Source organism: Scomber japonicus, chromosome 12, assembly GCF_027409825.1.
Source record: "Scomber japonicus isolate fScoJap1 chromosome 12, fScoJap1.pri, whole genome shotgun sequence".
Taxonomy (NCBI): Eukaryota; Metazoa; Chordata; class Actinopteri; order Scombriformes; family Scombridae; genus Scomber; species Scomber japonicus.
The window spans coordinates 17,135,869-17,242,453 of NC_070589.1; the positions used below are offsets into that span (position 1 = coordinate 17,135,869).

At 40.3% G+C, this 106,585-nt stretch overlaps 6 protein-coding genes across 9 annotated transcripts in view; 1 reads left to right on the forward strand and 5 right to left on the reverse strand.

Annotated features, from left to right (window-relative positions):
- The window catches only part of LOC128369044 (schwannomin-interacting protein 1-like), a 9,637-nt gene extending 1,178 nt beyond the window's left edge, over positions 1-8,459 (reverse strand). Inside the window, exons 1-4 of one of the 3 annotated variants that reach the window (XM_053329997.1) lie at positions 8,430-8,459; positions 6,136-6,245; positions 668-785; positions 1-137 (exon numbers count right to left, since the gene is read on the reverse strand). The exon at positions 1-137 is cut by the window's left edge and continues 70 nt beyond it. In XM_053329997.1, the coding sequence (XP_053185972.1) occupies positions 1-137; positions 668-785; positions 6,136-6,245; positions 8,430-8,459 (395 nt within the window). Of the gene's footprint in view, positions 138-667; positions 786-6,120; positions 6,246-8,429 lie in introns of all 3 variants that reach the window. The other 2 variants (XM_053329996.1, XM_053329998.1) reach the window with 2 other exon arrangements.
- An 11,996-nt stretch (positions 8,460-20,455) lies between these two features.
- Positions 20,456-25,056, forward strand: LOC128369639 (glutamate-rich protein 6). Its single transcript, XM_053330717.1, has 8 exons — positions 20,456-20,519; positions 21,524-21,579; positions 22,139-22,344; positions 22,683-22,749; positions 23,727-23,809; positions 23,966-24,121; positions 24,402-24,627; positions 24,790-25,056. Exons 1-8 carry the CDS (start codon positions 20,456-20,458, stop codon positions 25,054-25,056), a joined length of 1,125 nt encoding a protein of 374 aa, XP_053186692.1.
- Positions 25,057-25,859: 803 nt separating this feature from the next.
- On the reverse strand, positions 25,860-32,184 carry selenot1a (selenoprotein T, 1a). Its single transcript, XM_053330171.1, has 6 exons — positions 32,004-32,184; positions 30,878-30,988; positions 28,782-28,908; positions 26,898-26,985; positions 26,525-26,691; positions 25,860-26,396 (listed from the first exon to the last, which is right to left on the reverse strand). Exons 1-5 carry the CDS (start codon positions 32,141-32,143, stop codon positions 26,567-26,569), a joined length of 591 nt encoding a protein of 196 aa, XP_053186146.1. The 5' UTR covers positions 32,144-32,184; the 3' UTR covers positions 25,860-26,396; positions 26,525-26,566.
- Positions 32,185-36,543: 4,359 nt separating this feature from the next.
- Positions 36,544-45,171, reverse strand: LOC128368867 (kinesin-like protein KIF2C). Its single transcript, XM_053329759.1, has 18 exons — positions 45,142-45,171; positions 43,965-44,108; positions 43,721-43,834; positions 43,286-43,383; positions 43,073-43,168; positions 42,923-42,977; positions 42,621-42,783; positions 42,258-42,348; positions 42,111-42,174; positions 41,432-41,523; positions 41,175-41,317; positions 38,582-38,786; positions 37,939-38,049; positions 37,598-37,665; positions 37,402-37,480; positions 37,236-37,313; positions 37,044-37,137; positions 36,544-36,729 (listed from the first exon to the last, which is right to left on the reverse strand). Exons 2-18 carry the CDS (start codon positions 44,077-44,079, stop codon positions 36,668-36,670), a joined length of 1,728 nt encoding a protein of 575 aa, XP_053185734.1. The 5' UTR covers positions 44,080-44,108; positions 45,142-45,171; the 3' UTR covers positions 36,544-36,667.
- On the reverse strand, positions 45,113-46,518 carry LOC128369640 (kinesin-like protein KIF2A). The gene is made up of 5 exons (XM_053330718.1): positions 46,458-46,518; positions 46,271-46,365; positions 45,987-46,088; positions 45,264-45,312; positions 45,113-45,177 (listed from the first exon to the last, which is right to left on the reverse strand). The coding sequence occupies exons 1-5, from the start codon at positions 46,516-46,518 to the stop codon at positions 45,113-45,115; spliced, it is 372 nt and encodes a 123-aa protein (XP_053186693.1).
- A 21,880-nt stretch (positions 46,519-68,398) lies between these two features.
- Positions 68,399-96,598, reverse strand: ptch2 (patched 2). 2 transcript variants are annotated; one of them, XM_053329571.1, is made up of 23 exons: positions 96,437-96,598; positions 94,653-94,845; positions 84,987-85,176; positions 84,814-84,883; positions 84,604-84,695; positions 82,008-82,116; positions 81,817-81,903; positions 81,572-81,693; positions 80,422-80,569; positions 79,347-79,478; positions 79,094-79,249; positions 78,862-78,954; positions 78,650-78,775; positions 77,454-77,820; positions 76,789-77,313; positions 76,103-76,245; positions 75,800-75,980; positions 75,398-75,678; positions 73,655-73,792; positions 73,025-73,167; positions 69,396-69,801; positions 68,746-69,292; positions 68,399-68,555 (listed from the first exon to the last, which is right to left on the reverse strand). In XM_053329571.1, exons 1-23 carry the CDS (start codon positions 96,581-96,583, stop codon positions 68,521-68,523), a joined length of 4,431 nt encoding a protein of 1,476 aa, XP_053185546.1. In that variant the 5' UTR covers positions 96,584-96,598; the 3' UTR covers positions 68,399-68,520. The 2 variants fall into 2 exon arrangements, with proteins under 2 accessions (XP_053185546.1, XP_053185547.1); XM_053329572.1 differs by having other exon boundaries at positions 68,761-69,292; positions 77,433-77,820; positions 96,437-96,583.
- Positions 96,599-106,585: the final 9,987 nt, after the last annotated feature.

The following is a 106,585-nucleotide window of genomic DNA, read 5'->3' on the forward strand; positions in this document are numbered from 1 at the left end:
GGTCTTGCCAGAGCCAGCGCCACCCGGGCCTCCTCCTGGAGTCTCCGTTGTACCCGCCAGAACCCACCGCAGTCATCTAACGCATCTGAGTCCTCCTCTGCTGTGTCTCGATCTGATAACGATGAGCTCTGCTTGCTCTGAAGAGGAAGTGGTACAATAGTTATTTCATGATGTAACAGCTAATGTGGTTCTCACATCTGGTCATTACAAAGTGTGATGATTCCACCCCCATGAATAACCTACAGGTTTATGATATGGGTGTATCTGACCACAAGGTGCTCTCAATGAATTTGACATTCACAAAAAATAAACCCATATAACCCATAAACCCAAACTTGAAATGCTTTTTTGGATCTGGGAAAGCACCCAGCCATCATAACTATGGACTTTCAGCACATCACCTGGCCAGCTTCTGCATCAGTGGATGAACTAGTGGCACTCTAAAACCTTTTCTTTATTTCTATTCATGTAATCTAAGCTCTTATTACTATTTACTTTATGTTGTGTGGTCTATGTAATTAATACTGTACCACTTTGAGTTTCACTGTCAATTGAAAGTGCAATACAAATTAAATGTATTATTATTGTTATCATTGGTGGGACCACACAGATACACATGTTAAACACATACATAACAATGCATAGTAACTTTTTAAGCCATACATACCACTGGTGACAGCGGTGTGTCCAGACTGGTCTCTGTCCTACTGTCCTCAGCATCGCTGTCTTTGTCACTGCTGCTGTCATTAACAAAACACACCTGCAGGTTCACTCCACTTTGCAGCCTGAGAGGAAAAACATAAAGAGTGAACCTAAGAGAGGAAATTTCAATCTTCAGTTACAGACACTTAATCAGTCATGAAGTCAAAATGAACCTAATGGGTGAAAATGGAACATACTGATTGTTGTTTCAGTTTGTTTACACACACACACACACACTCACACACAAACTCACACACACACACAAATAAATCACAGCATGTAGGATGTTGAAACTTGATAAGGATTTAGGATTATTGACAACAAGGAGATCCTAAAATAAATTTTAAACAATCACTAATATGACTAATTTACAATTACGAAGCCTCAAATAGAAACAAAAAGTAAATCCTTAAAGCTACAGTTTGTTTGTGACGTTGATGTAATTTCCACTAAAAAATACGTTTTGTGGTCATGTGGTACATTGTGTGTTAGATTCCATGGGGAATTAGCTGGATAGTTTTATATGACTCCAATTTTGAATTGATTGAATTGAGTGCTTGTTTTTGTATTTATAATTTTAAAATAAGTAAATAATAATAATAATAATAATAATAGGTGAGATTTATATAGCGCCTTTCACAAACCCAAGGACGCTTTACAAAAGATAAAACAAACAAAACAAAAGCGAAAAAAAAAGTCAAGACTGAGCAGAAGAAGAGGAAGAGAAGTGTTCATTGAAGAGAAAGGTTTTTAACTGGGACTTGAAAATGGAGACGGAGGGGCAAACACAGAGGGATTGTGGGAGAGAGTTCCAGAGCTTGGGGGCCGTGGCGCTGAAGGACCGGCCTCCCAAGGTGGATAGTTTGGTGCGTGGGACTGTGAGGAGGTTGGAGGTGGAGGATCTGAGGGACCGAGGGGGAGAGTAGGGTGACAGGAGTTCGCAGAGATATGTTGGAGCCAGGTTATGGAGGGCTTTGAAGGTGAGAAGTAGGATTTTGTATTTTATATATGACGGTACCGGTAGCCAGTGCAGTTGGGAGAGGATGGGGGTGATATGGGCCGTGCGTGAGGTATGAGTGAGGATTCTGGCTGCTGAGTTCTGAATGTATTGTAGTTTTTGGGTCGATTTTGCCAGGAGTCCAGTAAAAAGGGAGTTGCAGTAATCAATGTGTGACATGATGAATGAATGAACCAGGGTCTGAGCATCTGAGTTTGAGATGAATGGGCGGAGGCGTGCAATGTTGAGGAGGTGGAAGAAGGATGTCTTTGTGATGGATTTAATATGATGATCAAAGGACAGAGTGGAGTCAAACAGGATGCCAAGATTTCTGACTGCTGATGCGGGGGTGAGGGATTGGTTGCTGATGTGCAGAGTGGATGTTTTAGGAAGGGAGGATTTGGAACCAATGACCAGTACTTCAGTTTTGGAGGAGTTAAGTTTGAGAAAGTTATTGTGCATCCAAGTTTGTAGATCTGACAGACAGTTAGCTAAGCTTTTAGAGGGGGAATCTATGGGTTAGCTAAGCTTTTAGAGGGGGAATCTATGGGGGAATAGGAGTGTACATAGAGCTGTATGTCATCTGCATAACAATGGAAACTGAGATGCAAAACTCAATGAAGACATTGAGTTTTGCATCTGGAGCAGGTAGATGAGAGACTGAGAAGTAGAAGAGAACGAGTGGTAGATTTGGTTGATTTTAGAGTCAAAATAGAGCAGGAAAGCCTGGAACTGCTCAGCTGTAGAGGGGTGGGCTTGCACAGGAGGTTTGATAAGGTGGTTGACAGTCCTGAACCGTGATTTTGGCCTAGATTTGGAGTTATTTATTATGGATGAGTAATAGCTGGAGCAGGCAGTGTTTAGATCAACCCTGTATTTTTGGACATGCTCAGTGTAAGAAGTGAGTGGACATTAAGGCTGGTTTTTCTTATATAGGCGCTCAAGACGCCTGAGCTCAGGGGTGTACCAGGGACAGGAGCAAGAGGCTGGGACAGTCCTACGCTTTAGAGGAGCAACATCATTGAATAGACCAGAGATGGTGTCATTGTAAAGGGAAATCATACTGTCTGGGGAGGAGAGATTATGGAGCTCAGACAGGGATGAGGACTGGAGAGAAGCAGCAAAAAGGTTGTGATCAATGGACCTGACATCACAATAGGTGACAGGGATTTTCTCAGAGGGAGGAGGAGGAGTTAAATGAAAACTACATTCAATGAGCTTATGAACAGAGATACCAGACACTGAACCAGAAACTATGTCATTCAAACCAGTAGAGCAGATCAAATCCAGAGTATGACCATGAGTGTGAGTAGAAAAATGAACATGTTGAATCAAGTTAAAACAGTCAAGTACTGAGATGAATTCAGATGTTAGAGAGCATTTCTTGTAAACATGTATGTTAAAATCACCAGGTACAATGACATTAGTACACAGGGATGAGATGATTGTGAGAAGTTCGTTAAGTTCAGACAAAAAAGTAGGAGCAGCTCTGGGAGGGCGGTAGACTAGTAACAACAGCAGAGGAGAGGAACAACAGAGGAGACTAGAGGAGACTAGCTCAAAACCCAGTTTTTGGCTAGACTGTATATGAAATGTCTGAAGATATCTGCTAAGATTTGTTTGTTTAAAGGTAATATAAGATGTTAACTGCTTCGGTAATAGAATTATATGAATGCATTGTTCATTACTGGAGAAATTATGATTGCTGAATATTAATAACAAGTCATGCTCTTTTAGTAAAATGTCCTAACAAAAATATATTTTTAGATCCAACTGAAAATCAGCCCAAGACATTGTCACATGTATACACTGAATAAACATGTTTTAGGATTTCCACCATATAATTACAAAAAGATTGTATTTTATTGGCATAAAATGACTGCTTTTAAGTGATATTGTGCACTATAAAAGCTTGTGGACACCCTTGTTCACCTTTTACTTTTGTGTTGTTTTGGTTTGGGGCCTCCTTTCATGGTTTGGGCTATAGGCTCCTTTGGGGGAAACCCTTTCCTGTTGTAGCATAAATGAGGTCCATAAAGAAACTGTGTTCCGAGTTTGGTATGGAGGAATTTGAATGGCCCACACAGAGCAAAAACCTCAACCCATCCAAAACCTTAAGAATGAATTGAAATATCCACAGCAATCTGGAGCCTTAACACCATACAATAGTGCACAACCCCAGTTTACTAATGGTCTTGTGAAGAGGCACAATGATTAATTGGCCGATTGATTACTTGATTAGCAGAAAACTAATTAGCAACTATTTAAGTAATTTTTTTTGTATTTTTTTAGGCAAACAAGACAAAATCTTATTGTTCTAACTTCTAAAATGTGATTTGATGCTTTTCTTTGTCCTACATGTTAGTAAACTAAGTATCTTTGGGTTTCAGATGTCACCTTGAGCTGTATTTAAACAAAACAGGATTGTCACTATTCATTGCCCTTTTTAAAGTCAAATAAGTCATCAAAAACGATACAATATCTTGTGGACAGCCCCCCTAGCAGAGTGGAGGCTGTCATATCAACACGTTACGAGACATGGTTTTAGAATGAAATGTTAAACAAATATATGTGGGTGTAATATCCAGGTGTCCATATGCTTTTGGCCACACTGTTTCTCAACTTCAGTAACGTCACAAGCTGTGACCTATCAAGTGGTGTATGAACAATCGAAATAGAAATCTTCAATGAAACAACTAATACCACAAACATGCATATGGCTCTCTACAGTAGTTACACAGAAGCCATTGAAAACTCAACCTCAGCATTTACAAGTGCTCGAAACACCATTCACTCAATTCCAGATCATGACACACTCACTTAAAAGAACCTAACAACCCAAAGTTACCTAGAGAACAATCACGTATCCATAATCTCACAAACTGGACAAGGTGGTGGTGGAATTTCCACCCCAAAACTAATCCCCAATTCCCACCTTTGCCTCCAGGTCACATGACTCTAAATTCCTCCAGTCACTGCTGCAGACTTATATTGCGTATCACTTCTTCTTTCAACTGCACTTCCTCAAATTGTAAGCAAGAAGCATTGTTTGACGCCCACTGCAGTTCCCAAGCTCTTATGAGCAGAGTTTTAGGTGTTGTGGCTTTGGCTTAACCATATTGTCTGATGTAATGCAAGTTTTTTTTCTCACTGTGTGTGTGTATGTGTGTGTGTGTGTGTGTGTGTGTGTGTGTGTGTGTGTGTGTGTGTGTGTGTGTGTGTGTGTGTGTGTGTGTGTGTGTGTGTGTGTGTTTTAGATTCTGTCTTTATTAGGTTATTGTATCATTTTTGGATTGAAGATTTAAGATACAAACTGTTATTATAAAACATTTTATTTATTAAACTTCTTTTGCATTCATCTTTTGTATAGGTTTATGGAAATAGTGCAGTAAAAATATAAGACTAATGCACACAACTTTTAACATTTAATAAAAGTAATACAAATATTCAGAGATATGAAATAATCTATTAGTAGTAGTAGTTACTTTTTTTTCAATGCTTGAGTAGCAGATGGTGATATTTAATTGTGAAGTTAAACCCTTAAAATATTAATAATAACCCAGCGTGAGAATTTTTTTTCAAACTCAACTAACACACCAAGCGGTGGCATCTCTAAGTTTCTATAAAAGCAACTTGTCATGCAACAGAGGTTAACCACTGTGACACATAGTGTCTGTGTAGACTCTTTCCATATTCATACTTCTTTTTTCTGCTTCTGGTTGTATGTTACGTATTGTTTAGATTGACTGTAAACACAACTGTGACTTATTGGGAAAGCGTTCACTTTCCTTTTGCCAGTCTGTTGGTTTAGTGACTCACTCACTCTCTTCCTCAGTATGTTATCTAACAAACACATGATATTGTGACTTATTAATCCGGCCCTTTTGTTGCACTATGTTGCACTTTCAAATATGTGACTTAATAGACTTCCAGAAAGTACCCACTGTCATTTACTGTCAATCGTGCTTGATGCCCACAAGTCAACAAGCCAAGCTAATCAGTTCTATCTTTCTGGTTTGTGGTCGTGATTGTACAATTAGTTCATGAAGTGAGCTGCTGAATAGCTCCCTCTCCTGGCTATAACATAATAAACTACTAGTCCTTCTAATAATGACTTGCATTTGCCATGTAGAACTCAAGCTATTAAATACATGTATTGATAAGTGTGTTAGACTGTTCAATATGGTCAGCAATATTAGAGGGAACTTTCTTTGCAGTTATACCTACAATGATGTTTTTCTGTCAATCAGTGTTAATGTTATCTAGGGCGTATCTCACTGTTACCCAACCATCTATCTAAAAATAACATCTGAAAAAAAAGGATCTAAAGCTGTCAGCTGTCAGGAGCTAAAATATAAAAATATTGCATGCATTCTTCAAAGGATGGCATTGATCAAAACCTAACACATCCATACACACACTCGATTGAAACCCACCGGGAGGCTGGACCGTTCTTGCTGCAGCTGGTGTAGATGACTGGCTCGTCGTCATAGAAACTGCCAAGGGCAAGTTTCTGCCTGATGGACTCTCTCTCATTCCTCTGGGCCTGCCAGAAACCAAGAAAAATGCATGAATATAAAGAAAAATGATAAAAGTGCTGCTGCTATATAGTGCCACCTTTGCTTGATTGACCAAGTGGGTCATGGTTGCAGGAGGAAATATTAAGTGGGTAGATTGCTGTTTAAATTGAAGCTATATATAGTCGTATGGTACCAAAATGAGAAATCCTTTCCTGGTTAAAAAAAAGAGAATGAAAGGAGGAGGGCCAATATGGATTATGTAGGTATAAGTAGATGAATAAGAATGAAGCATGTAATCCAATTTCCTGCTATTCATCCATTAGGATAAGCTAGTTGGGGGTTCACAGATGACACTATATCATTTGAACTTAACTTCAATGTCAGAGCTAATTATTAATAAAAATCACCATGCTCTTCATCTTGACCAAAAGTTTCAATAACAGGAACAGGCATCACAGGTTCTGTAATTCTCCCAATCTGTCTACAAATAATCAGTTACCCCAAAAACATCATTTTTCAATAATCAATTTAAAATGATTCAATGGTTAAAATAGAATATCTACCCACTATTACAAGGGTATAACAATAAATGAAAAAGCTCATCTGGCAGATTAAGTTACTCCAAAGTAGATTGACATAGGTCAGGTGAAGCAATATATGGGTCAGGTGAACTCAGAGTTTCTATAGTGGGCATTAATTCAGCCTGGTGGTGGACTGGTTGGCCTGTCAAGGATGTACATTGCCTTTTACCCGGTGTATCCTTGGATAGACAATCTCCTATAGGAAAAGGCTGGCAAAGGAAATTAATTGGCAAATGATCTAACACTTTATGTCCTCAACATTGCCCTGTTAGCACCCTATTTCAACAAATACAGCACAGTTTTTACTCTGGTCCCACATATAATCGTATTGTTGTGTAATATATATTAATTATTGTTTTAATGCACTGAGGTATTTTTGCTAACAGGACTTTAAATGCTGTAACTCAACAATAACAGTCTTTGCTTACTTGTCCACTAACAGTCCATCATCAAGCCAGCAGCTAATATCTAAAATGGTTAAAATGCAATGTCATTCTGCTCTGGTGTTTGACAACTTCCTTCCTTCCTCTCCTGGCTTACTTCTTTCTTTATTTTATTTTTTTTTACATTTCCTTCTGTTTATTTTTATTAGAGCAAGCATGTTGTTTCACTTACTTAAATTACTGATTCAAATGTGTCCTATTTCCTTCTTCTCCTCCACATTTACTTAATTTTACCTCCTTTACTCCTTAACCTAGATTATTTATTATGTTCACTTTATATTAGCTTCTACTCTTTAACTGCCCTCATTAATGCCCTTTGACCTGATGGGTTTAGGTCTCTAGGATTTCTATATCAATGCAGAGAACTTCTGAACAAAATGCTTCAGCACAATATGATTCTCTACCCTGGCACCATGGGGAAAGTATTTTCATATAATGGCATTGTGCCCTCATGTCCTAAAGCTGTCTACATACACACTCTCCACTCACGAACAACCATTGAATAACAACTTCAAAATGAATCTCGTTTTTATGTGTCAGCGTTCTCTCTCTAAATACAAATTTAGAACCCACCTGACACACACGCACACACACGCATACACACACACACCCTCTCCTTTTGTGACGCATCATTAGATGAAGCTGTGATGTAAGAGCATAAATCACAGTTCATTTCCTTCACTCTCCCAACCAACACACAGCCTACTGCAAGCTCATCCACTTCAGACAGCTGGATGTACTCATAGCAGACTCTGTACATACACACACACACACACACACACACACACACACACTCACTCACATACAAACTATTTACTCATTTTATAATAAGTATATATTGTAGCAAAAGCATATTGTGGCCTCAACAAATGATAATTACTTCATTTGTATCTATAAGAAACCCAAGATAACACACTCTATTATCATCATCAATTTAGACATGGAATTACTTACTTACTGCTAAATTTTACTACAGATATGTTTAAAGACAGAGATAAACAGGTGAAGACCATATATGAACACACCCACAACCCCCTACAATCACATATCCACTCGTCCAGTATGGCTGATTCATCCACAGCAACACACCCATGATGGATACCTATCATGTACACCTGAAAATATTCTCCGACATGCTACACCTCACAATTACACATACAACACATACAAACACGGATCCACACACCTGGTAAACGCGTTTTTCCTGATGCACCATCCTTCAGCGCATCGTACTGAACAGCCGCCCTGCCCTTCTCTACACTGCAGTGAAGCTAGACCCAGGAGACCCTTTCATATACTGCAGCTCCGTGCAGGAGAGTGAGGGTGGGAGGGATGGAGGGAGGGAAGAGAGAGCAGTGAGGGGAGGGAGGGAGAAAGGCAACAGAGAGAGGAGGGGGAATGTAGGAGCAGGAGAGATAAGAGTGGGAAGAGACGGAAGTGGAGGAGGAGGAGAGAGAAACACAGGAGGGAGGGGAGGGACAGATATAGTGTGGAGCAGAGCTGCTCAGAGCTGCCACTGCTCTCCAGATCTGTTATCTTTTCTTCCTCAAACGCTTTCTCTTTCCTGGCTTGTCCCCTACATCTTTCTTTTAATGAAAGGAAAGTAACAAATGGTGACTGCTAGAAAGCTGTGTCCTGATACGAATAGACAGACCATACAGATATACAAGAAATAAGGGCAGATTAATGGCTGCACAGCAAGGGTGAACCACATGGCAGACTAAAAGGCTGAGCTAAACATAGTCTGATAAATAAGACACTGGAAAACAAAACCATTAAGGAGGCTGCAGCTGATCAATAACAGCTCCTCTAATAAATGTCAGCACTTTTGAGTAACACTGACATGGCGTCTGCATCTGCTCATTGGCCCAAAGCGGAGCACAGAATTTTTAATCGCACATTATCTGTTTGTGTTGTCTCCTAGAAGAATCTATCCACTGCTCCACAGATTCAAGTGTGATGAGCCGTTAAGAGAGACAAGAAAGAGCAGGATGCACATGCCAACACGTGCATACAGAAACACAACTACATGTACACACATACCTACTTCCCACAGTGCTGTGTCACATTAACATTTTGAGTCATCTTTCATCCTTCATCAGCATCAGTGGCCAAATATCCACAGCTTCTCTGTCCTCAGGCATTTCCTTTATGAGCAATGTCTCCACCATTTTCATCATATACTGTATGGATATACTGTATAAACCAGATAGATTGGGATTATAAATGCTGTTATTTGAATATTGTTATCAGCTTTTGCCAATTTATTTAATTTTTAATCATGATGTTTGACTGGTTTGTGTTTTTCCTATTTATTTTAAAAAGTCTTTTTTTTTAGAAACCTGGACTTGTACTGAATAATTTTTTTTTTGCTCTTCTCCTAGTTTGTTTTCTTAAGCGATGTAGAAGAATTTGTGAGATCAAATTGACTCAGAAGGAGTTGTTCAGTGCTTGTAATGCTCAGACAGACAGAGAGATAAAGACAATCACTCACAGAAATGCTGGACAGTCCTGTTCGCCCTCCATTATAACAGTCTTCTGTCTGTGGTGCAAAGATGTCCTGGAGCTCCTCAGCCCAACTTCGGCTGTTTACCATTCGCCCCTTTCCACATCTCTGATGCTGTATATCATCACCATTGTCATCATTTCCACAGTGCATCCACCAATGGTCTGCTGTGGCCTCTCTCATGAATACTTCACCTTCCTCTTCCTCATCTATGTGCACATTGTAGTCCTCCTCCATAGACACAAACAGTTTGGAGTGGGTGGAACAAATGTCAGGGTTAGAGGAGGGACTATAGCTGGGAATATGGCTAGAAATGGACAGAAGATAATCAGCAGTAGGACACAGATCTCTGACCAAAATCAACCTCTTGTATGCTGGAAGTATCCGTCTTTTGATTTACATGGACTCTTTATCTTCCCTGTGATCATACAGATAAGATAAATCAGGTCTTAAACATAGAATTCTATCAATATTTTAAACATTTATCCCATATTTTTATTCTGTGATTGTTCAGTCTTATTTTATTCATTTATGCTATATGAACAGAAGTTAAACGAAAAAAAAACATTCTGCCAAACATCAACTGGAAAGATGGCAAAGTATAACATCCTAAATTCTAATCACCTGTTAAATATATAGGTAAAGTCATACTGTACATAGCACCCACCTTCATTGTAGACATGCAACTACTCCTTCAGATACAAAAATGCAGAAGTTGCAATTAAATAGGACATCTCCTTCTCCCATGCTGGATACAATAAGATTATCACAAGAATGGATTTTAGGATTTCTTTCTCTTTAGAATAGTTCTTGGAGCGAAATGCCTGGCAACATCCAAACGGTTGACATACAAGAACAGTAATACATGAAAAGGAGAAAACACAAACGCACATCCCTGCTTTCAGACGGCAGTATTACACGTCTGTCACGTGTGGCTTAGTTTCAGTGATGTGTGTAGATCTGTGTGTTTGTGTGTAACGTCACAGCAATGCCCAGAGGAAAGAGCACCATGTGGAAATATATAGGAACAGACAGAATGGGGTGGGTATGTGCACACCATAAGAGATGTAAGAGGGAAGAGGTTTCATAGAAAATAATTAGAAGTAAAATTAAAGTAAAAGGGAAACACATTTATATACCCCCCCTCACCCAAAAATGGTTTCCCCCCTGTAACATCCCATCTCCAAGCTGTCAGCTAGAACTAGTCTTCCTCTGGCTGGTTCAGCAAGCAGTAAGAACTTAGTCTATTATCCAACCTGGGTCAAGATGAATTCATGTAGAGTAAAATTGAGCACAGGATGAGGCCACAAGCTGAATCAGTCCTGTGTGATACTCCAGATGTTCTGTACTACCTTTCATTAGAGCTTCAAAACATGTACATTTATGATCAGAAGAGCAACTGAAAGCTGGCAGCATTTACTTGGGCATCATGTCAGGACAATTTTCAGGCAACAGCCTGTTTGGCAGGCAGCAAATCATGTTTGAGACCTGTGAGATTATTGCCATTTGTAGCAAAACTTTGTGTCCTAGGCACACTTTGGGTTTAATATTGCCTGGATTATAAATATTTTAACACAGCCATGTCATGAACAGTAGTTTTGTGAAGCTTTTAGTGTACAGTTTGATGTGTCAGTTCTTGGTGAACTCAGTTTCCCCAAGGCAAGCTTGGTCTCCAACTTGCTAGTTAAAAGTTTCCTGCAACTAAAATGTATACTGGACATTAATCACTTTTAAGTGATTCTTAGAGAAAGAAATTAGCCATTTGACCATCAACTTTTGTCATCTGTGATCTCTTAAGGTCTAAGTTGTAAAATGCCTACCATTAAGTGGATCTACATGGGACATAGGCAAATACAGCATTTGCATTAAGAACGAAGCTCAAATGAGACCATGTTCAAATTAAAACCTTTATTGAACACTCAGCTACACCAATCCCTGAAAGGCAAAGACAGTTATAATTGAGCAACTTTAAACTCAAAGAGCCATCAATGCAACACATTTACAAGTGGTCCTTACCATTTGATTCATTTTTTAGGTTGTAGGTTTTACCAGTCAAATTGAGGATAGTCTTCACCTGTTGAGTGCAGAAACCTGGGCAAAGGTTGCCAGTAGTCCATGCCCACATCTGGGTGTGCTTGAGCCTGGAGTCCAGATTTGTAGCCAGTTTCAGGCATGTACTGGCCAGGGATTTTTCTAGCCCTGACTGAAGCGTATGCAGCAAAGGGGAGGTCACTGTAAGGAATATATGAATTCATTGGGCCTGTAAAGCTGCTGCCAGGTTTTGTCGTAGTGGAGCATGCTTTAGTTGTTGACAGGGTAGTAGGAGGAGTGGTTGAGGTTGTAGTAGGAGAAGTGGTTGAGGTTGTAGGCACAGTTGTTGGTTTTGTTGTAGGACTTGTGGTTGGTTCTGGAATCTGAGTACTTTGCACTACTTTTTGTGGCTCTTGGGGTTGTGAGGGCTTTCCATATAAATCCTGGATAACTTGGTTGTATGGGTATCCTGGAAATGGTTGTCCTACATTGAAGGGATAATACAATGTGTAATGGGGCTTTTGTGGTTCTTGAGGAATCTTTGCGCCAGTAGTGGGTTTGGGTGTTGTAGTGGGTTTGGGTGTTGTAGTGGGTTTGGGTGTTGTAGTGGTCATTACTGGGAGATTTAGAAGAGGGTAGTACAAGTTTTGTGGGTAATGGTGATGATAAGGATAGTGATAAGGATAGTGATAATGTGCAGGCAGCTTCATTGGAGGGAGTTTCTCTGCATTTTTGGTAGTTGTGGTTACATCAGGCTTGGCAGTAGTAGTTGTTGGTGAAGCAGTGTCTGTGGTTGGTGCCGGTGTCATCACATACATGTTATAGAGGTAATGCCAAGGAGGAGGGTACAGACTGCTAGGATCATAGATGTAAGAAGGCTGCTTAGCAGTGTTAGCAGTAGTTGTAGGCATAGTCGTAGTTGTAGTAGATGTAGTTGTAGTAGGTGTTTCAGGAGTTGGTGACATGGGGCAGGTAAATGTAACTGGAGTCTCCTGCCAACTCACTGGCAACACATAGTTTCCATTCTGAAATAAGATTAAACACAAGGCACAGCACAAGCACCACATGTTAGCTTTTTTGGAAGTTAAGTTTAACTTGATTTGCTATCATCAAAATATAATAATCAAAAATCTTAATGAAAAAATCTTGAAGTAGCAATAAACTGGTGACAGGGAATCAGGGTTTGATTCTGTGCATCCAACACTCATTTTTGGGACACCAATGCTTTAAAAGTTTCTTCATCATTATGTTTGGAATAAATGAAAGATACTGGTTAAAGTTCAAAGCAATTATATACCTCTTGTATCACATAGCAGCCATCATAGGGAACAACTAATGCAAGTCCCAGTGCATTCTGCCGTATTGAGTAGCCACAGGGTTCAGGCACCTGGATCAGAGGCAAGGGACGTGCATTGCCTGAGGGAGAGAAGACAGTTATTCTACAACAACCTGTTCTGTGCTTATAGTTTATGCTATGTAGACTTGTATTTTTTTAATTAATATTCTACCCATGTCCAGCTGTAAGGCAGCAGCTCCAGGTCCCATGGCTTTAAATTTCATCTGGCTTTGTCCACAGTGCAGTGAAGGGTTCAGGTGCTTCCATGCCGTTTCATGTGCCATGTCACTCAGTACCGGTGATACCTGCTCAGACGGTCCTTAAAGAGATGTTCAGATACAGTGTTAGTAATGGAGAATCATGCTGCAATATTATTAGGAGTAGTATGCTGTGCTAGCATGGAGTATGTCAGTAGCAGAGCATTAATAGCTAAATCTTACCTGTGCCATCTGACTGAGCCAAATCAACATGCAACACTTCTTCATTTTCTGTAGCAGCAGCAAAGGGGGATCCTGGCTGGGAGTTAAGCTCTTTCCCATTAAAGAGAATGCTTCCTGTCCTTTCATCCATTACCATGGCCTCACCAACCACCCTGTTCTGTCTAGCTTTTTTGACTAGTCCTTGCCAGCGAAAGCAATGTAAACTAGGAAAAAGAGAGCACAAGAGCAATAAGACTGCCACAGTTTGAGGTGATCTGCATCTCCTTCCATCTTCACCTGCCATACTGCCACAACACACCCAGAGCAGGTGGATAGCACACTATTGTGAAGCAAGCCAACCAAATCACTGCTTTTAATACTGGGCAAATCTTGGCACCAGGTAATCAATCAATTACATGCATTTTGCTGGCACCTGTGTTAATTAGGCTCACACAGGTGGGCCTTTGATGTCTGATTCCTCTGTTGTCCTCAGGTCCATGAAGTTAGCTCTGAACATTTATATGGTGTGAAATAGGACACATACTGTATCTGTTAGGTTATTTTTGCTGTCAGGTTATATAAAAAAAGAACAACCTATGAATCAAAATGAATATGTATTTATAGTAACATTATACAAAAGTCACCACAAAAGATTCAGCAATAGTATTTTTCTGACTTTTCTGATTGTTTCAGCCAACAAATATAGCCTTCCATCAACAGTGATTCATGTTCTTTTTTCTGACTAAATGAAAATAAAGATGTGCAAATTTGCCCATATACTCCACACTGCAGTGACATTTGTATGGCATGTGATGGTACTTTGATGGTGCTTTACTTGTATCTTTTCACTATAATTTTAAGTTGTATTTTGTGAGGATGAATATTCCTGTAGGCATCCTCCGAGTATTATTACTCCGTTACATTTTGATTCACATTTTTTGATATTTGGAAGCCATTTCCAGCCAGTGCCGTATCCCAACCAGAATATCTATTAAATCCTTTTGATTCTCTGCGAAAAAAATAGGTTTTAAAAAAATCAGCTAAATAAGATTTTAGAAATACTTATATCGAGTTTTTTTTTATTCTGTGACTGACAACACATCTTTGGGCGTTATGCACTAAAGTATATTCTGCCTACTGGGCCTATATTTAGATTCTGTTTATTTTGTATGTTTTTTTTATTTCAAAAAAAAGTTTTATTAAGCTATGAACATGTATTCAGAGCAAATAGTATGACTACACATTAAATAATAGAAAGGATGTTTGAATTTTTTTAAATTCTGTCTCAAAACTCATTTTATTCATGTAACAATGGCGAAGACACAAAAGTGGATAACTTTCGCAAAGACAAACAGTTACAACAAGGTTCATACGTCATACTCTCTGTTCTCTGATTAAATACAATGATAGTAGGCTGTCAGTGTTGGTGGAGGAAAGTATTATCCTTGTTTTAAGTGTTTTTTGGCTTGCTACACTAAAAATAGCAGGTTGGATTAATTCTAAAAATCCTATTTAGACTCACTTTTTATCTTAAAACAAATCTGCAAGTCATTCCTTACGTCAATATTTATTGACTTTCCTTTTGAACATTTCATGCTTTACTACTGATGTAATCTTTTCTTTATTCAGGATGCAAGTTTAGGTTTGATTCCCAGTAGTTTCAAGAATGGTTTCTGGTATCAAACCATACCTCATCTAGTAAATCCAGTTTGAACAGTACTAGTCAAAAGTTTGGACCCATCATCCCTCTATATGAACCATTATGCAGTCAGTAATATTTGGTCATGCTGACTACTTCAAGATCCTGAGACACAAAACAAGAGTGAATGAAAATATACAGTAAATAGTAGGGGTATGCATCTCTCCAATACAAGATGATCTGTTACATATCTAGATACTTGGGGTACAATCCGATTCAGGAACAATACATTTTAAAATGGAACGATTCGTTTCGATAGGATTGGGTGGGATATGAAACAATCGGATCGTTCTTTTTTTAAAGTAGACATTCATTTTACATTATAAATTAACATAAGTCAATCCTATAAATGTGGCATTCCTTACCTTCATATAGATATATTTTATAAAAGACCAGGGAACAATTATGTTTTATTTTTGTTATTTTTGACATGTATGAGTTAAGAACCATTTCATTGTGTTTATTACTGTAACACATTGAGTACTCTGCAAAGCCCCTCTGACAATGGAAACAAACATAATATTCAATCTTCATTATTGGCCCAAATTAGAGCCAAAGAAACTAGTAAAGGAGGAGAAAGAAATAAAACATTTAGAGAGTTCTGTGTAGGCTGAGATCACAGAAAGAACTGCTGAGGTAGAAAATAACAATTTAAGAAGACATCGCTTGTCTCATTTTGTAATGTCTAGTGCTGAGCCAACACAAGAGACTTAAGGCAAAATCTGTATCCACATTTCAAGTCAAACTTCAAAACCTGCAAATATTTACATTTTTGAAACAGATGACTATTTTAATGCAGCTTTACTCCTCTCTCACCATGGACTGACATGCTGTGAGTTGGGGCAGGATGACACCCAGAGGTGTTTTCTATAGATAGGTTTGTCTTCCTGTATTATACAAAGATGCTGGAAAACAGATCGTTCAGGCTTCAGATCTGTTCTCATACTGCCACAGCAGTGCACTTTTAAATGCTGTGCTTCAACACCAGTTTGGTCTGGTCCTAACCCCTAGTAAATAGTGTATGAATAGAAAAATATCCTTTGTCATTGTACAACAGGTGTCATGAAATTGTTTGGGATTCTCTTCCCTTGGTGCAATAAGAAGTCAAATATGACAAAAATAATACTTTAAGAGCTATTTACACAGTCTATTGCACATATTACATGAGGTATAGATGGATACTGTTAGATTCATTGGTTGTGCAAGGTGCACTGCTACCAGTCAGTTGTTGGCTTTTCTACTTGGCACAGTTTAAAAATGACAGATTACACCTAAATGTTAATTCAGTTTTCACAAATCACTCAATTTACTTTTGACAGAAAGTAAAGTCCTTTCTGCCAAGCTTTTGCACACAAGGACTGCATCATAATCATTGTGCCTGCTTTCAAATTTTAGATTCAACCATTGTCATTTTACTCCAGTTTAATTTTGGATATCCAAAATGTCAGTGTGAAATGTCCATTTCACCACAATTTTTGTCCAGTGTTACCTTCCAATATTAAACTTTTTTGCACCTGAATAGCCTTCAAGTTTTAAGACTGTTCAGTATTGACTATCAACCTCATCTACATACCTAAGAGCACCAGCGTTTCCTCGCCAACATCCAATGAATTCCAGCAAGTAATCAATGATTGGACACCGCCACATGAGTTATTCAAACCATTTATTATTACAACTGTTCAGCATTGCATTAGGCTAAACTGAATGACTTTGATACAAAAAGTATGGATATTGATGGGGATCGTATGATTGTTTCTGTTGAGGGTCAGTTTTCTGAGTTGTTGTGGTTGTAGTTGGTGTCGTGTCTTTCGGAAAGGAGACCGGGGGCCAGTTAAAGGGAGAAAATGGAAAAACGTAAGGCATTTTTGGTGGAAACTGTGGTAACTGTGGTAACTGTGGATTAGCTTCAGTCACTTCAGTAGTGGGTTTGGTGGTACTCGCTAGTGTGGTGGTACTTGCTGGTGTAGCGTCTTTTGGAAAGGAGACAGGGGGCCAGGCAAAGGGAGAAAATGGAAAAACGTAAGGCATTTTTGGTGGAAACTGTGGTAACTGTGGAATAGCTTCAGTCACTTCAGTAGTGGGTTTGGTGGTACTCGCTGGTGTGGTACTTGCTGGTGTGGTACTTGCTGGTGTGGTACTTGCTGGTGTGGCGTCTTTTGGAAAGGAGACAGGGGGCCAGGCAAAGGGAGAAAATGGAAAAACGTAAGGCATTTTTGGTGGAAACTGTGGTAACTGTGGAATAGCTTCAGTCACTTCAGTAGTGGGTTTGGTGGTACTCGCTGGTGTGGTACTTGCTGGTGTGGTACTTGCTGGTGTGGTACTTGCTGGTGTGGCGTCTTTTGGAAAGGAGACTGGGGGCCAGTTAAAGGGAGAAAATGGAAAAACGTAAGGCATTTTTGGTGGAAACTGTGGTAACTGTGGATTAGCTTCAGTCACTTCAGTAGTGGGTTTGGTGGTACTCGCTGGTGTGGTGGTACTCGCTGGTGTGGTGGTCATTGGCAGATGCCTTTGAGGAGGCCAGTGATATGGATTGAAGATAACTGGGTGGTAGAGAGAGTAAGGCTTGATATGGGCAGGAACTGTGGCTGCTGGCTCTGCAGCAGGACTTGATTTAGTGGTAGTGGTAGTTGGTGCCGGTGTCATGACAGGAGGTTTGACGTGGTAAGGATGAAAATGGAAGAAATTGGGAGGGTGTGGAAATTTGGACATTTCAGGTTTCTTGGTAGTAGTAGTAGTAGTAGTAGTAGTAGTAGTTGTAGCCGTTGTAGATTCTACCACTGATTGGTACTGATAAGGTTGTAAGAAAAAGGGTGGGAGAATTTCGGGATTTGCGCCATATGGGTTCATGCCGATGTAAGACACCTGAGGGTTTGATGGTGGATTCCCAGATGTCTTGGGGGCTGGGCTTTGTGTGGCAGCAGTTGTGGTAGCAGTTGTGGTAGCAGCAGCAGGTTTGGGGCACCAAAGTGAGACTGGAATTCCCTGCCAACGCATTGGTAGCACATAATATCCAGCCTTTGGAGAAAGACCACAGAAAGTGTCAAACCAGTTAAAAGGTTACTATTGAATGCATGAGTGACATTGTGATGTAGCAATTTCTTGCATATTTGCTCTCAGGAAATAAGGATATATCTATATACCTACCTCTTGGACCATATTGCAGCCATCATATGGAACTAACATTACAAGTGCAAGGGAGTTCCTCTGCATACTGTAGCCACAGGTTGAAGGGACCTGGGACAGAGCCATTGAAGTTGCATTTCCTGTGGAAAAAATTACGCGTGTCATTATACAGATAACATGTCTTACTTGATTATTTTATCATTAGAAATGCACAAGTACAATTAATGAGTGAATGCCATTTAGCCACTGCAGTTTCCCAGTAGGCCTATTGTGAATATTGGCTCACTATCATAGCTTACTGTAACAGTTAACAGAGATGGAGCAATCCTTTAGTAACACTTGTAGCCAATTTTTCTTAAAATGAAGACTCAAACTGTAGAAAAGGCCACTAGCTTAGACTTATAGACTGTTACTTGAACCTTGCTCGACTGCCAACCGTGACGCTCGTGGTCCAACAGCTCTGAACTTCATCTGTTCCGCACCACACTGCAAAGAAGGTGCCATGCGCTTCCATGATGCTTCTCTGTTACTGGCATCTTGTGTTTGGCCTTTAAACCAGCCTGATGAGCAAAAACAAAGTTAGAGAGGGTAACAACCAGTACTAGACACAAGTATGCATCTGCATGGCAACTGAGGAGTTATGGCAATGTAGTTTTGAAATTTAACGGACTACACATGCAACTCAAGATCAAGATCAGGCAAACTCAAAAAAGGACAACAGCAACAAAAAACAGTTTATGCAGTCAAACTGTTCAGTTTCCTACCTGTAAAGTCCGCTTGATAAGCAGTGCCATCCTCCACAGGAACGTTTGATGATTTGTTCTCGTCAATGACTTGAGACTCGAGGCTGAATCCTTTCTCAAATACTTTCCCGAACACTATTTTCCCCTCTTGGACACCTATCATTTTGGCCGCATCCGCGTCTTTTCGCCTGTCTGTTTTCCTCAGTCGGTAACAGTCTATCATCTGCGCCAAATAACATGTTAGACTAACAGCTACGGCCAAGTAAACCGTGACGTTTTTCCTTTTTCGCATCATTCTGTTCTGGCTGTGACTCCTGGAAATGTTACGAGCTGAGAGTCGCTGCTTTGGCACAGCTATTTTAGTTACAGCAGGTGCTGAATCAACCAATCACAAGCTGAGATAAGTAGGTTAATTGATTTTCCTCTAATCATTATGCATTGGTTCCACCTTTGTAGCCTACAATATCAAGGTTTCCACAAGGTCATGAGACAGAAAAGGAGGAAAAGCAAGCTTATGGACTCCAAATATTGATAGACTGAAGGCTGCAGATTTCACTGTCCATAATATATATTTAAAACTTATCTAAATGGTACAGAAAAAGTTTTTAAAAAGTAGTTAGCCCCTTTTCCTTAAAACCTGCTCTATTCAGGTTCTTTCAACAGCACAAAACGTTGATATAGGCTTGATACTTTCATAACTTTGATAATTGCAGAAAACCTGATTTTGAACCAATGACTTATTTAAGACTGCTGCAGAAAATTTTTACTGCTAGGAGTTATAAAACATGGTTAAATACATTGGATGCCCATCTGCTCTATATGTTTCTGTCTGTCTGTACATTTTTAGTAACCCCCCATAAAAGATTGAAAAATTGGAAAAGTTTTGTTAAACCTGTTTTTGTTTTTTTTTACATAAATAGGAGTGGAGTTTGCTTGACCCCCAGACGAAGTAAAGCCAATCTACACAAAACATTGAACAAACATATATCACAGCAACTGAACTCAAATTCAAATAACTTTCTTGAAAACAAATATCTGTAAATGACAAAAAGCTAAACACAACCATGCAACCTCTCTGCCACCTTTTGGAGAAATAGTGTTAGCCTAAACATGTTTTCTCTGAGCTGAAATTTGTAAAAGTAAGCACAGTGCTTTAAAAAAGAACCCTAAAAAAAATCAATTTCCTGGTTGAACTCCAGAGTTCATTCTTGACTTGATGATGATAATGCAATATGAATTAAGGGCTCAAGAAAAGCTACTAAATGTACCATGAGCTGAGGTTGTTTTGTCAACTGCTTAATTTGAAGCTCAACAAGTGCTGAGATGTAAATGGAAATTTGAACACTTACATTTCCATGACAACTGGACAAACCCCATCTGCTGATGACACTCCAGAACAGCGACTAAATGGACTTTTAGGTGAGATTGTTTTGTCTATTTCTTGGTTTTATAAACTGTCTTTCTATAAACTGGATTTTCTATAAACTGGATTTCTCCAAATCCACCTTAAAATATTCCTGATTTTTGGCATCCTGGTTTTCAAACATTCATACTTAAAGAAATGATACTGAATAGCCAAGTTCACATACTGAGAGAATCTACTTTGGAGATATTAAAGAAATACATTTAGATTAAATCCAACTAAATCTGATTTGTTTGTTTGTTTGTTTCAGGATCTCCCTTTCTGCAGACCAGGTTAAGGGAGTGTACAGTCAGCACTGTATCCATAATTGCGTGTACAATGGGTTTTTTAAATTTTATTTTTATTATTATTATAACCAGTCAGCCAGCAGCTGGCAGTAGGTAGCCTTGCTACACCTACACATTCCTGAAGACAATTATTTCATCTCCAAGGTTACTGACAACAAGCCTTGACAAATATTTGACTAGCACTGAGGTGAGTGTATATACAACCTGGCTTCGACTGATTCTTTTGCTACTTTTTATGTGCTGTTTTACTGTATATTTAAAACTGGAAGCTTAGCAGGGGACAAGCAGTATTGCATCATCTTATTTTAAATAAAGCATTACTTTTGCATTTTATTGTCAAATTGGCCTTTCTATGTCTCATTTTCTATCTCATAATTGTATATTTTAGAGAGATGTGTGGTTGAGAGGCTGATAGAGAGACTGGCTTTAAAGTCTTTAATATGTTTTTGTCTCTTTTTCATTGAATTATTTAACAGCGGATAAACTTTGTGCAAGAAGTGAATGCTGTTATTCTGTCCTGGAAGGCAACTTCACACCTGTAGTTAGCAGGATAGAGAAAAAGATGAGCTTTCCATGTGAGTCTGCTGCATGCATAAAGAAAAAGAAATCATTAGGGGGAAAGCAGAATATTTAAGGGACTGTCTTATTCTGGCTTACTTCTTTTAGTGGGACTTAATTTAAGGATACTACAGTCATTTTTGTTTTACCATTAGGTGCCTCTGCTACTTCATTAGATCTCAGTGAGCCGCTTTGTGTCCTGGATGACCATGTAAGACAGATCAAGTATTAGAAATTAATCAATTTTCCTTCTCACTCCCCATGTTTTAATCAAGAATCATTGAGTTTATTAATGAATTATCTTCTTTATTTGATTTGTGTTTTAATCTGAGACTGGTAAGAGGATACATGAGGGCTGTCCACTGTCTGTCGGTGATCCACCCACCCATTGTATCAGAGCAGCAGGAGTCCTGAGGTACAATCGTGAGTCTGACAACCACAGGCTAAACTTAGCAACCATTCCTCCAGTGGTACGGAGATTGAATTTCTACTTATTGTTATCTACAGAAATATTGATTTTCAGCATTTTGCTAATTAGCTGGCTTTAAAACTGTCGTTCCCAGTCCCAGCCTCCATCAAAGTATTCAGTAAAATGCGAGTATTGCGGGGGAAATGCCAGACCTTCACTGGATCTAACATGGACAGAGGGGATTCAGGTGGGACATATGTTGAATGTAAAGAAACTCACCCAGTGTAGCTCATGTGGTGCTGCACTCTTTGTATTTTTTGCATTTTTTTTTTCTCTGTGTGTGTCCTTTTCGCCAACTCAGGCACTCCCACTCTTCTGCTGTGCCTGGCGTGAGCAGCTGTATAAAATGCTGGTGAAGCAGAGATGTTTGGTTGAGGGGAGAAGTGACCTGGGGACTAGCAGTAGGAGAACAGGGGAAGAAAAGTCAAACACAGAGTTAGAGGAGCTGCAAGGCAGGGAGATGGAGGATCACAACACATTTATTGTGGACTTACCAAGTGGACTTGGGTACAAATGAGTATATTTAAAAAGTTTTCACCTTCTATAAAATACATAGAAAAACAAAGACTGTAAAATAGTTATTTTAACATAACTTCATAGCACTGATGCCAAGAGCAATGTGACCTATATCTTTCCTCAGAGAACAATCCGAACTGGGGATTGAGGAAGATTATTCAGTTCCTACAGCAGACACCTGTGAGTAACTACTGAGTGAGGAACATACGCATACACACAATTTTAAATCTGTTCATCCGATAAATAACAGAAATTCATTTTGAAACAAAGAAAGTGGACCTTAAATAGCTTTGTGAGACTGATACAGTTATCTTTGTGCTATTGTTTAGTTGCCCTGACGTCAAAGGTCCTCAGCTTTCGGCTCTCTTGTGCTACAGGAGACAGATGCTTGACAGTGTATCCTGAAAACACGACTGAAAACACTTTGAAAATAAAAGAGGAAGAGGAGCAGGTGTTGGACCATTTTTGTGACCACAAGGCATTTCAATTTGGCTTATGTCATCATCAGGTATCCATGACACCAAACTGTTTGTCTAATTACAGTCAACACCAACACTGACATAATTATTCAACACTGACACCTTTCAATAGAAGCCATAATCTGTAATATACAACAGGGGTCAACAATTAATTTCAACCAAGGATTTTCAAGGATTTTTCATTGGAGGACTATAAAGTGGTGCAGTTGAAAGACTGTATTTGTAGAGTATTTTTTCTTCTTCTTATGGTTGTATCTACAAGCAGTTGTCATTTTCCTATTCATAAATGATGGGACAACATTTCAGCTTATTTTAATAGTCATTTAATTTGATTTGTATGTTCTGTACTGCATTTTGAGACTAGAGACATACTCCGTTATGCACACAAAGTGGCCTGCTTCATTCACTGTTGACTGAATGTACCATTGTTATCCTTGTTGTTGCCTTAGGATAAAATAGTGTCAACACACCATTTCTGTTCAACTGCCACCTATTTATGTGTGAAAAAATACATCTGTCATGGCCAAATAACTACTAAAGTTATGGAATATGCAACCAAGGTATTAATGCCTCTCCTCTGGTGGGTAAACAATACAAGTAACATAATGATTTGGATTTACACAAGCCTTGTAAATATTTTGTTACCTGCAGTAGATTTCAGATGAATTATGTGGAGGTTCTGATGCAAATTATTAGAGTCAAAATTCCAGCTTTTGTCAGGAGGCACTATTTGCCTACAACTGATATACAATCTTAATATCGCCCCCATGTGGCCAAACTGTGTCTGATCAATTCACAAAGCATATAATGTAGATGTTTTAAGTATTATTTCTGATATTTATGAGCATTGCATGCAACATGACATATAAATATGTATTTTATATATGTTCACAGGATGATGGAGGATTCCTACAGAAGTATTATTCCAATGGCATGAAATTTCTCACCCTGTTCCCTGACAGTTCTGCTCAGGTCTTGTATCCACTCAGATTAAATATAATAATGTTTTATATTTTTATCATAGATTTTTTTTTTAAGTTTTGGCATGAAGATCAAACGCCTATACAGAATTGTGCCATGCAATTTGTAGTCTTTAGTGGGTGGTGTTCCCATCCTTATCGTCATGGCAACAGTTATCCCTCAGGCCTCTTGGCTCTTGTTATCGTGGTCACCAAAGAGAGTGGAAAGGTCTGCATCGTGTATGACTGCCATGCCCCCAACCAACCAATCAGAGCCGTGTTCCAGTCTGATGGCAGGGCGACATGTTACTACAGCAATGGAAACATATGGTACAGAGCAACGTATATGATCATTTCAATATTTGATATGTATGATTATTATATTGGCGATAAATATAGTAATACAGTAGCATAATTCATTTATTCAATTATTTCATCTTTAGGGGAATATAAATTGGGCTATTTAATACTCAAAGTTGTATTTCATGACTAAAGTGACTGAGTAGTAAGTAAATGTCATAATAGCCATTGCCATCCATGTGCTGACAGACAATGACAATGACCTATAGTGTGTGTTATGCATATGTGTTTGTGTGTGTTAATGTTGCAGGCTGACCTTAGACAGATCAGGCGGTCAGTGTTTGGATGAGACAGGTGGAAGAGTACGTCGGTGGAGCTGGAGCAATCTGAACCTTTCTCCCACTCCTCTGCTTCCTGTCTTCCTGTCCCTCAATAAAACTGTTGGGGTCCGAGTCCTGGGCAAGGAACAAGTATTTGTCTCGTTCCTGGCTGGAGGTCAGCAGGCAAGATTCAGTGTGGGCGCCTGCTGTTCTCAGGTAATGATCATTTATTTCTATTTTACACTAATTTCTGCACACCTACACAGTCTATATAAATTATTATTATTATTTTATAGCAGAAACTGTGCCTCTGGGTTTAATACATGCTACTCATTACAATGTACTTGAATACCTTTTGAAAAGTTAACTTCTTTCCAGTGTAAATGTACAAGTGAAAGGCCTACTGCGGGAAAATCAATATTGAAAGAGGAGGTCTTAGTACTGGCAGCCAGGATTAAAATCCACATGGTCATTCAGCATCTTCACCAGAGCCTGACAGGACACTCCCATTCCCAGCTGCTGAAGACCACACTGGCCCCCAGCCTCCAGGTTTTTGCCCGAAAACTTCTGAAAATCAGTGCTAATGTGATGATGAGTGAGAGTGACAAGGCTTTTATCCATAAATGCCTTCAGGATTATGTCTGATGTATCTGTAATAAAGAATGCTGTGACATATTGACAGCAGCTCTGCAGTCACGATGAGGGCACAGAGGAATAAAGTTATACCACAGTCCAGTTAAAACATCTTTCAATTTTTAGACTTAGGTTTTAGTTCAGTAACTAAAGGCAAATTATATCAGTATATTAGTACTTGTGTGTTAACATTCTTATCTCTTAGCACCCAAAGCAAAACCAAAGTCGCAGCTCCTTCTAAGCAACTTAATAGCTGTTCATGTGATTTTAGGAGGTACAATAAACTTAACTCATGCTGTTCTTCACCTATGGATGGTGCTGTATTTGAGATCATGTCCTGTGGCTTCAATGAAAATACAAAACCTCTCCATTACATGCAAAGATGGAAAATCTGAAGTGTTTATTCTTGTCAGCAAAATAAACCAATTGGATGTAGCCCTAATTTTACTGTCTTGCATTGTACTCATGTCTAATCTGTTTCAGATCTGTAATGAGATCAGCATAGGGCCTCAGCTCTTCCTAATTATATTAAGTTGAGCAGATGGCTTTAAAATGACACTAACAGCACTCAAGGCTTAACTAGAATCAAGCAGGTTATCTGCTTAAAGAAAAACCAACAGCAGGATCTTTAAGCTATTCAGCAGATTTTCTTTAACTGAACTATCTCAAATCATAAGGGGACAACCGGTGAGAGTTGTCATATTATCCACTTCAGCGTACTGTCCCTTTGAAGACTAAACATGTGTTTATATTTAACTCATTTAGGATTCATTTCCATCATAGTCAAGGATCAGTAAACCTTAACACCACAACAATACTTCAGTTAAATAGTTACAATGTTTTATTAATTGTCTTAGCTTCCTCCAAGTTCTGTAAATATAAAAATTATTCAGAAATCATACCAAGACACAATTCCCCAATGTTATTTTCACAACAGTGATGAACAGATTTTAAGTGTTGCATTTTCTACATGGCTTAGCTACTTTTACAACAAAAAACTTAAAATTCTACGTTTGGCTCAGTGGTACAAATGACAATATTTTTGAATTTTATTCACATAGATCAATAATATGCAACAAGTTAAAGACTATAAGAATTAATGTTAAATCTCTTCTTATGGGACCAACTGATGTCACCTGGATGAAATCTGCAGTAGTATGAATAGTACAAGAAAATGACAGAATGGCTGGCACCGTAGCCATGGATCCCACTCTTGCGTCAGGGGCGGGATGTCTCTAAGGGGCAAGGTGAAGAGTGATGGGGGCATCCAGTTTGTGCTAGCAGTCTTCCTGCCTTCAGCGCAGACCTTCATAAACATCACTTCACAGCCCAGTGAGAAACCCACCTCAAACCTAAACAGGAGAAGAGTGAGGGTAGATTATAAGAAGAGTGTTTCACTGGCAAATACATCTCACTTGTAATAAGAAATATATTAACTCAGAAGAGGACTGCATTGTTTCATGTACACAACGGAACTTACATGGAGGGGCTTTTAGCTCCAGCCGGTAAGTGAAGAGTAGGGTTAGGAATGGTGGTGTGGTCTTGTGTTCATGTGAACGTTCATTTTCATCTCATTGTCCAGGATTTGCACAAGCTGCTGCATGGAGGGCAGATGACCTGACTCCAGTTTTGACCACACTGGCACATCTGTAGAAAGACAACACTCACTTTACACATTGTCCACACAACTTAGTATAATATTACAAAGATGCCTTGAAAATCTTATTAGCTTCAATCTGAGAGGTAATTATATAAAATAGCACTACAGGTTGTAGAAAATGTTTTACGTGTTATCGTTACCATATTTCCTTTATTATAGCTCTGTAAGTCCATATTGGGAATCATAAACTCACCATTTAATGTGATTTCAAAAGCTCCTGTGGACATTAACTGGTTTTCAATCATGTTACTGAGGAAGAACACCATCATGCAGGCATATATCTGCAAGAAGCATGAGAGGAATTGAGTTAGAAGGTTCTGCAAGGTTAGAAGGTTTCAAAACAAACAAACATTTTTCTTCTTTTTTTTTTTTAAACTGGTTTTCTTTGCATCATGCTTGCTCAATGGATCACAAAAAGATAGATACAGATACAGTTTTAGTATTACAACAATAAGGACAAATGTCCACAGACTAAAACTGATGCTCTATTGACACATTAAGTTGAGTTTATTCAATAAAAGTCAAAGTGATGAGCAACAATTCAAAATTACGTGCATTTTAGTTAAAAACACCAATCGGTAGTTGAAAGGTTGCTTATAAAAATGATTTTTTGTCAAGATTAGCCATCACTGCAACAAACACCTTATAATGTCTTAATTTTGACAATTTGATTTTTGAAATTTGTAGGCCACATCTCAGCTAGCACTGTTAACGAGCCCAACTGACACATCAGCAGACAAATACTGCCACAATGATTTGTTTTTACAATTTTATTTTGTCTCAATACAGATATCAATTAAAAACAACACCTATCATTTGTGCTTTACTTTTTAAATGGACAATGTCAATCGTTTTTCACCACGCAGATTAGACATTAGGTTAGTGAGCCCGGTTTGGATTTTGATCAGTGTGTGTAAAAAGTAACCTATAAAAACAGGTTTTCTGGTACATTTGTTTTGTTTCCTCTACAGCAACACTTGCTTTCTCACTGCAGTTTGAATTTCAGTCAGAAATGGACTCATCGTGTGTGACGTATACACACTGTCTCACACAGAGCAGTGCTTATTAGTTGATGAGATTAGGGAACAGTGAGATTATGATGTGGCAAACTATAGGGCCTGGGAGTCGGTGAGACCGCATTTGTTTTCTCAAGGCCTTTGATCGCTGTTGGAATGTGAGGAGAATTCCACCAAATATTATCAAAACTAATTCTGTAAATATACTTAAGCCTGCTTTAAATGTACACACAAACCAGGAGACCCTCACAGTAGCTCTGTTATCAACCAGGTTGGGGCTTAGATACAACAAAGCTGATTTATTAGCAAATCAAGTCCAAGCCAAATGCTTTCTAAGCCTTTAGCTATTCTGTATGCAAATGCAGCATTTTATGTCATTTATCAATTTGGCGACCATACCACAATACCCTTTATCAGCCTGAGCTTTCTGTTAAAAAACAGGTATCTTCATCTGCAGATAGGCAATGTAAACAATGATTGACCATTCTCCCTCTGAGCCTTTGGCATGTAACCCTAACCCTGGGGATAACTGATCCAAGCCAAACAATACTCAACGTCACAACATGAAGACCTAGAATCAACAGCTAATGAAATCCCATGGGTTCAAGTTTTACTTGGCAGTGTGTATGAAACTGTATTAGAAGCAAAGCCAAACTAAAGCCCATGCTCCTACATTTCTATGTTTAAGCTGTGTTTCTGTGTGATATCAGTAGTGATTACCCACAAAACAAATGTTCAGTGGCATCAACCCTGACTACGCCCTTTCACACAGTTACACATAGACATTACAGTGAAACAGTGAAAGCGCCCTCATCAAGTCAAAGTGTCTTTATTGCAATTTTATTCCGAACAATACAACGAAATTAAAAGTGCTGCTCTGTTAGGTGCCACAAATAGCGGATTCACATCACGCTCAATCACAGATCATATATAAATAAATAAATATAATAAATTCAATCAATCAATAAAAACAAGAATATTGCACGTGGAGAAGAAGAGTCAATTCAGTCAACTCATGGGCTGAGAGCTGTACTCACTCCTATAGGTGCAGGAAACCTTACCTTATTACCCTGGCCCCACTCCCAGATGCCTGGGGCTTGCATACCAAAGAGGGCGAATGGGTCTCTGCCGATAATAATCAGCCCAATCACCAGCAGTTTGAACACAGACAGGAAGGAAGCAACGTGTCTGAGGGAATAAAACATGAAACTGGTTTTAAACATTTTTTTTTTGGACATGGCATCATAAAGTAAACTAGTCAAATTAGTCCAAAGCTCTGCCGATATATCATAAGTATCCCATATATGTGACCCTGTATACAAAATGTCTTGAGGTAGATTGGTAATTGGCATGAAACAGATATGAAATAATGTGTAATAGTCAATGTTTGTATGGAATATAAACAACATACAAGGTTAAAAAAAGAAGGCATGTTAAGCCTTGTCCTGATAAAACTGACACTGTATCACATCTGATAAATCTGCTTGACATCTATGAGAAATTTTACAATAGCTTTTCATCCATGAAATCATTTTACAATATTAAGTGCACCTTGTCAGGAAGGAAAAGAGAAAGGTGTGGCCTCAATTTATACAAATAAAACTTCACTGTGTAAAAAAGGGAATTCAAGCTGTGTCCACTGTGCCAGCATCCTGCCTTACAAATAACTATTATCCATTTCAACAGTGATCATAACTCAGCTGGAAAAATAAATCTCCTGGCTTCCTCCCTCACAACTAGTTATTAAACATTTCTACAGCGGTCATGACTCTGCAGGGAGGGAAAAAGACCTGAAAATAATAAACTAGGATTTGACTCAAACTGTCACACCTTGAGCCTGCATCCTGTTTACTCTGGTTTGATTATCCTTTAAAACTTTAATATGTGTAACTCGTTCAACAACAAACTGTCAGGGGATATTGCCTCACTCTAGTGAGTAAGCCATAGATGCAGAAAAAATTCAGAGAAAACACTGGCCAGAGAACTGGACGCCAAAGCTTCAATTATATCTCAAGTCTTTAATGCAGCAAATCTCTAGAGTGTTTATTAAGAGTGCAACTAATGAGGTCCTGAGGGTCTCGGTGACACCACGCCTTTAACTAAAACACCTGGGTTTACTGCACAGTCTTACATCGAGACTTGGCTTGCACATTTACTATCCAGTGATACCTCACAAACCCATTTACTATGAAAATTAGACAATGATTGTCCGAATTAAATTCTAGTCTATAGATGTAACAGTGCACAAAATAGCTCTCCATGTTTCACATTGGGCGGGGCTGAGCCCTCCGTATGTACTGCACACAGCGTATCATCATATCACACATCCCTGGTGCAGTACATACGGAGGGCTCAGCCCCGCCCAATGTGAAACATGGAAAGCAGAGGAGAGTAGCAACACCTTAAATAAGCAAAATGCAGTAGAGACTGTGTTTATCTATGTTATTTACCTCAATTATGTGCAATTGTTTCATTTTTGTTCAGTGTCAGAGTCTCTACCCTAAATTTACAGCACAAAGTATTTGATTTTTTCATTGTTGAAAATGCATACATGACTTCCCATTATCCAGGAATATACTGGTGGTAGCCCACATGATACATGAATGGATAACATGTGGTGCCTTTGACCCACATTTCATATGTTTTAGGGCCAGTAGTTTCACCTAAGTCCATAAAACTACCAAGGACAAATCCACAGCCAGATAAGCCCAACTGCATGAGAATTCCATTTCCTCAGTCAAACCACAGCTAATCTCGGCGGCTCTCAGGCTGCTTCAGTAAAGCTGGATATAATCCACTTGTAACAAGACAGATACAACAAACCGCCACTTGCACCCTCAGATCTGCCAGCAGCTTGCTCCTCTGGGCTCGCAGCACTAAGCTCCGCACCATGGTGGATCGAGCCTTCTGCTCTGCTGCACCACGCTGGTGAAACAGCCTTCCTAACCGTCTGAGGGCAGCACAGACCCTAGTCTCTTTAAAAGGCCTAAACTATTCAGGAAGGCATTTTCATTTCATTTCAACTCTTACTACTATTTTCTTTATGTTGTATTTTCTATGTTAGTAATACTGCAGCACTTGAAGTTTCACTGTGAATGAAAAGAGTGGTACAGATTAAGTGTGTTATCATTATCTATTTAGATAATATCATGCTTACCGATAGAGGGGAATAGGAAGATAGTTCTCCCCTTCGATGCGGATGTCTGGGTACCGCTGGTACAAGGCCTGCGTGTACTCCTCAAACACCCGCTTGTACCCTCAGGAAATGCTGTGTGAAGACAAGCACACAGTTAGAAAAACAAAGACAAAGTGTACAGTTGAAACAACAAACGGGGACAAAAGGCAGCCACAACCACAGTCGCCTTAGAGCTGCATTGTGAAATTAGCCTTTAGTTGTTGCACATGTGAATTCAAACGTTATCTGTAGACAGATCACTGCAACACGGTTTTCTTCTTAGTGGCAGGTTTGAGTGGTAGTGTGAAATTCCCCATAACAGCATTTTACACATTCCTCTTTTATCTTCCACTGTTAACATACTGTACATGTTCTCATTAGAGACATACTGTGTGTTTATTCTAGTCAACAGCGACTTTGAGTAGTATTTACAATGCAAATATCTTTCACCTATTACCTCCTGTCTCTTTTACTCAGTTACGTTCCTTTTCACATATGCCTGCTGCAATTAATGATTACTTTGTCTATTAGTGTCTCAAAATAATTGGTGACTAATTTAGTAGTTAACTCTTGCACACACTACTTTAACACTAAAGTAGTGTGATTAGCTTCTACCACACAGATGAGTTGATTTCTCAGAGATTCATTTAATATGAAACAATCTTAAATTGGCTCGAATTTAGTGGATACGTTAGCGTGAAGCGGATTACGGACAGACGGAGCAGTTTGCCTGGATTTCACATTATACTAATCCAATTACTAACACTATGCAAAAAAACTCGTTAATCTAATTGTTGGTCTAAAGGTAAGAGACTACTGCTGCATTTAACGCCAACTTTAGCGGAAGCGAGGCCATGTTTTTTGCCAAAACGTTCACATAAACCGGCTACAAATAACTACTTTCCAGCACATTATTACCCCATTGTGTGTTTCTGGAGTTGTTGACTTATTTTCGATCATTAATAACAACCGTAATTTCCTTGAATGTGTTTTACATGAGCTATAACCTCCTTGGACCGCGTCGATCGAGTTTCGGCCTTCGGTGTTGTTAGCTTGCCTTCAGCTAGCTTTGCAATGACTCGCCACATTTTGGCTTGGCTTTGCTCACCAAATTTGAAACTTGAGAAGGGGTCCCGTCGCAAACTGCATCTTCATCTTCTTCACGCCGCTGCTGTCACCAGACGTGGCGCAGCACAACGAGAAAACCCCCAAAGCAAGGAGAGAAAAACGTAACCACTTCATCGCCATCCGTTACCGGGGTTTGTTTCCTCATACAGTCAGATGCAGAGGGAGGTTAATCCATACACTTGGCTGCTGGTTGGTCTTTTTTTCTTCCTCTCGCGTTATCTTGAGTCACATACAACTGACGCCCGTCTCTAGCGCCACCTACTGCTCTGGCTGTTCATATGACTTTACAGTAACGTTAAATACTCGGCAAAACTTTTCTTTGGAGTCTTTTTTTCTGTGGACTGGAAGAGAGTTTGCTTGTTTGCATAAAAATATTGTATCCCCAACAAGTCTATTAAACATTTATTTATAAATTAAATGTATAAATCCTTGCAACTTCCATTTAGCAAAGTGTACTCATGTTGTGTGACTTAAATTATGGTTAATACATTTTAAGTGTAAACATTACACATGTAAATATTACTGCAATTATATGCATTTCCTTGTTTTATACAAAAAAAGGAAAGTAATGTACATGTAAAACAATACAGAACATCTCCTGTAAAATTGTAAAATTTCAGTGTTGTTTCAATCTCTACATACTAACTAAGAGATAAATAGTAGTGATAATAATAATATAGTTGTTACATCAGTAACAATTGTGTTTCCAGGAGTTGAATGAGGACAGAAGAAAATCAGAACAATTCCCTAACTTTTTCCTGCAGTGCCATCATGAAATAGATATTTTTTGTGCAAAATGTTTGGAAAATGTATGATAAAAATATGATTCCATGACTTTTCACCTTGTACATCTGCACATACTGTAAAGCCCTATGGGGCAAATTTATGATTTGTGATTCTAGGCCTATAAAATTGAATTGACTTGACTAAGTCTCTCTAAGTGTCAAGGTTCAAGGTTCATTTTCGTAGTAATTATGCATTGCAGGATTGCATGAAAAACACACAGATAATATATATAACAATATAGTTCAATTACAATATAAAATATATATATATAAATATATACATATAAATAGTATATTTTAAATTACAATATAAAATACATACTAGCCTACATATAAAATATAAATTCTCAATTGCAATATAAAATATATAAAAATAACAAATTAATAAAATACATCAAATTACATTAAAGTAGATCTAAAGAATTAAAGAAGGGAAAACCACATTATTCAGTTACATACAAATATACACACACAGGTTTTTACAATTCATACAAGATAAACAAAGGTCAAGTTACATTGAAAACAATAGTTGATTGGTGCTCAGTTGCACTTCACTTCCCTCACTGTCATGACTGGGGTCCTTTTTTCTTGGACATTGAGCTTGCATCTCTCTATTTTTTGGCAAAGTGCCTCCCCTACTTCAATGGCCTCAAGTTTGTCCTTTTCTGCCTGGGCTCTCAATTCCATCTCTTTTCAAGCATTTGGATGAGCCACAGTATGTCATGGCAGAGGCCTCTCTGCTGCTTTTCATCCAGCCTGGTGGAAAGAGTCTGCTTTCGAGTGGAATGGTCCTCTGAGGCACTTTGCAGCTCCATAAGTTCCTGGCAAAGAGCTTCCAGGGCCTCAAAATCCCTGAGTCTGTCAGCTTCAGTCTGGTCCCTCAGGTCCCTTTGTCTCTGCAGTAGCTCCTCCATTTCCTGTTGGAGAGCATCGCTCTCTTTCCTCTCTGCCATGCTCTTGTTGGCCATATTGTCAACGATCTTCTCCGATGTTTGGAGCTTCTCTAAGGCATTGTCAGAGAAGCTATCTGAGGCTTTAAAAGTACTTTGCATGTCCTCTACTTCTTTGCACGGTGCATCTGTTGTCTTGGCTGCTTCATTTTTGTTAAGCTCTGCCTGAGCCCTCAACTTCTTTTCCTCCTGGAGGATTTGCCTCAAGTCTACAATTTCTTGGTGGAGGACTTCTTTTATTTTGAGCTCATTGAGAACCTGGGTTGGAACTGAGGGCTCATTTGAGAGGTTTTGCAGGTCATCCAGTTTTTGGAAGAGTTCGTCTGCTATCTCAACAGCCTCAGCTGCTTGGCCCTCAGGTCCTTCTCTACCTCAAGCTGCTGGTTGAGCTCCAGGATCTGTTGGGACAGAAACTCCTACTGTTTCTTCTCCATCACAAGCTCATTTACAAGTTCCTAATATTAAGTTGTATATATGCCCTTCAGATTTGGACCAGGGGCTTTCATTTTTGGGGTGGAGTCGTTCTTAACGCTGGTCACTTGACTGCATTCTTGGAGTTCACCCTCTGAAGTTCCCTCTTGAGTTAGTGAATTTCTTCACAAAGGGCTTGTTTCCTCTTTCCTCTGAGCTTGTTTGAGGAATGCAGTCTTGTCTCCGCATTTTCTAGCTCGAGTGCATTGTGTTCTCTGCAAAGGACCCTCAGCTCACTCTCATAAATTCAATGTCTGGCTCCTCAAGTTCTCCATCTTCAGATATCTTCAGTTCTGTCACACTGAAAATTCTTGTCTCTATGAAAAGGCTAACAAGAGATTTGTATTACGCACTGTAATAAATCATCGGCTCTACTGAAAACCTGTGTTCTCTCTTTGTGGAAGAGTTGATACTGACTGACTTCAAAGTACTCTTGTAGGATTAGAGAACATTATATCATGTTACAAGACAATGTCACAAAAGACTGTTTTATTTCCACTTTAGTCCAGGCTCTGCTATGGATGCAGTTCTGATAATAGAGTCTGAAGAAACACAATCAATCATATCAATCTGCAGAAAGGACAATATTAAAATTACCAACTGCAGCTCAAACCCTATGGCATAAAAAGTACTGGGCTCCATTAGAGAGGAAAATGTAGAGCAATATCCTGTCTGGTGATTGCCTCTTAACTTAAGTAATGTACAGTATTGATATGCATCTTTTAAATTATTGTTATGACAACCAGATAAAAAACAAAATAAATCACAGTAGCAAACACGTTTATAGGAAATGTAATGTTGATCACAGTTTTTTTATTAACATAACTAAGGATTGCCAGTGCAGATGTAAGCATTGATGCAGTAATTAAGTTTACTCCAAAGCATATTTAAGAAATCATATTACTAGTATATGAACATATTTTAAAGGAGACTGGGTTCCTGATAGCATAAACTTTTGTTGGTGCAGCTATCTTTCTAGAATATGGCAGATATCCTGCTTTGGTAATATTATAATCCCAACTTTGTATATTTTCCCTGTCTAATTTATTGGATGTTATATGGTATACAACACCTTTGATCCAGCCATAACATTTGGAGCAACACAAGCTAAAATCAAATTGTGTTTCATAAAAGAACCTGACCCAGTATTAGGGAACATGAGTATGGATTAGTTTCACTCTCCCCTTCAGGAATATGATTTTTTTCTTCTTTTTTTCCCCAATTAAATTGGGCAGTATACACCTACAATTTGCAAAACATAGACTGAGGATCTGGAGGCAATTTGACTCAAGGTATATAAATTCGAAATTGGGAAAGAGAGCATCAGTACATATTATTGGCAGATTACTTTGATATTTTGAATTGCTATCAGGAAAAAAAAAAGTTGTATTGTGCATTCTCAGAAATGTCACACTATTCTGTTCAGTTCAGTTCTTTACAGTCCCACAAGGGGAAATCTGTTCTGCAGCAAGGCAAACAGCAGCAGCGTAAAAACACAAAACCACAAGAACATAAAAGAAAACAGGACATGACAATGAAAGACATTAAGGGCCCCATCTTGCAGTTAGTGGGCCTGGCGCAGTGCATAGTCACTGTGCCTGTTACGCACACACGGACGCGCAGCAGCACACAAACATGCAAAACATGACAAATAAAAAGAACCACAATGTGAATTTGTATTATGATGTTAAAAAAAGTCACAATGACGTGCCACTATGTATCAGAATCAGTCAACCGCAGTAATGATCAATGAAACTGTAAATGTAGTCATGTGATCAACCCTGGTAAATCCATCCATCAAACTAACAACCCACCAAGATGACAGTGTGCCTGGATATTTAAGGGAATGGAAGATGACACTGATTGGTTTACCACGTGTTAGGCCCAAAACACGCCTATGATTAATGAGGGGACTTGAGTCCGACCCTTTTAGACCATGCACCTGGCGCAGTGACCATTTTTCCGCCGTTAAAATAGCAAAAGTGGATTTGGACCCACCCCAAAGGCACTTGCGCCATGGGCTTCACGCCATGCGCTATAGATCATTAAAATAGAGCCCAAACTGTGCCAGTGCAACACATGTAATGCAGACAGTAAGAATGTATGTTAAAAGCAAGGAAAACAGTAATAAGAATAACTACCACTTCCACAATTGTGCCAAACTGGTCATGGTTTTATGATCAGTTCAAAACAATCCAATCTGGTATCAGTTATAGTAAGATTTATGAAAATACCCATAGCAAACACAGAAGTGTCGCATCCAACAATATACACCAGTAGTTGCATCTTTTACAGACATAAAATGTTTTATTGGAATTAGTGTTTGAATTAATTTTATTTAAAACACAGTAATTAACAAAATAAGACAAAAGAGAACTGCGTCACAGCAAAGTGTAAAATAAAAAAACTGTTGGTCTGGGCAGGTTGGTGGCTTTGTCTCAGTGGTTGAGCCTCGCCGTTCTCTCCTGATCCACAGCAGTCTGCAAAGCCAGGACTGTGTCTGTTGAGGACAGACAAGACTGTGTCAACACATTTATCCACACAAGTTTTGGTCCTGGGTAATACATATTAGATCAGACGAAGCTATGTTTTTTAAATGAATAGTGATTTGAGAGGCTCTTTAACAGCTATCCAATATTACATAAAGCCATCAAGTGGTCAAATAACAAGGTGATTAGTTGAAGTCATATTCATGTTAACCACAAGCCTGATTCTGGTTTTCTATCAATTTGTGTGTTTTTATATATATGTATTATATTATATATTAAGCTGTGGTTTGTACACACCACACTACTATGAGAAACTAGTACAAACCCAATAACTTCTGGGAATGATCCACCAGGTCGGGAAGTCCTGCCTCAATGTTGTATGAGGTTTGCTCCATTGCCTTGACAAGATCATTTGCCCTCTGAGAGACAAAAGTGATGAAGTGTGAGGGCTGAAAAGGCTGTTTTAGTTACATGAACGAGTGTATTGAAAAGAAGAACGGAATTAAGAAAATCATACCTGAAGCTCCACATAAACCTTCTCCTCCAGGTCTGCCACCTGGGATATGGCATCATACACACTGGTGTCAACAGATTCCTACAACACAAATAAACAATTTATAAACAATTTAAAATCATAAGCATTACAAATTTTGGACTTGTATACTTAAATTGTGCAAGCTGACCTCCTCAGAAGAAGTATCTGCAGGCTCTTGTGACTTCACCACTCCACCAGCTTTGGAGTTGCCATTCAGTTCCTTCACTCTGCCAAAGACGAGAGAAGATTAAGCTTTCTTTCCATACACATTAGTTTTATATTAATAGATTCTGAATACATTTCCATCACTATCAAGACTAAAATACAATAAGCAAAACATTTACCTGTCAGCGTAACGTAGAGTGTTCATGGTATATTCACATGAAGACATGCTTGGAGACACCATTGCAATCTGTTGAACAGAGAGGCAGGAGGGATGTAAAAGGTACATACACACAAACATACATTCAGTTGCCAGTTTATTAGGAATTCCAAGCTTAGCTCAATCACATACACTATATGATTTGATCAACCATCAGGACATTTTCAGATATTGATACTGCAATCACACACCAGAGTTATGCTTGTGTGGTGTACAGCAGTATCATCCACTATTCTGTAATTAGGGCCACACAAAATTGTTTTCTCAAAGTTAAACTAAGCTAACATCTGTGTCCTTACATACCATGCAGGTCTTGGACTTCTCGCCAATAAAGGAATCTCTGAGGACCTTGGTCAGTGTGCTCATCCTAAAAGGGATGTAATCGCTGTTCTTCCCCAGTGAACGAATGCACTCCTGGGGGACACAAGGGCAAACACAAGAGTATGAGGTGTTATGTTATGATTTCCATCTTGTCAGGTGCCATGTATGCATACATAATATTTGGACTGAGTTGTGAGAAGGTCAGTCGAATTCAGCTTTTGGTGCGTTTCATTGTACTTTATAGTAGGGATGCAACGGTACTCTGTAAAATATTGAACCGTTCGGTCTGCTCTGCACGGAACAATACAACCTTATGGACCGCGGGTTTTCGGTTTTGCAATTCATTTTGCATCGATGCTTCACAGGCCACTGTGTGTGTGTGTGTGTGTGTGTGTGTGCGTGTGTGTCCAGGCAGGTGAAAAGCCCTCCCCGCGAGTTAATGTCCAATCACTGTTGTGCCTCCACACACTAACCCCCTCTCACATTGTAACTGGAGCCAGGTTGGGCCCAAACCGTGACCCAAAAACCGAGGCGCGGACCGTAGCATAGGTTACCTGTACCGTTGCATCCCTACTTTATGGTGTCAATTTGAGAGGACCCGACCTACACATCAGCCACACTATACCTTTAAAGCCAAGAGGCTTTGGTTTATCTCAGCAGTCTCCACTAAAGTGCTGCGGTCATTGCTGCTAACGTCTGTGCCACGCTCATTGCCAGCCAAATCAATCAGCGAAAATTTGCCGTGGAGTGCGCCTTTTCGTCTTAGGACAATCTGGAGGATGGCATGAGAGCGGGATGAGTTGGCATTGGCTGAGGTCTGGCCTGATGTTCTAGGAGATAGTAAGGAAAAGAAATGAAAGGGGAGGCAGCCATGTTAATGTGACACTTCATGAGCATAAGGAAGCACTCAAACAAAAATATGTAAATGCCCCCTAAATATTTTACGTATTTATTAGGGCCCGAGCGCTGACCAGCGCGAAGCCCTATTGTATCTGTCAAGATTATTATTATTATTTTTCTTTTTCTTGCACGACGACGGCCTTTTTGCCCCCCTGAACGTGCCCCGAATCTCACCAAAGTTTGCACGCAAGCCAGACCCGGCGAAAATTTCGATATTTTATGGTTTGCACAAATGGGCGTGACAAAATGGCTCTCTAGCGCCCCCTACAAAATCAATAAAAGCGAGCCCCTCGTGACAGATTGACATAGAGAAACGAAACTTGGTACACATGTTCAACATGTCAAGACGCACCAAAAAGTCTCTTGGACACATACCCTAACACCAACAGGAAGTCGGCCATTTTGAATCAAAATATTGATTTTAATGCAAATTGTGGCATCATATTTGAATGCACTACTCCTAGAGTTTTCTTCCCATCCACTTCAAATTCACACAGAGTCATCTTGAGACATTGGAGATGAAAAGTTATCAAAAGGTTTTTCCCCCCGTCATTCCTGGTTGCCGTGGTGATGCGGCGAATTTCGATGCTTCGCCATGAAATTTCAAACCCTCATAACTTGACTCCACATGGTCTGAGCTTTTCCAAATTTCAGATGCCTGTTCAGGGTCCTGCTCTGAACACATGTACAGTCTCATATTTAGTGACAGTCATAGCGCCCCCTACTGGCAACAGGAAGTCACTTGCTTCATTCTTTCACTAATTACTCCCATAATCTTCATCCCATCCACTTCAAATTCACACAGGATCATCTTGAGATATTGGAGATGAAAAGTTATCAAAAGCTTTTTCCCTCGTCATTCCTGGTTGCCGTGGTGACGTGGCGAATTTCGATCCTTCGCCATGAAAATTCAAACCCTCATAACTTGACTCCACATGGTCTGAGCTTTTCCAAATTTAATATGCTTGTACAGTGTCCTCGTCTGAACACATGTACAGTCTCATATTTAGTGACAGTCATAGCGCCCCCTACTGGCAACAGGAAGTCACTTGCTTCATTCTTTCACTAATTACTCCCATAATCTTAAGTATTTACACCTGAAATTGACTCAGCTGAGACATAAGACCTTGGTGATGCTACATTCTGCAACTCGTGACCCATCATCAAATACTGTTGCCATGACAACGCATTCAACGCCATGAAATACGATTACAGTTTTCAGAGGCAAAGGATGCATCCACGGTAACGAAACTCAACACACACATCTGGAGTGGGGTCATTTCACATCCTATATACTTCAATGGGATGGACGTGACTAAATGGCTCAATAGCGCCCCCTTGAATATTTCATAATTGAACCTCAGACTTCCCGATTGACATAGAAGAATGAAATTCGGTAGGTTTATGTATCATCTCCAGACGCACAAAAACGCCATTTGGACCCATACCCTAAGTCCAACAGGAAGTCGGCCATCTTGGGAAAAATGCTCAATTTTGGTGAGTTTTGTGGTCATTTCCAGGCCTCATATTTGAACGCACTAGTCCTAGAGACTTCATCCCATCCACTTCAAATTCACACAGAGTCAGCATGAGACATTGGAGATGACGCCAGTTATCAAAAGCTTTTTTATGACTTCTTCCTGTTGGGCGTGGCTGTGCAAACAATTTCCATGCTTCGCCATGAAGCAGGAAGTCCTTATAACTCCTACAGACATTGTCCCACCTACACCAAATTGCTCACGCATGTAGAGGGTCCCGCCCTGAACACATCTATGCATCAATACTGCTTCATATACACAGCGCCACCTACTGGACACAGGAAGTCAGCCTCATATGACAAACATTATCCGATTTACATGAAATTTACAGGATGTGTTCTCTACATCATACACTGCAACATGACATGTAATTGGTGGGTGATCTCTAGCGCCACCTAGTGGACACATGCAATGTGACTTAGCCCCATCACACAACATTCATTACAAGCCCGGGTGCCAAGACGTCTACGTACCCGCTGTGTCTGCATGTGACTGCAGCACGCACCGGCATGCGCGTACAAGGCGGTGCATGGGGGCGCGAGGGCCCGTTCATCACTGCTTGCAGTTTTAATTGAATGTATTATTGTACCAGAGGATGCATTTGAAATACTAATGTGTTTAGAATTCCATGTTTAAGTTTCTATGTTGCAGTAAAAAATTAAATTTGACATATATATTTAGTGCTTTATATGGGAAGATCAAGGAAACATCAGTCTTAAGTTCAAGTAGAGATGTATGTAACATGATATTTAAACAGAGACCCTCTGGACAGATAGGTACCTGCATGCACTGCCCATCTGTATCATCTTGATGACATCCTCTGCTTTGGTCACATACACCTCCTCCAGGCCAACCACATTCACCTGCTGTCGGTCGTCCTCTAGAACACGGAGCTTTGCCTTCTTGTTCAGTAGGTCATACACCTAAAAATCAACAAGCAAATTTCACTTGAGGGGTAACTTAGCATTAGCTGACTGATCTTCAGTTGGATATTTTTAATAAATGTGTTTCTTGGAAGTGATAGAAGACATTCTTACTTTGCCATTGTAAATCTCAAAGAAGCTGACGAAGGCAGAAAGATCCAGGCTAGCATACCTCCTGTGATTGATATTGGTGAAAACATCCTGGGCTAAAAGCAAAATGAAGCCATTATTCAAACTGAAGTTCTAATGTAAATTTACTGAATGTTTGTGTAGTCTTATGAAAAATGCTATGGATTTTAATTGGGTCTCCTATCCTGAGTTAGTGGGGAACAAATACAAACTAGAAAGCTGCAAGCAGCTGTAATGGGCCATCGCTCCCCTGCCCTGCCCCGCCCCCAAACATTGAAATGTGCTGTACGTGCATGCGTGGTGCAGGCTGCAGTTGCATGGCGGGCACAGCGGGCATGTACATGTGTTGGCACCCAGGCTTTTAATGAACATTGTGTGATGGGTTAACTAACACTGCCTGTGTCCACTAGAGATCATCCACCACTGTAGTGTATGGTGTGGAGAACACACGCGGTAAATTTCATGTGAAGCAAATAATGTTTGTCATACAAGACAGACTTCCTGTGTCCAGTAGGTGATGCTATTGATATGACAGTATTGATGCATAGAATAGTGCCTGTTTTGATTTATTCTTGTTTAATAAACCAAATGAGAAAAGCTAGGATAAACTATTTCCTTATCCTTGAAGTACATAAAGAGTCATTGCAGATGTCTTGGGTCCTACCTGCCAAGGCGTAGATTCCTTTGGCGCTGTTCTGCTGCTTCCCTGTGAAATCACCTCCCATGGTCTAGACAGAAAATGAGTCACAGAGTGAAAAAACAAACGACAACAAAGACAATTCAACACAACAAAGCAAGGAGAGTCACTTACATGAGTCTTTCCACTTCCAGTCTGGCCATAGGCAAAACATGTTGCCATGCTGCCTTCAAAAATGGACTGGACCAAAGGTTTAGCTGTGAACCTGAGGACAATAATAGTGTGAATGAAAAATACACCGTTTGTCTAGTGGTGACCAACATAACTGAACAGATACCAGTGTATAAAATGCTGCTACTCAACACTTTCCTATAAAGTTATTTACAGTTTGTGGGAGAAACAATGTCTAGACTGATGGCAATGTGACAGCCTTTAAAACCCATCCTCAAGGAAGAAATTCTCAGAAAACTGAAGTGAATACTTGCACTCTAACATATTGATGTTGTTGCTTAATATAAGAGTAAATTGGGTCATTACTTGTAGACCTGGTCATTGGTGGCGTTCTCATTAAAGGAGTAGTCAAACTGGAAGATTTGGTTGTCCAAGTATTTGGTGAGGTCCACCTTTTGTTTTGGCTCATGGACCAGCAGAGCACCTTTCCCAGGTACAGAGACCACATCTATCTCCTTTTTTGTAAACTCTAGAATAAACAAGGACACAAAATTTTGCATGACACTTTACAAAAAACTTACACCGGCTGCTACTGTTGGGCAAGAATGCATCTATTACACCTTTCTTTTCAGATAATGTATACAAAATGTTGCATATTATTGTCTTACCTTGCTTGTTAAGGGGTCGTTTACGAACACACACACAAATCCTTTGAGGTTCAATCTGTAAAAACACAAGATATAAGAAAAGAAGAAGCATATACTGCATGCTAGCATATGGCTTTATACATGGTAGATTATTCTTCAGTCTAAACTTACAATGTCAGAAGTTGATATAGGAGTTATTTCCAAGGTCTCTCTGAACTCTTGAATCATATCATAAAACTTCTGGTTTGGTCGTGAAGGTTCTCCATACTGAAAGGAAGGAAATGTAAATAAAATGTGAGATGGAACTTCTTTTATGTCTTGAAGTGCTAACCAAGCCACTATTAAAAAAACCCAGAAAGAGTAGAATGAATAAAAACATCACACCTTTCCCTTCTTGGTCTGCATGTCGGAGGGTTTAACAACACATGACAGCCTCTTGTTGCCTTTATTGAACTCTTGGGGAGCGACAGATTTTCTTCTGCCTGGGGTGTATGGAGAGGATGTACACAGACACATTAATACATGCAGAATACTTCATTCAATCATTTTAAACTAAATTATTATAAAGTTAACACCTCCCAACTTCATTATGCACCCACAGCTCTCATTTCCAACAGAATATGGAATTCATAAGATCAATGTGTGAAAAAATTATTATTATTTGTAGCAGAGAAATAAAGTATTTAATAGGAAAAAGATTACAAAAAAAAAAAGTGACAGGAAATGAGAAAGAAGGTCAGGCTCTAACCAAAAATGTTGAGGTTCATGGTCACCTTACTATGGCTACGTGTCACTGTAAGATCCATTACTGATCTTTACCTGCAAAAGGAGGGATCCTTTCAGGTTCATCATTTTCCTTTATGGCCTCACGGGCAAAGGGCAGTGACGGTGCTGGTTTGGCCGCATTCTTTCTACGCTGCTGATTGGAACTCGCTAGATAAGGCAGGAGAATGCACTTGAGTTTATGATGACACAAATGTGTGGCTTGTATCCGTTTGTCTGTTCCTGTGGAAAATGTACTAGTTTGTGAAAATAATGACTCTTTAAGAAGATCACTACCTACCCGAGCTTGTGAGAACTGATGGAGGTGGGAGATTAGGCTGGATTGTCTCTAGATTTGCCACAGAGGTCTCAGATTTTGTAACTGGTGCTGGAACAGGGGCAGGAGCCTGGAACATACATGTCTGCCTGACCTGAGACCGAGTGATGGCTGAAAGTAACACAAATCAAAGTCAAAGAGCTGCAGTAATAGTGTTTGTGTCTCAACGGAAGTATTAATAAAAAAAAAAAAGGTAAACTATGCAGGATCATCTAAATAAAAACAAAATAAATAATCCCTCTCAATCATCACACTAGAAGTGTATGGTGGTGTATTCATCTGCAGAGACCCTGCCCTCTGCCTCTGTTTTATTATTTTTTTGCTACAGGTTATATCACTGTCTCCAGACCTCTTCTCTGCTCTACCCTTTGTCTCGGTGTCATGGACGTATAAAGGCTGCAGGTCTGTGTGTCTGCTTGTGCTACACACATGCAGAGCAGAGAGGCCACAGTGGACATATTTATGTTTGCTTTAAAAGGTAACAGCCAGGAGACCGTTGTTCTCAACAGCTCTGCTCACTCTCTATCTCACTGCTGCTCTCTCTCTCGCTCGGGGAGGAGGGGCCAACTTTGAAAGCTATTTTTACAAACACCAACTGACAAATCCTGCATAGTATGTTTTAAAGTATTGCTAGTTTTCTTTTCACAAAAGTTTGAAAGTAATCCAAACCCCAGCACAATAAGAAAAAAGACTTCAGACACCCAGAGTGGAAGATAAGTGATTAACACAAATACAGCAAAGTGGAACAGACATAATGCCAGCTGCTAATTCAAGCATATCTTGAAGCAAGCACATCTGCATATTTCTCGCCAGTGTAACTTAAATTCAGTTACATCCAAAAAATAAAAAAGGAGTGTGCCTGACTCCTTTTTCCTTTATCATTGCCAAGTGTATAATTTTACTTCCAAAGCATAATTTCAGTTGATGGACAAAAAAATCATAGTGCTGCATGCCAGAAGTACCCATTACCCAAATGTATTGATTTGCAACCCACTCAGTGCCAGTAAAGCAGAAGATCTCTAGTGAGAGGTTTGACCTCTTCCAAGATTGTGCAATTTTTTCATCTACACCCTTTTCCCATTAAGAAAGAAGTGATTAGAGAATCATTTGCTTTAGAGAGGAACATGACGGCCTTTCCGACCTGACTCTTCAGCCTTGGTGACTGCTGGAGTATACGCTTTTGGAAAGAAACAAGCTATTAAAATCACAAAATACAGAACACAGCAATCTAAAGCTAATAAACAGTAACATTAATTTACATACAGCTGGGGGGTGCAGGAATCCTGGATGAGCGCAGTCGACTGCTGTACTTCTATGGAAAAGAGTTACAGAAAAAGTAGTAGAAGTCGGTCAGTGTTGCCCAAATTTTCAGCTCATTCATGAAGATGCTAGGTCTGGCTGTGTACAATAGATGTTATTACAGCCTCACTATTTCACCTCAGGCTAGAGTTAAACCCAGCAGAACCCCAAAGATAAGCGACGCTGTATTTCATATTTTGATTAACTTGTGGATTATTTTCTCCACTAATCAATTAGTCGTTTGGTCTATAAAACTCATAAAATAGTGAAAAAAGTCAATCACAGTTTCCAAAATCCTAAGGTGCAACCTAAAATGTCCCAACCTACAGTCCTTCAGTTAGTTTATCATCATACAAGACTAATCCAAAAACAAAATTCCCATTCAAGGAGGAACAGGAGTGTTTTACTTATTTTATTCAAAAGTAAACAATTATTTGGTGATTAATTTTCTGTTCAGCTCTAATTGCCCTGTCCACTTCAATACATCCATGGCATGCTGAAATCATAGGAAAACAATATAATAAACTACATTCAACTTTAATTCATAATTCTTTAATTCATAATTTAATGTCATAGCAGATTCAAAACAAGGAAGGACAGGATGTGCAATAGATAGGATATTTGCTTATTGGAAGTAACAAATGTATCAAGTGTACATATCTTTAAACATATCTAGGTGACAGTTACCTTCTCTGGAGCAGGAGTGGGTGCCTCAGCAGCTTCGTTAGCGACAGACTGTATAATGTCCAAAAGCTCTGGATTGAGTGTACACAACTCGCTCACATCAATCTATAGCACAAAAAACATCAACCCAGGAGAAATGAGAAAACTGCTATGTCCAACATTGCTCCGTAAACTTTAAGGATATGATACATTTTGAAATGTTTTCATGGTAAAAGGCTTCAAAGACACCTGGTTCATATTAAGACTAATGTTTCAAAAATATTTTCTGTCTTTATTGACTTACTGACCTCCTTCCCTTGGCACATGGTTCTCTCTTTCCACTCGACCATCACCGTGGACTTGATGGTATCGACAGATTTCACATAAGCCGGATGAACTCGGCCTGGTTTTACAATAAAGACAAACGGATAGTCACACTTTGATAACGTTACATTTGCAGCTTAAACATAGCAAAGAAGGCAAACATCAACTCACCATCACTGCGGCTAATCTGTACAGAGTGTCCAACTAAATATCTGCACAGATCCGACTCCATTTTAGCTTCTTGTTGCTTTTCTGTGACGGAACAAATTAATTTTCAGGTGTCGTTAACAAGCTAACAGTAAAACTAATCAATTCTCGCCGATAACCGATAAATTATGACCGAACCATCATCGTACTTTTCCTTTTTGTTTACCTGTGTATTTTTCTTTACTCTGACAACCGATAAAATCAAACTCACCTAACAAATTCAAAGCAAACGCCGCCCAAGATTTAAATTGTGATTTCCGGGTGTTGAAGAATCTGATTGGTCGTGTCTTCTTCTACGTCTGTTGATCATGTTTATACCGCCACCGAGTGGACGAGTTCAGGAATGACTTCCGTAATGGAAATGAACTGCAAGATGAACAAAAACTGTCTATCTTTTGGTCATTCGATTTTCTTTTTAGGTGCAAATATTGAAAAAAAAGCGAGTGGCGATTTGATTTTGGTTTTAAAATACAAAATATTAAATTGAAATATAAGCTGTTTTTCTTTTTCCTTGTCAAAAAGGGATCAGCAGAACATTTTCTTTTCATAGGCTATTTCTAAATAATAATAAAAAATAAAATCACTGGCAAAAAGAAACAAAAAATTACCCGATTTCTTATATTCTCTGAGACCAGATGTCATCATCAAGACAAGAGCACAATAAAGATCAATAAAAAAACTAAAACAAAACACGTTTCCTAACCCAACAAACCACTGACTCCCTACAGCTAGTGTTATAGTAGGCTACATTTGATGTGAATTCAGCATTACACTTAAATGCACGTCAGCTTAAACTTCAACTCGCTATCAAAAGGTCTGAATGATCTGTAAACATAAAGTCAATATAGAAACAAAAGAGATTGTCACAGTTTATAGTAAATGACAATTTAACATTACTGGACAGAGCTGAAAAGAGGGACAACATATTTAAGACCAGGAGAGGATCTACCTTTTAACAAACTCCAGTGCCCTTGCAGCTTCCTCTTGGCATTGCAAGTTGAACACGTAGCAGGTGATCAAAAGTACAGCAAGCCCTGTGATGAAGCTTGGTTGCCTTAACAGATTACATGACTTTCAATGCTCATCCAACGTCCAGTCGTGACTATGTCAAAAATGAATATGGGTAACAGGGCTCTACAATGTATTTTTACGTTATTATTAAAAGTGGCATCATCAGATGTGAATAAAGCTCTGCGTGTAAATGCCGGAGAGTGCAGGAAGTGTCCAGTGAGTTCATTTCTCAAAGGCATCTTTGTTTACATGTGTATGTGTGAGACAAGACCCCTCGAACAGCAGACAGAGTAAATTACAAATCTTTCAATTTGACTTTTTAATCCATGGAGGTTTTATATTTGTAAAACTTTCCTCGAACCGGGAACAGCAATTTTAATGTCTGTGACGTTATCACAATGTAAAGTCTATGGGCTGAGCGGGAATCCCCCGGGCAGGGCCAGCAGGGGAAACACTACTGAATATTCATGGTGCTTTCCAGTTGTACTTGGAAGTCAGAATTTCCGAATACCCAGGTGGAAATTTCAACTGGAACACCCCCTGAAGTCGGATCTCCAACTCGGACAGTCGCATGTACCTCACTAGCCCCGACCTCAAAATCCAAGATGGTAGCCTCGTGCATCAACAGTGTGAAAGTTGTAGTAACATCCTGTTTATTAGCAGTTTGGTCTTATTTGTGTCTCATTAAATCAATTGCACACACAACACTGTCCAACTTTTATCTGTGGACGGGTTGCTATGCTGCCTGTTTGTATTTGCAAAATACACAGAATGTGTTTTTATCAACTGGTATTGCTATCAGTGGCTAACCTGGGTAGAAGTGCTTTTCTTACTTTTTAACTGGAAGTTACTGGTGTGATTCCCAGCTCCGACTTCCAGCTTCCGAGGTAAATGTAATGCACTGCTGGCGGCTGGAAGTAAACCTGGAAGCTATAAACTGTTTTTGACAACTTATAGGACTGAATGGTACAGTGTCCAGCTCTTATTAGATAGATAGATAGATAGATAGATAGATAGATATACTTTTATTGATCCCAAACTGGGAAATTACAGTGCAGCAGCAGCATTACACACAGTGACGATAACAACATATAGTATTAGAATATAAAGAACAAACTATACATAATAAAATAGCAAAATAGCAATAGCAAATAAAATAAAATAAATAAAATGTAATGTACAAAAGTATATACAACTAATTGACAGTGTTGATTTTAGTGCAATCCATCTAAACATCCATCCATCCATCTAAACAAATAATTTAAATAACTTATATAATATCTGTGACACCCATGGTTTGATTTCATTACATAATCTTTACTGCTTAAATCAAATCAGTAAAGCGCTGGGTAATGTTACTCACCACACTAAACCTGACCCTTCCTCAAGTTTCAGAAAGATTTGACAAACAAACATTTCCTGTTTTTATGTCATCTGGGATGCAATGAGTTTTTATGTATGTGATGTCTTGGCAAGTTGGAAAGGAATATTTAAAATCATGTTTGTACAGATACAGTGTCAACTCATACAAGTAACTTAGTCATTTACTTGTTATATTCCTGAGACATCCCTGAGAGAGATATGGTTCTGACTAAACTGGATGGTTAATTGTTTGTAGGACCTTTATAATGGAGGTGGTGGTGGCTGCCATTTGGGAGAGGTGAGTGAAGTTGGTGCACGTGTTTTCACAGGAGCCTGCTGCAAGTTTATTTTAGTATGAGTGTGCTACTTACCACCTTCCTTAACACATGTGATAAAAGTTACTTAAGTGTTAGTACTGATTATTTTGTTTGGGTTTCTTAACCAGCCAGGACACCCTCTTTCATTCAGAACCAGTGAGTTATACTGAATCCTCCATAATTGAATTTGGTTCTGTATCTTCAGCATCATTTCACTGAGAACCGATAACTTGCATCTGGCCTGCAGCATTGGAAATTATTCTATTTATAAATTTAAACATGTTTGCTGTTATTTGTGGTCTCTTTTTTGTTTTTTCCCCTCTATCCATCTTTTCCTCCTTTGACCCCCCATTGTTCCTTACTGCACTGTTTTATTGCAATGCATTGTGTTTTTTGTGTTCTTTGATAATTAACCCTATCTGATTCTTTCCCTTCTTTAACAGACTCCAATTTAGAGTGGGTTAGGGTTAGGGTTAGGGTTAGGGTGATTTATTCTGTGATTTATTCATCAGATCTCTTTTTTTCTGTGTCTACGCTGTAGAATCATCATGAGGAGCAGCCTGTGTGCAGTCATGTTCACTTGTGCCACATGTGAGTACATAAACATTAACAATTTAACTGTGTGTGTGTGTGTGTGTGTGTGTGTGTGTGTTTGTGTGTGTGTGTATATATATATATATATATTCATTTCTACTCTTCTCTCTCTCTCTTCTCTACTCCTCCCCTTTTTAGAAAAAAGAGGGATAATAGGAGGAGGAGGAGGCAGGGTATACCGCCCAATCGACTCTCCTATGACCAAGCCACCATACCACTGAGACTGGGCCCTGAAGGCCTTATGGTGAGTATAATTCCTGGGCCTGTGTGGTGTATGGGACACAGGATATTACTTTTTTTTTAAATTAAATTGATTTATTTGTTTTTTGCATTTCCTGGGTTCTTGCTTTGTATGGGACACAGGAGAACATTTTAAACAGCCAGATGCCATGGATGTCTTGGGGGACCAGGGAGGCAGTGCTTGATATCACAGCTGGCCCCCGGTCCTTCCTCCCCTTGGGGTAGCTGGGAAGGCACCGCTCTGACATGGCTGGTCCTGGTTATTCCTGAAGTAGACAGCTGGATTTCCCGGGGGACATTGAGGCAGTGTATATCGCAGCTGGACCTCCCAGGTGGGAAGACATTTAAAGAATCATAGGCTGACATAGCATTCCCATCTTTTTTTTTGGCCGCACTTTGCCAGAGACGATGGTGGCTTAGACTAAAAAAAGTTTTGAGAGAAAGTATTTTCTCATACAGCATAAAAAAATATAAATTTGAAATTTTTAAAATTATTTCTGAGATGTGTATCAGTGTGAAAACATTTTGTCTCAAAACGTTTTTCTTCAGTTCGACTCCCAAGGCGATTCTCACCCGACTGGCCAATAGGAACGTGGCCCCGCCCATGACATTATTTTTGCAGCGAGAGCAAAATCTTGACACCAGAGCAAAGAAATTGCATCGAGGGAAAAGACATAGGATTTGAGAGAGAGAAGAAAAATGTTTTGAGAGAAACACATTTTTTTTGAGAGAAAATGTTTTCAGACTGATAGCAAAAATATATTTATTTGAGAGTAAAAAAAAAGTATTTTGAGAGAGATTTTTTTTCTCAGAAATTGCTATCAGTGTGATAAATTTTTCTCTCAAACATTTTTTTTCCTCTCAGATCATTTATTTTCTTGCATGTAATAAAGACACAAAACTAACTCCATAGGCTCTGCCTCTGGTGTTTTGGCTGTTATCACTTTTTAATACTCTTTATTGAATTCACAAGCATTACAAAACGTTGTAGCCACATAACAATTACTGCATTTGTTCATTCATATATACAATCAATTACAAACAATTACCAGACACCCACATCTGAGAAAGGAACAATACCAACAGACTCCAACCGAAGCGAATGCGGCGTTCCAGATAGCCAGATAGCTTGTTGTAAATTACTTGAATAAACAATACAAATACTAACTGCCATAAATTTGTTAGCCAGTAGTTGCCTATAGGCTACATCATGTCCACCTTGTTGTATTGTAGTCTTATACAACAGTCCTGCAGTAAATTCTCACTTCATGAAGATTATAATATTCAGTTTTTGTTGAAACTGTTTTCAGAGAGGCATTATATCTACTTTATGGTCATTTTGGAGGCTGTTTGGAGCTGTTTATGATATTGCTGAACTATAATTCATTGTACCCAACTTTTACCTTAATCATGTAGATCTCTATGTTACAATCATTCACCCATCAATAAAGTCCATCAGAAACAGTGTTTCTGACCTGTTTGATTTCTGATTTTCATTGAGATAATAAAAACTGTATTGAAGATTGCATTATCACTTTGCATATTTAAATGTGAATTGCCAAATGCATTTTCAAATTGCATTACAAAATTGAAGATTGAATTGCCATTTTGTAAAATGCATTGCCATTTGAATAAAGGTGCATATACGCTTCCATAATAAACAGTCTATAAAGTGTTTCCATGTAAATATAGGCTATTTAAATCTGTTTGGTGGAATTTTTTCTAAAAAAGATTTACTGAAATGACACTGTCTTAAATTGTAATCTTACTTTATGAAAGACTCTTAGAAGGTGAGTTTTCAAATCAGGTCCAAACTGCACATTTTTGTGAGCCTGGCTAACACCAGAATCTCATGTGAGATTGAGGTAGGGTCTGGCGAGGAGCCGTTCATTTTCTCGTATTTGAGGCAGGATCAACAAATGTCGATCAAATGCTACTGGACAAACTTACAGCCAATCATATGAATGATACACAATGACGTATTCAGAGCCTGTAGGGAGCAGCGTGAACGCATCCTTTTTATGAAGGAAAAATCATGTAGTTTTTGTTCTATTTTCAAAGTGAACTTGCCTTCCAATTTATTTAGCACACAATCTATTGCTGCTTTGAACGTTTGCTGCACCTCCGTGACCGCCATGTTGGATGTAAACAGAGTCAATCTGTCGGTGTCATCGTTTTGAGCCCGCCTCCCCATTCTGTGATTGGTTCCCTATCTCAGGTGAAAATTCTGTCTAGGAGGCCATGCTAACTTTATGAGTGAAGTAGAATCTTGCTGGAATGAGAGCATGGGTATACCCAGGCCTACATTTTTGTTTCATAACAGGCATTTTCCCAGTACATTTTCTTATGTAATGACACTTTTCATGACGGCATTGGAACCAAACTCCTCCTCATCCCTCCTGTAAAACAGGCCTGAGGTTTGGGTGTTAACACCAGCCAAAGGATGTGTCTGTTGCTATTTCTTAACTCTTTATCTAAGGCGTCGGGTAATCACCTGATGTAATGGTGACCGTCTTCTTGTTCCCAACACCGATACAGATGGGAGATTTGTGGTGCTACCGGTGCTGGTATTGGTGAAATTCAAAGTTCTAATACATTGTTGAGACCAACAGGAAGCAGTAGCAGTCTACATTGTGCAGAGTGGACAACTGAGATAAGTGAAAAGCCCTCAACCTTCACCATGGTGTGTTCTTAGTCACAATGAGAGGGAGCAGTTTCCTGAAACATTGTCAAATTAAATATCTATAGTCTTAAGTCAAGTGATAATAAAGCACATACTTGGTATACAGCCAAAATAATTCAGATTTGTTTTTAATAACACTTAACAGAGCCCCAAAACTCCTTGCTGACAATGACTAATAGGTTGGACAATATTAAAATATTATTATAGATGATAGAAATTTGCCAACTTCATTCATTCCATATCTGTGGCTGAATTAGGTAATTGTGGGCAATGTTACAAATCAGTGAGCAGGACTACTTTAAGGCAATATTACATTCACAAGACTGTTTCATCACTGTACTGACACTGATTTTGCATGTATGTAATTCACTGGATTAATTAAAAGCAGGCATTCCCATTATGTTCTATCTTGTTGTTGAATCTATAAAGATTTTGTCAATTGAATATTCAAGAGATATATAATAACATACTGAAATCTAGATGTGAGATTTCATTTCCAATGGTGAGATTTGATCATTCCATTATACAAACTAATATTCCACATTTAGACATATTTGATTATGGACCTAACACTAATTTCTTAAAATAGAAGGAGTGCGGTTTTCTGATCAATTCACAGTTGTGCCCTATTCTTCTAAATTTGTATCCATTTTGTCCACTGAATTTCATCCACATGACCACAGGTGTCCAGTGTTTGTCCACATGCTCTGTCTCTCCCCATGCCCACAGCAAACCAGGCAGGAGAGTTCAGTCCCCCATGACATCAACAATCAAGGACAGCTGGAGAGTGACCCATAATGCAGTTCAGCCCTGCCTTCAGCGTGGGAGGCTTCCCATTTTTCCTCTTTTCTTTTTGCCCCCCAGCCTTCTTACTCCACCCTCTCAGCCTCAAAACCTCCTAACTATACACAAGCCGGACTTATGTATACACATTCCCCGCAAGTGAACGCTGACACATGACAAATCAAAGGTCTAATAAACAGCTTGTGCTGAACAATTTCCCCCCCACCACCAAAGGATGAAAAATAAACAAATCCCTGTCGGTTGGCCCGGCCAGGCCATTTGGTAGGTCTGTCTGTCGATGACTGGGTGGCCCAGGGCTGCTCGGTGTGAGGCCTGGGATGGAGCCACAACTGTTTCCTGTGAGCAGCCCAACCCCCAGAACCACTCCACAACTGGCTTAGTGGGTGGTATTCCCCTCCTCCTTCTTTTCCTCTCATCCCCCTAACTCCTCCACCCTCCTCTCCTCTCTCCTTCAAACCCTCCTCTCCTCTTCAATGCTCTCTACTGCCACTCTGCTCCTCCCCCATTTTCCTCCCTTCTAGTCAGTCACTCAATCCATTCTCACAGCCTCGGCCCTGAGCTAAACACTTCCCCAGTGGCCTTGTGTTGATGGAGTGGGTTAAACAAGTTCTTAAACTTCTGACTGCAGTGTTTGTCTGTTCTATAATGACACCAGTTGTCATCTCATTGCTTAAAATCATGTAGACGTGTGAGCTCAGTATACTGAACCTCATCATTTACCACACGTTGTTAAGTGCTGTCAGGAGGTAGATGATCAGATCCACACAAAATATTTGATATTTGAAGTAAAAAAAATGTTAATTCTTACATTCTCATTCTTCTTACATACTAAAACCAATGATTTTCTCAGGTGTTATCAAACAAAAGTATTTTCTTGTTTTTTCGCTTTCATTCCAAAAGGAACCAAAAAATCAAACTTCCTGTTTTTAATTACAGACTACATAACAAGAGAAGAAGCAGCTGTGCATCAAATGTTTTCAAGCTGCTTTGAACCTCGATGGTATTTGTATTTATGTGATTAATCATGATTGTTTTATTGGTTTCAAGTAAATCATTTAAGTGTTTCCATGTGTACCTCTTTACTTAGTAGAACCATGTCAAATCTGGTGGTCTTTTTCTTATAACACAGTCTTTTACATGACGTCTACATCAAAAGGTCATAACATTTGAATCATATTGGTGAATGTTTCAGTTTATATTTGTAACAAAAATACTTGTGTTTATAGTTGCGCTACAGTTTTTGCGCATGTTCATTGTGTATTTTGTAAGAATTTCAGATTACGCACAGATAGAGAACACACAAGAACACTCATGACGTGAATTCAAACCTAAGATGAGGTAAGGCTAATTCTGTACACGTCAATATACAGACAATTGTGTTGCACAGTTCTTTGCTCATGCTGAGAAAGATTCATTATTATTTTTCATTGGAGAACACTTCAGCTGTGCGAAACTATTTAAACAGTAGTCTCCTTAGTTGTTAACATGCTGTGTGGAGATTGCAGACTTCGAAAAGAAGCGGTAGAATTGTAACTGTGAGACTTGGAGGATGGTGGATTTGAGAAAGGAGGGGTCTTGTATCTGTTGGCCCTGAGTCTGTTTAACTGCTCCCCTTTTTTCCATCTGTGCAAAAGCATATTTTCTCAATGTAAAGAAAATTGGCAGAGGCCATGGCTCTGTTCCCCTATACAGACTAAATAAACACATGCATACAGTACATGAGTTGAGCAACCACCCAGGAAGGTTGACAGACTCGGAAAGGAGCAGAGATAGGAACAAAAGTTGAAAAAGAGGAGACTGAAGAAGAGTATTGGACCTTTGGTATACTCACTGTCCTGTCACTTTTATTTTCTCTTTTTCACATACCTTCAGTAGTGTCATGATAACTTTAGTTTTGCATTTTTTTTGATAAACATACGTTTTTACACTAACCTCAATTTAACTAACATTGGGATTTAAACAGAAATTCTAAGTTTATACTTGTTAATTTTGGTCCAGCATTAGTCATTTTGGTTCATGAAGCAACTCACTAATGCACAGTAGAGTTGTGATTTTTGACAACCACAGACCAGTAGGATAGTATAAGGAAAGTGTAGTGAGAACACCTATAAGAGAAAAACCTGAAAAAAGTCAAATTCAATCAATTCATAATCTCATTTAAAGGGAAAACTTACTACTCACATGTATGTAATGTTAGGTTGTATAGGTGGTCTTACCCTAACGTTTGGAGTCTGTGTTGCATTAAACAGTGTGACCAGCAGAGAGCAATATAACTACAAACACAGAGCAACATACAGATAGTTGCTGCATACTCTTGGGAAAAAAAGAGCATTAACAAGCCTATATGACATGTGGGCCAATTTCAGAACAGAGCTTTTATCCCATAAGTTTACTTTTCTATAGAGTTAGTGTGGTGTGATTTATTGTTTCATATCTGAGTTTAGTGTGTCCAACTTAGCTACAGCAGGGATTTAAAACTTCTTCAGCCAAGGAGCCAAAGTGAGCAAATACTGGAACATTCACTCATTAAAGCATATTAGTATTCTTGTCATGTGGGGGATACACTGAAACATGCCAGTGACCCATTTTGGTTCATTTAAGAAAGGCTGCCATATAGACTAAGCTTATACTCTTCAAACACATCATTTCAAGCAGAGAAATAGTTCAAGAAGCAGTTTATTTACCTTTGAGCCCTGCCACCCAGACCCGGCGCCATGCCAACAGCCACCTAAGTTTGCCCAGCTGGTAAATTTGATTTGTTTCTCCAACTATAATTTTGTTTATTTATTTGGTCTTTGCAGCAAAGAGTGGCCAGAGTAGTACACACAGCTGCAGTCACACTAGGGTTTGTTACAGTAACACATCACTCTGCTGATAACAACCAGTTCAAACTATTTCAAATCAAAAGGCAAATATTAGGAAGTTAGGCAAATATTACAGCATCAAGCAGAAACTAGTCTGCTCACTCTGAGTAAAATATTTCATTAAACAAATGTGATGCTTAATATAGGCTTATAGAGTCATTCATCTTCATAAGGCCTCACTTGTACTGTTTGTGCTGTTTATTATGTTAATGATTTTTGATTAGCATGACTAAGACTCTAAAACCAGGTTAGCAGCTGTGTGAGGCTAGGTGTAACTGTGCTTTGAGCTGAAGGCTTATATCAGCATGCTAACATGCTTACAATGTAAATGTACAGTGTTTACCATATTCACCATTGGCATGCTAACATTTGCCAATTAGCTCTAAATGCAAACTACAACTGAGATTGATGAGGATGTCAATAGTTTTGCATGTATTTGGTCTTAAACTAAAGTACAACATTTCAATTTTGGCCTGATGATGCACATGAAAAATCAGGGAATTATCAAAGTTACAGGTGGACATGATTGTCTGTACTGTTTTCGTGACAATCCAACATTTCATTTAAAGTCACAAATGTCAACTTCATGGTGGCACTAGAAGAGAAAGCAGAGAATCCATTGAGCCATTAAGATTCATCCTCCGAAAACCATGAATGTCTCTGCAATTTGATACCGATCCACGAAACAGATGTTGGGATATTTCACAGGATATAAAGGCAAAATTGCCAACCTTCTTTTGGTGCTACAGGGAAAAGCACTGAAGTTGCCAAGATTCAAGCCATCCATATTTTAGGCTTGATCTAAGTAGCGGACTAATCACCAGACAGGGAGAGCCATGTTATATCACAGTATCTTCCAGTACTTGGAAATGATTGTCTATGGTCAAAGCATGTTGGAGGCCCTAAATGACAGAAATGGATACATTTATCATTCATATGTGTATGGCAATGTGTCAGCAACAACAATTCTAACATTTTAAATGATTATAATTATAATTGAAGTGACTTAACATAACATAAGACTTATAGGGCTATACTTTTAGAATATTTTTAGGACATATAGGTCTCGTCGGGTGTGGTAGTAGTGTAGTATTGCATTACCACTAGTGTTATTGCTTTACACTCACCCCATACAGTCACAGAACACAGCTCTTGGTTTCTCTGTTCCACCATTTGGTCAGTAACTAGTCCAGAGGGCCATTCTGTCACTCACAATTTCCCTGTTGCTATTCATCAGTTTTCCATTTCATGCTGTAGAGAGCAATGAAAGCCAAGTCACAGTAAAAAATGCTTTTCTGAACACAAAACAATGTTTTCGGCTTGAAACCCAATTTAAACCCTTTCACTGAAACTTTAGTGACAAAATAAAATGCATCTGAAACAGGTTTAATCCATGTCTTTGAAATGAGCCCATTAATTCTATTCTTGAATTCAATCAGTTTCTTTATATGAACCATAAAAAATGAAAATTGAGATACAGCAGGCCTGCATACAACCTCTTTAAGGGAGCACCAATCAAAACCACAAACCATGAATTGCACAGAAATGTGTCAGTGTGCTTTTGAAATTAATCCTTAAAACCCGCCAGTGTTAACTTTTCTTTTTTCTTTTTATGGGACACAGCAGAGGCGTCATATGTGTGCTTGCATAGTGCAGGGTACAACATGTGGACCCCAAAGTCCTCAAAGAAAAGCTACACTCTGAGTTGTACAGCTTTCCCTGAATCCACAGTGATATGAGAAAGGAAAATGACATATCACCTAGGTTTTCCTGGAGCTCTGATCTATCTGATCCTTTTCATCACTGCAATAATTTCCATCTTTTTAAGTCATTTTTATCGATAACTCAGTCCTAAAAGTCTTGATTTCAGCCACTGCAATGAGATAAACCCAAATTGTTTCCATTAAAATTTTCCAGAACCAGTGTCATTTTCATTTTTTCTAGTGTAGAAATTTGCAGCATTCTGTTTTCCTTCAACAAACTAACATTCATTTCTACAAAATTTTGAAACAATTTGACTTGTTTTGGAAACTGGTTGAAATATTTTTACTGCACTGCCAGATTTTGTCATTTGTTTTAAGAGAGCAACATTTGTAAAGTGAGTTCAGTAAAATGCAAGAAAGACTTAATCATAGAATTGAGATTGTGTTTGCAGTGCTGAGAAATGAGCGTGTACACCAGGATAATGTTTCATGTTGTGAAATCAGTGCTTGAAGTCACCTTTACAAAAAGGTTGAGAAATCCGACTCGCTTCGCCTGTATTGTCGATTTATGAAACAGAATATAAAGTCATTTATGCATTTTCTGGTAAAATTGCTCTGACTTGTGATAAGTAATGTGCTGTTTGTTAAGAAAGGCAGTAACATTCTTTATTTTGAGACAAATGGTGGTTTGCATGACCGAAAGAGCTGAACCGACAAAAGAGAAAGAAACACCTACCGACACGTTATCAACAGAAAATCCACAGGAATAAAGAAAGAAAGCTACAGCACTGGCTACACTGTGAACTCTGCTGTGTGGTTAAAAACACCACAGCAAACTTGGGTTTATCATCAAAGATGTCGCCAGCAGTAAAAACAAAAGATTGGAAGTAGTAATCTTGCACTTAACCGCTTTAACCTCACAGTGACACGGTCATGTCACACACAATGTGCTGTAACAAGGCTGCATACATAGATTTATCTGTTGTTTTGGTACAAATTTGATTTTTTATTGAATGAGCTTGTGATTAACTTACTTTGAGTTTTTGCCAAACATTAACACTGTCACTATCATCTTGTTTGTGATCATTTCTGGGTTCTTTTTTTTTTTTTTTTTTTGCTACAAAGACCTGAGCTGTTTAGCCAATGTACTTGACTCCTAGTACTGTAATAAGCTAGCTACATTGTAGTGTTAGTTTTATTGTCCGTGCCCCCCAAATGTGTTAATGCCATTGTTTTCCTTTTCCATTGCATAAACAATGATTTGATAGACCCTGAGACAAACGATATTGAAAAACCACATTCATGCATGGTGTCAATTATCGTTTATCCTCTGGTTTGCCTAACTTGCTGTGGAGTAAAGCTCTGCCTTATTGCTCCCCATCCTGCCCCAGTCCTCCTCCTCCTCTCCTCTTCACCACATGAAATGGCTGTCTGTGCCAGCCTAGCGCTGAGCCTTCATTAGCTTTTACTACCCCACTTGGATGTGTTTAGCTTTGCTCTCTTTTTCTCCCTCTCTGTGTGTCTGACTGTGTGTGTGTGTGTGTGTGTGTGTGTGTGTGTGTGTGTGTATGTCTCACCCTCTGTATGTGTCTGTGTCTGCATATGTTTAATTACCAACCCCCGCCCTCCCTTTGGAGTACCCCTCAATGCCATGCCACCATATCATTACACTGTGGCTGCAATTTAAACTTCAGTCACACATACACACACTGACATACCCTGGCTGGCCTGCAAATTGTAAAGAGCAGACAGTTCTGTTGAGAGCTGCTTTATTCTCCCCTAAAAATGGAGCTCTACACATGTACAAAGAGAGTGATGAGGAGAATGAGAGAGAACGTGAAAAACAAAACAAAAAAACAAAAAAACAAAAAAAAAGATGCAAGGCCACAGAGCACTATAGCACAACACATCTCGACTGATCCACAGCTACGTCTGGTGTTCAAACTGTTATTGTTTGAACTAAACAAACCACTTATAAACACAAGGCCTCTGCCTTACGAGGCTCATATTTAGGCCCTTCTGTAAACAGCAAAGCACAGAATGAATCAATTAAAAGGGCATTACGCTGGTTCCTGTTTATTTAAAACATGTTTACACTATATGGGCCCTCCCGCCTGTCTGCATGATTGCCTGGAACTTCGTATTCCTCCTCCTCCTCCTCCTCCTCCTCCTCCTCCTGCCACCCCTCAATAGTCCCGGTCACGGCCAAGGTATATCAAACACACACACACACACACTTACACACACAGGGCATAGATTACAAACACATTTGTTATGTTGAAGAGCATTTTCAGTAAATATTGATTTCGTTCTTCCTCTGTTTCTGCGAGAGATGATTAGAAGAACTCAGTCAGAGCAACAATCTGCTGCACTGTGCAATCACAGCGTAGGACGCACATATAAATACATGCAGCAGCAAAGCAACTCTGCTTCCAGAGGAGCTTTCCATTTTAGAGAATAGGCTGAGAATGGCAAGAGAGTCAATGTATGATTAAAAGAGTGAAAAAGTAAATGAATGTGTGCACAATTGAGTTAAATTAAGTTAAGTTAAGTTAAGTTAAGTTAAGTGATGGTCCCTGCTACAGGAAAAATTAACAGGTTGCTACAATCATTAATGCTGATTGAATGTTTTATTATTTACTGTCATAGTATCCTCAGTTTAGCGTTTCCAAATATGGAAACTGTTACTGCAGTTACTAAATACAATACAACTAAGTTTGATGATCGGGCAAAAAGTAGTTCAGTAATACTATACTGAATGGAATAAAATAATAATAATAAAGATTGCAAAATGTTGAACTTGCATGCTTATTGGCTTTCTTCTTATGAGTATGAGAAGATCTAGACCACTCCTGTATTTGTGCATTGATTTGTGCAAGAGATGATTAGCTTATCTTAGCAAATAGGCAGGGGGAAAGGTTTGCCAGGCTCTTTCCAAAGATTAAAATAAATGCTTACCTACAAATATAAAGCTCAGTAATTAGCATTGTTTGTTTAATCCATACACAAACAAAATGTAAAAAGTTGTGGTTTTATGTGGACTTACATGCTGGAACAATGTCATTTCTGCACCTGGCTGAGAAAAGTCCAAAAATCCTTTAGCCTACTAAAGTTAACAAAGTAACTTTAGTAGGCAAAAGGATTTTTGGACTTTGGAAGGAACCAGGCTATCCATTTCCCTCTTGCATTATTCTTGCTATGCTAAGCTAACTGGCTATTAGCTCCAGCCTTATATTTAGCACAAACATAACAGTGGTATTAATCTCCTCATCTTACTTTCAGCATATTTTCCAAAATATCAAACTAATATTTTAACAAAGGATGAGTGGTCCCTGTCATATTTACTATTATATACAGTACACAGAAACAAGTGGTTGGATAATTACATAACATGTAACATAACATACATTTCATCCATTTTTCAGACACAGTTTTGAGGTTTACATTGCCCCCTGTCCTTGGATATGGATAAACACTTTGAATAACTGTAACGCAACTCATATTTTGTGGAATATTTATTGACATATTGACCATTCATGTGACAGGCTGCACCCAAATTAAAATTCACTGACACACATCATCCAAAACAAGTATGACAAAACCTATAATTTCCTACATGTGATGAAGACATATTGTAACTGGAGGGTAGAAGTGGGCTCCTTGTGTTTGCTCATGCATTTTAATGTAGAGTACACTGAAATCACTTAATAAAAAGAATAAAAAGATAGGCTGATAGATAAATTGACCCTTACTTTGCCTAACTACATTCTGCAGTAGTTACAACCTGAAGAGTTCGGTTTAGAACCTGCTCTATGTGCAAAGTGCTTTGAGATAACTCTGTTGTGATTTGGCGCTATACAAATACAGATTGATTAAGATTGATTGATATTACACTCATCACTTGCGTCATACTGTTTGCCAACTTCCAGAATATATTGGGTTTAATTTTCAAATCTTGCTATAAATCTGAGTTCAAGAGCAGTGTTGCTTCTCAAAAAAATATATATATATTAGTGGGATTGTGGCTGCATGCGCAAGAGTTCTTTCAGTGAAACAAAGCAGTGCTGTGGATGTGAAGAGAAACAATCCCCATTCCCCAGAATTGTGTAGTATGTCACTCTGAAGTCTGCTTTCTCACTGGCTTTATGGCTAATTCCCCCATTCTTCTCTGCTGCGCTTAGTGCAAAAGTACAAACACAACCACCACCCCCTGCTTCACATAGATATGCATGCCAGTGCATGTTTTTGCGCACACACACTAACGCACGCACACGCACAAACACACACACACACACACACATACACACTTTTCTTTACTAATCAGCCCTATTGAATTCCAGCAACAATGGGCGCTCATCCTTGGGCCACCCAAGCAGTGCACACACACACACACAAACGCACACACAGACATACACACACACATGCATCCACACCAACACCAGCATCACCAGATCACGAGTTCAGTCTTTTGTTCCTTCATTGTATTTTCTTTTCCTCTGTTGAACTCACCTTCACACACAGGTCAGGAGTTGGCACTGGGAGATGGCGTTATCTGGACTATCAGCTGCTATCATGGCCCACACACTGCACTCACGCAAAGGAAGGAGGGAGTGAGCTCCTCCAAGCACAGTTGTCACCACTGACTTTTTGCATTTCATTGAGAAGAAGCGCACATGTAAGAGATTTAAAGATGTATGCACACACTTTCTCTTTCATTCTTGAAAAATGTGCCCAATAGTACATCTTGGAAAGAATCAATGAGTAAGTGTGAAGTATAACAATCCAGTCAAAATGTTGGCAGAATAAGAAATTACTCTTTCTTTGACAACCATCAAAACCATAAAGTTCAACCATCAGACCACATCACTTATTCTGTTTCTTGGCTGAAGTGTTTCAGCAATCATTTAGCAATCATTTGTGATACAGTAGATGATGATAGAGGAGACAGATAAGAGTGATAGAGAGGAAAAATGCCAAGATACACAATACATTTGGAAAAGGCTTTTTATTCTGTAATATGAAAAAAGCCCAGATGTTTACAGTGTCCTTTGTTCACCCTTTGGATCATTTATCTATGACATCAGATTGTTACTGCTCAGTCATAACAAGAAATTAATTCCACTGATTTATGTGATAATATGATCAAAACCATTTCACACGCAATTAAATAAATGAGAACGCAGACAGCGTATTACACACATCTTGGGAGCTTCCCAACATGGCACAACATTAAAAAAAAACCAGACAAACTCATGTGATCAAAAAATATTTCCTATGTCTTTTATATCATATATAGGGAGCCAGGCAGTATCTACACACTAACTGATTTATTCTCTTTATACCTTCAATGAGGGTCAGAGATCAAGCTTAGCTATAGAACAGCATCCCTGGACAGTTTTATTGTTTTTCTCCACAAAAGATGGATGCTTGGGGGCAGGTTCTCTGGTTAATTGATTATCTTGATGTATTTAATACACCACCCTGTTGCCCTGTAACTATCATATACCCGAACATCCTCTTTCAAACCCAAATGCAGAAAAAAAATTCTGGTCAGCACCATAAAACTAAAGTTATCTCTCTTTTCTGATCTGATATACCTCTGTACATTTCTTTGTGCTTTGTGTCTGTCTGTGTGTATGTGTGCATAGTGCAACCATTTGTTCTTGACTATTACATCAATTTCTCTCATGGAGTTTTTTTTAAAGAAAATGAATGGCTGTTTTGGGATTTTTATGTCTTGCCACAGGCTATTATTAACAACTAAATTAACAATTTAATTAAAAGCATTTTAATATGACAACCACATAAACTAATATGACTGATTTTACTGTAAAGACACACCTAAGAAAAGTTGATGTTTTTGCTCAAAGCTGTCTATATTAGCTTGAATAGTTGTTTACTTGCTTTTCACCCAGTGCATGCTGGGATAGGCTCCAGCCCCCCTGTGACCCATAACTGGACATCATGTTTTCATTTCCTTGTCACTGAGCTGTAACATTAAATACATGATGTGTTCCCTGGATGACATCCCTCAGAGGACACATTTTTCCCGCATTAACAAATTATGTTTACAGTATTGGTGTGTGTGTGAGAGAGATTACGTATCAATAAATGAAACTGTAATTCTCAGCTGGAAGTACAGTAAATTATCTCTGTTGTGCAACACTGGCAGGTTTAAATATTGTCTTGTATTGTCTGCTTCTATGTGTGTGTGTGTGTGTGTGTGTGTATGTGTGTGTGAGACTGTATGAGGTTTGGTTTAGAGGCGGACGTGCATGACAGTAACTTCAAAAGGCAGAGGTATCAGATTCAGACATGGGCCGCTTTGCTTGGGCTGACAAACGAGGAGCTGTTGTGTGGGAAGCGAAAGGAATTTACAGCATCTACCTTTCATCTACACAGGTGGGCATAGTGTGTGTGTGTGTGTGTGTGTGTGTGTGTGTGTGTGTGTGTGTATATGTGTGTATGTGTGTGTATAGTTGTGTATGGGGAGGTGAGGGAGTGTATGTGTGCATGTGTATAAAGTTTGGTTTATGTTTGAGTGTTTAAGAATGTGTAGCGTACATAAACATAGTAGTGATATTTGTGGTGTGTGTGTGTGTGTGTGTGTGTGTGTGTGGGTGCATGCACAATGGGGAAGATGTAGACAGACAAGTCACAACAATGTTCTAGGAAGCCAGTGATCCCACAGCCTTCCCAGGTGGTTCACCGCTGGTTCTCTGTGTTAATTCCTTGTTCATAAAGTGGAGAGATGTTATAAAAGGCAACATACTGAAAGACAGTACATATAACCAAATGTTTACATCTATCAATATATAAGAAATGTTGTCAAATGAGTTAGAATGTGACAGTGTGTGAGGAGTTATTTTCAAACTCAGGTTGGTGTGTCTCAGTGGGTGTCAGGTGACTGACAGGAAACAGAGCGTAATGTTATGCTTGAACAGTAGGAACATTGGCACGAGCATAAAACGGAAACTAAAACAATGAGAAAATAGTTATCTATTTTAATTACATCCATTCTAAATTATTTTAATATTTCCTGGGCAGTTCTCCAGTCAGTAAAACATTTGCAACTGGCTTTTCTGAAGGAGAAAAAAACCCTCCTCATACTTACAATTACAATGATCCTGAATGTGTGTCATGCTACCCTTTAACATGAGTAGAGCCCTCACACTTAACATTGTCTGGATTTGTATGCCAGGCAAAATGAAATATAAAAGTGCTGGATGAACACAAGAACTTTGGTATTCTAAGAGCCATTTGAATAGTTGTTGAATTAAACTGTATTCTGATAGTAGAGGTAGAGAAAATCAAAGTCTTATATCCATATTCATGCACAGAAAATTTCATGGTAATCTGCTATGAGATATCTTATTTTGGCCAATAGGTAGCAACTTGTTCTTCCATCTTCTGGTAGCAGAATTTAATGGAAATATGGTCATTTATTTTATAGATTATGGATCAAGGTGTTTGTCAAGGAGATCAGGAGTGTTTGCAAATCCCCTTTCAACCATCCTTTTGTCACTGTAACATCCATGTCACATTTTATGGAAGTTTGGCTTAAGGTGTTAGGGAATGTAACATAGGACTTTGCTGTGGCTAAAAAAAGCAACAAAAAAAGCAGAAAGCTTGAGGCTGGAAAAATATTTTTTTCTGGAGTAACCAGACTCTTGGATGGATCTCAGTGGGTCTCCCGGACTCAGAAATGTGATGAACAGAAATTCAGTTTTTAGCACATTTAAACATTTAAAACAACTTTTCTCCTTTTTTCTCAACATTTGATTTGCTCAACAAATGTGCCTTGCTGCTTTCCTAGCAAGGACACACTAGTGTAATAATACATCAGTGACAAAGAACTGATCTCCTTATGCATTCACTGTGATTTGTCTTGTATGACTTCTGTTAAATGAGAGTTGTGTTTGTCTAAGACTCATGATGCTGAGAGACCCTAAGAAGCATCATTATAAGCATCTTGTAGATTGTTTCAATGAGATTAGCATAAAGCAATACATTCACGTAATTGATAAGGATTCTTGGAGGTTTAAATTATCAGTATTTACTTTTGTTTGACACCCCAACAATGCAGCTTGATAAGTTGAGGAAGGCTGTTAAAACATATTTATCCAGCGAACAGTCAGCTTTTACTAGAAAAGACCTGCAAAGACAACAGGGACACTTTTTTCATTGAATTTATTTTGTTAGTTAAATTTCTATAGCAGGTGAGGGAACATAACGGTCACACAAGGGTTTTTCTTGAGCATAGTTTTCAGAAGTCACAGTGTTTTAGACATAGACATGAACATTAAAATAATGACAATGAAGAAGGAAGGGCCAAGAGGAAACTTTAAAAACAAGGTGTAACAGTGACACATTCCTAAACACCTTCTCCTTCATGGTCCTCCAACCTTTGCTCTAAAAACAAACAAACAAACAAACAGACAAACAAACAAAAAAGGCCTCTGCTCTAAAGTGTTGTCAACCCCTCCCTCCCATGAACCCCCCCACCCCACCCCATCCCATCCCAAAATGCAAACAGAACAAAACAACAAAACAAAATCAAACTCGGCAACAAATAGATATATTTATATATAATATATATTTACTCTTTAAAAATAGAACTTCAGTCTAGATACTAACATCTGTACAAACTACAAAAATAAAATTTTAATATAAATAATTTATATGGCATGACATTAACAAATTTTTTTGAAATAAACTAAAAACCAATGCAGGAGATCCCCCCCAACCCCCACCCCCACCCCCCCCTCCCCCCAAACTCCTCTCCACTGTCTGACAACACCTCTTGGCTGTCTACGGTCAGATCAAACTGTAAATGGTGCTCTGTTTATTTTGCTTAATTATTCACACAACTGCACAGTAGCTACTTAAATGTTCTTTCATATTTACAAAAGAAACCAAAGCTGCCACTTTAAGAAATGACGTGAAAAAAAACAAACAAAAAAAACAGATCTGCATGTTTTTTCCCTGCAATTTAACCTGGCAGTGATGAGACCAATACTGAAGAACAACATACACTTTGTAAAGCAAATCCTAAGGATGGACGAAAATGTGGCATATATGAGGTTTGTATTAAAAAGGACAAGTGAGACATTAGAAAATGAGCATGTGAGAAGATGAGTCAGAGCAGGTTGAAGCACTATGAAGACTAAACTAACTCTGTTAGCCAGAGCTGGTTTGTGTATTGTAATAAATGCAAATAATACCTATTATTATTATTATTATTATTATCATTATTATTATTATTATTATCATTATTACTATTATTATTATATTGATAATTGCACAGGGTCACAACAACATTAACATGTTACAACCCTAAAGCAGCCAGCAAAAGAAAAAAAAAGAAAAACAATTACATTTTAAAAAATCACTCCCTTTGCATTGGATTTCATAATTCCCTTTCAGAAAAATACAAGCTGGTGAACAACACATCTGTCCAACACAACATGACAAATGTGAACTTCACCCGCTGTAGAGCTTAGAAAATCTGTAGATGAAGAAAAAAATCTTATCACAGCTCCTTCAAGTAGTTTAAAACTGCAGAGGACATCGGGGCACCCAAACAGATGACAGGTGATGATGGTGAGAACTGATAAACACAAGTGTACTAGTGCTTTTTGACAAACATTCTGTGTCTGGACGAGACTGGGACAAAACGGGTAAAAAAACATATTTACACCAAAGCAAGAACATAATACTGAGCTCTGACTGTGTGATAACAAGGGGACATACTGAAGGCACAACGGTCACTACTAAGAACACAGTATCTGCTGTGTCATTTTCTTTTTTTTTTTACAGTGCACACTGTGACAGAGAAAGTCTGTACTTAAAATGCAGCAGAGAGTGTGTCAGAAGCAGAAGATCTCTTAAAGTTAAAAGTGTAGAGACGTGAGGGGAGAAAGAGGGGGTACTGCATTATTTAAGGCAAATCACTTAAAATCATTTTGAAGTGTAGCAGCAAAAAAACAAAATAAAAAAAACATAATACAAATAAAAATACAACACTGACCATGTATGTTCAATAGCCTAATATCTTAATAACATCTCACTTTTTGTGGACACTTTTTACATATAGCACATTTCTTATTCTATACACTGTAGGGGACAAAAATCAACCGCCCCACAAAAAAAAAAAAAATCTTTTACATCTGAACTTTTACACGAGAGTATACCCAAGTTATACAGTACTCTTTTAAATAGCTTCCCTCTTTTTTAGTATTAAAATATATACTCATAGATTTATATAATTCTTAAAACAAGTCAATTTTCTTAATATGTCCTTGAAATAAATCCTCCTCTTTTTTTCTGTGTGAAATCTATGTACAGTTTAGAGTTCAAGACATGATGTGACGCCACATACGGGCGCCAAGGTGCTCTGGGAAGCAGCCAGAGACTCAAAAAGAGAGAAGGCATGGTGTTTGAGAGAGTCTAGCAATCTTTGGCTGCCTGGATCCTCAACCCACCTGCAGAAGAGAAACAGAAAAACAGAAAAAAGTATTAAAACACTGCTGAGCGGGCATCCAAACAAAGACAAATTAAAGCTAAACTTTGAAACAGTATTTTCTTAATGAAAAACTACATTTTTCTTGATTTGTTGTCATGTTAAATGTCATATCTCAATTAAGAAGACTACAACCTAAACCTAAGGTTGACTGGTTGCAGACTCACCTTGTGTTTTGCTGAGCTCCTGTGTTGCTTCCAAGTCCTGGAGCTCTAGAGAGTCTCTCTTACATGAAGAAAAGTTTGTTTTGTCACCACAAGTCCTCTTAGCAGCCTCAAAACAGTCCGACTCGCTGTCTGTGTCAAAACCTTCATGCATGTAGCCCTGGTATGCCGCCCCCGGCAAGGTCGGATGCACAGCCACCGTCACGGAGGCTGTGGCCGTAACCATGGTAACAGCTCCCCCAGTGGAGCCTTGTTGCGTCGGCAAGGCAGAGTTGCTATTGCTATAGCTCGGCCCTTTAGTCCTGTTTGGCTGAGGCCCTCTGCCATTCTGAAGCCGGGGGCCGCTTTGACAAGTCCTTCCAGGAAAGTGAGCTCTGTCGCTGGGCAAACGTTGGCCCTGCTGCTGTTCCCGCTTGTTTCCATCCCAGCACGTAACCTGGGAGCTTAGAGGTGACTGTGTATTGTGTAAAGATTCATTTGCTGGTTCTATCCTTCCACCTGTGCCCGTTGCGTTTTCTCTGAATGGCTTCACCACCTACAACAAATAAAAATCATTACTTACTCTCAGAAAAACACATGACTTTGGAGAACACTTAATATAAGAGTCTTTATTTTCTCTGTGTAGTCATGAAACATACCGTAAGCTTGGGGAAGGTGGGGTTCTTGCTGGCTTCCAGCAGTATGTGAGATGTAGCAGGTGGAACGCTGGTGTGTGTTGCTATGTATGCGTTTCGGTCACAGTACTTATAATCCTCTTCCCCGATCCCTGACGTGGTGGTCATCTCCGAGTAATACTCCGAATCTGACGACTCAGAAAAAGCTTGCTGGCGAGCTGACCGGGGGTTGTGATGGCTTGTGTAGTACCCATGGTGGGCCATCGGTGGAGGCAGTGGAGGTTCTGGCGAAGGTGTGGGCAGACGGCTGGCATTGTCAACTGGCGTGACCTCAGCTGGAGGGCCCATCATGGACAGGAGGACCGGCAGGAGAACCAAGCCATTCAACATCCCCAAAACAGTCAGGATGGCCAAAACAGCAAAGAAATACCTGAGAGAAGACATAAAGATGGACTTTAGTAAAGTTTGAAGATAAAGTTAAAACATGAATACTACAGTAGCTGCAGGTATATTGTTAGCATTCTGAAAAAAAACACTATTCACTAATATCTCCTTAAGACAAGAAATGAGCAGCAATTATATTAAGAGAGAGTTCCTGAGCAATGATGGCAACCACACTGCTGGTAGCAGGCAGTTGCTAATTGCTAACTCGGTTGGTGCTGCTTGCTGAATTTTAGTTGAGGTCAGGCAATACCAAAGCACCTCTGTGTTTACACGAAACAGGTCTGCCAACCCTTAACGTCTGGCTTATTGCTTGGATCAACTATATCACACACACATACATGCGTTTAAAAGTTTGTACGCATACGCACACACTCACGCAGTGCATCAATCTATTTAGTCCCGTTTTTTTGCATCTTAAGGTTTTTTAGGGATTTGCCTGAACTTTAGATGTGAGAACATGCAAAACATTTGACATAAATGTTAATTTAATGGTTTTTTTCACAATGCTCCATATGGAAGAGAACAGAAATACACACACATGCGCGTACACGTCTCCAAACACACACATATTTGGCACATGAGGAAGGGAAGTAGCTCAGGGGAAGAAGTCAGGGAAAGCCCAGTGTTTGTGTATCAAAGGCAGGGGGGGCAAATCTGATTCCCCGCTCAGTCCAACTAAAACATGCTTTGATGCCTCCACTGTTGCTACAAGACTTTCTCTTGCTCTGTTTTTCACTCTGTGTGCATGAGTGTGAGCTCGTTTTTTTTTTTTTTTTTTGCGTGTGCGTGCATCTCAGCGGAGCTCTGAGGAGGCCAGGGGTGGAGGCAGGCCACAAGAAAGAGCTCCCCAAGAAAATTAGAGAGGACTCCACTTAAACACTAACAGAAAGCAGAGAGAGAGAGAGACAGTGAGATGTTAACCACCAGCCAGACTTAAAGAAAAGAAAGAGAGAAGTGGAGAGAGAAAAAAAGATTGTTGGAATGAAGGAAAAAAAAAAAGAAAGCCAACAAGGACAGGGATAATAGCTGCAGAGTGTTATGGAAACATGCCTCTCTCCTTTGAATGGACTACTACAACGATTATTACTACTACTTAACTTGACAAAGGTCACTCTTCAGGAAAAAGTTCATGGTTTGCAAGTTGGGTGTGATTTCATTCTCTAGGAACCTCACCACCATTGCACATTTAGCCCCCCTATTCTATCTCACATTCCCTTCCCTCTCTAACCGCTGTCCTTGTTTTCTTCCTTTATCAGAAGCATAATGCATGTCATCCTAACCAGTTTTGACAAAACACTTCAGGGAGATATTTTCAATTTTTTGCTCTCTGCTAAAAACCACAACTGCCTTAAAACCACACACAGATATTCAATCGGCGTGCTTCATTGAATTAAAGTGGATTCAAGAGCAGGCGCTTAAAATCGCAAATAGGACATCATCATTTTTACGGCATTTTCACTTGCTTATCTCACTCCTAAACTACACAAAAACAAGGGAAGAGCTAGACAGAGAGAAAGAGAGCGAGACATTGGTGGGACCTCCAACAGCGTCTCACTGTTAGGAATTCTGTTGTTTATATAAACTGTAATCTTTTCCATTCGTTGTCAGAGCCTGGGGAGTCATGTGTGTACGTGTGTGTGTGAGAAAGAGAGCGTAAGTGTTTACATGCCTGTACATATGTGAATTTCTGCTCATGTGTGTGTGTGTGTCTGTGTGCACGCATATGTGCCCAGCATGTGTGTGCATGCATGTAACTGTGTGTGTGTGTGTGTGAGGACTCTGAGCAGAGCTGAATTAGGGGTGCTGTTTATTCAGTGCATTACAAGGCCAGGAGATGTTTACAGCAGTATATTTATGCTACTCCCCAGCTAGCCAGCTCTGGCTTGCCCCATTCACCCGACCACAGCTACAGCTACAGCTAAACAAGACCTCCAACAGAGATACTAGACCCCTCTGTCTCCTTTTCTCGCCCCGTTCTCTGCAAATGATCGCTCACACAACCATGGCAGAAAAGAAGAAAAACCAAACACTAAAAACGTCTTGTTGAACTCTCTTAATCCCAATCCAACCTCCAGTTATTTCTCAATTTTTGCACTATTTTTACATATTTACTCCTCTATCTATCCAATCCAACACAGCGGAGGATCCATCCATCCAACATCCATCCTCCCACCCACCAGGACCATGTATCCTTGCAACAAAGCCACCCTCAGAGTACTTCTCCTCTCTCTCTGCTTCTGTCTCTCTTTCTGCAGAAAAAAAACTGCTTTTTATGTCATGGAGGACTACTGCAGTCTGTGAGCTCAAGGTTGTGGTTTCGGGTTTGGGCCGAGACCACATTCGGCTGAAAAACATCGAGCTATTCGCCTTTTTTTCCACTCTGACCATGAAACAGTGGTAGAAAACACACACATGAGAGTATACATATATACACACACACACACACACACACATATATACAACCCACATGCACACACAGAGTGCAGTGGTGTCTGTTGGTGGGTGACAGACCATCTGACTGACCAGTTCAAATTTAGCTCCATTTTTTATTACGGCACCCAACATGGAGGCAGAGAATGCCAAATGGATGATAGGAATTTTTACAGATTCCCTTGTGTGTGTGTGTGTGTGTGTGTGTGTGTGTGCGCGCGCATGTGTGTGTGTGTGTGTGAGTGTTTGTGCGTGAGTGAGTGAAAGAGGCAGAAAGAGAGAGAGCGAGAGAGAGAGAGACACCACCCAGTGGGTAGCAGAACACTTCCATGTTTACGAGCAGCTGCTACACACCCTTGATGTTTTCCCCATTTGTTGTGCTCTGAAGTTGGGGAGATGGTTGCGTGTGTGCCCAGAGTGACAGAACCAGGTGCATATTTGTCACTGTGGGTGTCTGTGTGTGTGTGTGTGCACAAATAGGGTTATAGCATTTCCACCTGCATGCACCCCAGACCCCCCACAAGGCTTTCTCCCGTCCCCTGAGTGAGGCTAGACAACTGGCCTCACACACATACAGGCAAATAGACACCAATGGTGTAAAACCAAAACACTGTCTCCTGAGGGGTACCACATGGGCTGTGAAGAGGTAGTGTGAGTACTGTCACTCACACACACACACACAAGCACAAAAGGAGCACACATTTATTTCACCTGACTTGTCAAATGCACATACAAAGCTACACACACACACACACACAAGCATATACACTGTGTCTCACCTCATGATGAAGTCAAACTCTGACCCTGCCAGCATGAGAACGCCCAGCAGCGTAGAGATCGCTCCGTCAACCACTGGGGCAAACATGTGCTCCAGAGCCACTGCCGAGCGCTTGTTTCTGTTGCCAATGGCTGTCAGGAAGCCCTGCGGCAGAGGGGGAGGTGGGGAAGAGAAATGAGTTGGAAATCTTGCCGATCACACAAAACTTGTGCTTGCGGCTAGGCCTGGCACGCTTCAGGATTCCTGTATTTGGTTTTGTTGGGGATCACTACATTGTACAACAAGACAGCACACTAAGCTAGGAAGAAAGTTTGGAGCTGCCAGCAGGAATCTTTAATCACACTTTTTTCACATTAGTCACAGGAAAATTGGTTTCACTGATTTTAAAACTAATAAAAATGATTGAAAATATTGGCTTTTTTCCTTTATAAAATGGCAATAATAACTAATTAAGAAAATAACAGTTCTCGAAGATACGCTAAACCACATAAGTGTATTCCAGTAACTCTTTTGTAGTTGCAGGTTGGTGGTTATTAGGTATGAGGACCCAAAGTATCAGGTTTCAAGTAAGGAAGGTGGTTTGGTTGCAGGTGCTCAGTCTTTCTGATTCATGTGTGTTGGTGTAACTTACCAGTGCAATGTGAACGGTGAACTCCACTCCGATACCCACTGAGGCGATCAAGATGACCACGGGGATGGCGCTCAGCTTGATACCAATCAGACCCATGATGCCAAACAACTCCACCGTCATCATGGCCAAGATAAACACCTGATGAGAGGAAACAGGAAGAAAGAATTAGAAACTAAATGGTTTTTAACCACAGATATTTTAGTACAACAGCACAAGGATGCGGGAAGCAAGGAAATGGTGAAATAAATGTAAAAGCATGCAAACAGTAAAAGTGAATTTATGTGTTTCCTTAGTGACTGAGTTGAGCCCTTTTGCCTCTTCACCCCACACAATCTTTGACCCTGTGCTCAGGATCTCAACCACATGGCATCAAATTACCCACCCTAAGGCTAATACCTTCCCCTTCTCCCTCCCTCCCTCCCTCCTTCCATGCTTCTCTTTCTCTTCCTTCTTCCCAGAGGTGGTCGTAATGATTGACAGAGCCTGAGATAACAGAGTGCGGGCATTCTGTCACTCCTATAACACCTCATGTAAGTCTTTCTGTTTGTAAAAATAATCTCCGATACTTTTTTTTTCACAAGACAGCAGCCCATATTGCTTATTTTATTGTTCCCAATATATTAATGGAACATCTGAGTAATGCAGTGTTTCTTTTTTGTTAATGTCTTAATAGAAAATGTGTGATGTTACTGTAAACCGCAATACAAACAGCAACAAGAAGTCTTAAAAAAACAAGTAAGAGAAAGCTGTTCCCGGGCCAACAGGAGCTTTTGATCCCAGTAGGGCCTCCAAGCTGGGGCATGGCTAAATTGGAAATGATAAAAGCCGTTTTACTGCTCGACCGCATACAGGCTGGGTGAAACCCTTACAGGCAGGCTGATGCTTGGAAACCATACGTGCACGTAGCTGTGCCTTTCTCTCTGTCTGAGGAGATTGTGTTGTGTTGCTGTCTCAATCAGTGCAGCTAGAGACGGCTACTTAAATTAAAACACATTCCAACTGAAACTGGAACTGTTGTTGTGCTACACGTCAGCCCCCCCAATGGTGGTGGATATGTGGATGTGTGTGCATTTGGGGGGCCACCGGTCCCACCAGCTTGTGTGTGAAAAGTTTTCCAACCACTGAACACTCAGACTGTCTATCTCTCTCTCTCTCTCTCTCTCTCTCTCTCTCTCTCTCTCTCTCCCTCTCTCTCTCTCTCTCTCTCTCTCTCTCTCTCTCTCTCTCTCTCTCTCTCCCACACACACTCCCACAAACACACACACACACACACACACACATTTCTGATGGATGGGTTGAGCAGGCCAAGGTCGCAACTGGGCAGATCTGTCCTGTCCCCAAGTCTCTCCCTCTCGCTCCGACAAAAGCAGCAAGGGAGTTGGAGGTAGAGGCTTCAGGAGGGCAAAGCCTTTCTTACTCCTTTGCATTTCCTTTTCTAAGGCCGGCCCAGCCTACATTAGAATGACAAAGGTCTCTGTGTGTATGTGTGTGTGTGTGTGTGTGTGTGTGTGTGTGTGTGTGTTTGTGCACACACTGGCCCTCCGCAGAGAAAAAGGGGCCCCCTAGACAGCGTTATTGAGCTGTGCTAAGAGGGGTGAGAAGAAAGTGAGAGGAAGACGAGAGGGAGGAAGGGACTAATGATGTTGTTGAGATAGCATGAGGTGGAAAATGTAAGAGAAACAGCAAAAGATAGAAAAGAATGATATGATGAAGCATCATAGAGGAAACTGATTGTAGACTTACAATGATGCCAGCAGTCCAGGGGTTGAGCAGGAGAATGGCACAGACCAGGAAGGTGCAGGCCAACACCACGCTGATTGCCAGCAGGAACCAGTGTCTGAGGCCGATGTACTGCTCCCAGAATAGGAAGGGGTATCCGTTAGGGTAGTTGAACACACCCTTTCGGCTGAACTCATCGCAGATGGCCCGCACACTCTCGATGGCCTCCACGAAGTCGCTGGCCTGCCGAAGGCCATTCAGGTAGAAAGGAAACTGAGCAAACTCTAGGGGCTCTGCTGCCGGGACTGCAAGGAAGGAGCGAAAGAGAGGTGGTATAAAGTTTAAGTTGCAGTTGACAGAAAGTCACCCTCTTCAGATTGCTGCGATAAATTGTTTTCCTTAATGTAGATATGACAAGACACTTACTGCGCAGGTTCTCCCCTGTGGTGTCATACTTGTCGTGAATCCACTCTCTGGGATGGGGGTAGAAGTTGGCCTGAGAGGCAGCATAGCCCAGAGGATCATTACTGACCCAAACTGTCAGGTAAATGTAAAACACCTCTGGGGGGATCAAACCCTCTGCATCCACCAGCCGACGAGAAGTTAACTAGAATGAAATGATTCATTCATTTAATTTTTTGTGTCAGAATAGTGAAAAGACAGGTCCACATACAGTCAGAGTAATGTGGATTCTCTTTTAAAATGCTTCTCTGTAGCTCTTGGACATACCTGGCTATAGTTAAAAGGCTCTTTCTTGGAACCGGTCTGGATGAGGAGCTTGTATGCCAGAGCTCCGTCTTCTGTGCCATTACGATAGCTGTCAGAGGTAATCCTCCCTGCCTGCCAGTCAGTATCAAAAGCAGCTTGAAGTCCTGTGTGGGAGGCAAGACAGAAAAAAAAAGATTATTGAGGTTGTCATTTAGAAATATTACATTTTCTTTTATGATAAAATTACAAGAGCTCTCTGTCAATGCGTGCAATGATGACAAAACTGTGGAATATCAAGTTTCCTTTTCCGTCTCCCTTTTTCAGCTGGCTCTGATTGACCTTTTAGCTATTACTTCCTCCTGACTGGGCCTCTGACACAACCTAGCCTGAGGACACACACACACTCACTCACGCCTATACACACACATATGGATAGATAACCTATGACCCTAACCCGTCTACTGCACCACCCCTGAGCCCAGGTGGATGGGGGTAAACAGTGGGAATGAACTTTCAGTCACCCTTTGCATATTCTCACCCCCACCTTACACACCCATTCATCCTGTCCTTAGTAACAAGCACACCTGAAAAAAACCTGTTGCACCCTCTACCAGATTCTGACATCATTATCAGTAATCTTCAGGGGGGAAAACATTACGTTATCACCTGAATCCTTAAAAAAAACATTACTAAGCCTGAATTCCTACCTTTGAGCCAGTCCTGGAAGTAGTGCAGCCACATGCGGGGCAGTTTGTTGTCGCTGTCTCTGACCACATATTTAATAGAGTTGAAGGCATTGTGCAGCTGGATCAGCAGCCGCTGTGACCGGGCGTAATCAAATTTATCCATGGTCACCAGGTACATGTTGTAGAAGGAGAAATATTTGAACTGGGCATCAATGAAATCATACTCCTTGGTGTCGCGTGGCACAATGTCGGTAAGGTAGAGGCCATCGTGCACCATGGTGGTCCCATACAGGCTGAGGCCCAGAAGGCCCAAGAAGAGGACAACCACGATGGCTTTGCTCTTGGGTTTAAGAAGTAGAGGGGCATATTTCTCCCTGGCGAAGCTTGCCAAGTTCCAGTGCAGGAATGGTAGTGGGACGCACTCCTTTCCCGATTTGGAGTCCTCCACCTGGGCTAGAAGGTCCCGAGTGGAGCTGGAGGTAGGGGTGAAGAGCTGGGAGCCGTAGGGATCTGGCACAGAGGTGGTGGTTGGGGAAGGTGTGATGGCTAAAGGGGGGAAAAAAGGAAGTGTTAAACCCTGATAAACAGAAGTATAAGTGGAAAATGGTGATTTTGAATGATGATATATACTAAATTTGTCCATAATCGTGAGAAGCTCTAGTCACCTTGAGACTGGGCAGTGGGGCAGACGATGATGGAAGGAGGGCTGGTGGAGATCTGAGAGGTAGGTGGTAAGATTGTGACAATATGCTGGCCGGCAGCATCGCACTGCGTGAATGCCTGCACCGTGGTGGTGATTTGGGTGCTGGTGGTGATGGTCGAGCCTGCTGTGTATTGGTGCGTGTGCGCTGTTGCTTGCGTAGGTGTGTGTGGCTGGTCTCCGGCATCCGACAGCTCATGGGGAGAGAGGTGGATGACGCGGTCAGAGCAGGGGCTATACAGGCAGCAGAGGACATCCAAACGCTTGTCCTCACGCCGGTGGAGGTCCAAACTGAGGATGGCAGGGAAGATGAGCAGCACCATGGCAAAGTTAAACACGACCACAATGGCCGCCTAGGGAGAGAAAAACAGACAGAGAAAAAAAGAAAAAACAAAGTGAGAAGAGACAGAGAACAGCATGTGAAATTACATACACCCTATCCTGGCTGGGGATAGTCAGGCTCCCTTTTTTTTTAGTGTCTCAGACCACAGCCTAGAAGGTAAAAAAACAGTCTTACTCTAAATCACCAGCCAGGAATACTAAGCAAGCCAGGAGGGGAGAGGGGGATAGAGAGAAAAGAAAGAAAAGAGGGCCAGAACGAAAGAACTACTAGAAAGAATGAGAGAAAAGAAGGGGGGGGGGGGGTATAAATGTTGCGAGTCTGAGCAAAACCATCACCCTTCACCACCACCTCCCCACTCACCCCAGCCCCTGAAGCTGACATTCTAACTGGCTGTGGTTTCCAGTGTGTGTATGCCTATGTGTGTGTATTTGTGTGTGTGCTTGTGTGTTTTCAGACCACCCACAGTTAGTCACAGATCAGAGCAAACTGCCTTGACGGGCCAGTGATATACTGATCCACTCCTCCCTCCCTCTCCCTCTAGTTTTCTCTCTGTTCATCACTCTCTTTGCTCTGATTATTCCACATTACACACATGCACACACACACTTAAGCACATACACACACACACACATGCACGCGCACACACACACAAATAATCTTGGGCCTGTAGGTGCAGCGGCAATAAAACTGGGAACAAAGGCTTTTGTCGCTCTAAATAAATGTCACCTCTCTTAAGTTATCTCTTTGATTTTCAAAGGAGCCTCAGGCCTCTTGGTGTGCAATTGTGTACATGTGTTTATGTCTGCGCGCATGCGTGTGTGAGTGTGTAAAAAACATACCTGCAAAGAGAAAGCTCGCAAGGCCGGGATGGGTACGAGAGCAGCCATAAAGAAAGCGATCATGTTGTTGATAGAAGTCAGAGCCACACTGGTGCCTGTACGACGCAAACAGTCTCCTGTCCGCTCCTTGAAGGCAAACATAGACATGAGTCAGAGGAAGAAGAGAGGACAGGAGAGGAGAGGACATGAGAGGAAGAGTCTCTTAAAGGTACCTTAAAGGGGATGTTACTTCCAGCCTCTGTGAAGGAGTGAGCCAACAGAAACATATCATCCACACCAATCCCTAGCGCCAGGAAGGGAAGCACCTGGGATGGGAAACGATGGGAAACAAGAAGAAAGGGTCAGGATGAACATTTGAAGTGTGAGACATTAAAACCTGGGCTCTAAATCAAAAGAGGACTACACCACACTATATCATGTAGGTGAATTTTCTTTGTGTTGTACCTGTGTGGTAGCAGCATTGAAGGAGAGGCCGAGCAGGGAGCAGAGACCCAGTCCTGCAGCCACTGACAGGGCCACCAACAGTACCCCAGCCAGTCCCACGGCCCCCTGGGACTTGGCACAGTCCCACCTTAGCATGGTTACACAGGCATAGGCCAGCTACAGGGAACACATTCATATTAAATACATTATTACTACTATTAAGAACACACTGTAAATATTTTATACATAATTAATCAATCAATTTTATGCTCACCATGAGGAGGTATCCTCCAGCCACCCTGATGACGCTAACATCAGAGAAGGACTTCATGATGTCATTGAGGGTGGTGGTAGAAAAAGCATGGATAGACTGGGTGGAGTTTGTTGGGATACTCTGGTGGACCACCTGAGGGATAAATATCAAAATAATGGTTATTAGCCTCATTATGTACACCCATGTCACAAACAGCACTTTTTTTCATATAAAACACACACTCCAGTCTTACTATTGCTTCCCCAGTTCTTTCCTATCACCTCATATTTTACAGCCCTAAAAAAGAAAAGGCCCCCTGTCCCTTTGACATGTGCATGTGTGTGAGAGTAAGCATGAATGTGCGTTTTTACATGTGCTAGTGTGTGTGTATGTGTGTGTGTGTATGTATGACAACTGAGGAGTAATGAGCACAGATGCCAGAGGTTGTGAGGTCAAAGGTGAAAGGGATGGGATCACATGGCCCAGGAGGCTGCTTTCTCCACTCCATGAATGGACCAAAGCTATTTTACCTGTAGGCATTTAGTCATCACTCGCAATCTCCAATAGATCAGTTCTTGTTCTTTAATGTGTGCGGAAAAGGTCCTGTGCCTCTGTCAGTTTGAGTCTGATTTCCCTCCCCTTCCAAATGTCCCTCACTTTTCTCCCTCCCTCTTTCCTTATCCTCACTGTGGTGGGTGTCAGCTATCACAGCAACAGCTTGTTCCTATAACTAGTGCTCTGACAGAGAGAGATGATTGGCCTACCACACACACACACACACACATGAAAAAACACACACTTAACTGCCCCGCGATTCGCTTTACAAGGAAGCTGAAGACTGATGGAATTCAGACACTGCAGAGTAAGTCCCATGCAGTGTATGTGTGTGTGTCTGTGTGTGTCTGTGTGTGTGTGTGTGTGTGTGTGTGTGTGTGTGTGTGTACACCAAAGCAAAACAAACCTCCATAGGAACAGGGAAATACCTTTTTTTCTCGTTCTTTCTATTTCTTGTCAGTGGCTACAATAAAAATCTCTGCTTCTGCAGCTTTTTATTGAAGCAATGGTGTTTGCCATGTGCGTGTATGCTTATTCGTACCTCCACAAACTTCCTCTGCCAGGACTCCAGGATGGCGGTAGCTTTGTCTTCATTCCAGTTGATGTCATGAATCTCATAGTCATCTTTAAAGTGCTCGTACAGCTGCTTAGGACTCATCAACAGGAACATGGTTTGGAGAGCCTCCGCACTGCAAAACACCCACAGACATATTGTAAGCTTTGGACACATAAGAGACGTCAGGCTCACCCTGAAAACATGGTTTATTGTGTGTTGAGCTGAGTTGAAACCTCAACTGCTTCATCCATCTCAAAACTAGCACTTTAAAAATCATCCAATCTGACTGTTTAGACGTTCTCAGTATTCCTAAACCTTACAGGAGCATGGCTTTCTGTGAATGGCTAAAGGCAGGTGTCATTTCTTCTAGGATTTGTCTGCCTGCCTGCCTGCCTGCCTGTCTGTCTGTCTGCCAATGTAAACAGCTAAAAGCAGGTGTTATCTAATCTGTCTGTCTGCTGTTCTCTCGGCTGCGATCCCAGATGTCCTCAGGTTTTCTTGGCCCAGGCAGAGTGAGTAGCACTGCTGCACAAAATGTGAAAGAAATGATCGTAAATCACATCCGAGAGTAAGTGTGGCTCATGCAGATGGGACGGGAATCCTCTTTCATTCAAGGCTCTTTTGGACTTGTGTGGGTCATGATCTGGGCTCTGACCCAATGCTGTTACTCCATTTGTATTGGTCATGCTTTCAATTTTAGTTGAAGTCAATGAGAAAAAAACAAAACTTTGTCTTATACAGAAACTCCATCTCCATCTCCATCTCATCTCAACTCATCTTTTTGCTTATTTTTTCTTCCTCAGTTCCTTACACTACAAAGTGAAGCAGGGTAGCTTTATGTGGCTGTCAGTCATCTTTAATTGGTCTATCCTGGACCAGGGTCATGCAGGAAACTGATCCCTTTCGGTACGAGGCATTCCTAGCATGTGTCTGTTGGGTTATTAGGGGTTACACAGATTCCATAGTCATGGCGGCTCACAGACTGGCTGCCTGCTCGGCTGGTAGTAATCACACCTCCGCCTTACTACATCTTCCAATAAGATAAAAGGAAACCTGCTACATATTGTGTATAATCACCTGAAACAGTTTCTTTACATTATGTCTTAAAATTCACATTCAATAAATACAAACACACCTCAGCAGAGTCTCCTGGCTGTTCTTTACCCGCCCTCCCAGGATCAGCTCCTCCTGCCAGTGCATGAACTTCTGGCTAAAACCATGGCAACCACCCTGGAGATGCCCAGCAATGTCAGGACTCTGCACAGAAGGACAACAGCAGAGAAACATGTTAGGTGTATCTTTCATTTTGAGCTGCTTTCTCCACCTACTTACTACACCTTTGTGTAATGACTGAAGTCACATGCCTATGTGTGAGTTTACCTCGCCTTGCTCCTTGTTAGGTGCACTGAGAGGGCAGTCAGGATCTGAGGGGTCTAGGCAAGGCCTGTTCATATAGGCATGGCCCACCTACAGAATAAAACAAAAACATCAGTACATGGGAAAAACTATGTAAGTAGGTTAATAACTAAGTCATCCATTTAGCATAATGAGTGTGTAGTTGTGTGCCTCACCTGGGCTTTGTCCAACATCTCTCTAAATCCTTCCAGTGAAGTGAACTGACTCAGTTCCTCCATTAGCTTGACTGGATCGAGATTCATCCACTGGATATCTGGCATTCCCCTGGAGAGCAAAGACATACTTATGATTATCATCAACCCAAATATATTCAATTCATAATATCAAGAAGAAAAAGTAGATCTACTCTAGGCACAGTGCTCTCTAATGTCACTATGTGCCAGCTTTGCATTCCTGCAACTGTGTGCAAAGAAGGCTATAATTCTTTCACTTCATTTGAATTCTCTCTCCCTCGTTGTGCTGAGCTATGCAGAAGAGTAGCGGCAAATACAGGATAAAATAGCGTTTATTATCCTGTTTCACGCTGCCACAATGCCCAGGGAAAAGGCACGGTGGCTGCCTGCTCGCTTCCATTCCTCAGTGTCCTGCACTGAGTCATAACGATTACCTCTGCCTCCCAAACATCTTGATAAGGAGGGAGGGAAGGGGCAAGGTTGGGAGGCTATAAGGGAAATAGGTAAGGGATGAGAGGAAAAGCAAAGAGGGAACTTTCATACTGTTTGTTGAAGGGTGTTTAATTACAAAGAAAATTCTGAGGCTCTTCTTATGATAAAACCAGAATTTGGTCTATAAATCTACACAACTGTTAAAATCAACAGTTTTCTGATGCTTTTGGCTCTCAGAGTTTATCCATCAAAGTGAATAATGTCTCGATCAATAAGTTACTATCAGCTGGATATCATACTTTGGCTTACATCACTAGGTGTGTTTGTGATTGGCAAAGCCTGGTTTTTACTGTATTTATGAAATTTTCAAATCATAGTTGAACAGATAAAGACATGTTTCATCTATCTACAGAAAAGCAGACATATCATAAAGTGTCATTTTTATCAAAGCACAGTTAAGGATTAGTACTTAAAGTACAGCAAATAAGAAAGAAAGAATATGCTAAATTATGAGGAGGATTTTGTGATTCGGTACAAGGAAACACTTAGAATGGATGGACATTTTCTGCAGTGAGTCAAAGTTAGACAGAAGTCAGCCAGAAAGCGAGAGGGGAATAAAAGAATCCCAAAGTATCTCAACTTTGGTCTCAATCTCCCTCCAATGGCTCATGAAGAGAGCTCCTCTCCTATTCCCACATACCAGGGTCCCTTTTGCTGCTGCTCGCAAAGACACACTCCTTTATCAGCTAGTTTTTGCTTGAGTGAACCAGGCCTAGGCCCTTTTGTTTTTTCATAGATTGCTGCTCTTTGTTCTCCCAAGTTTCTCTCTCTCTCTCTCTGTCTCTCTCTCTCTCTCACTCACTCACTCACTCACTCACTCACTCACTCACTCATTCACTCACTCACTCACCCAATCTGCATCTCTCCCTCTTCCCATTTCTCTCTCTATCGACTCACTTTTCTTTCGTTTTTTTTGCATTTAAAACCAGGGCTGAAGTGAAGCGGAAGCTGACTAGGGGGACACTGGCCTCAGTGACCACCCCCAGTTCTCTTCAGCTTCGCAAGAAAACAAAAGTAAAAACCCACAATTAATAAATAACAACAGATGTTGAGCACTTGTGATTTAGAGGAATACTTGGAAGATGTGTGAATCATCAAAGACCCCCTTTTCCCACTCTGTCACTCTGCCTTCACACAGGCCAACTAGGAGATGCTAAAGGATGGGAAACTTGTGTTTGTTTCTGTATGTGCTGGCTTGTCATGCAACACCGCTGTCAGCTCTACACTTATACATCAACAAATAATTTGTTTGCAAAGAAACATCTGCTATGGTCTAAACTATCTTTTATAAACGAAGGCCTCAATTGAAATATCACTTCTGACGACAAAAAAAAACTCTCTTTCAGCAACTCAATTTCTCAAGAGAACTTCGGCCCAAAAAAAAGGAGAAGGGAAAAAAAAGCCTGAATCCGCAAATGCCCAAATACGCCCAGACTCCACTGTTAACCGTCTTGTAGCCTCTCTCTGTCTTTCTCGGGGGACTTGAGGCTTGAATACTGCCCATTTTATTTGTTGGACAACTTGGGAGCTGGGAGCCCGGGGCATTACCATGAGAATGCCGAGTGTTAGCCGTGAGCTGACAAAGCCGGCCCCCCTCCCTCCTCCGGGGCCCCTGCACTGATGGACACTCACTCGTAAACTGAAAGAATGCTTACCATTGTCTGACCCAAAGGGCTCCCCTGCCACCACCACCACCACCGCCGCCGCCTCCCCGCCCTCCGTTCTACCAACCCACCACCCAGTTGCTGCTGCAGCCATCTCTTCTCTCTCCATCCCTCCCTCACTGGCTGCATCTCTCCGTCACTTTCTCTCTTTGAATTTCTCTGTCAGGGCAACCCCCTCCAGTCCCTCTCTGGGCCCTAAAAGAACTCTATTACTGACCGCCGCTGTCAGTCACAGCACCCACTGACAGACTAGTGAAAGCCAAACTGTATGTCTCCATCCAGCATGTGTTAAAACCCCTCCAAAAGCTCTAGTCTGCAACGTCAAATGGAAGCAATGACAGCAAAGGGAGAGCCAAGATTTTCTATGAAATTATTTAATATTTTAAAAACAATTAAGTCAGATCGAATATTACAAGACTTACGGTAAATAGGCAGAGCCTCCCTGTAGTTTTGCCCCTTCCCAAAAACAGTCCAGTGGGGTGATTATCATACAGGGGAATAGCTTGTCAATCATCTAGGATCAGGAAGCAGAGGGGAAACATGATTAAACATCACAAATCTGAAGCCCTAGAAATCTTAAATCAATTAAAAAAATGATGTGCATGAATGTAAGTGTTCCTTTGTTATCTTACCCTTTCAATCATGATATTTTCTATGATAGGGAGTCCTGATTTATAGCATATTTTGTTAAGATCCCACGATCTATGAGGAAGAAAACAATTTTTAATTTAGAATTTTTATGGTTGATAATAAATAATAAACGCAAGAAAACACTTGATGTCACATGTTACATTGATTTACTTACTTCCCAAAAAGTGACACCTGGACCTTGCTGGCTGACAGGGCAGCCTCCATGTGAACCAGCAAAGCCTCCTGGTTAAGTATATTGGTGCCCTCTTCTTTGGGGGTCTGGATGAGCATCTGTGAGGTAAACACTGACTCCTCTCCCTGCTTCTCCCTGGTGTAGCGAAGCTCCTGGCTCACCCGACTGCCAGCTAAAAAAAACAATAAAATGAATACTGAATCATTAAGAGATAGACAGACATACTGTATAGTATGCATACATCATTGCAGAATTCCTTCAATGCTACACATACAAAGACGCACACACATTTGGATCCTATAACAAACTGTCTTGCGTGTGTACATATGCACACACACTTACACTAGAACACACACATATATCGACCAACGCCCTTGGCCCTCGCCAGTGTTGGTTTTGAAGGCACTTCACACAAGCCAGCGTCTGGCCAAAAGAAATGAGTAATACAGCTTCTCATTGGCTCCTTCTGTGAAACAGATGTGCCCTGTTAGAAAACCAGCCTTGTGATGCCCCAAAACCCTTCACCACTATACTTCAGGGTAGCAGATATGGACAAAGACATTCTGAATGAGAAGCTTAGATGTCACAAAAAAGTAAACCTTAACATCATTCAACACCATTAAAGAAGAGAAGAGAAGAAGAAGGAAAAGGAGAAACTGATACTTTTTACATTGGCGTAGCTGGTTGAGGGGGAATGACGTGTGGCAGTTGTGATGATGCATAAGTTGAGAATGAAAGAAATCAAAGCACTTGGAAAGATAGAAGGAGATAATGTAAGGTAAATAGATTAATAGAAATATGGATGTGAGAGGTGGTCACGTACAGAAAAGAGAGAGAGAAAGAGGATGAAAAAAAACAGAGAGAGAGAGAGAGAGAGAGAGAGAGAGATAGAGAGAGAGAGAGAGAGAGATAGCTATGTTGTGCTGTGCGGTAGACTCCAGCCCCCTAATTACAGGAGGTTGCCCTGAAAAGAGTTTGCCAGCCGGGGGGATCTGTGCCTGTGCCAAGTGGACATGAAACATGCCGCGCTGGATCACAGAGGGCCCGTCTGCCCCTCTTGCTGTCCCACTACATGACAACCCCAGAGAGAGAAACAGAGGGAAGGGAAGGGGGGAGATGGGGGAAGTTTGGAAACAAGGGCTACCTCCTTCTTAATTCTAACTCTCGTCACTCTTTTACTCACTTTCCCTGCACCATGCTCAAATCCTGGCTTCACCTCTTTTAGCATCTATTTCTCCTCTCAATACTTTTCTCTACTAATGCCTCTTTCTCTCTCTCTCTCTCTCTCTCTCTTTCCCTCACACTCTCTGCACCTCCCCCCAAGCCTGGAGAAGGCTCCTATAATTGATGGGGAGAAAAGAAAAAACAAACTATTCAGCCGCTAAAGTGTGAGATCAGGTTAGAACTCCGGGCCTTGGAGACACAGTCCAATATTTCTAGGCTTCGCTTTCAAGGCTTTAATTACCTACACAGGGGCTTGAGAATATCAAGACACTTCATTTATTTCCAGTCAGCGGTGCCTTTTTAAAGTGCCCTGCTCAGTGCAAACTCAAAATGAAAATACCTCAAAATGGGGCATGTTCTCGTCAAGTCAAGAAGTTTTCATTTCAAAGGAACCACAACAACAAGATGTAAAATGGGTCATTTTCTCCATTCTTTTGAAGACTCTTTTGGTTGAGAAAATGAAACTATTTTAAACCAAAAATTCAGGTTGGTGGAGTGGTTCTGGTGGAATTTATGTGACTTTAAAAAAAAAAACCTTTTCACACCCATTCTGCTGGATGTATTGAACTTTTGCTCACACTGTCAAGCACATGTAGGAAAAAATTTGTCTTGATGAAGAAATGGTCCGTCAGACATACAGTTCCCCACAACTCCACTTCAGTTTCCTTGCCACACAGATTCCTAATCAAAAAAGGCTACTACAAAATGGAACCCTTTCCGTTAGTGGACCTCTTTGACATCTGTTAAACCTTTTTTGACATTTCGTATGTTAACCTCTGCAGTGTGGGGTTTTGATCCCAACAGGAACTGGGTGGCTCGGAGAGACTCTGGCCCTGTAATTACAGGCCTCCTGAAGTAAATTATAGCTATTTGTGTCTCGTTCCTCCCATCTGGACCACCCAGGCAGCCAGTCCTCTCTCTTCTCTCGCTCTCTTTCTCGCCTTCTCTCCTCAACCCCTGGTCTGGCCCCAACCACCCAACTCTGAGCCTCGCAACTACTCTGCTCAGCTCTGCTCTGTTCAGTTCGCCGCTTGCTACCGATGGAGGACTTGTCATGCTTTTTTCGGTCTGCCTTTCTTTCAATCTCTTGGTTTCTCTTCTCCTTTTTCTCCCATTTTCTCTGTTTCTGTTTTCATTTCCTCTGTCTTTCTAACTCTTTTTCAATTCCCCCTACCCTCTCCCTGCACTCAGTCTGCGCACCACACAGCCTTAAAGAGACAGTTCCCGGAAATGTTCCCACCCTGGGAAGAAAGCTCATTTGAATGAGGAAACCAAGGTTCTAACATCCAAGTAGCTGGTAATTTTATTATATGAGAATTTTTGTAACATGAAATATTAGTCCATGGTTGGCAACATGATCAAACACACAAAAAAAGAAATTATCGCAAATGATAAAATATCCTTTTAAATCATGTTCACAATCCTTTCATTTCTGTGTTTTTGAGAAACTCGACCACCATCTTACAAATTTTAGCAAACAGCCTCACCCTGTTGGGTGCAACATATGAAATCATTTACTAGCTTCACCACTAAAAGCACTTTCACAACAGTTACGACATTAGTAAAGTGAAAAGCAAGCGAAAAATGTCATAACAAGTCCTGACATGGTTTCATGGCTGTGGGTGTATACATATAATGTTTGTATGAATGTGTGTATGCAACGGTGTGAACACTGGACCCTGTCTCCACCTGACCCTTCCATACCTAAAAGCCCAACACCCAGGATCCCCTAACTCGTTGAAAAATGTGTGGCTTCTAACATCTTGCTTCGAGGATGGAACCACCTTTAAATGCACCTTTAAAACTGCTGTGATTTGAATATATTCTATTCTCTTCTATTCTTTTCTACTCTCATGGCTTACAGGCCCAGTCCCCGTTCCAGGCCATGCTAGGTCAGACCAGGCCACCTTCAATGTTCAGTGTGGTAGATTAGCTGGATTAGGGGGCCTCTGAAAGGCCCCACGCTGATGTAGAGGAAGACCCAAGACGAAGAGGGCTGAAAGTGACATATATGCTTTTACCTGCTACATAGTGATGCGCTACCAAGGGCATTAGAAGTTACCTTTTCCTGATTTACAAAGCATGGACAACATGAGATGAAATGCACAGCTGAATTCTCCATTTATAAAACAAAAAAGAGATTTGACCACCAGAGTAGCAACAATATAAAAAAGACAAAACTATCCCTTGGCTGCCATCTTCTATCCATCATTTACTTTTCTGTCAACTGTTTTTCCCCCACAACGTCCTGCACTATAGGTCCTTTATTTCTTTTCATTTTCAGCAAAGGAGCCAAATGAGAAATTCATTCTCTTGGCCTGACACCCAGCATAAAAAAAACTCTTGGTCCCTTTGTCAGATGTGGACCCACCAGAATCAGGACTGTGCCCCACTTTGGGTCCTCAGCCCGGCCCTGCCCTATGGCATTCCCGAGCCAGGGCACCGCCTAAAGCAGGCTGCCCCCAGCAGATGGGCTGTTCCTCCATACAATCCTTCAGTACAGCTCCAGACTGAATGCAGACCCTTTTGTCATTCAACCCTTCAATTTCATTCAGATGTTTCCCAACAAACAGCAGAATAAAATAAAGAGGGAACTTTTTTTTCACAACAAAAGCAAATGGACCAAAACTTTCCCAGCCTGTAAAACAATGCCAGAGTGGGCTGTGGGAGGGTGAGGCTGGGGGCAAGAAAGAGAAGCTGGCACTTTGGTATCTTACCTATAGAAATACAGTGAGTATGTGTGTGTGTGTTTTTTGTCTTCACAGACACGCTGTATATGTTCATTAATCGTCAAAGAAAGTTGTATTATTTTAGAAGGAGAAAATGCAAATCAATATGTAGAAAAAACAAAATGATCAGTTTCAATCCTTTTAAATCTAATAGCTCTCACCATCATGAAAAAACAAGGAGATCTGATCTGAGATCACACCTTAAAAACAGTATAAAACAGCGAAAACAACATGAAAAATCAGTTTCACTTACATTCTATTCAGATGTGCCAGTGGTGTTAGCCACCACACATAAATTTCCACCAGGGTTGGCATTTAGGCACTTTCTATTTCCATATGTATAGGCTTGCCTCTGCTAATTATGCTAATCATGGGCAGTGTTGGCCACTGTGAAAAATAGTCACATTAGACACTCCACTGACCGCTAATACTGCTTAATGTGTGGTTGAAACATACATTCATCCCTGCCTGAAAGGCAAAAATTTTCCACGTTGCTGGTCTCATTCAGACGAGAAATGAATTTATTGAGCCCAAGAACCATTTCTTTTTTCCCTCCCAAGTACCAAGAAAATGTTCAGTCTCTCTCCACCTCTCTCTCTCTTTACTTTTTATACTTTCATGGTGTAAAGACAGAGGCAAATGGTGCAAACTCTGAGGTGACTGGTGTCGCTTTATTTCGCGCAGGCCAAAGACAAAGGTTGCTCTTCAGCTGAGAGAGAAAGGGTGCCACAGTATATTGATTGAGTTTTCATTCTCCCGTTTTCGGTTGCTTTGCAGCCTTTCTCAGGATGCTGCATTCAATGTTGCAAAGAGTCTGACAGTCTGGTGCCCTTTTAATAAAACCTTTAGGTCCGAAATCACAGTATGAAGGTATGTTTTATGTTATAGCTGTGAACGTTGCTGTCAATATCCAGTAAACATGATGAATACTTTGGTTTTAATTTAAAAAAAGACAGGCATTGATCCGTCTGTGTGCTTCCTCTACCACGGAAGCAGAAGACATCTGTCTGTCATATGAACATGTATGTATCCCTAGCTGCTCAACGTGTGTTTATTTGTTGGGGGTGGCCCTGCTCTGACTTGAAGAGTTTGTGTGTTGGGGGGGATGCTGAGAAAAAGGATGGAATGAGGGGGACTTGGATTGCAGGATGGAGGGAAGGGGGGAATGAAATAAACATTTAGAAGTGACCCAGGTTGACTCTGGTCTTGTTTGTTCTCTCTACCAGTGAGGTCCTGGGCCCTGAGCGCTGGAAGTTTATTTATCTAGCTGGGGCACCACCGCGCACTATTCACCTCCAATAATGCCTCATAGAGCTCCCTTTCTCTGTCTGAACTGGGGCACTGTGTGCGCTCCGATGAATTATAGCATTTACCTGCTGTGCCGCTCTGAGGTTTGTTTAGAGTAACTGCTCCAAACACCAAAATGCCCACGTGTGTATTTGCTCATTTGTGCAAATGCAGAAGTGTTTTCTCTCATTCTCACTCTTTTAATCAATGTTCCTTGCTACCTTCATATCAACAACATATCAACAACATATCAACCACATATCAACAACATGCAATGTCGGATTTCACTGTTAGCTGGCTATGCTAGCACTTCAGTGTATGTATTCATGCTATGTGGACTCCTTATGGTCTTTACCTCCCCCTTTCCTATCCTCTTTCTACATGGCCTCTTTATGGGACATGTGGTGCGCCTGCTATCAGGATAGGCCTTGTCTCACTGCACTCATATTTGGACACCTTGAGTCTGTGTACATGTCTATCATGGCTCACACAAACTCAGCCAAGAAGGATGAGTTTAGTTAATATAAGTGTAAACACCAGTAGTTTTACATGTAGGCCGTTTCTTTTCTTTCTGTCTCAAACAAGCTTTTCAAATGGACTTTTGTACGAGGGGAATAATCTGAGCCATTAGATACATGACTTAAATCAATCATCCTAACACATTAAAGAAGGAACCCCCAGTTTTACAGACATAAGCTTAAGCAACCAACTTCTTCCTCATTAAAACACCCCCCTCTCACAGTCCTTTATGGTGAAGAAAAAAAAACATCAAGTGTGAGTCTCACACTTGATGTTTTTTCAAGTGGGACAGGCAAAAACAGGCACAAGAAGTGTCAGATAGCCATAAACTTTCCACCCTGTTCCTGCCCCAACCCCCTCCAAATGTCTACTATCATCCATCTCTTCTTCCTGCACCTCTTTTTATGATCTCTCTCTTTTCTGCTTGTGAACAATACAGACTCAAGTAGGGCTGGGCAATATATTGAAATTATATTGATACCGTGATATGAGACTAGATATCGTCTTAGATTTTGGATATTGTAATATAGCAATATGTCATCAGAGTTTCCTGGTTTTAAAGCTGCATTACAGTAAAATATATTATTTTCTGAACTTAACAGATTGTTCCAGCTGTTCTTTTATGTACCTTTTACCCACTTTGTCATTATATCCACATTACTGATGATTTTTTATCAAACATTTCATAGTGTAAATATTTTGTTAAAGCATATGATTTTGTCCATATCGGCCAGCCCTAGACTCAAGTCACACGTTGCCTCGCTCACATCAACTTTCATACTCTTAAAGGTGAGCAGGCTGTATAACCCTGTGTAATGAGTGTTTACAGTATGAAAACTGTATTTACATTGGAATTAGGGAAATATAATAAAATTCAGGCATTTAAAAAAAAGAAGATATATGCTGCTGAAGGAATAAGGAAAACATCTGCATATAGTGTTCATAAATCAGGTGTAATCTTTAAGGCAGACACTTTCCAAAAGATATTGCCTGTGTGAGTTATTTAAAGTATTCTGATGGGTGATGTCTGTCTCATATTCACTCATTCACTGAGCAGTAAGCCAAAAACAGTCCTTAATCCCCTTGTCAGACTAAACACCCTGATACTGTGGCTTTTATTCTCACCTACACAGGTGTGAGGAGTGAAGGCATGACAGAAGGCATTATTAACCCTTTTACTTCAGTCGCATATCCTTCTTGCAAATGCGCTATTTTGCTACACAGTAATCTTTAAGAAAAATAAGAATGATTCAAATAAAGACTGTCATGTAAAAAACTGCATAAGTATGTTTGCTTGGGAATGCACGGGGCAGAAACTAATTTTACCGACCTCCCATTCTGTCTTTCTCAGTCTACTCTTTCTAGAGACAGACTGCACTGCTGTGCTTTGCTTCACAGTGTTTTGGTCCTGTAGGAGGGAGGAAGCAATTAAAAAAGCCCTGGTGGCCTGACTTCACAGAGCAAGGCAGACAGACAGGTAGAAATATAAACAGACACACACAAAGCACAGGCAGACAGACGGGCACGCAGTCAGGAAATTCAGGCAGGAAGACAGACGGCACTTAGACTGTACGCACCAAAGGTGGCAAAGATGACAAGTGTGTGTGTGTGTGTGTGTTTGTATGGGTAATGTGGGGGCAGCTTCGAGTATGAATATATGATGGGAAGCATATGCCTCTAACACATTCACACACACACACACACACACACACACACGCACACACACACAGTTTACACCATGCTGACAGGGTGTTAACACATACGGTGTCAATTCACAGCTATGATTTGACTTGTTGATTCTGAACAAATTAGGATACGAGTGGAAAAGCTTTGTTTATACTGTGCTAGGGGAGAGCTGTTTTATAAGAATACTTTATATAAAAAGACGCACACAAAAAGGTACATTTTGCTTGCCGTTCACAGTTTGTAAAATTAAATTTGGAAAACTATTTAAATATGAAATCAGCTGTCTTATTACCGAGAATATCATTCCTCCCTCTTGTATTCTGGCTTAAGTGCAATGGTGCATGTGTGTGTTTTACTGTGCTTCTGTGTGTGTGTGTGTGTGTGTGTGTGAGAGAGAGAGAGAACGAGAGAGACAGAGGGAGAACTAACCTCTCCTTGTTACCAAACCACTTTACTCTCCATTGAGGCCCTAGCAGCTTTGTCAATGGGCTATTGGTGGAAACAAGGCAGGCAGAAACTTTAGAAACATGACCACGGCCTCTTAAAGGCACAGCATTCCTTTTCAGCCCCCCAGTTCAACTCTCTCAATCCCACAGCAAAACAACTGGCACACAAACATCTAAACATCTCCTTTAAGCGATGACTCTGCCAATTAGCTCAAGAGGTAATCCTGAAGCTTTACACTAACCAGAATGAAACCAAAGAAAAAAGGAAACTGTGAACATTAAAACGCTTGTTGCCTGTTTTTGTAGAAGGTTCAAGATTTTCTTTCCAGCCTCAAACTAATAATTTCAGTGACTCCATTAATGGAGATTGTTTTTTAAATTGTGCCCGACTGAGGTACTTATTTAAATTCCTGTGCAAGTGAAGCGCACGGCCTCCAAACACTTCTCTTGACACCAGTGGTGTGATTTCTCTGACATCTCCACACAACTCCCGTGGAAGCCGCCTGTCCCCGTCCTCTAGTGACATGGTGGGCTTAAAAAACCCTATAGAGTCTGTTTATATTCACCAACTGCTGTGGCGCTTTTAGAGCGTGCAAAACAGGTGGGTAAACTTCAGCTGCATTCACTTATATTTTTTCTTCTTGTGAGGAGGAGAGGAGGAGGCGGAGGGAAGGAGGGAGGGGGGTTAGGGAGGTGGTGCCTGCTTGCCTGCCTGCCTGCTTGCCTCTTGTTGAATGGAATCCAAGAATAGTTAGGGACCACACAGGGAGCCGAGGGGGGAGGGGTCAGAGCCCTCAAAGATGGCTAACCATTCACACAGTCCATCTGCTGCGGGGATCAGCCCCGGCACTGAAAGCCTGGGGGTTTAAAAGGAATTTGGCCAGTGTGAAAAACCAAATAAAGCTGCTTCTGCCCCTGAAAATGTACAGATAACCTAAATCTAAAAACTCACAGGGGCAAAGAAAAAGAGAGCAGTGTCAAACTTAAAGAGTTTATGAGTCAGCTCAGAATCACACAGTCTTGCCCAAAGCAAGAAAAAGATAGCAAATGTCTGTGTGGCAGAAGAGGAAGAAAGAACATTGTAATGATATAGTGTCAGAGGTGTTTCTCAGATACTGTGATTCATTGAGAAATGAACATAGGAAGGGAAAACAACACATACTCACAAGACACATACAGGCACAAGGTGTAGTTAAAACAAAGTTGAAACTCTATCCACAAGCTTATTGTAATTTGTACGTCTGTGATGTAGTGGCCATGGTGTGACAAATGTACAGAAATATTCATTATGCTCATTTTCAATCAGCCAAACATTTAAAAAAACTACTTCAAAACAGCTCCCAAAAATGTTGCTCCTTGTTGCTGCTCCAGTCAGGATTTCAGCCAAACAAGTAGTCAGTCTGTCTGTCACTGAACACCTAGTGCCCTCCCATGGCACTGTGATGACACTAACATGACCACCCTGCATCTTCCCACCAGCCACTATTGTCATTCAAACTCCATTTACACCCAGTAGGGAAAAAAATCATTGTACAAAAACTTAGAGCTGACTCATGTGAACAGAAAAGTAAAGCAATTAACCTAAAAGTGAACTCTGGTCTTAACTGGAAGATGAGATGTTTTGTGTGTGAAACAGTAACAACACCAGCTCTGACAACCACAAAAAAAACAACCAAGAATGAGTGTTTCTGTCTCACATGAATCATTGCTCAAAAAAAGCCACATATGCTACAACAACAGAAATGTATCAAACTCACCTTCCACCCATAGCTGCTCGATGTCTGTTTCGATGGCTGCGACTCTGAGTCCCACGGAAAGAGCCCCGAATACTAAGAGTCCAATGAAGAGAACCTTCCCACAGTGCCTCTGGATGTGGCAGCCCAGAGAGAACAGGAGGGCCTGGAACCTCGCCCGGATCCACAGAGGAGCTTTCTGACCTACCGCCTTCCCCTGGATTTGCAGCAGGAGGGTGGGCGAGAAAAGGACAGTATTGTTATGACCATGTTTCCACTTACTATACATAAAGAATGAATCACTGCACACCAATCCACAAAGGCAGGTCACACAGCTTGTATATCTATTTGCGCCATAAATGTGTAGATTTCTGAATTCAGTGAACATCCAAAACACTGGATTACATGCACATTTGTTGTCAGAGAGTTGTCTTTCTGTAGGATGAAGCTTTGTATAACATGATAAGTTAAGGTGCTAACTAGCTGAGCACAGCTTTAACATCAGAGCTATGCTGCCTATCCTGTGCGTCAGACTCATGTCCATCAGCTGAACTTAGACCAGACCCAGGACAGGATCTCCCATGACACAACACATTAAAGAAGATTTAAACTGCACAGTCGTGGCAATGATCTGCACTAATATTAAGTTTATTTTGGGAATACTGGTTCCAAGCGGTTTCAACTTACAGACTCCAGAGAAACAGCGATGAAAAGGTCTAATAAGAACTGGCCAAACATCATTTTCATCAGGCAAAAACAAACTCGCAACTCAATTAAAGTCACAGTTGGAGATGATAGTTTGCAGTCTAAAAGTTGTTAAAGTAACAATCCTATGTAATCTAAAAGGTGTCACACTACACAGATACTCTCTTCATTGAGTGTTCGGTACAAAGATATCACTATATATGAACTGCTGTTGGAAATAATATAGGAAGTTAACTTTTGTTGAAACTTGGAGACTAAGTAGAAGGCTTGCTCAATCACTTTTCCATATCCTTATGTGTAAACGAAGCTGACATCTATTTCACTACAGTAATCTACATTTTGCACTTTTGCTCTAATAATTGTTCAAATCTCCACCATTCAGACCCTGTGACTGGGCTACAAATGTCACTCCTGCAGACGACATTGCACTGGTGTTGTGGTTTCTCTCAGCAGTGCTGAAACACGTCCAAGCATCCGGGCGGTCCAAAGATGCTTTGTCAGATCAAACTCAATCAGTGAATTCCTTTACAGGACCCACCACATTTCCAAACAGACCCCGGGCCAGTGCGCTCTGCGCTGCCTGCACAAAGCCAAAAACACGCACAACACGGCTGAGATATGTGGGAACAACCCCGCTCTCTCACTCCCTCACGGTGGATTTAACGACAGAAATGAATGAGAATCTGACATCCATTCAATCAAAACAGCGAGGTTAACATGCTGCCAAGTATGAAAACACCTTATTCTGTTTTTACATGGGTTTCGTCCTTGTAAACACAAAGTAGCCTGTATGGTTTCTGTTGCCAGCATTATGGTTGTTTCTATACATTAACTTTACTTTATAGAGGAAATTAAAGTGAAGTATTTAAACTGCTCTACTCCTAGGATCACTGTTGACTCCCTCAGGGAACTCTGGTGGTCCCCGGACCCCAGTTTAGGAGCTGCTGTCCAGTCTAACCCTACGTCCCCACATGCGCCCTCGCTTCCCGATTAGATAACGCCTAAATCAAGAGTTTCCTTTGAAGACTCTTCATTCACAATTGCCGACTGAATGAAAGCTGCCCTCATAGTAAATCCACACTAGACTGCGAGCAATGTATCACCTTTGAGATCTGTTTAAGTGCGAAAGCAGCGTGGCAGTAGCTCGGTCTCCGGAGCAGGTCTGGGTTCGCAGGCGGCTGGGAGCGCGTATAACTCGGGGGTAAATCTCCAAAGACGCCGGCCCCTGGGACCCCGCGATCCGAGGCCATAGTCCAAAGAGGGTGAACGGGGCACAGAGCGAAGCGACAGAGAATGGGTGCGAGTTCAGTAAAAGCGACAATAATCCAACATAGAAGAGGAGCGCATCCAGCACCGCCGGCGACAAGTTAGAAGAACTTTTTCTAGTCTTCCTTGGAGCCAAACAAGTCTCGAAACTCCATCCCAACATTATGCGCCGAAATCCGTATAGATCCTTCAGTCTTCATTCGTCCAGATAGTTTATGAAACGACGTCTCAGAGAGGAGTAGTAGTTGTAGTAGTAGTAGTAGTAGTAGTAGTAGTAGCCTATGTCTGAGCCGTCCGTGTCAAGTCTAACTCCGATCCCGTAGCGGTAACATTTGGAGAAGTTCGCCTCTCGGCAATTCCTGAAAAGGGAGGTTTGATGGAAAAGTGCTCCGGCTCCCATTGGCCAAGGAAGAGGCAAATTACTTTGCAAACATCGCCTATTATTAGCTGCTAAGCAACAGCTCACCAAAGTGGAGAGAGAGGGGGACCACCCAGGCTGCTGCTGCCTGGGTTGGAGGGGAGGGGAGGAGGAGGCGGAGGACGGGGAGGAGGGGGGGAGGGGGAGAGGAACTCTTTCAATAAACTCTGCACAGCCGCGCGCATGCACGCACACACTCACGCACATACACGTGCGCGCACACTCACGCACACATCTTGCTGCCTGCCCGCCTCACTTGCTCTCTGAACATTATTCCCAGTGGCCTGGCCCTCCAGTTTGTAAGAAGAAGCAATCGCACATGCCATCTATTGATACAACAGCGATAGGCACGCACGCACACAGTTTTTAGAGTTTGTTTCATCAGCATAGGCCAATCAGTGAGAGAGAAAAAAAGTTAATTCAGCTTTTCAAGCATTTAGCAGGAATGTAAACATGTGATTCATTTTTTCTTTTTTTGTATGGTAGAATTACAGATCTGTCAACACGTTTTATATCACTTCAGGGCATGTTTGATGAAGTTTTGGAAGCTCAAATTTGGTGCACCTCAAAAATACATTTTTACCCTCTAAAATCTTTGCTGTTAGTGCAGTTTGTTCTAGGCAGCTGTGACAAGAACTGTGCAGGTTTTAGCACTAACAGCTGTAACCTCACCTCCTCTGGCCACAAGCTTCTAAAAGTAGGTTGATAGGTTTTTTTACACCTTAGAAAATATAACCCTGTGTCCCTATAAAATTACCATTAAAATATCACTGGAATTATTCCACATATGCATCTCTTTCAAAACACCTCGGAGCTGCCTAGTTCAGAGTGACACACTTATCTCTCTGGAGACTTTTGGAAAGTTTCCACATCTTGCCATGCATGATTTCATGAGTTCACAAAGCGGTTCACCTAAGAACTATACACCTGAAAATGAATGAAAGAAAGAAAGAGAGAGGTTTCTCAGATGACTGTTTTCTAATCTCTATAAAGAAAAAAAGGGGTTAGAAGTGTCTTGGTGGTTTGCTAATGTAAGCCCCCATTGGCCCCACTCATGACAGTATGAGGGTGAAGAACAAACACTTTACCAGATTACACTGTCACTGCTGTGTGGAACATTTGTCAGGTGGCCGGTGCTAATTTGAGGCCCTTTGAGTGACTATAAAACAATTTGAAGCTGAAGTGAAGCAATTCCAATATAGGTGTTGGTGCTGTATGTTCATGCTAGTAGTGACAGCTACAACAAGTCTAGGTTAAATCTGTGTGACAGCTTGTTGTTAAAGTGTTATGTCCATCATTATCAGTGAGAGAGACAGATAGAAGGATGTGAAGTAATATTATATCTGATTTAAAAGCACACTGAGCAGATTCACATACTGTTGCAATTGTGATACCATGAAAAAAGGGAAGTGATATAAGGAAAGTATATTTAAAAGAGGAACAATAATTATCTGAGTGATAATGAAGAGATTTATTCAAAATCATTTATCATGTATTTGTAAACACTGGTATGTGTAATGTGTAAATGTTAGTTAGCCAAGAGGATAGTTTTCATTTGTAGTCCCTGTAGAGGTCAACAACTTAGCCAAGCACAATTCAAAAAGAAGAAAAATGAATGTCAAAGTAAATATTACACATTCACTTTTGGGATTATATTCATTTCATTGAAAGGCAAAAGTGAAGCGAGTTGGAGCTAAGTTGGAGCCACATTTTCAACCTTTCACATGTTAAGAAACAAGATAATCAATTTTGATCATGGCCATTATTAAAGATTTTATACAGCTATATACATAAAAAAAAAATTAAATAGTAGTTTACCACAACATATATACATTCTTTATGACGTCAAGGGGTATTTAAACTAAACTTTCACATACAGTATGCAACACACAGTATGAGATGTAAAATTAGAATGAGGAGGTTAATAGAAATAATAAAGTCTGTAGGTTTATAAACAAAGCATGCATATTTTATATTTACAAATTGGCAGTCATAAATGTTAGTCACTGTCCTTCTCCTTCCAACACTAATGTCTAACTGCAAACAGCCACAACAAATAAGTAAGAACAGACACTGACTTTAATACTCATACCCACTACTATGAACAAAATTCATCATTATAACCATTATTATAATTAGTATCAATAATGATGAGGATTATCTATACATTATTGTATTTATACATGCTTTTCCAGGAATGATTTGAAAAAGTCCATAATTGGGCTGGAGAGTAAAGACTACAGGTCTCAAGTTGCAGCAGTATTGATGGATAAATAATCAATACCTCCACAGATGTTCGGTTAATAAAAAGACTCATAAAAAGACAATTTTAACTTTCTTTTGCTAACTTTTGTAGATCAACAAACATAATTATCTAAGAGATAAGATACCTTTTGGAGAAAAACCTAGACAAGTTTCAAATCTCTGTTGTCTAAATAAATAAACGTGGGCACAAATGGTCAATATTAAATCTTTGGTTACAAAAAAAGCAGCAAAGATTTAAGTGTAGAGGCAGTTTTGAAGCCTTAAGCATTTCCACTGCTCATATCTCTTGGTTAAGTCTTGATGAAACAGTTTATATCCACTGACTACATTAAGTCTGTTGATTTGGACACAGGATCACAGGATACTGCTGTGAACTTCTCATTTTACCACCACACCGCTGCTCTCTGCAGAAGTTCAGCGATACACCTACATATATACTTACTCATCCATCTGTCCAAATGGAGGTGGCCATACGCTCTTATAATATGTTCATGTTTCTAGGGTGGCATTGGCTGGCCTGGTTTTTTTGCTTTGCTGGAACTAGTTTGGCTGGACTGGGTCGGGTTGAGTGGTAGAGGGAAACAGGCAGCTGGAAATGGGAGCTAATGTGGAATGTGAGGAATTGGGTTGTGTGGTAGGGGGCCCCTTCAAGCCTAACAAACTCAGGGAGGTCCGAGGCCTGGTCTGGAGGCCTTGGATAAATAAACCATCTGAGATGACCATGCGCTGTGCAGATATCTGCCATCACACTGCCCCGGTCTCCAAACACAAACCGCCCAAGCCCTCTCTCCGTTTTTTCCCCATCTCCCTGTCATGTGTACCACATGGTCCCTCTCTGTCCATCCATCTCCTCTTTTTTTAATCTTCTCCATTGTTCCATCTTCTCTACTTTTACATCCATACTTCCTTTTATTTCTCTTTTTCTTCTTAACCCCATCCCCTCAGGTTTTATACTCCAGTCCTGCTCTTCCTCTCCCCTTCTCCCTCCCTTCCTCCCTCCATATCTCCATTCCTCCATTTCATCTTTCCCCAGTGACTCCATCCATCCATCCGTTCATCCATGCATGCATGGCTGGCTGGCCGTCCGTCCGGGGTTCTGTATGTGCTATAGGCAGTGCTACGGAACCGCTCTGGCATTCAGCCGTCTCACAACACTTGAGACGCCCAGGGTTCAGGCCCGAAAAGTGTTTATTTATCAAAGAGAGAGGCTGTACGGCTGTGCATCTCTTATTTCTCTAACACAAGAGACGAAAAAGAGGAAATATACACATATTTCCTTTAAGATGCACAAATGAACTGAGGTTAAAAACAAAATTTAAACATTAAAAGTACAGCACTACATCTATTACCATAAACATGTCTTGATTAGATTTAGTATATTTACTGTAGATCAGTGTTTCCCATTCACATGCCTTTTTGTCATGTGACCACTTGAAATGAGTACTGTACTGAGTGTCACAGGTTATGATGAGCAATTGTGTAAAAATTACAAAAAGTTAGGAAAACATTACAAGCACATTGACACATTGCAACCCGCCGGCTGGGAATTCCTCCTGTTGATGATTAGATTTCATATGTATAATCTATTTTATTTGAACATTTAAGCAAAGGTCACAATAAGAATGAGTGATTAGCCTGGTGTTTCCCCGTAGGAATATTTGTCAAAGCTAATTAATGTGATTTCAGTCAGTCTTTATAAGTCATTTGATATGCAGTAAGAAGCCTGGATCAAACTGTTCAAGTGTATAATTCATAGAAACATTTTAAAATTTGTATTAGATTGGGATAAGAACCAGATAACTATATTTCAATTAACTTTTCTACACTTGCCAATGATTGTTTGTATATACTTTAGTATTTAAATGATAGAAAGAAAGTAGAGATCATAGACACCAGTACATCCATTGGTTTGACGTTTAAAATGAGTGCCTGAAGAGACAATCAGAATAAGATTTTAGAGTATAAAAAGGCTTTTAAGGTGCACCAAACTGTATGTAGTAGAGTTAGTTAGAGTTTAGTGGAAGCATAATCCAGACTCCTCTTATAAAGAACATAAAACCAATATTAGCTTAGTCATAGCATCCACTTTTAAGGTAAAAAAAAATTGCAGCCATCCCACGCTCAATACATCTTTTGTATGTGTGAGGGCGATTCACAATCATTTTTACTATGCAAACACAAGCAAGCAACACATCCAGTGCTGGAGAGATGGAGACATAACAAAAATTCTCTGGAAAATGTTTCTTGAAATTGACATTGACTTTATCAGATTGAACAAACCACAAACACGGTTCAGGCCAACTGTTATCCAAATGAACAAATTATTTTCACGATAACCAAACAGAATATTTGGCTCGAGGTTGGCTGACTAAAGAAATAAATCTGTTTAAAAAACACAAAGAGCTCTTGATGATGGGAAAAAAATATACGCCATAGTTTAAATGAACCAGAACCTTTGACTTTTTCATCATGTCGTAAAGCATCTCCTTGTCGGGTGAACCATTTATATTTCACAAAGTCATCTCAACACATTTTTGGAAATACCCGCAAGTTGTTTTTCAACTTTTCTGCTCTATAATTACAGAAGTTTCTCAGATATCACTGAAAAGGCAAAAAGTTGCCCAGTAGCAGAGAGACACTTTCTGCATTGAGCACCACTGTCAGTCTCAGAGAAGAGTTGAAGCTGCCACCCACAGTCTCACACAAGATTAATTATGATAATGCATTTCTTTACCCCTTTGTCATTGTAATGAATGGTTGCCTTTCTAGGGGAAAAACACACAAAACAGAGAGAGACAGAGAAACACACTTTTCTTTAAGTCTTTGTTTGTGCGGTTGTAACAGAGGTATTGTCAGACACTGCTAGCAGGTGGTAACGCAAACTCAGACCTGTAGGTTTAAAAGAAAGTGCACAACAGTCACAAGCGGTGCGTGTGTTTATGCATATGTATGTGAGCAAACATGGCTGAAACGATATAGCGTTTCAAAAAAGCTCTGAACTATTGTGATCTGTTACAAATGATGAACAAGCTTATCAGAAAATCTTCAATTCAAATATTTGTGGATAACACAAACTTTAAATCACAGAAATCATATTTTGGTAAATTCTATAAAATTAAACTCTCAGTATATAAGTCAGCCTTTTGTAACACACACTTTTGGCACTTTTTATTAATAAGAATGTAAATTAAAAAATCTCTTTTGCAAATAAAATGAAAAAAGCTCGAACAACACACACTTCTGGGGGGTTAAAATGGGTAAAATAAAGGAAACGGAAAGTTTGAGATGGAAAATGTGTTTACTTTTTAATGATTTGGAATAACCAAGCATTTTGCAGTCAGTCTAACTCATAAGATTAGAGAGAAAAAGGTCACCTGAGTGTGTAAAGCAGGTCAATCGTCTGTTTCTTCCTGTGATTTTACAGCAAAAGCGATTTAAGATGTGATCCCAATCAACCACCCAGTCAATGTTTAGTTAATTAGCTGGGGGCCTCCACAGTGACAGACAGGGATATCTGGCTTAGTGTGCGTGTGTGTGTGTAGGGCATGTCAGTGAGGTTGTTATCCCATACATGGGATCTTTGTCTCCACACACACACACTCATTGTTGGCTGAGCAACATAAGCAACTGTTGTATCTCTAAAGCTTGTAAAAAGGGTGTTTGTGTGTGTGTGTGTGTGTGTGTGTGTATGTATTCAGATGTTTAAGTTAGAGATGGAGCATGGTTAGGGTGGTGTGTGTGTGTGTGTGTGTGTGTGTGTGTGTATGTGTGTTTCAGAGGGGGGTAGCATCTTGAAAGGTAGTGTGTGGAGAAAAAAAAGAGAGGGAGGGAGGAAATTCATTTGTGGCCGGAGAACACAGAAGACAAATTGAGGAAGTGTTGTGCTAATGTGTAGGGGTCAGCAGCAAACACACACAGGTTTCTGACTGACTGCCACTTGGGTGGCCTGCTCGCTCTCTCTGTCTCTCTTGCTCACCCACGATCAGCCCTCAAGCCATGAAGCCACCCAGCTACTAAGCCAAACCCCCCTTCACCCAACCCAGAGCTCAGACTCCACCCCACCTCTCTGTATGTCTGCATATGTCCATATCTTGCACATTTGTCTCCACCATCCATCTAACTATCTATCCACCAATCTATCTATGCATGTATCAGACTATCTCTGTTTCTAAACTCTTAACTATGTTGTTAATGTGTATGTTGTTTCTTAATTCATGTATCACTTCATAAATCAAATTTGAGAAAGTTCGAACACTTCCTCTCAAACTTTCTTGACTAAAGTGCTGCTTACTTTAGATAATACACAGACTTTGTTTTGGACGGTTTTCTTCTTCTTCCTCAGTAGAAAATAGTTCCTATATGAGAACCATCGCCAGTCACATTTTTGGATGATCTGGACTAACTGTATAATTGGTTCTTGAAATACACACTGCGGCTGCTTTTTAAATGTATTTTGTATGTTCTGCACCACAAACACAATTCAATTTACCTCCTCTGTATTCAGGTGGCAGAGGTGGATATCTCAAAAAGTTGACCCATATTTTTCCACTGTTAGTGATAAGTGGGAAGATGTGCTTTTAGTGACGTGGGTGATTTGACCATTTAAACAAGTAACCACCAAACCAGCTGGATTCTATTCATTAGACATAATTTTGGAGGGACATGTGAGACATGAGACAGTGTCAAAATAACACCGCCAAAAGTGTCAGAATTTCTTTTTTCATTTTTACAAAAAACATCTTATGTTGACACCCATTTGAAACTTCCCCAGCCAGTTCTGAGTCAATTCCCAGCCTGTGAAGAACTCCAATGTGAACAAGCCTTTTAAAACTCCAGACTTCTGTCAAGTTCTATGACATTAATTTCCTGAAAAAAATGGTCATCATGAATCACTCTGCATGCATGCATAAAAAAGCACTCCACATACAAGAATTAGTATTTGACTCTAGCCAGAGAAACACAATCTAGTAAGTGTGACAAAAACAGAACTTAAAAGTGTATATTTTGACATGAGCAAAAGAGGATCATTTTAAAATGTCACTGCAAATATGCAAGAACATGTTCATTTATTTCATCCCTGTTGAAACATATATTGCGGGTGAATGTGCTGCCAGCTAAATGGATTTTAGTTGTTGCATAAAATGTTTGACTTTTTCCCTCTGTGGTTAAAGATAGATTTGTTTGGGATGCATAATTAGGTGACAATCTTCTGTAGAGATGTGCAAAAAATTCCACAAGGCTACAAAACCAAAGACCAACAGACAGCCTGATATATGATCTGTGGCTTGACATCTGATCTCCAGATCTGCAAAGCAAACATGCACAATTGTGTATGCATGTGTGCGCACGCATGCATGCATTCACTCACAGCAGTGTGAGGCAGCACTGATTAGTTGGTGTGACAGAGGATTATAACAATGGTCACACACAGGTAAGTCTGCACACATGCGTACACATACACGAGCAAACACGTATGGACTGGCAGGGCGAGTTCAGCCATAGTGGCGTTGTAAAGAGGGGACTTTGGGGGTCTTTGTATAAATATACAAACCTCTACCCAAACACACCCAGCTGCCAGATCTCATCATGAGGTTGAGGAGAGAGGTCAGAGTGTGAGACCGCTGAAAATGTTTAACACAGCCAAGACAAAAAGCAAGGACACAGTGCACCTTAACTGTGGGTTTCATCTTTTCTAGTTCCAGTTTTGCATTTCATTCCATAATTTAAAACTAAAATCTACATCATTTGCCAAGTTGTTCTGTCAGTTTGCACCTGTTCTGATGATAAAGTCAATAAAGTATTTATTTCCAAGTTATCAGGTCAAGTCAATGGCATTCTATTGGCCAGACGACTGGATAGAAACAACTGTGAGGCGACACAAATGCTACATACTAATCGTCATAATATACTCTTTAAGCAGTTAGTATCCAAAAAATGAACATACTATACCATATTAAACTAACAGGAAGTGATCCAATAATTTGGGCATCTGCACGTCAAACTGTGACAGCCACAGAGAAAACAAATTGTCTTCCTAAAAACTGAATAATGATCTTTTTGTTTTTCAGGAGTTGTCTCACCATCACCCACATGATTGTCATTTTTCCAGCTGTCAGCAGCTCCTCCTATTTCCTTTGTGCATTGTGCTGTGAGAGACTGTACATCAGTAGCACACTCAAAAATAAACTATATTTATTATTTGAGTTTTTCATCTTGTCACATTTCAAGTGAGAACACAATATATACTCATGTGTGCTTATGACTACTATATTGAATAGGTACACGCCGGATGTAACAAGCCTAAAACTCTGCTGTCTTTGCTGATACTTGAAGGGACTGTTTGTGGGCTTATGGGAGGCAAATTCATAAAATAAATCTGCATCAAATCTGATACAGCAGAGGCTGAAGTATACAGTTTTAATCCCTAGTATGTGTCAACCATAAAAGACTGGATCCTACATTTCCCATAATGCAACAAGATAAAATCTTTTGTTAGACTACCAGTTTGTAACATGGATTTCCTGTTATAAATTAGTAGTTATAATAATAGTTAACTGTAGTTTGGAATACCAAACCAAAATTAAACTCAGATGCCATCTTTGTTATAATTTCCTCAGACTGCAGACTCCCAGCAGCACCACAGAAGATATTATACAGCTGGTGTTTTGACGGGCAAAGTAGTACCCCACATGAAGTGCCTCTTTGAGGTTGAAAACATGTGGAAAGTTACAGATCTCTGCTTGAAGAATCTCTTAAGTTGAGCAAAATCGAGTGCACCTTCATCAACGAGGCTGTACTTTACGGTGTTAGAGCATCATAATCAACATCATAATCAGGCCACAAGAGACAGTCTAAATGACTCCTGCAAGGCCACAGACACAATAGGAAACAGAGGACAGTAAATCTCTCTCTCTCTCTCTCACACACTCACTCACACACACACACACACAGCAGCCCTACAGACATCCCTGTCCTCATCTTCTTCCTTCGTGACTAAGGAACTTCAAACCTGTAATTTGAGCAATGCTCTGCCAAAGGAATGCAATAAATCTTGTGACAGCAAAGGCAGCAGAAAGGGAAAGAAGAGGAGAAAAAAGAAAGAAAAGCGTCAGGCGCGAGTCAGTTTCCTCATCTGCTGTGTGTGCGTGTGTGAGTAAGAGAGTGGGTGGGGTGTCAGTGTTAACTGATACGGGATCAAGCTGGGTGGTCTGGGACCTACACATACACCATTTTTGTGTACAAATAAACTTAACCCCCATGCCATTGTGGTCACCCCTCCCACTGCTTTTTCTCTCCATCTCTG

Bases quoted from the DNA above. Each gene is read 5' to 3' on its own strand.
- LOC128369639 (XM_053330717.1), top strand. From the start codon at position 20,456: ATGACAACTGGACAAACCCCATCTGCTGATGACACTCCAGAACAGCGA. The intron at 20,520-21,523 runs GTGAGATTGTTT...TTTTACCATTAG, and splicing joins GCGACTAAATGGACTTTTAG to GTGCCTCTGCTACTTCATTA. The intron at 21,580-22,138 runs GTAAGACAGATC...TCGCCAACTCAG, and splicing joins TTTGTGTCCTGGATGACCAT to GCACTCCCACTCTTCTGCTG.
- LOC128368867 (XM_053329759.1), bottom strand. From the start codon at position 44,079: ATGTTCCAGGCTCCTGCCCCTGTTCCAGCACCAGTTACAAAATCTGAG. The intron at 42,978-43,072 runs GTAAGTTTAGAC...GTGTTTTTACAG, and splicing joins CTATATCAACTTCTGACATT to ATTGAACCTCAAAGGATTTG. The intron at 42,175-42,257 runs GTAAGTGACTCT...TTTTCTGTCTAG, and splicing joins CTGGAAGTGGAAAGACTCAT to ACCATGGGAGGTGATTTCAC.
- LOC128369640 (XM_053330718.1), bottom strand. From the start codon at position 46,518: ATGGAGTCGGATCTGTGCAGATATTTAGTTGGACACTCTGTACAGATT. The intron at 46,089-46,270 runs GTCAGTAAGTCA...TTTGTGCTATAG, and splicing joins CCATGTGCCAAGGGAAGGAG to ATTGATGTGAGCGAGTTGTG. The intron at 45,313-45,986 runs GTAACTGTCACC...TCTTTTCCATAG, and splicing joins CCACTCCTGCTCCAGAGAAG to AAGTACAGCAGTCGACTGCG.
- ptch2 (XM_053329572.1), bottom strand. From the start codon at position 96,583: ATGGCCTCGGATCGCGGGGTCCCAGGGGCCGGCGTCTTTGGAGATTTA. The intron at 73,168-73,654 runs GTAAGTTACACC...CCTCTGCCGCAG, and splicing joins TCACCGTTCACATTGCACTG to GGCTTCCTGACAGCCATTGG. The intron at 69,802-73,024 runs GTGAGACACAGT...GTCTTCTCTCAG, and splicing joins GAGTTTGACTTCATCATGAG to GTATTTCTTTGCTGTTTTGG.